This window comes from Corylus avellana, chromosome 11 (genome assembly GCF_965113065.1).
Source record: "Corylus avellana chromosome 11, dhCorAvel1.hap1.2, whole genome shotgun sequence".
Classification (NCBI taxonomy): domain Eukaryota; kingdom Viridiplantae; phylum Streptophyta; class Magnoliopsida; order Fagales; family Betulaceae; genus Corylus; species Corylus avellana.
Window position 1 is genome coordinate 18,002,743 of NC_142500.1, and position 114,587 is coordinate 18,117,329.

The 114,587-nt window shown below is 35.4% G+C and overlaps 15 protein-coding genes and 1 pseudogene across 23 annotated transcripts; 8 read left to right on the forward strand and 8 right to left on the reverse strand.

The window, feature by feature from the left end:
• Nucleotides 1-3,595: 3,595 nt before the first annotated feature.
• Nucleotides 3,596-15,515, reverse strand: LOC132165278 (transcriptional corepressor LEUNIG_HOMOLOG). 2 transcript variants are annotated; one of them, XM_059575771.2, is made up of 18 exons: nt 15,412-15,515; nt 14,679-14,761; nt 14,478-14,575; nt 14,127-14,236; nt 13,713-14,005; nt 13,535-13,610; nt 13,302-13,413; nt 10,897-10,946; nt 10,542-10,802; nt 9,277-9,348; nt 8,857-9,078; nt 8,395-8,536; nt 8,198-8,307; nt 6,357-6,506; nt 5,987-6,142; nt 5,777-5,893; nt 5,424-5,621; nt 3,596-4,077 (listed from the first exon to the last, which is right to left on the reverse strand). In XM_059575771.2, the coding sequence occupies exons 2-18, from the start codon at nt 14,708-14,710 to the stop codon at nt 3,934-3,936; spliced, it is 2,343 nt and encodes a 780-aa protein (XP_059431754.1). In that variant the 5' UTR covers nt 14,711-14,761; nt 15,412-15,515; the 3' UTR covers nt 3,596-3,933. The 2 variants fall into 2 exon arrangements, with proteins under 2 accessions (XP_059431754.1, XP_059431755.1); XM_059575772.2 differs by having other exon boundaries at nt 14,679-14,757; nt 15,412-15,492.
• A 2,750-nt stretch (nt 15,516-18,265) lies between these two features.
• Nucleotides 18,266-21,677, forward strand: LOC132165279 (PPPDE putative thiol peptidase family protein). The gene is made up of 5 exons (XM_059575773.2): nt 18,266-18,380; nt 19,255-19,341; nt 19,471-19,568; nt 20,436-20,752; nt 21,117-21,677. Exons 2-5 carry the CDS (start codon nt 19,333-19,335, stop codon nt 21,488-21,490), a joined length of 798 nt encoding a protein of 265 aa, XP_059431756.2. The 5' UTR covers nt 18,266-18,380; nt 19,255-19,332; the 3' UTR covers nt 21,491-21,677.
• A 279-nt stretch (nt 21,678-21,956) lies between these two features.
• Nucleotides 21,957-26,465, reverse strand: LOC132165634 (EamA-like transporter family). 4 transcript variants are annotated; one of them, XM_059576278.2, is made up of 6 exons: nt 26,312-26,465; nt 25,369-26,072; nt 24,852-25,269; nt 23,064-23,402; nt 22,918-22,947; nt 21,957-22,280 (listed from the first exon to the last, which is right to left on the reverse strand). In XM_059576278.2, the coding sequence occupies exons 2-4, from the start codon at nt 25,912-25,914 to the stop codon at nt 23,083-23,085; spliced, it is 1,284 nt and encodes a 427-aa protein (XP_059432261.1). In that variant the 5' UTR covers nt 25,915-26,072; nt 26,312-26,465; the 3' UTR covers nt 21,957-22,280; nt 22,918-22,947; nt 23,064-23,082. The 4 variants fall into 4 exon arrangements, with proteins under 4 accessions (XP_059432261.1, XP_059432259.1, XP_059432258.1 ...); XM_059576276.2 differs by lacking the exon at nt 22,918-22,947; XM_059576275.2 differs by lacking the exon at nt 22,918-22,947 and having other exon boundaries at nt 21,957-22,291.
• Nucleotides 26,466-27,223: 758 nt separating this feature from the next.
• LOC132166010 (NAC domain-containing protein JA2L) lies at nt 27,224-28,985 on the forward strand. Its single transcript, XM_059576747.2, has 2 exons — nt 27,224-27,580; nt 27,652-28,985. The coding sequence occupies exon 2, from the start codon at nt 27,960-27,962 to the stop codon at nt 28,983-28,985; it is 1,026 nt and encodes a 341-aa protein (XP_059432730.2). The 5' UTR covers nt 27,224-27,580; nt 27,652-27,959.
• A 2,549-nt stretch (nt 28,986-31,534) lies between these two features.
• On the forward strand, nt 31,535-33,504 carry LOC132165839 (uncharacterized; annotated as a pseudogene).
• An 801-nt stretch (nt 33,505-34,305) lies between these two features.
• On the reverse strand, nt 34,306-38,258 carry LOC132166522 (putative vacuolar membrane protein YML018C). 2 transcript variants are annotated; one of them, XM_088511925.1, is made up of 4 exons: nt 37,546-38,258; nt 37,030-37,447; nt 35,237-35,575; nt 34,306-34,431 (listed from the first exon to the last, which is right to left on the reverse strand). In XM_088511925.1, exons 1-3 carry the CDS (start codon nt 38,089-38,091, stop codon nt 35,256-35,258), a joined length of 1,284 nt encoding a protein of 427 aa, XP_088368051.1. In that variant the 5' UTR covers nt 38,092-38,258; the 3' UTR covers nt 34,306-34,431; nt 35,237-35,255. The 2 variants fall into 2 exon arrangements, with proteins under 2 accessions (XP_088368051.1, XP_088368050.1); XM_088511924.1 differs by lacking the exon at nt 34,306-34,431 and having other exon boundaries at nt 35,171-35,575.
• A 3,113-nt stretch (nt 38,259-41,371) lies between these two features.
• On the forward strand, nt 41,372-42,882 carry LOC132165528 (NAC transcription factor 29). The gene has a single exon (XM_088511926.1). The coding sequence runs from the start codon at nt 41,615-41,617 to the stop codon at nt 42,632-42,634; it is 1,020 nt and encodes a 339-aa protein (XP_088368052.1). The 5' UTR covers nt 41,372-41,614; the 3' UTR covers nt 42,635-42,882.
• A 1,971-nt stretch (nt 42,883-44,853) lies between these two features.
• On the reverse strand, nt 44,854-48,782 carry LOC132165838 (putative serine/threonine-protein kinase PBL26). Its single transcript, XM_059576520.2, has 5 exons — nt 48,668-48,782; nt 47,924-48,132; nt 47,616-47,805; nt 46,298-46,680; nt 44,854-45,237 (listed from the first exon to the last, which is right to left on the reverse strand). Exons 1-5 carry the CDS (start codon nt 48,780-48,782, stop codon nt 44,854-44,856), a joined length of 1,281 nt encoding a protein of 426 aa, XP_059432503.2.
• Nucleotides 48,783-50,749: 1,967 nt separating this feature from the next.
• On the reverse strand, nt 50,750-51,358 carry LOC132165837 (basic blue protein-like). Its single transcript, XM_059576519.2, has 2 exons — nt 51,178-51,358; nt 50,750-50,949 (listed from the first exon to the last, which is right to left on the reverse strand). The coding sequence occupies exons 1-2, from the start codon at nt 51,356-51,358 to the stop codon at nt 50,750-50,752; spliced, it is 381 nt and encodes a 126-aa protein (XP_059432502.2).
• A 2,072-nt stretch (nt 51,359-53,430) lies between these two features.
• NSN1 (GTP-binding family protein) lies at nt 53,431-60,602 on the reverse strand. Its single transcript, XM_059577229.2, has 9 exons — nt 60,498-60,602; nt 60,165-60,409; nt 58,533-58,662; nt 58,239-58,412; nt 57,581-57,798; nt 56,502-56,766; nt 54,471-54,650; nt 54,123-54,337; nt 53,431-53,901 (listed from the first exon to the last, which is right to left on the reverse strand). The coding sequence occupies exons 1-9, from the start codon at nt 60,514-60,516 to the stop codon at nt 53,521-53,523; spliced, it is 1,827 nt and encodes a 608-aa protein (XP_059433212.2). The 5' UTR covers nt 60,517-60,602; the 3' UTR covers nt 53,431-53,520.
• Nucleotides 60,603-64,229: 3,627 nt separating this feature from the next.
• LOC132165700 (phosphoglycolate phosphatase) lies at nt 64,230-72,644 on the forward strand. 3 transcript variants are annotated; one of them, XM_088511851.1, is made up of 9 exons: nt 64,230-64,299; nt 64,910-65,109; nt 65,700-66,026; nt 66,154-66,406; nt 67,185-67,331; nt 67,417-67,541; nt 69,455-69,659; nt 70,736-70,989; nt 72,323-72,644. In XM_088511851.1, exons 2-9 carry the CDS (start codon nt 65,000-65,002, stop codon nt 72,489-72,491), a joined length of 1,590 nt encoding a protein of 529 aa, XP_088367977.1. In that variant the 5' UTR covers nt 64,230-64,299; nt 64,910-64,999; the 3' UTR covers nt 72,492-72,644. The 3 variants fall into 3 exon arrangements, with proteins under 3 accessions (XP_088367977.1, XP_059432345.2, XP_059432347.2); XM_059576362.2 differs by lacking the exon at nt 64,230-64,299 and adding an exon at nt 64,309-64,514; XM_059576364.2 differs by lacking the exon at nt 64,230-64,299 and adding an exon at nt 64,309-64,514 and having other exon boundaries at nt 66,184-66,406.
• Nucleotides 72,645-83,540: 10,896 nt separating this feature from the next.
• Nucleotides 83,541-84,383, forward strand: CLE41 (CLAVATA3/ESR-RELATED 41). Its single transcript, XM_088511927.1, has one exon. It carries the CDS (start codon nt 83,703-83,705, stop codon nt 84,051-84,053), a length of 351 nt encoding a protein of 116 aa, XP_088368053.1. The 5' UTR covers nt 83,541-83,702; the 3' UTR covers nt 84,054-84,383.
• A 4,888-nt stretch (nt 84,384-89,271) lies between these two features.
• LOC132165853 (uncharacterized protein At4g13200, chloroplastic) lies at nt 89,272-93,091 on the forward strand. The gene is made up of 3 exons (XM_059576544.2): nt 89,272-89,563; nt 91,595-91,749; nt 92,630-93,091. The coding sequence occupies exons 1-3, from the start codon at nt 89,341-89,343 to the stop codon at nt 92,900-92,902; spliced, it is 651 nt and encodes a 216-aa protein (XP_059432527.2). The 5' UTR covers nt 89,272-89,340; the 3' UTR covers nt 92,903-93,091.
• A 2,946-nt stretch (nt 93,092-96,037) lies between these two features.
• On the forward strand, nt 96,038-99,787 carry LOC132165917 (vesicle-associated membrane protein 722). The gene is made up of 5 exons (XM_059576631.2): nt 96,038-96,392; nt 97,214-97,355; nt 97,501-97,621; nt 97,722-97,784; nt 99,395-99,787. Exons 1-5 carry the CDS (start codon nt 96,203-96,205, stop codon nt 99,542-99,544), a joined length of 666 nt encoding a protein of 221 aa, XP_059432614.2. The 5' UTR covers nt 96,038-96,202; the 3' UTR covers nt 99,545-99,787.
• Nucleotides 99,788-100,306: 519 nt separating this feature from the next.
• On the reverse strand, nt 100,307-105,576 carry PANC (pantoate-beta-alanine ligase). 2 transcript variants are annotated; one of them, XM_059575403.2, is made up of 4 exons: nt 104,694-105,575; nt 103,974-104,087; nt 101,850-101,981; nt 100,307-100,628 (listed from the first exon to the last, which is right to left on the reverse strand). In XM_059575403.2, exons 1-4 carry the CDS (start codon nt 105,297-105,299, stop codon nt 100,512-100,514), a joined length of 969 nt encoding a protein of 322 aa, XP_059431386.2. In that variant the 5' UTR covers nt 105,300-105,575; the 3' UTR covers nt 100,307-100,511. The 2 variants fall into 2 exon arrangements, with proteins under 2 accessions (XP_059431386.2, XP_059431387.1); XM_059575404.2 differs by lacking the exons at nt 100,307-100,628; nt 101,850-101,981 and adding an exon at nt 101,989-103,806 and having other exon boundaries at nt 104,694-105,576.
• Nucleotides 105,577-106,519: 943 nt separating this feature from the next.
• Nucleotides 106,520-110,123, reverse strand: ATSDI1 (Tetratricopeptide repeat (TPR)-like superfamily protein). Its single transcript, XM_059577059.2, has 4 exons — nt 109,892-110,123; nt 108,435-108,647; nt 108,134-108,289; nt 106,520-107,334 (listed from the first exon to the last, which is right to left on the reverse strand). The coding sequence occupies exons 1-4, from the start codon at nt 110,003-110,005 to the stop codon at nt 106,933-106,935; spliced, it is 885 nt and encodes a 294-aa protein (XP_059433042.2). The 5' UTR covers nt 110,006-110,123; the 3' UTR covers nt 106,520-106,932.
• Between the last annotated feature and the right edge of the window lie 4,464 nt (nt 110,124-114,587).

Below are 114,587 nucleotides of genomic sequence, written 5' to 3' on the forward strand. Positions count from 1 at the left end.
ATCACAAAAGTTTTGATTCATGTAATATAAGGGTTAACTTTTTAGCTTGGTTGTGATTAGATTTCACTCTTGTTTTCATCTTTCCTTTCTTGTATATGTACCGAAAAAATCCGTCGTTCTTAGCTTTGTTTGCTTTTGTTGTTGCTTTTGAATGTACTTAACTTTTTAAAAAAAAAAAAAAAAAAAAAAAATGAAAGAAAAAACCGACACCGATCTGATTCATTCATTTTTATTTATTTTTTAAAATATACGGTTGAAATAAGAATTATTGTGCACAATGCAAAAAGTTAACACAAAAAAGGGGTCTAATTATCACAATGGACCTACCATTTGATTAGATATGGGTGGGTTTGACTTTGTGATTTGATGCAGCATGCATACCTCGAGTATGACTTAATAGAAGCAAGCCAACAATTCTTAAAGCCATCCAATAATTCTTGAAGCAACTATTATTATTATTATTATTATTATTTAAATTTATCATTATCTTTAGCACTTTAAAATGCATTGGAATGTCTATTTTGTGCTGGGTCTGACGTACCCAAAATGGAGAACTTAATCGGGGTTCTAGGCATTTCATATGCTCTAAATTTTTTTTTTTTTTTTAAGGCTAAAAAAAAAAAAAAAATTGCATAAAAATGTAAGACCCTCAACATGCTTTAAAAAAATATTATTACTTGTTTATAATATCAAGGCCCTTAACATGCTTTCTTAAGACCTTCAACGTGCTTTAAAAAAATAATATTATTATTTTTATAATATGAAAGTCCTAACATGCTTTATGTAGAATAGCCACAAGGCCCTCAACATGTTTCTATATATATATATATATGTTATTTGTTTATAATAATGAGGCCATCAACATGCTTTCTTAAGGCCCTCAACATGCTTTTAAAAAATAATTTTATTTTTTTATAATATTGAGGTCCTCAGCATGCTTTTGCTGCACAACGACCACAACTCACAAGGCTTACAACATGTTTCTTTGGCTGTACAGTAAAAAATAAAACAATAAAATCACAGCTCAGTTTTATTGTTCTAGTTTTTTATATATATAAATCGTGTTTGTTTAATTTTTTAATATTTTTAATCAAATATTTTTACTAAAAAATATGCATCTGGATATGAAAACTTAAAAAAAAAAAAAAAAAGTAGAAAAGCTGATTGAATCTCAAAGAGGAGCTCTTAATAAATTTGTTATAAGCAATAAACAAAATATAAATGATAATTTAGGTGAAAAACTTGTAAATGAACAAGAAATTCATCAAAAAGAATTAGAAGATAATGAAAATACTATTGATATGTCTAAGTCTATTGGTACAAATATTTGAATAGTATCTAACTTTATCCCTTTCCTCATTTGAATAGGAAAAAAAAAAAAACTCTATTGTTACAAATATTTATGACCCAGGCTAATAGAAAAATATTGATGCAAAATTAAGAGATTTATTAGTAGAAAAGGGATCCAATTAGGGCTATTAAGAGAGCAAGCAGTTCGCGAGCGAATTTGGGCTCGGCTCGTGCTCGATTCGAATATTAAATGAAGCATTTCGTGAACATGAATTTTGGCTCCAATATTAAACGAAGCTAGATCGGTTCGATTCGGCTAAACTCGTAAACAACTCGTATAAGGTTCGAATTGGTAGTTATTCACATAATTCCTCATATTAATATTAAAAACTGATGATTTTTTTTTTTTTTTTTCCTAATAGCATACTTTTATATTGTAAAAAGATACATATCCTCTCTCTTTGAAACCAAATGTCTTACTGTATTGATACGGGCTCTATACTTCGCTAACCAGACTAAGTAAATGCTCATATGCAAGCTGGCTTATTGAGCCGTTTAAGAGTATTTGAAGCTTAAATTTATAACAAAAATTAAATAAATTAAATAAAATTAAATATAAGAGCCAGCTCGTGAACTGGCTCGGCCTAACTTGACTTCTTATGAGCTCGAGCTCGATTTTTTGGTTCGTTTTTAAGCTCGGCTCGAGCTTGAGCTCGAGTAAAAGTTAAACAAGCCGAGCTCAAACCAGAAAAGCTCGCTCAAGCTTGGCTCGTTTACACTCCTAGGTCCAATAAGATAGTAATATAGATTTTCCTAAAGATGAGAACTTTAAGCATTTTTTTAGTACATATTATATACCGAAATTATCAAATGGGGAGAAGCATAATTAAAAATGATTAGTTTATTCAAAAGATTTAGATGGAGTATTTTGGGGAGAATAATAATTTTTAAATAAAAATATAATAACAATAATATTAAAATAAATATTATTTAATTAGTATTTAAACATTTTAAAAAATAAAACTCCATTCAAAAGTTTTACCTAAGGCTCTAAAAACCATTGGGCGGGCCTGACATTTGATAAGAGAGTGTGTAATATTAAATTTTGGATTTAATTATATGTAGATCCTAAAAAAGTATCCACACGAATGCCAAAGTATATTACGGTGCAACTAAACCCATAGTGTATTTATCAATTAGGGTTTTTTTAATTCAAATATATCATTTTTAGTGCTAAAAATATTACAACTTTTACTATAAATTCCTTATAAATTGACATGCCAATCCACAACAATTATAGTGTCAACCACTAAATATTTAAATTTACCTGTTAAATTATGTTACTTAATTTTTCTTTAGGGAAAAATGCACTTTACCCATTGAAGTTTAACCAATTTTTTTTTTTTTTTTTTTTTTTTTTTTTTTTTTTTTTTAATTTGAACTCCAATGTTTAAAAATTTGCAATGTACTTTCATAAAGTTACAAAATTTTGCAATTCAAACAACCCGTTAATTAATTCTGTCTGAGAAGATGGAAAGGTTTATTTATTTATTTATTTATTTTTTAATATTGTACTTTCATAACATAATAAACAGATTACAACATAACACCAAACCAAGAGAGATCCCCAACAACAAACCCAAACGTAAAATATAGTGCTAATGGAAAAAGTGAAACCGAAATAACCGAACGGGCAATGGACACATAAATGGTCCAAAAGAACCAGAAACTATCTGGACCTCTATAACTTGGGCAAAAACCAAAAAATCGGCGGACATGCAAGAGCATGACCCTCAAAAGAGCCATACATCTAACCCAAAGATTTGCTGGGATAAGACAACAATCATTAAAGAGTGATTGAGAGGGTAACAACACTGTCAAAAACAGAACATGATTTATCATCAACGAGCAACATAAATACAACCAAAATACAAAGACAAAAATAGAATACAAAAGTAATCCAAGTCCAAAAACCAGTAGCAGCGGAGGTCACATGATAATTTTTCTCCCAATCTTCCCATTTTACTCATAATTTTTTTTAAATAAAGAATAAAAAATTTGGGGTATAGCAACCCTTTTTATTATTATTATTTTTTTTATTTTTTTAAATTTAAAAAATTAGTGGCAATATGAAAAGATTGAAAGAAAAATTATCACGTGCATGACACGTGTTCAACTTTCTGTCTGAGAAGATGGAATTGAGAAACGGAGTGGTCGAATTACAAAATTTTATAACTTTGTGAGAATACATTACAAATTTTTAAACATTGTTATTCAAATTGAAAATGAGGTCAAACTTCGGGAGGGTAAAATGCATTTTTTTCATTTTTTTACCATTAAAATACTGTCACGTAAATTTGTAAAAAAATTGTAGTAGAAGCTACAATTCTCAAAGTATTTTCCTTTCCTTTTTTCTCACCTTCCACGAAACAAACATACATGCTTCTCGATTTTCACCTCATCAAAACAAGACTATTAAAAATTGCATTACACGTTTGAACGTCACACATTCAGAATTGGACCACAATTATTCCAAATAGAATCTAAACAGCCTGCTATTTCTTTTCCCCAAGATTTGTGAGGATTGAAAGCAACGGCAAAAGCTCCATATATCATTAGATACTACCATAAATGGGCTTCTACCTATTTCCACAACTTCACAGAATCGTCATGGCTTGCAGAGGCAACCATTCCTGTGACAGGTGATTGTGCCAGAGCTGAGATTATATTCTCGTGTGCTGGAATTGTCATGCTCTTATTCTCAGCCATGTTCCATAACTCCAAAGACTGCCAACAATGGTTTGAAAAACAACAATCAGCAATATATCAACTTATTAAAATCAATCTTTGCAAGAAAATGTCATGAAAACTCAGTTCCGTATGTTGTACATGTATTTTGACACAATTAGAATAGATTTTCTATATTGGGTTTATATTTTCATATTAGATTATTTCTCATGTATGTGTTATTGTAATCAAATTATTAGGGTAATTTGTAGTCGTGGACGTAGGCATCTAACACTAAACCACTAGAAAATATCTTGCTTTTGCTAATATTCTCTCAATTTATAAATTTTATTTTTAAATATCTACATGTCATCAAAGTTGAGGTCCTAAGTTTGAACCTTAACAATATGGATTATTTCCATTTTCAATTAAAATAGTCTACATGTTGGCTAGTCCCACACGTGAGGAGAAGTATTTAAAATATTAATTAACTTATTAAATTTATTCTTTCCTATCAGCTTAATCTTTTAAGATAACTGATGATTTAATAGAATTACTAATCCATCTGGAGTCATTACACGACAGTAATAAAGTCAGCAGTAAAGGGGAAAAAAGAAGCAAGAAGTATAAGCACACAAGAGTTCTGGAAATGCCGTTCCCTAAAATCTGCATATTAATCTTCAAAGATCTAAACTAATTAAGTGACATACAACATTCCAACTCAGTTGGACTGCATTATACAACATATTTACTTGATTCTATTCCCAAAGGATGTGCAAAAACCCCCAAATAGTTGCCATTAGGTTGAATAGGAGTATACATAATCAATCCCACTGTATATAATTTGACTTGCATCACTTGCTTGAATTAGTGGTTCGAACCTTTGGTGGTAAGGGAGTCTCATAAGGTTGGCTTAGTTATTAGTTTAAATCTTAGCAACCAAAAACATAGAATAAAATAAAATAAACAAAACAAGCAAAACAAAATCATCACCAAAGACTTGAAACCCGAAGGTGGATCTTTAAGGATGTATACTAAATTTAAGTGAATGCAACACCGTGTAAAATACATGTATTACTTTCATTTCCAAGGGATTCCAAACCAAAAAAAAAAGGGGATTCCAAACACCCCCAGAGAGTTGGTGAAGGTTGAATAGTGATAAAAACATATATTTCCACCAAATAATTGTACTATAACCATTCCCTTAAACCAATAGGTTCAAAGGTTTGGTGTAGGGGTGGAACGTGATTGAGCTAGGTCAATGTTAGCAACCAAAAGGGGAAAGAAAAAAAAAAAAGATTTAACACCTACTGAAACACAACCATGAACCGAGCTTTAATAGTAGACACTAGACACTAGTCATCACATTTTTAAAAATTTACTTCATGAAGAGTATAAGGAATTACCGAGATTCCTCCAATGACCAAGAGAGTTGAATAACTTGGGTGGAAAACACAGGAATAAAACTGATTCCCATTAGAGCTGAGCTCCTGAATGCACTCTCCTGAGGTTAATGACCAGATCTTCACCAAGTTCTGACTGACGGATGCCAAATAATCTCCACTTGCATCCCAGCAAATATAATTTACCATTTCGGAGTGCCCCTATGAATGAGATGGAGGATCTAATTAAAAAAAATTCTAGAGCAGATGCTCGCAAAAGAAGGTGACACAAATCAACATTTCAAGACAAGGTTGTGTCAGTTTCTCAACCTTAGCCTATAATTATTAAGGAAATACAATTACTATCTAATCCATACCTGGAATGAGTATGTTTGCCTGTCAGTTTCGACATCAAAGATGGACACCACCTGATCCGATGCTGCCGCCAATACATGTCCAATTCTTGGTTGAAATCTCACTTGAGCCATACCTCCCTATGCCAAACAATAGAAGATTAAAATTAGTAGATAATCTAGAGCAGCTTCAGTAGTTGAAGTATGTATCAAAAGCGGAACAAAAGGACCAACCTTGGAGACACGAGTGCAAGAGAATGGATTGATATTCCAATAGCGTATTTCATTGTCATGATCACAGAAACAGAAGAGATCGGTCTTCTTGGGGTGGAAATCAAGGGACATAACAGCTGAAGTGTGCGCAGTATATTCTTGCAGACAATAGCTTGGCTGCCATGATATCTTAAATAAGTTGATCTTGGTAGCATAGTAAAAACTGAAGATAAAATTTATTAAATGCATGTATCATGGTGCCAGAAAATAGACAGCACTGGGGAAACAATGCCTCTAAAGTCTAGAATCATGAAACCATTATTGCAAAGTCTTAACTATAAACATTGAAGTCACATCCGAGTTTTTGGCAGAAGAGGAACAAGGCAATTACATTGGCTGCATCCCATAATCGCACAGATTTATCAACTGAAGCTGTTGCCAGCTGAGATGAATTTGGCCTAAAACGAACATCTGTAATCACCAATTTGTGTTCTTCAGGTGTACTTTCTGTTCGCAAGGTGTCCATGTTCCAGAGGACAACCTAATACATACAGCAAATGTAAATATATTTCAAATAATAATGAATCTTTCTTTAACTTCCATTATATGGTTCGTCTACATGCCACAAAAGGAGCTGAACTAAATTGAGAACATAACATATAAAATTTAGAAGTAAAGTCTAACAGAAGAGCCACACTTGTATAAATGATGTTATAAAACAGAGATGACAATGCTAGGTTTTATGTTGACTAATTCGGTGTTCAAAATAACTTGATGTAAGTTAAATTTGGTTGGTCTAAGTTTGGTACTTCAACTAGTTTTCAAATGTTGTGTTTTATTAAAGAACCAAGGCACTTGTTTGGAGTGCGCATTCCAGGTTGTCCGAACAAGCTACATCAAGAGAGGAGTACCGAGACACTCAATTGCAGGCTCGTTCGCTGTAGGTCTGAACGTACTTAAGAACTTCTAAGGAACTTGTTTGGTATACTCGTCTGCACCAGGTCCGAACGAGTTACTAAAGGAGACTTCCAAGGATGCTCAGCTGGAAGACTCGTTTAGGGCTCAATCGAATAAGTTCAATGCAAAAAATCATGTCTACCTGAGAAGCTCGTTTGGAAGGCTCGATTAGTATCCATCCGAATGAGTAGGTTTCCCTGAAGAAAAACTGAAGTTCAAGTTTACTCCCGAGAAGCTCAGTTGCGAGGCTTGGTTGGAGAGCGTATGAACAAGGTGAAGATCGCAAATAGGCAGAAAAGTTTAGTTGGAAGCTCAGTCGGATCACATTTCAACAAGGTGAAGATCAGAGAAGCTCAATCAATGCATGTTCGAACACCGCCAAGAGTAATCCGTGAAACCCTAGTAGCATCCGAACAAACCGACTTACTCGTTAGAACGCCGCCTTTAAAAAACACATTTTTAATGTTTTAATTGCATTAAAACATTGAGTCTTTTCCCAAAGTCAATATGAACACCAGAGTGCACAATTTTTCATTGACCTTGAGGCCATTACTTTGTGAGCTAAGAGAGACCTTTCACATACCTATGCCTTCAATTATCAATCTCTCTCAAGAGTTTGTAGAAAATCACACATGTTCTAAAACCTTTAACCCACCAGAGTTCTGCGTTGCAAAGGAGACCAAATAGAACAGTGGCAAGAGTTCTAGAGCTATTGGGGTAGAAGACAAATAGGTTATTTGTTGGGTACAACTCAGTTTTTTACGTGAAAGGTTTTGTAAGTATGAACTGATTGTATAATTATATTCTATTGTGAATTGGTTTCCTGCTTTAACTGCCTCAGACTGGTTTTACTTTTAAAGAGTTCTTTAAAGGATTTCCAATCCATCACCAAAATTGTTGTGTTTGATCTTTTTATTGCTTTGATTAATTTTGGTGATTGTCTATGTGGTTGCAAATTTTTAATTACTTGAGTTTGCTGGAAAACACCTATTGAGCCCCCTTTTAGGTGTTGTTTGGGGTCAATGGAAAAATTTCAGACAATATCATGACCACAACAAAAACAGGTAACCATCAGTGCCAAAGTCCTATGGATTTAATGGCATAAAAATTGGTTCTTCCCAAGTGACCTCCACGTCTAAGGTTAGTAGTTAGCTTTGAACAAAGAGAGGTGCATACAATTTACTGCTGTTCTTGTGCGAAAAAAACAGAAAGAAACACCATTTCTAAACTGGTAGATGTGTTCCTCAAATGTGGCATTTTCTCCATTACTCATACCTTCCTGTCATGTCCAGCACTAGCTAGCAACTTCCCATCTGAAGAAAAATGACAGCAAGTAACTTTGCTGTTTCTCGTCCGTATGCATCCAACTTCGCTGAAGGTGAAAGCTGAAATGGAGAGTGTAGCCGTAGGTACATTGGAGAGCAAAAACATAGCCATAAGTCTTCATAGATGCAATATGATGATAGGTTTACCTTTAGAAGACTCTTTTTGGTGCTCAGTAGGACTTTGCTTCAATGTTCCATATAAGTTCCCTCCATCTCCTCCATCATTAGACAGAAATGACTCCACATTATCATCTAAAACACTAACATCGCCAAATCGTTCCATGTCTTCCTGAAGCCAGAAATAATGTTTTCAGAAGCATAGTAATGTTGAATCTATTTATCTTCGATAGCACATCATCTATAAGGAAGACTGGAAGACACATCCCTACAAACTCGATACTCGAATATCTTTTTAAATGAGTGCTCAACAGGATACATGGATTGCATACAATTGTTGTGAAACAATAAATAATGGAGTTATTAATACATTAACAGATCAAGGTGCCATATATATCATATATTTTAACTAAATTTGATGAATAAGATTTAGGATGACTCTTCTAGATGGTTCTTAAAATGTGTTCAACCATAGGCTTAATATCAACATACCAGCAGATTAGAAGATGATGCAAGGCCTCCCGTCCCCTCAGTACCATACATCATCAAGCTTTTGGGCACACTGTTAAGATGCTGCATACTACTTGCTGTTGTTATTCCATCCCCAGGTGTGTGGGTTGATGGTGGAGAACTAGGCGAAGGGCCTGCCGTATTTCCTGTACCAGTGCTGTTAGCAGCTCCAGAAGAAGAATGCTGTTTTCTTTTTCTGTTATTCTGCAGCCAAAAGAAAGAAAGAAAGAAAAAAGTCCATAAATGTTAATGAAACAACATATATCTTCTGATTGCAGAAACGGCCTCAGGAATCCTGTGAATTGTAAGTGGAATATTCCGGTGAAATGGGTTACTGTTGAAAGTTCACTATTTTAGTCCATAATGCTAAAATATCTAGTTATCTGCATAACTAAGCACAACCTGTTGCAACTGTTGCTGCTGCAATTGGTCCTGTTGTTGAGATGAAGAGTGTTGCATCTGGCCCATCTTCATCTGTTGAAAACCCACCAAAGGCTCAGAAAGAAGGCACTGGTCATAAAGAGACTATGAACACTGAATCACTAAATGATGTTAAGAACACCAAGTATTTCACAAAGAAAACATTGATGATAGGCAACTAACAAAATTTTAAAATACTACACAATCCACAAGAAAGTTGGAATGTTTCTGCATATACAAGTATGCTGACACACGCATACAAATTTTTCTTTTCTCTTTTCGAAGGGGGAAGTTGGGCCACATGCAAAGCTTTCTATATTTGCATGATCTGAACAAAAAGCATGGATGGGAGTACCTTATACGCATGCATTCAAATAGGCAGACACCCATGCATTACAAAAATCAAGTAAATTGTTGATCCACTCAGAAAATTCCTATTGGATCCCATCTCTCTCTCTCTCCCACACACACACAAATGTACATACAGAGCGTGCAGATGTGTATCTATATATATACACATATTCATCTTTTTGGTTGAAACTATCACATCCTAGTAGTTAAAAGTTCCAAAAAAAAAGAAAGGAAAGAATCAATACTGTTTCTTTTAAATTAAATCAGGGTTTACCTTAGCTCCTACTCCTAATAAACAAAACCCCTTATACTAAACTTTCACAAAGGAGATGATAACTAACTTGAAAAGCACCATCCTACTCAATAGAATAAATTAATTGCCATAGCTTCCAAAAATATTGAAATTGTGATTAAGAAACGCCCACATTAGAAAAATATGGCAACAATAAATTCAACTATGCCGTAGAGACTGTGGAGTTCCAAATTCCAAAAACATTTTATCTTCTTCTGGCCAATTCAAAAAGCAATTTTGTTTCTGTACTCCTGCATTTCAAAACAATTGATGGGTGACAAGTCTACACATCGCACCTCCTTCTGTTCAAGCCTCTATGTTCTTCAATGCTGTCACATCACATACAATGCAGTGCAAATGCTAAATAGTATCAGAAGCCCACTTATATTTCCTTTTGTAATTAGAGATATGCAATAAACTGTGGAAAAAGAACTGCCCAGAGGAAAATCTCCTAAAACCTAAGAGAGAATAGCTGTGCAGATATTTTAGAAGAAAATAATTTTAACATCAACTGTACAGATATCTCTTTTAAGTATGTTTTTGTGCACATTGTAAATGCTAATCTTCCTGAAGTTTGATCTTGATATTAGAAAGGAATTCTAACCTTTGGTGAACTTGATTGCACTGGAGAGCATATGGATCCATCATTTCTGGTGGATTGACCATCTTTTGCATTCAAGCAACCCCTAGGCAGTCCAACAAATCGACGTGGATCCATATCTCCATAGTTAGTTGAATTTCCAAGGTTACTTTGTGCCTGAGCATGTGCCAAGATCTGCTGTTGTTGTGATGCCAAAAGTAACTGATTTTGAGTCGGCAGATTAGGCTTCTGTACACCTAAACTTGGTCGTAGCTGGTCAATTCCCTGCACAATTTGGCAAGAGTCAAGAAATTGTCCAAAACTTATACCATACAAAAGAGTAGAATGTGCAGAATTTAGAACACCATGTTCAACTTACAGTTAAAGGCCAACCCTTTAATGGAAGACCAGTGACACCTTGATTCAATCCTGAAGGATGCAGGGAAAAATTACATACGCAATCTTTACACTAAAATGATGATATGAGATAAAGCTCTACATGAGTCATTATCATCAAATGAAATTGACTCAACTTCAAATAAGCTGCCATACAAACTCAAGCCATGTTGTAAAAAGAAATTATTCAATGCCTTCCATGTAAGACCATTGGTTGTTTTTTGGTGTTCCTGTGTACTAGGTTACACCCCTCTGTGCTTTTCTAAGGAGATTGAATTACTTATAACTAAAAAATCTGGCACTTTTGGTGTATGAAACCTTCATTATCTAGGGATTGAAACTCCTAGTTTAAAAGATGATTCTATTGCACAAGCCAATCTCCTGTCACTCTCTTAAAATATCTTTAACAAGCAATCAGAGCACACTTCTTTCATCTCTTTCTTTCTTCTAGAGTTTCTGATAATTACTCAAAAAGGAAAAGATTCTCTAAAACCGATCAGAAATAGTCAACTCCCAATTTTGACTTTGTTAACATTTTTCGCAAGCAAACTGAGCACACTTTCTACACACAAGCAGATAAACTTCTACAGAGGTAGGCAAAGTAGTTGTAAGGGTAGCATGCCACTCCCACCCAGTGCTAGCTCATTCTCCCAAGAATGCATCACGGAAGAATTTATGGTCTAAATCCATATTTAACGAAATAAGATATTTATAATTAAAGTTTCTCCTAGAATTTCATAAAGCAACCTTTAATTGAATTTGTAACTGCTTTCAACCATTTGGTGTTTGTTATTTACGTGTTCAAAACCAAAAACTAACTCAATACATAGGCACACATGCAAACAGTCACATAACATATACATGCAGCTCAGCATCTGCCAACCCTATCAAATGCTGACATTCAAACTTTGCCCTATTCAAATAACTGTACTTTGTCATATTTGCATCACATATCCATATGTGCTTCTACCAAGATAGATGGATCCAATAGTTTATCCACCCCAAGATAAAGATCTAGGCATTTAGTCTTTCATAAATAGTTCCCCTTAAATTTGAGACTTTTCAGTAAGGACCCTCTAGACCCACCATCTTCGGCTAAAGATATTCACACTAAAAGATTGAGAACAATGCAAAATTGGTCCATGTAGTTTAAGGTTTTGACAAATAGCTCACTGGTTTTCAAAAGTGACTAAATACTCCCTTAGGTAAGCAAAAAAAAAAAAAAAAGATCTCTACCATTAGAAAAGTTGACAGAATCCATTAATGAATCACATTAGCACCAATTATATTGTGACACATGTCACTTACCAAACAAAAAAAAACGGAGGGGTGGTCGAGCCACCTCCTTTGGCAGCCGAACCACTCCGATGACCATTGGGGGTGGTTTGGCCACCAAAAAAAACAAATATTTGAAGGTGCGACTTAATCACCCCTAGGCTGGCCAGACCATTTGGCTGAAGAGGGTGACACGTGTCACAATATGATTGGTGCTAGAGTGGCTCATTAATGGATTCTGTCAACTTTTCTAATGACAAATACCTTCTTCTTTCTTTGTTACCCTAGCAAGTGTCTAGTCACTTTTTAAACCCCAGTGAGCTATTTGTCAAAACTTCAAACCACATGGACCAATTTGCAATTTTCCCTAAAAGATTAACATAGAAGCTACCATATAAAAATCAGGTCGAATCAAATTTGTCATAATAATTTACTGCTTTCTCAACCAAACTATTAATCTTAACATTTATATTTGAACCTATATTGCCCGAAATGAGGATTTCCATAAGATGGAGACTATGAATAAGAATGTGGTATACCAGTTGTCTCAGAACGTGCTACAATGGGGATAGGCTTCTATATCTTACATAAATTATTTTTAGGTAGAATGAAATCATGTCCAGTCTAAAATAGTGATATATGATTAAGATGCACCAAATCATAGTCAGTGAATCTGGCAATAACATCACGTAATTAAGGAATATCAACAGTTTAGCTATGTGCGATTCCGTGATCATGTCTGATATGTATTTTCTAGACATAATTTGTTGCCCTAAAATGTAATCTGATTTCCACTAAGGCTACGTGATCATGTAATTTTGTTTACATTATAGCCTCCAACTTTGTATCCTATTAGTTTTTTCCCTCATATTTCAGCAATCATGCCTTTCAAAGATGCTGTTTTCGAAAAGTAAGTACCACAGCCTGGCATTTTAAATTGCAGCTTGGTACGGTATTTCTAAATGTCACTAACCCAAACCCATACGTTCTTTAGAAAATAGGGGGAAGGGGGCAAATGAGAACAACATTTCACACACTACTCTTACTCTAAAAAAGATGAGAATGTGGTTACGGGGTAAACTGTTCCATTTACTGAGAGTTGGGAAATGTTACCTGCACCACCTAGTCCAGATTTTGACTGAAAAATCGCTTGTCCATAAATTGATGAAGGATCCATAGGCAAACTTTTTTGAGTTCCACCCAAGTTAACCTCGCTTTTGATGTCCTACAAACTCCATTTACTAAACCGTCAGCATGAGCTGGTAGGAGGGAGAGGGGATGTTGGTGGAGCGGGGAGGAAGAAAGATGGGGCAAATTTAACCACAGTGTATAGTCCAAGAAGTTACAGTTGTCAAAGGACTCCGTGCCTGGATTTGTTGCAAAGCTGCAGACATGTTCCCTGAATTACCTTGTACCAACTGGCTGAATCAACAACAATAACCACAGATGTAGATCCAGTCCAACTATGGAAAAGATTGGTAAATTAGAGATCTGGAACGTAGATAAAAAGTAAAGCCAACTTACCCTGGATGATTGGTTGCTGATTTAAGAAGAGCCATCCTATTTGCATCAATAAGAGCTGGAGATGTCTCTGAATCCATTGAATGAGGGTGTTTCATACGTTCTTCATACATTTTCATTGCTAACACACTGGCTGATGGCTGTCCCATCAATCCTTCAGAGTTCATAGCATTCATAGAACTGCCAAGAGCAGGATGATTAGGATCCCTACGCTGTAGTTGTGCACTGCGCTGCTGCACGAGTTGCAATTGCTGCATTTGCAGCTGTTGTTGCTCCCTTGCCTTAATTTGCTGAGCCTAATTTTAATGAAATAAAACATATAAAACAAAAAGAGAGAAGAGACGTGTTTCTCTTATTTTGTTACCCATCAAAGACAAAACAAATCAAAGCAATCTACATAATACAATATCAAAGCACCTCGATGTAAGCAGCAGCAGCCTCAGAATGCTTCTCATTTGTCCTTGCAATGAATATGTCCCAAAAGACTGACCACCACTCAAAGAGAAATCCTCCAGGCGCATCAATTGCTGCACATCCAGACTAAAACTTAACAACCCCAGATCATTCTCTTCCTTACTAATGTTAACCATAATTTTATCGTGGATGAAAAATGTGATAATTACAAATGTAAACAGTAATTATCCAAAACATAAACTGAACTATATTTTGTCATTTATTAGCAAGTAACACGGATTAATACATTAAACAACCAAATAATTCATGGAAAATCAGACTAGAGCTTTGGCAAGAGTTAGCTGACAACATTACCTACTGGATCTGAGGCAACTTTCCCTTCGGTCATAAAAGCTTTTGCTGAAGCATGCAACTTTCTTTTCAACAAATAATCATGAATGTAAACGTCAAGCCTACAGCAAGATAAGCAAACCAAGGCAAACGTCAATTTCACAACATCTATATCTTCAAACAACTAAAACGACAAGAACGAAAACAAATTCGTAGTGTACATACATCTTATCGGCTTCCCAATTACTCTGTCCCATGTTTTGTTTCAAACAACAGACAAAAGAATTACGAATCAGCACTGGTACTGCCTGCCGTTAAGCCATCCATAGCATCAGATCCCTCATAAAGCATAATTCATCCCAAAATAACCAACAAAAACAAAAACAAAAAACAAAAAAACAAAAAAAACAAAAAAAACGAAAAACAGCCGAAATTCTCCGTTTGGTTCCTGAGAAACCAGAAGAAAGGAAAATCTCAAACCTTATATCTTTTCTTGTTTCAAAATTATCAGCTCAAGTTTGTCTTGAACTATTATTGTGCTCAATTAAACTGAACTCTCTTTGTTTCTAACTAAGAACCACAGAGTATGCAATTACAAAGTTATTTTCCTCCTCCTTTCTTCAGCTTTCTCAGCAACCAAACAGAGTGAAATCCAAGAACTAAAATCACAGAATTCAAACTGTACCAATTCAGAATTGAACTAAAAAACCACACCAGTGAAATGGATCAAAGCCTACAACACCATCCCACAGTATTTCCACTTCACAAACCCTTACTCGAACTACATCCAACCAAATACAACTGGAATTAAACAAAATTCACGCAAAAAAAAAAAATTAAAGCCCCCTCTTCCTAACAGATTGTGTGAATTCTTCCATACACTGAGTTACTAATACTGATCTGAAAACCTTAAATGCTTATATATCAATTGAAGAGCATGAATTGTCTACACTCTTACAATGGTTTGGGCAGAGAAAATTTTAATTTTTCTCTGGAAAGTGACGGAATTTCCTTGAGTGCAAATGAAGTAGAGCAGCTCGAGCTTTAACACTGAAAGTGAAAAGTATGGAAGAATCGAGGAATAGGTAGATCTTTCAAGGGAGGCTTATTTATGGAGGGTGCCGAACCTGAGGCTCGGAGTGATACCAAGTCATTCGGTGCCAACAATTTAATTAAATATTATTATTTTTATTTTATAATTGTCCAATAACATTGACCTCAGTCTTAATTAATTATTAAATTTTATTTTTATTTTTTTAACAAGTATAATTTCAATGATTAATTGAAAGTGTCACGTTAACATTGTTGAATAAAGTTATAATATATAGCATTTTTCTTTATCATAATTACTGAGATAATATATATATATTTTTTTAAAAAAGTAAAGCTCTAATTCATATTTTTATCTTACAGTGTCAGCCCTACAAATCAACCTTTGGATCCGTCTTAGTTAAAAACCCAATAAAAGGGTAAGGACTAGTTTAACTGTTATATCAGCATTGTGAGATAATTGTGCAATAAAAATATAGTATATAGTATTACTTTTTTGTAGGTGTAATGTTGGAAATATATTTTGATCTCACAACTATCTTACAAAACTAATATGTCAATCCCAAACAACAAAAGAATTGATTAAACTGTTATATCAATATTGGGGGACAGTTGTAAATTTGTAATAAAAATGTGATATATAATAACATTACTCTATTTTATATTAAAACCCAAGTTATGGTTTTAAAAAAAAAATCCCAAGTTATGATTAGTTTGTAGTGAAATGCTACGTACACTATCAATTGTATACACTCTAATATGACAGTAAAATTCATCATTTGATCCAAATTTCAATAATAATTATTCAAAACGTAATAATTATTTTTATTGACATGTCAAAGAGTGTAAAAGTTGGAGTATGTATAATATTTTTCTAGTTTTCAATATAAATTTTTTAATTTTTTTTTCTTTATATTTTATCTCACTTGTTATTTCAATCAACCATTAATATAGTGGATGTGTATTAAGACCAAAAAATACACATCTATTATAACTAATTGGATATGATCATATTCTAAAGATACAAAGAAAATTGCTAACTATTGGATAACAATTGAAACTAAGTCTCCTTAAATAATTAAACTACCATTACTTTAAGATATTTATTAAACTACTATACTCTAGAATAAGGTAAAAACAAGATAATTTTAAATACTTCAAAAGCTTCATAAGATACATGCCAGCAAGTAATATTTATGTTGTAAAATTCTACTCTTATAAGTTATAACATGACACTTGATTGAAGTTGGCTGGAAAAAAAATTCATTCAAATTGATTTAGAGAAAATTTGTATCCCTATAAAAATTTATTTTTATTAGGAGCTGAATCATTTAATTTAAAAATCGTGAATTTTAAAAAATTCTAATTCTAAAGTAGCTTGGTTTGGAGTTAGATTCGGTAGGAAAGTGATCGACGTTTAGTAGCTCTGGCGTGTTTGTCGCCTGATGACTCATGAGCAGTTATATGTCGAACAGCTCTTTGGGAAAGGAGAAAAAGTTGCTAATGTACGGGTGCGCCTCGTAGATGGCATTGGCTGACGCGGAATGCAGTAGGAAGGCAAGATGCTCGGCGCTTAACTAGAAATAGGTTGCTAGGTAAATTTTGTGAAAGTTAGGACTGATTTTCTATATATATATATATATATATATATGTTTTGATTTTTAAGAAATAGTTTTGATGCATTTAATAAATGAATTGGTAATAAACGTAAAATTATGTTTGATTATTAAATGAGATATATTCGTTTATGCTCGACTCGACTTATTAGCATGTTCATATATATTAATATATATGTATATATTTTAATAAAAATAGATTATATAAATATAAGGAAAAAATATAAAAAAGCTCTATGAACTATCAGTCATTTTTTATTTAGCTCCCTAATGTTTCAAAAGTGATAGAGTAGCCCCCAAACTACCAAATTATTGCATTTTGGCCACTCTGTTAGTCAAAACCGTCAGTTTCGACGAAAATTCAAAATTATTGCATTTTGGCTACTTTATCACTTTCTGAACATTAGGGGCTAAAATGAAAACGGCTGATAATTTGGGAGGCTTTTTTATATTTTTTTCAAAATTTTTTTTCTTCATAAAATGGCATTGTAGTAACTTACCCATAACAAAACGACGTCGTTTTACAGTTTCCGTCCAAACTGATGGTTTTGACTAACGGAGTGGCCAAAATACAATAGTTTGATAGTTTGGGGGATTTTTTTATATTTTTCCCTAAATATAAGTATGTTATTAATTATTAATTAATAATATATGGTATATAGTAACATATTAACTAATTATTTAATATATACTAACTACAGTTAATTAATTATGGTTAGTATACTAAATAGTTAATATTCTATTAATTAATTACAACATCGCGAACTTCTTCACATTTATGAAGAAAGCCGAATATGTTTTAGATATACATGTCACAGTCTAAACCGTTAAAACACAAATCGCGCCAATTTCCAGTTGGATTGTAACAGGAGAAACCCAACAGAGCCAGATCCGGGCCGGACCAATAAGCGGCCCAAAGAATTTGCTTTTCGCTGATCGGTCACGGTGTCATGGGGGTCCCACGCGCGCCGCACGCGTCAACTCCCCCAACAACCAAATTAAAAACCGTAGTCCCCAAATACAAGGGAGGTGGGTACTTTTCAAATGTCAAACAACGACTACGCTACGTGTCAGGAATCTAGTGGGTGGAAGAATCTAGAAGGCTACAGAAAAGTGTGAAATCCGAGCTCCCGTTTGCCTCTCGGTCGTCGTGGAAAATCTGGAGCCATAATATAAAAAAGGGGTCCAACCCGAATGCGTGCAGCCGTTTACGCGAATAGCTCCGAAAGCGAAGGTGCTCAACATTCGCTCTTCTCGTGAGGTACATTCTTTCTCTCTCTCTCTCTCTCTCTCTCTCTCTCTCTCTCTCTCTCCATTGTTAATTTTTTTTTTTAAGGAATATCAAATTCTGATTGATCTCTCTTATTTCGTTTTAGTTTAAATTGTTTTTCTCGGATTTTTTTTTTTTTTTTTTTTAGGAATTTCGAAGCATTGCATGTAAGTCTGGGAATTTGACTTTGATTTGCAAGATCCGATTTCGAATATTGTTTTCCTTTGCTTGCGTATTTTTTAAGGGGAAAAGTTCATGATAATTGTGTGAAATTTGGGGTTTTGTTATGGTTTGTGAGCGTTCTTTTGCGTATTTGATTTTTGTCTTAGTAATGAATTATATCTCACGAAATTTTCGGTATTTTTCGTTTAGTTGAGTTATAATAGAACTATTTCGAAAATGTAGTTAATTGTTGTGCTTTGTATTTCGGGTCTGTATGAAAGCAGATTTTTGAAATTTCTTTTAGTACAGTTTCTCTTCGTCAATGGAATTTTGACCAATTTCTGTGCGTAATCTGATTACAAATAGAATGAATGTATATGCATGTATGTGTATATGTATGTATGTATTGTTTAGTTTCTACTTGATCTGTAAGATTTGGCATGCGGATTTGTTATTGATTGAGACGGACTTTTGTGCCAAATCGAAGTTTTTGTGGAGCTTCCAGCTTACACTATGAACGCAAAGTTCATGGAACATTGGATAAATGGCAATCTTCTCTCTTGGTTGCTTTGGCTTCTAGAAACTGCTTTTATCAAATTGAGTAAACGGAAATTCTGCAACTTATCTGATTGTCGTAGCTGGTTTTGTACTTCGATTTGGTTTCACAGGTCATATTCATTGATTCTTATTCTGATTTATGTAGATCAACTTGCTCACTTCCACAGAGATTCTACAAAGCTTGGCGTTCTCAACCTTTTAATATATATTTATTACTTGGGACATGGCGGAGGTATGCAGTTCTTTTCATTTCATCCTAGGGTTTCTTTTTTTTTTTTTAGGTCGTGTTTTGTATTGGTATTTGTGTCTTCCCATCGTGTTCTGCAAATTGTCATGCATTCTATAATTGAATTCATGGCAGGAGGGTTACAAGGTTAAGTTGAATGTTTATGACCTAAGCCAAGGACTAGCTCGGCAGCTCTCCACATCGTTTTTAGGGAAGGCCATCGAGGGTATATGGTAAGTGTCTTAGTTCGGGGGAGGATGTAATGGTGGGATATGTGGATATGGGAGAATTCTATGAAGTTCCTCATTATTAGAATCTTGCATGACTGATTTGCTGTAAGAGTTGTAGATATTTCATTTGATTGAGACAGTACTGAATCCGATATTTTTTGCTTGTAAGATTATGGCATTATTGAGGTAGGAACTATGGGTGCTTGACTGTCAGATTTGGTTGGTTTCTATACAGACTGATATCATCAACCTGTCTTACTACTAACGATTGAGAATAGTACCATCAAACAAAAGTAGACACTGCAGTTAGCTTTCTTGTTTGCCGGATGCATCTGGTGAATATGTTTGTGTTCCTGACTCTTTCTTTTTCTTCTTTCAAGTTGAACATCTACAAGACACTAAATAATATGATGAACTATTGAAGAATGGAGTGCAAAAGATAAAATGATACCTGGAGAGTTGGATTTTAAATATAAAAACTTGATGAAGATTGCGGAAAGATAGTTTATTTTAATGTAGGTGTGTTTTTTTCAATGGTGCTGCATCCAAATTTGGTGTTTCTTAGATTGTCTATTTGATACTTCCCTGTCAAATTCAACTTGGAAGTCTTTCTATTTTATTTTATAAGGTTGTGCCTTGTGTCATTACATGGAGTTGAATATGTGCTATTTCCATTTGAATTTTAGTTGGGAATAGAACATTGTCTATTATATTTGATCCAGCCCGGTTTTTTATAACCTGGGTTGATTTTGGGGCAAGGCATCTTTGTAGCTTTCAAAATATTTTTCGTCATAATTTTTTCCCAGGAAGGCATAATTTGCTATGGCTGAATCTTAGAGTTTGATTATTCATTTATCTTTTGCTCAACAGGCACACAGGAGTTGTCGTTTATGGTAATGAATACTACTTTGGAGGAGGTATACAACATTCTCCTGCTGGATTGACACCATATGGTACACCAATTCGGGTGGTGGAATTGGGAGTCACCCATGTGCCAAAGGATGTATTTGAAATGTATCTGCAGGAAATCAGCTCCCGTTATACAGCTGAAACCTATAGTTTGCTCACACATAATTGCAACAACTTTAGCAATGAGGTTGCTCAGTTTTTGGTAGGTGCAACCATTCCAGACTACATTCTGCATCTCCCTAACGAAGTGATGAGTAGTCCAATGGGTGCTGTTATATGTAAGTTCTCTCTTCCCGTGAGATTTTGACAGTACATTGATTCTCGATTTTTTGAATCCCAAGTAACATAGGTGGTGGGTTTTGTTTCTTTCTATGTTAATAATTTCAACCAAGCTTATAGCAGGTTTTTCTTTTTTGTTGGGATGAATTATCTTTTGCTATTAGTTTATGTTTGGTGGAGTATTAAAAACATATTTACCTTTTGCCTTCCTCCTGTGAACTTGGGAATTGAGGGAGGGAGAATATTCTGAGACCTGAATAGATTTCAAATTATAGGCTTGTTTGATCGATAGAGTTATTGTCAGTGGTCAATTTGTGGGAAGGTGTTGTTTGATGTCCTCACTTATCTGAATTTGTGTTGTAGTGCCCATGATACAGAATCTGGAGACCACACTGAGGGCTGGTGCTGTCCCACAAGTTCCACAATTTAGGCCTCCGGCAGCCCAGCCTCCGCGAACTGTGACCACCACAAATCCTGATAACAAAGCAAAATCTGAAGAGCAACTAACCAAGGCTGAGGAGCCAAAGACAACGGAAAAGGCAGTGCCACCTGCTGTCAGACCTGCAGGTGACCCCCTTGGGAATGCCCGGAGCAAGGTGCAGGAGGAGATAGGCAAAGAATTTGCAGCAATAATGGCGACGGGGACATTGCGTGCAAGCGAGGCTGCGGCGCTTGCAACAAGAAGAGTTATGCAAAGATATGGGAACACGAGTGCCGCAATGCCGCAGAGGAGTTAGAATCCGGGGAAAAGATATTCTTTTCTATTAGTTGTTTAGACCGTCATTTATCGAAAGCATGGGTCTAAAAATGACCCCTCATGTGTTATTGACATTTTTATAATTTGACTTGTTCATTCTATCAAACGTTATGAGTTGTTTAGACTTGTTCTTCTATGCAACTATATATTATTACGCAATCCTAATATCTAACATCATTATTGTTGTCATCATCATCATATTAATAATATACAGGAAACAAATGCTCGAGTTGAATCAGATAGCTTGGTTATATTTATCAGTCCACTTGAAATGAAAAGGATCACTTTGTTTGATAGATCAAGATTCCCACTATTTCACTGGATCTATTTCATAGTCTAAATTAGATTTCATATAAAAATAATGATGTATATACACAGTTAAATATAACAAAATAAAATCTTGACGGTAAAATAGGTCATCTTTGTTTCAATTGAAATGGTGGAAAAGAATCTTATTCCTTGCTTTGATTATTTCAATTTCCTGACTGTTCTGAATAACGTTCTTCATGGGAATCAAACATGTTATAAAAGTTCTTAAGGAGAGCAACTCATTTTGCAAGTCGACACACTTATCAAAGGTCCTTAATAGGTCTTTCTGGCATTTGAACATCCTTCACGGCTTACCACAATCTTGGCAATACCCAATCTTCCTGTGGTTGTTTTGCATTCAACGCTTCAATAGTTCTTCATATTACATCATTACCTATTCATTGTTCAGAATGCCAGAAAATCACCATGCTTGATTAATCTAGGTCTGAGCAACATGGTGTCTGCAATGCAACTGAAGTCGAATTAATATGATGAGTCAATCTTAAAAGTGCAGCATTATCATGGCAAGCAAGTTGGTTTGATTCACAGGATAATCCACTTGCTCAATGCTCAAATCTTATATCAACTTTCATTACCAACATGTGGGAATTCATAGACGAAGGCAACTAACCTTTTCAAATGCATGTTGATCTTGTTGGACCAAGATGAAGACAGTGATTTAACATGATATCCGAATAAAAGTTTTGAATTCGAACCTTATTTTTGTCATTCACCTCCCATTTAAATAAATATTCCAAGTGATGAAAGTTGGATTAAATTCATTATTTTCTATCGGCTTAACATTTTAGGACAATTGGTGATTTAGCACACGATAGTCTATCGGTGGATATTGAGATTCAAGTTATAACACATTGATGATGGAGAAGTGTATCTCTAGGTTGGACAGTATATTGAACTTTAATGTAACATAAATTGTTTAGAAACTTACATGCATTTTTGTCTTAATCACAAACTACCAAAGCATATTGTACATGCCAACAGTCAACGTACATTTTCATGCCAAAACCAAAGAATATTGGTGTTCTTATCTATGACACTAAATTTTAAAGAATATTACTGCATGCTACAATTTTTTACCTGATACTGCTCATGATTCTTTATTTCATCCTAATAAAAAAATAACCAAAAAAAAAAAAAAATTACATTTATACTGTGATTTAGTACAATAGAATATATTTGCACTCATAAGTTTACCTTGAATCTACAGTAGTGTAAAAACTAACCAGAAGAAGCACCAACGTGCTATGAAATGGTAGCTGCAGCTTGACGGATTGATGGCACGTGATCTTGATCAGCAGATGAACTGAAATTTTCATTTTCTAACTCAACACTGGATTCTTTTGATCTTCTAAAAGCATCAGAAGGAATGTTGATGCCAGCAAACCCAATCATGACAGCCAGAGCTCCAAGGTAATCCATGAGATGAGGGGCAGTGCCCATTATTGAATCGACTATAGCTGCTATTGGAACCTGAATTGTAAGACCAGCTGTTGCTACTGTGGTTGTTGTCAGAAGAACGGCCTTGGCCCATAAATAATCACTCAGCACATTGTCTAACAGACCTAAACATGACGTAAAATATCAACGTTATCAAGTATCCATTGAATATATTTCTGAAAACTACAAACAATAAAATTTGAAAATCACCCCCCTTCATAAAGAATAGCATTTATTTGTTATATACTATGTATATAATCATTTGTGGCCTCTGGTTGTCTTATCATGCTGCGACTATAGATTTGGTATCTCAGTTGAATACCACAATCTTTCTACTCATTGGTACAAGATCTAGGTTCTCCAAATGCATCTATTTCTTATCCTAGAGTTTTTGTCACGCAAAGCATCAATGTTAATGTTAAATGATGCTCACTTACACAGGAGATGTTTCTTAAACCCTTTCCCCTTTCTTAATATGATAGGCATATCATGATCATGCATCAAGTCTAACACATACCAAAACTAGCAGCACCTGTTACAGCTAATCTTAGATGTTATTAAAGCAATGTAACTTTATCATTGGTGTTTACTTGAAAGGAAAAATGTGCAATTATGGGTAACATCAGGACCCGGGAGTAACTTTAACAATTGATGGCCAATAGCAAATCGGGAAAGACAAAACACAGTTTACTCTGCTAATCTATCCTACAAAAGACTTAGAGTGTATAAAAAGAGCCCCAGCATAAGCTTAAGAAAAGAAACCAATTTAGGATTCACATAACAACAGCTAACAGAGGATGGCAAAAGCCAGGTTGGGAAATGAATGCAGGACAAATGGCCACAGTAGAGAATTGTTTTCTTTTCTTGAAAAGTAAGCTTCTAATTTCCCCGGTAACAGCAACAGCAGTACCTTAAGTTTCTAATTTCAGATTAAGATTCAACCAAAGTTTCTCATTCACAATTGAAATATGAATATGAGGCACTAGATCCATTAACGGGCCAATTCAGGGAATGGTTGCAATGATGTTCATATGGCTATGATATAAGATTGCATTGAAGGATGCATTGAAAACTGTAAGAATTACCCTAAGGCCCAAACTAACACGATCCCTAGGCCTTTCTAGATTTTGCTTTTGGCTTTCAACAGAAAATCCATAAAGATAGAGAAACATATTTCCTTGAGAGAAAGCTTGAAGTCATGAACTCAATAAAACTATGGAAAGCATATGAAGCCTTATGATACTCGAAAAAATTCAAGTTCCCTAATAACTCTGATAACAAAGTTCCTCCTACCATATCATCCTTTTAGAAATGTAATACAAATTAAAAGGTACAATCACAGTAGCTGGAGATAAATATGAATGGTCAAAATGGAAAAATAGCAGCAGACATGAATATTTGTGCACATACAGTTATGTATTTATTAAATACTATGCCACATGGACGGAATATGCCTGATAAAGATATTCTGATGCCTCTAGAACATACAGGAAGATACGGACAAATGAAGGTTTCACATATTTACATACGCAAGCACACCATTTTAAGACAAATGATGAAACTTAGATACGAACCTTTACCAACAATTAGACCAGCCTGATCCCAGGTAAGCACGTCAAAAGGTTCCAGCTTGGTGAAGTTAAGAATAAGGGCAACAGGAAGGAAAATGAAGAGGTTGAAAAGCCCTAGAAATCCGAGAAACTGTGCCATACTGACATGTCCACTTTTTCCATCATCATCAGGTAGCTTCTTACGAATAAGGGTAATATACACAGCATACAATGCTGCTGAGACAAGTGCAAGAATGTCTCCAAGAAGGGGGTTTGACGCTGCAGTTAAGCCCGCTTCAGAGTCCCCTAAGCTGACAATTATTGTTCCAGCCATACAAAGAAGAACACTAACGAGCTTCAACCAAGTAAAATTCTCGCCCAAGAATGCTAAAGAGACCAAAAACGTAAAAAGACTGGATGCACTGCTTAAGATGGTATTTGACTGCAAGCAACAAGGAGAGGAACCAATTAGATCAGACTGGGTAAACATGTGGACAAATCAGATGTGACATGTGAAACATAAAACTTAAAAAATGCTTACCGTGACTGTAGTATACTTCAAAGAGAGATTAAATGTGAGTTGTGCCAAAAACCAAAATGGGCATATCAATAAGCTAACTTTTGCCACTCTAGTGCGCGTCCAACGCCCTTTTTCATCAACTTGTTTATTTGAATTGCCATTGGCTTTATCCTGATCCGGCAAAGGACTGATGGAATCGATACCTTCTCCATGCTCACTAATTTGTCCCTCTTCCACAAGCACTGATGGAGTCGAACCACTAGCTTTTGCATCTAAATCACTCTCCTCAAGGAGAACAACCTGCTCTGACTCTCCCAAATCTTGCGAAATGCTACTTGTCTTCTTTTTCCAAAACCAAAAACCTCCATACTTATCCTCCAAAAAGCGCCCAATTTCAACCATGGGAATGTAAACCACAAACAATGAATTGCAAATGTAGGTGATGAGAAAAGGTGAAACCCCCGCATCTACAACAGACTGAACCACGAAGCTAGCAGCTATCCAGATACAAGCAACAGCAACTATGTATATCAAACCCAAAACCCATCTCCAAACTTGACTTGTCATTCTTTCCTATCCCGGTTTCAAATCAAACTTGTCCTCGAATCCCAAATTATTTTCACTTACCAATCCAAAAAAACTCAAATTCTAAGACACCCACATAGAAAAATCTCCCCCAGAATAAAAATTTATAGTACCCATGTCACAATTCACACCAAATACACCTTCAAAACAAGAAAAACAAATTAGGGAACAGAACGCAAAATCTGAACTTTTGCAATATGAATCTACGTGCAACATCAAAAAAAGGATTCTAGATCGAAATATATATGTAATTGGAACACAGTGCAAAATTAATAAAATCAAACCCAAGAAACCGCGTATCTTTAGCTGGAACCCAATATATTGAAAATTACAGTACATTACGTTCAATGAAACTTAAAAGAGAACTCAAAAAATGTACCTGCGTTAAGAATCAATGGGATTTGAAAGTTCATTGGCTTTCGTTTTTAGAGAGAGGGAGGGGGGCTTCCTGCGTTCCTGGTCCGACAGTCCGGTTGATTTTGATCTTCATAGTTCGTTAGTTTCTTTTCTTTTTCTCCCTTCATTTTTTTGGTTGCGTTTTCTGGTGGTTGTAGTATCCACCCGGTATCTAAACTTCAAAACGTTTTACTAGTGCAAGAGGCCCGGCCCACTTTGGATTCTAATATGATCTGATTAATGAAAATGCTTGTTTAATTTTCTATAGATTTTTGTGCCACTTGTATTTTACGGAAATATGTATTATGTGTATCGTCATTTAACATTTTAATGATTGACATGGTAAGAGCTACATGTATTATCACATTAATTTGTAAATATAATAAATATTTAGACCATCAAGCCGTCCTCTATATTTTAGTAGCAGAGATAGTAAGTCATTATATTTTATTTTATTATATTTAACTTCATATATAATGTAGTTTATCATATTTTTTAAATAAAGTAAGAAGGGAGGGAAAGGTAGTGGTCTAGGAGTCCCATTTTAATACTTGGATCTGTCTTAGGTGCGGTAGTCCAAAATGACACAGTTTTGGGTTTTGAACAATTTTTTTTTTTTTTTTTTTAAATTAAAAGAAAAAGAAAAATATTAAAAAACTAAAACTATTAAAAAAATAAAAGAGAAAGAAAAAAAAAATCAAAGGCTTTGATTTTTCTTTTTCTTTTTTATTTTATTTTTATTATTATTTTTAATATTTAATTTATTTTATATTATTACTTTATAAAAATTATTTTTGTATTGCCCAAAACGACCCCAAACTGGGTCGTTTTGGGCTACCGCACCTAAGCGGCTAAGCCGGAAACTCCAATTTCTCTTTACAAGTCAGAACAATCATCACCTTCCTTCTTCCCTTTCTAGAGCATTCTTTTCACTCCTCTCCCCCAATCGAAAAATGGCAGGAGGTGGTCTCTTGAGGGAATCATTCGGAGTTTGACGTCGGAGGCTGTATCGAAGCTCGGAGTGCCATGGGGTGTCAAAGATGAGCTCAAGAAGCTCAACAACGTAAATGATGCCGACGACTTGCTGGATAATTTCTCCACTGAATCTCTACGGCGAGAAATCATGGATGCGGAGGAGAGATGATTTCAACACTCAAAGCTGTGCTTCTGGTTGCGGAGGAGCTGCAGGCTGGGAGCTATGGAGTTAAAGAAAGGGCGAGAAATCATGGCGCGTGGTATGCAAGCGACAAAGGTGCGCGTCTTGATTTCCAAATCAAACCACCTTTTTTATGCTCTTAAAAAATATATATATATATGCTGCAGTTCCTTTAATACAGCCGAATACGGCAAGTCGTCCAGTTCGAAATTTAAACTCAACAACGGCAAGTCGTTGGTCCACCGCCTTTAGCTAAGGCGGTGGACCTAAGTCGGTGGACGTAAGTCGGTGGCATTGGCTTCTATATAAGGGCCATGGCTTCAAGGGGGAGTGAAACAGTGAGTGAAAGTCAGAGAGAGTCAAGAGGGAGTGAAAATCACAGTGAAGTCGTCTCTCGTTCTTGTTTTTTTTCAAGAGGGAGTGAAAATCACAGTGAAGTCGTCTCTCGTTCTTGTTTTTTTTCAAGAGGGAGTGAATGATGATGATGCCTGTGGGATTTCGTTTTGAACCCACCGATGAAGAGCTCGTAGGCTTCTATTTGTTGAACAAGGTAAGGGGAGAAGATCTGGGTTGGGATGGCATCGGAGAGTTTGATATTTACGGTGAAAAGGCTCCCTGGCAATTCTGTGGTGATCAGGAGAAGCTTTACGTTTTTACAAGGCTAAAAAATCTAAGCAAAAATCGAGTGGCACGAACAGCGGGTTGCGGCGGTGTTTGGCATGAGAATTCTTCCGATAAAATCTATGATGCTCAGGGTGATGTTATTGGGGCCAGGAAACTGTTCTGTTTCAAGGTGAAAGAGGGCTCGTGCATGAAGAAATCCAATTGGATAATGCACGAGTTCTCATTAGTTGGGGAGGGAGAACGGACGACTGACTGGGTCCTGTGCACCATCCAAAAGAAAGAATCAGGATCAAGAGCTGGCGTTAAAAGATGCTTTCAAGATCAGTCTTCTCCCACCATCATCTCTGTTGACACTCCATCTCCATGCTATAAAGAAGAAGAAGTGCTGCTACTTGAGGATGGATCCCAGCAGAGAAAGAAGATGCGCTGCGATGTCAAATGTGATGGGCCTCAAGCCACTGGGACTCCATCAGAATGTCCATCTGAATTTGGAACGCCTGAATCTGAATTTACACCATCACAGAATTCAGTGGATATTGTGGAAGAGTCTAACACGCAGAAGACTGATTTGGAAACCCTAACAGCTACTGATAACTCTGATTCTGAGTTTAGTGTTTCATATGAATATTTGGAAACCTTGATGAGCTGTCAACTAGCTGATGACTCTGCGTCTGAGTTTTATGCTTCATACGGTTATCTGCCGCCACCGCCACCGCCACCTCCTTCCCCTGTAGGTGGACATCTGCCGCTTGATGCATGGGTGGATTCTTGGGATCCTGAGTTTGGTACTTGCCTAGTTCGGGACAACCTATCTGCTGCATCTTGTTCAACACGTGTGTTGAAGGACCATGTTAAAGACGACACCAGCACCTTGTGAATGATCAAAACAGAGAACCAAAACTCTGTTTTACTGTTGGTGTCTGTTAAGATAGGAAAAGATTGTAAATTTTTTTTTGTTTGTTCAATTTTTTTGTAGCACATTGGTGTACTTGTTCCTTATTTTTGTTATGGGATATCCACTTTGTCAACTTTGCTCGAAATATCTCTTCTCTTGTAAAGTGTTGTCAAAGCCTTCTCTAAACAGTCAATACATGGGAAAATTCTTGAGTTGGGGACTTTCTGATCCTTGATTGAATTGTGCTTCATTTAAACATTCAATGATCAGGTCCAATGAACTTAAGATCCATTTTTTCTGAGAAAATAATATTCATTAAAGATAAAAATACAATAAGGGTAGAAACCCTCACTGCTAGATCTGACCAGCAAGAAGCAATACCTGTAAAATACTAAACAACTGGAGATGTTGCTAAAGAATATGGTACACAGGAAGAATAAAAAGAAGCCAAGATTTTAATCTTAGATAGATAATCACTTGGGACCCGGGAAAACAATGAATTGTCGTTAAATTGAGTTTTACTAACACTTTAGGTTTGTTGAAATACGTCTTTTTCATCTTAGTAAAACAATAAAATACGTAATATTCTTTAGGTTTCTCTGCCATTGAGCTTTATGACAGAGAAAGCTTTCTTTTCTAGCTTTCGGATAGTATGATATGATGACTGTCGCTGTAGGTACCTTGGGGCAAGTCAGTGAAATGTAATTTACATGCATGCATGCTCGCACATATTTATGCATATGGATGGACGTATGTATACATCTATACCTTGTATATGTTTATTTATGTATATGAGCATTTAGGAGGAAGCCTGCCATCTTACTGGGAATCTTTTAAGCCTCCCCTAAGCCATTTGATTTAACTGATGTTACACCATTCAATGGCCCTGTTTCTTTTGCTTAATTACTCAATTCAGACCATTTGATCATGTGAACTTGCTGCCAACGGAACTAGTCTGGAATTGTTTTCCTATGCTACCTTTGGGTTCCAAAGAAGTAATTACTACATGCTTGTTGCTTGAAATGCAAATAAAACAGAATTGGAAAAACACCTAGTAAAGAAGCTTGTAATTCCATTAAAGCATGTCTCCTCTGATGTTTCTGTCCATAAAAGTTTGGTCATTAATCGAACGACGTTTTTTCAATGATGTCTAGTGAACTTGAATGTTATATCAGCGTGTATGTGCAGTTCTTTTCGTGTGCCATTTTGCAATTACTAACTAAATTTATTTTTATGTTCATTAGCATTTACCTTCATTCCCATTCTTTTGCCCAATCATTACTACCCTTGAAAAGAAATTTACTGGTATTATGCACTGGAGGTTGTTTCTTAATCATGGGAAGAACTTGATGAATCAATTCCTGGGATATCGATAGTACTAATTTGTACTTACTTCGAGTATATTTGTGATTCCAGGCAAGGGCTCTTATTTCAAAGCTGACTGAGGAGAAAAATTCTGCTATTCAGCAAAATAACAAGATTCAGCAAGAACTGGAGAGGGATTTTTCATCTCAAATAATTTGAACTTTTGTTGCTGAAGTGCTTCTAAACAACTCCTTATTTTCTAGATATATATGCTTAGTGCAAGAGACATGGATATGAGAAAAGCCAAAAAATAATCATCTGGATTTATGTTTGAGCATAACAGACCCCATAAATAATACTTATAAGCATTCGTTTTGTACCTATCTTGGTCCAGTGTTCCCAAAAGATCAACATATATGAGCATTTTTGGGCATAAAAGTAAGCTCAATTATTGACCAATACATATCAATTTAGTTAACGCTTGTATAAACTCAACTCGATTCGTTAGCTTGTTTATATATATTAATATATGAGAAATTAGAAATATCTTATCTTTATCATACAATTGTGAAACCTTGTAATCAAAAAACATTTTTGACGGAAAACATTTTAGATCTAAACCCGGTTCCTAAGTATCAAAAGGGTGTAAATTTGAGGGGCCAAGTGTATTTATCCCCTTTTATATTTGTCCATTCAAACACTTGGGCTCAAAGTTCTTGCCTAAGCCTATAGGAATTAAATGTTTGATCCCAATGCTCTTGTAATTCCTATGCCCAGTTCATCGATCTTCAAAATAAAACAACCTAAATAAATAAATTTCTTGGTTTCCAATTTTAATCATCTCACTTGCAGAAGAAATCTATTAATTAGTGTACCAAGAAATCTATTAATCATCTTCAATTTCTTGGTACCAAGAAATCTATTAATTAGAGTAGAGATAAATGTACGTATTTTACACAGAAGAAGTACTTCCACACCGGGATGCATTATGCCTTGAAGTTGAACCCCATTCTATGGCTTCTGCCACAGCTCGTTGTCGTTCCCTCAGGCTTTCGTCATCATGAATAATCCCATTTGCACTGATCATGATATGATCGGACGGTGGAGAAGGAGAAGGATTATCAAAAGATGTGGCCCCTGCATCTGGACAGCAGGTTCCAAGAACACCCAGAGCACTGACAACATTAGTGATTAAGGGACGAACAGATGGTTCCTCTTGGAGACACATGGCTGCTACTGCTACTGCTTGCTGTAGTGCTCTCACTGGAAAGTGTCCCTCAAGCCGTGGATCGGCTAGTTCCGGGAACCTTGGAGGATCCTTAAATACTGGTTCTGCCTGGTTTGGTTTCAGAGAGAAAAAAAAATAAAAATAAAAATCAGGAAATTTTAATTACTTTTTACGTGTTAAATCGCGGTTTTTGAAAAATTCTAATTAATACATGCTATTTTATAGACTATTATACGGTACCCATACACTAGGACGAAGAGAAATTGAAAATCACCCATTAAATTTTTTCTGTAAGTGCTGATTCAATGAATGATTTTTTTTTGTTGATTTATCAAGTTATATAACAATCGTATAATAGTGTATTAAATTGCATTTCTCAAAAAATTCTGACTTTATTTATTAATTACTATTATACTACTCTCCCTCCTATGTAGCTCACTCCTTGATGATTAAAAAAATGAGAGGTGAAAAGTAAAGTCGTAGTTGAAAAATATTAAGAGCGTTTTAAAAAAATTTGGGTATATTTGTTTTAAGGTATCCTTTTTTTTTTTTTTTTTTTTTCTTTTTTCCCGAATAATGATATTCTTAACACTCATTTTACACATGTTGACTTGAAGTATTTTGAGTGGCTTTTCATGTAATTAGCCACTTAAAACACAAAAAAAAAGTTATTTAAAACACGTCATGTTAGTGTGAAATGAAAGTGAATAGTAGTATTATATTCTTTGATGAGTTTTATTTTTTATTTTTAGTTTGAAAAAGTGTTATGATGTAACATAAATTTGAAAGCTATTTTGTATTTTGAGTTGTTTATTAACGCTTTTGTTTGGACAACCGAAAACAAAAGACAAACTAAAAGTTTGGTAATTTTAGGACAAAGTTTTCCTCTAAATTGGGTTGGAAGAATTTCCTTCAACCTAGTCTATAAAAGTAACATGCGTCATTTTTTTTTTTAATAACATGTGAAATGCACATAAGTTTTTACTAAAATGTATTCTAACTTTGTCCATGCTATTAAAACAACATGTGCATCTCACATGTTCAAGGAACACGTTATTTTTATAGATTAAGTTGAATGAAATTTTTCGAACTTAGTTTGGAGGAAAACTTTGTCCGTAATTTTACTAGATAACAAAATTTAACAAAGATTGACGAGACAGAAATAGTACATTATGCATCTCCCTAACGAAGTTATGAGTAATCCAATGGGTGCTGTTATATGTAAGTTCTCTCTTCCCGTGAGATTTTGACAGTACATTGATTCTCAATTTTTTTTTTTTTTTGAATCCCAAGTAACATAGGTGGTGGGTTTTGTTTCTTTCTATGTTAATAATTTCAACCAAGCTTATAGCAGGTTTTTCTTTTTTGTTGGGATGAAATATCTTTTGCTATTAGTTTATGTTTGGTGCAGTATTAAAAACATATTTACCTTTTGCCTTCCTCCTGTGAACTTGGGAATTGAGGGAAGGAGGATATTCTGAGACCTGAATAGATTTCAAATTATAGGCTTGTTTGATCGATAGAGTTATTGTGTCAGTGGTCAATTTGTGGGAAAGTGTTGTTTGATGTCCTCACTTATCTGAATTTGTGTTGCAGTGCCCATGATACAGAATCTGGAGACCACACTGAGGGCTGGTGCTTTCCTACAAGTTCCACAATTTAGGCCTCCAGCAGCCCAGCCTCCGCAAACTGTGACCACCACAAATCCTGATAACAAAGCAAAATCTGAAGAGCAACCAACCAAGGCTGAGGAGCCAAAGACAATGGAAAAAGCAGTGCCACCTGCTGTCAAACCTACAGGTGAGCCTCTTGGGAATGCCCGGAGCAAGGTGCAGGAGGAGATAGGCAAAGAATTCGTCGCAATAATGGCGATGGGGACATTGCGTGCAAGCGAGGCTGCGGCGCTTGCAACAAAGAAGAGTTATGCAAAGATATGGGAACACGAGTGCCGCAATGCCGCAGAGTTAGAATCATGGGAAAATATATTCTTTTCTGATAGTTGTTTATACCGTCATTTATCGAAAGCATGGGTCTAAAAATGACCCCTCGTGTTATTGACATTTTTATAATTTGACTTGTTCTTTCTGTGACCCGGTGTTGGAATTCAGAGTTGCCCTCAAATATTCAACTTTGCGGGAAAGCTTGAAGATGTCGTGATTTATTGTATAATGCCTAACTATCAAACGTTTTGAGTTGTTTAGACTTGTTCTTCTATGCAACTATATATCATTACACAAACCTAATATCTAACATTATTATCGTCGTTGTCGTTGTCATCATCATATTAAAAATATATAGGAAACAAACTCTCGAGTTGAATCAAATAGCTTGGTTATATATATCATTCCACTTGAAATGGAAAGTATCATTGTGTTTGATGGATCAAGATTCTCTCAATTTCACCGGATCTATTTCATACTCCAAATTAGATTTCATATAAGAATAATGATGTATATGATGTCATATCATTTAAGATTTTTAAATGATATGGCATTATGTATACTGTTTGATATAACATAACAAAATCTTTTGTTTCAGTTGAAATGGTGGAAATGAAAAAGAAAGAATCTTATTCCTTGCTTTGATTATTACAATTTCCTGAATAACGTTCTTCATGGGAATCAAACATATTATAAAAGTTCTTAAGGAGAGCAACTCATTTTGCAAGTAAACACTTATCAAAGGTCCTTAATAGGTCTTTCTGCCATTTGAACATCCTTCACGCCTTACCACCATCTTGGCAATACGGCAATACCCAATCTTCCTATAGTTGTTTTGCATTCCACGCTTCAATAGTTCTTCATATTACATCATTACCTATTCATTGTTCAGAATGCCAGAAAATCACTATGCTTGATTAATCTTGGTCTGAGCAACATGGCGTCTGCAATGCAGCTGACATCAAAATAATATGATGAGTGAATCTTAAAAGTGCAGCATTATCATGGCAAGCACGTTGGTTTGATTCGCAAGATAATCCACCCACTCAACATGAGCACAACGCTCAAATCTTATATCAACTTCCATCACCAGCATGTGGGAATTTATAGATGAAGGCAACTACCCTTTTGAAATGCATGTTGATCTTGTTGGATCAAGATGAAGATAGTGATTTAACATGATATCCAAATAAAAGTTGAGTTCGAACCTTATCTTTATCACTCACCTCCCATTCATATTTCAAGTGATGGAAGTTGGATTAAATTTATTATTTTCTATCGGCTTAACATTTTAGGGCAATTGGTGATTTAGCAGATTTAGCTGCCAATAGGCACAAGATAGTCTATCAGTGGACATTGAGATTCAAGTTATAACACATTGATGATGGAGAAGGGTATCTCTAGGTTGGACAGTATATTGAACTTTAATGCACTCGTGTATATAACATAAACTGTTTAGAAACTTACATGCATTTTTGTCTTAATCACAAACTACCAAAGCATATTGTACATGCCAACAGTCAAAGTACATTTGCATGCCAAAACCAAAGAATATTGGTGTTCTTATCTATGACACTAAATTTTAAAGAATATCACTGCATGCTACAATTTTTTACCTGATACTGCTCATGATTCTTTATTTCATCCTAATAAAAAAATAACCAAAAAAAAAAAAATTACATTTATACTGTGATTTAGTACAATAGAATATATTTGGACTCATAAGTTTACCTTGAATCTACAGTAGTGTAAAAACTAACCAGAAGAGGCACCAACGTGCTATGAAATGGTAGCTGCAGCTTGACGGATTGATGACACGTGATCTTGATCAGCAGATGAACTGAAATTTCCATTTTCTAACTCAATACTGGATTCTTTTGATCTTCTAAAAGCATCAGAAGGAATGTTGATGCCAGCAAACCCAATCATGACGGCCAGAGCTCCAAGGTAATCCATGAGATGAGGGGCAGTGCCCATTATTGAATCGACTATAGCCGCTATTGGGACCTGAATTGTAAGACCAGCTGTTGCTACTGTGGTTGTTGTCAGAAGAGCGGCCTTGGTCCATAAATAATCACTCAGCACATTGTCTAACAGACCTAAACATGACGTAAAAAATCAACGTTATCGAGTATCCATTGAATATATTTCTGAATACTACAAACAATAAAATTTGAAAATCACATCCCTTGATAAAGAATAGCATTTATTTGTTATATACTATGTATATAATCATTCGTGGCCTCTGGTTGTCTTATCATGCTGCGACTACAGATTTGGTATCTCAGTTGAATACCACAATCTTTCTACTCATTGGTACAAGATCTAGGTTCTCCAAATGCATCTATTTCTTATCCTAGATTTTTTGTCACGCAAAGCATCAATGTTAATGTTAAATGATGCTCACTTACACAGGAGATGTTTCTTAAACCCTTTCCTCTTTCTTAATATGATAGGCATACCATGATCATGCATCAAGTCTAACATCTACCAAAACTAGCAGCACATGTTACAGCTAATCTTAGATGTTATTAAAGCAATGTAACTTTATCATTGGTGTTTACTTGAAAGGAAAAAGGTGCACTTATGGGTACCTTGACATCAGGACCCGGGAGTAAGTTTAACAATTGATGGCCAATAGCAAATCGGGAAAGACAAGACACAGTTTACTCTGCTAATCTATCCTACAAAAGACTTGAGTGTATAAAAAGAGCCCCAGCAAAAGCTTAAGAAAAGAAACCAATTTAGGATTCACATAACAACAGCTAACAGAGGATGGCAAAAGCCAGGTTGGGAAATGAATGCAGGACAAATGGCCACAGTAGAGAATTGTTTTCTTTTCTTGAAAAGTAAGCTTCTAATCCCCGGTAACAGCAACAACAGTATCTTAAGTTTCTAATTTCAGATTAAGATTCAACCAAAGTTTCTCATTCACAATTAAAATATGAATATGAGGCACTAGATCCATTAACGGGCCAATTCAGGGAATGGTTGCAATGGTGTTCATATGGCTATGATATAAGATCGCATTGAAGGATACACTGAAAACTGTAAGAATTACCCTAAGGCCTAAACTAACAACATCCCTAGGCCTTTCTAGATTCTGCTTTTGGCTTTCAACAGAAAATCCATAAAGATAGAGAAACATATTTCCTTGAGAGAAAGCTTGCAGCCATGAACTCACTAAAATTATGGAATCATATGGAGCCTTATGATACTCAAAAAAAATTCAAGTTCCCTAATAACTCTGATAACAAAGTTCCTCCTACCATATCATCCTTTAAGAAATGTAATACAAATTAAAAGGTACAATCACGGTAGCCGGAGATAAATATGAATTATGGTCAAAATGGAAAAATAGCAACAGACATGAATATTTGTGCACATGCAGTTATGTATTTATTAAATACTATGCCACATGGACGGAATATGCCTGATAAAGATATTCTGATGCCTCTAGAACATACAGGAAGATACGGACAAATGAAGGTTTCACATATTTACGTACACAAGCACACCATTTTAAGACAAATGATGAAACTTAGATACGAACCTTTACCAACAATTAGACCTGCCTGATCCCAGGTAAGCACATCCAAAGGTTCCAGCTTGGTGAAGTTAAGAATAAGGGCAACAGGAAGGAAAATGAAGAGGTTGAAAAGCCCTAGAAATCCGAAAAACTGTGCCATACTGACATGTCCACTTGTTCCATCATCATCACGTAGCTTCTTACAAATAAGGGTAAGATACACAGCAAACAATGCTGCTGAGACAAGTGCAAGAATGTCTCCAAGAAGGGGGTTTGAAGCTGCAGTTAAGCCTGCCTCAGAGTCCCCTAAGCTGACAATTATTGTTCCAGCCATACAAAGAAGAACACTAACGAGCTTCAACCAAGTAAAATTCTCGCCCAAGAATGCTAGAGAGACCAAAAACGTAAAAAGACTGGATGCACTGCTTAAGATGGTATTTGACTGCAAGCAACAAGGAGAGGAACCAATAAGATCAGACTGGGTAAACATGTGGACAAATCAGATGTGACATGTGCAACATAAACTTAAAAAATGCTTACCGTGACTGTAGTATACTTCAAAGAGAGATTAAATGTGAATTGTGCCAAAAACCAAAATGGGCATATCAATAAGGTAACTTTTGCCACTCTAGTGCGCGTCCAACTCCCTTTTTCATCGACTTGTTTATTCAACTTGCCATTGGCTTTATCCTGATCTGGCAAAGGACTGACGGAATCGATACCTTCTCCATGCTCACTAATTTGTCCCTCTTCCACAAGCACTGATGGAGTCGAACCACTAGCTTTTGTATCTAAATCACTCTTCTCAAGGAGAACAACCTGCACCGAGTCTCCCAAATCTTGCGAAATGCTACTTGTCTTCTTTTTCCAAAACCAAAAACCTCCATACTTATCCTCCAAAAAGCGCCCAATTTCAACCATGGGAATGTAAACCACAAACAATGAATTGCAAATGTAGGTGATGAGAAATGGTGAAACCCCCGCATCCACAACAGACTGAACCACGAAGCTAGCAGCTAACCAGATAGAAGCAACAGCAACTATGTATATCAAACCCAAAACCCATCTCCAAACTTGACTTGTCATTCTTTCCTATCCCGGTTTCAAATCAAACTTGTCCTCGAATCCCAAATTACTTTCACTTACCAATCCACAAAAACTCAAATTCTAAGACACCCACATAGAAAAATCTCCCCCAGAATAAAAATTTATAGTACCCATGTCACAATTCACACCAAATACACCTTCAAAACAAGAAAAACAAATTAGGGAACAGAACGCAAAATCTAAACTTTTGCAATACGAATCTACGTGCAACATCAAACTCAGGATTCTAGATCGCAACATATATGTATTTGGAACTCAGTGCAAAATTAATCAAATCAAACCCAAGAAACCGCGTATCTTATGCTGGAACCCAATATATTGAAAATTACAGTACATTACGTTCAATGAAACTTAAAAGAGAACTCAATTTGAAAGTTCATTGGCTTTCGTTTTTAGAGAGAGGGGGGGGGGGGGGGGGGGGGGGGTGGGGAGGGATGTCTTCCTGCCTTCCTGGTCCGACAGTCCAGTTGATTTTGATCTTCGTAGTTCGTTAGGCAACGGGGTTGTGCCCAGAAACTGTTCTCCTTTTGACCGGTTGACCAGCAAACAGAATTTTCAACTTCAATATTGAGAGAAATTTGACCATATTGTCGTTGTCTTTCTCTTCACACCTTGTGAGTTTTTTTCCCTGAAAATCCCCAAAGCACGAAACAGGCGTCTCCCCTGCGCTCCGTCCTTCAACGTCAAACGAATCTGCCCAGCTATCCCTGACAGCCCGATTCCCTCACGATTTTTTAATCTTCTCAACAAAGAATCTCTGCAGAGATTTCATTTCCATAGAGCCACCATATGCATTGCATAGCCATTGAGCTCTGTAAATAGCTTTACAGTGTTTTTTTCCCTGAAAATCCCCAAAGCACGAAACAGGCGTCCCCCCGCGCTCTGTCCTTCAACATCTAATGAATCTGCCCAGCTATCCCTGACAACCCGATTCCCTCACGATTTTTTAATCTTCTCAAGAAAGAATCTTTGAAGAGATTTCACTTCCAATAAGCCACCCTATCCATTGAGCTCTCTAGACAGCTGGTTCGTTTGGCGTCATGTGCACAATGCCTGGACCTGATCAGCTCACTTCATGTATATTAGAGACTTCACGGTACAAAAAACCCCAGCACCCATCCACATTACGTTCTGCAGGTGTAGCCAGACGCTGGTCTCGGTGAGCAAGACCTCCAGCCACAGCTTTAGGCACAAAATCACGATCGAAGGTACTGCATATAGGGAGCTCACACTATGAACTGCTTGTAGACGGAGGAATATAAAGAAACAGTACAAAAATCCATTACACTAGGAATTTCATGCGAGTGTGCCGAGAAAAAGGAAAATAAAAAGAATGAGAAATACTAACCTAGAAAAAAAGATAATTTTGAAAGGCAATCAACTTTAAGAAGATAAAAAAATCGTACCTAGCATTACTCGGTCGATTATTATGCCCAGAGATGGTAAGTAAAATGTGGTTCTATTTAGGAAAAATGTATAATAAATCATGAGTCAACCTTTCAAAATTTTAATATCCTTAAGTTTTTTTTTTTTTTCTCGAAAATTTAGTCCCTGGATAAATTGAAATAACAATAAAATTCCTACCGTTAAAATTTTTTAACAAATGTTAGGGGAATTCAAAACTCACAATTTTGCTCCATTAAAATATTAATTTTTTATTAAATTAACTTAAAAGATTAAATCTAAAAAAAAAAAATATTCAAGGGTGGCTAGGGGTGGCAGCGCGCCACCCCTAGCCACCACCCAACCCTTATGGGGTGGCCGCGAGCCACCCCAGGGGGGTTTGGGGTGGCTAGCAGGCCACCCCTCCACGCATGGGGTGGCTCGAGCCACCCCAAGGCCACCCCCAAACCCCCCCATGGGGTGGCCGCGAGCCATCCCGGGGGGGTTTGGCCACCCCTCCACCCATGGGGTGGCTGTGAGCCACCCCAAACCACCCATGGGGTGGCCCGTAGGCCACCCTTCCACCCATGGGGTGGCTCGCGGCCACCCCAAACCCTCTAGGGGTGGCCGCTTCAATTTTTTTTTTTTTTTTAAAGTTAATTTAATAAACAATTAATATTTTAATGGAGCCAAACTGTGCGTTTTGAGTTGCCCTAACGTCTGTTAAAAAATTTTAACGAAAGAAATTTTATTGTCATTTCAATTGATCCAGGAACTAAATTTTCGAAAAAAAAAACTTAAAGATATTAAAATTTTGAGGGATTGACTCAGAGATTTATTATACATTTTCCCTTATATTTAACTCCATATATAATGTAGCTTATCATATTTTTGAAATAAAATAATATAATAAAATAAAATAAAGAGGGAGGGAAAGGTAGAAGAGTCCCACTTTAAGAAAAATGCTTGATTGCATTAAAAAGTTATTGTTGTGGCCATATAAATCATAGATGGCAAAGGCCATACGGCCATTTTAATTTTTTTTATTGTTTAAAATTTTTTAATTTTAAAATCAAAATTAAAATGATAAACAATTTAAAAAAAAAAAAAAAAAAGAGAAATGGGTGGTTGGCCATCTCATAGGAAGTGGCCGGCCACCCCAATTGAGCCTTGGGGGTGGCTTCGAATAGCCCCTGGGGGTGGCCAGCCACTCCTTATGGGTGGCCAAACTACCCCTTTCTCATTTTTAAATTTTTTTTTATATTTATTTATCATTTTAATTTTGATTTTATAATTAAAATATTTTAAACAATAAAAAATTAAAATGGCCATAAACCCTTTGCCACCTGGGATTTATATAACCCAAACATGAATTTTTAAATGCAGCATTTCCCCCTTTTTAATACTCCAATTTCTCTTTCCTAGTCAGAACAATCACCATCTTCCTTCTTCCCTTTCTAGAGCATTCTTTTCACTCCTCTCCCCCCATCGAAAAATGGCAGAAGGTGTTCTCTTGAGACTTGAGGGAATCATTCGGAGTTTGACGTCGGAGGCTGTAGCGAAGCTCGGAGTGCCATGGGGTGTCATAGATGAGCTCGAGAAGCTCAACAACGTAAATGATGCAGACGACTTGCTGGATAATTTCTCCACTGAATCTCTACGGCGAGAAATCATGGATGCGGAGGAGAGATGATTTCAACACTCAAAGCTGTGTTTCCCTATGCGGAGGAGGAGCTGCAGCATGGGAGCCATGAAGTTAAAGAAAGGACGAGAAATCATGGCGCGTGGTAACAAGCGACAAAGGTGCGCGTCTTGTTTTCCAAATCAAACGACCTTTTTATGCTGTAAAAAACAAAAAAACAAAAAAATGCTGCAGTTCCGTTAATACAGCCGAATACGGCAAGTCGTCCAGTTCAAAATTTAAATTCAACAACGGCAAGTCGTTGGTCCACCGCCTTTAGCTAAGGCGGTGGACCTAAGTCGGTGGCATTTGCTTCTATATAAGGGCCATGGCTTCAAGAGGGAGTGAAACAGAGAGTGAAAGTCACAGGGAGTCAAGAGGGAGTGAAAATCACAGTGAAGTCGTCTCTCGTTCTTGTTTTTTTTCAAGAGGGAGTGAATGATGATGATGCCTGTGGGATTTCGTTTTGAACCCACCGATGAAGAGCTCGTAGGCTTCTATTTGTTGAACAAGGTAAGGGGAGAAGATCTGGGTTGGGATGGCATCGGAGAGTTTGATATTTATGGTGAAAAGGCTCCCTGGCAATTCTGTGGTGATCAGGAGAAGCTTTACGTTTTTACAAGGCTAAAAAATCTAAGCAAAAATCGAGTGGCACGAACAGCGGGTTGCGGCGGTGTTTGGCATGAGAATTCTTCCGATAAAATCTATGATGCTCAGGGTGATGTTATTGGGGCCAGGAAACTCTTCTCTTTCAAGGTGAAAGAGGGCTCGTGCATGAAGAAATCCAATTGGATAATGCACGAGTTCTCATTAGTTGGGGAGGGAGAACGGACGACTGACTGGGTCCTGTGCACCATCCAAAAGAAAGAATCAGGATCAAGAGCTGGCGTTAAAAGATGCTTTCAAGATCAGTCTTCTCCCACCATCATCGCTGTTGACACTCCATCTCCATGCTATGAAGAAGAAGAAGTGCTGCTACTTGAGGACGGATCCCAGCAGAGAAAGAAGATGCGCTGCGATGTCAAATGTGATGGGCCTCAAGCCACTGGGACTCCATCAGCATGTCCATCTGAATTTGGAACGCCTGAATCTGAATTTACACCATCACAGAATTCAGTGGATATTGTGGAAGAGTCTAACACGCAGAAGACTGATTTGGAAACCCTAACAGCTATTGATAACTCTGATTCTGAGTTTAGTGTTTCATATGAATATTTGGAAACCTTGATGAGCTGTCAACTAGGTGATGACTCTGCGTCTGAGTTTTATGCTTCATACGGTTATCTGCCGCCACCGCCACCTCCTTCCCCTGTAGGTGGACATCTGCCGCTTGATGCATGGGTGGATTCTTGGGATCCTGAGTTTGGTACTTGCCTAGTTCGGGACAACCTATCTGCTGCATCTTGTTCAACACGTGTGTTGAAGGACCATGTTAAAGACGACACCAGCACCTTGTGAATGATCAAAACAGAGAACCAAAACTCTGTTTTACTGTTGGTGTCGGTTAAGATAGGAAAAGATTGTAAATTTTTTTTTGTTTGTTCAATTTTTTTGTAGCACATTGGTGTACTTGTTCCTTATTTTTGTTATGGGATATCCACTTTGTCAACTTTGCTCGAAATATCTCTTCTCTTGTAAAGTGTTGTCAAAGCCTTCTCTAAACAGTCAATACATGGGAAAATTCTTGAGTTGGGGACTTTCTGATCCTTGATTGAATTGTGCTTCATTTAAACATTCAATGATCAGGTCCAATGAACTTAAGATCCATTTTTTCTGAGAAAATAATATTCATTAAAGATAAAAATACAATAAGGGTAGAAACCCTCACTGCTAGATCTGACCAGCAAGAAGCAATACCTGTAAAATACTAAACAACTGGAGATGTTGCTAAAGAATATGGTAGACAGGAAGAATAAAAAGAAGCCAAGATTTTAATCTTAGATAGATAATCACTTGGGACCCGGGAAAACAATGAACTGTCGTTAAATTGAGTTTTACTAAAACTTTAGGTTTGTTGAAATACGTCTTTTTCATCTTAGTAAAACAATAAAATACGTAATATTTTTTAGGTTTCTCTGCCATTGAGCTTTATGACAGAGAAAGCTTTCTTTTCTAGCTTTCGGATAGTATGATATGATGACTGTAGCTGTAGGTACCTTGGGGCAAGTCAGTGAAATGTAATTTACATGCATGCATGCACGCACATATTTATGCATATGGATGGACGTATGTATACATATATACCTTGTATATGTTTATTTATGTATATGACCACTTAGGAGGAAGTCTGCCATCATACTGGGAATCTTTTACGCCTCCCCTAAGCCATTTGATTTAACTGATGTTACACCATTCAATGGCCCTGTTTCTGATTTTGCTTAATTACTCAATTCAGACCATTTGATCATGTGAGCTTGCTGCCAACAGAACTAGTCTGGAATTGTTTTCCTATGCTACCTTTGGGTTCCAAAGAAGTAATTACTACATGCTTGTTGCTTGAAATGCAAATAAAACAGAATTGGAAAAACGCCTAGTAAAGAAGCTTGTAATTCCATTAAAGCATGTCTCCTTTGATGTTTCTATCCATAAAAGTTTGGTCATTAATCGAACGACGTTTTTTCCATGATGTCTAATGAACTTGAATGTTATATCAGCTTGTATGTGCAGTTCTTTTCGTGTGCCATTTTGCAATTACTAACTAAATTTATTTTTATGTTCATTAGCATTTACCTTCATTCCCATTCTTTTGCCCAATCATTACTACCCTTGAAAAGAAATTTACTGGTATTATGCACTGGAGGTTGTGTCTTAATCATGGGAAGAACTTGATGAATCAATTCCTGGGATATCGATAGTACTAATTTGTTCTTACTTTGAGTATATTTGTGATTCCAGGCAAGGGCTCCAAGAACTGGTGAGGGATTTTTCATCTCAAATAATTTGAACTTTTGTTGCTGAAGTGCTTCTAAGCAACTCCTTATTTTCTAGATATATATGCTTAGTGCAAGAGACATGGATATGAGAAAAGCCAAAAAATAATCATCTGGATTTATGTTTGAGCATAACAGACCCCATAAATAATACTTATAAGCATTCGTTTTGTACCTATCTTGGTCCAGTGTTCCCAAAAGATCAACATATATGAGCATCTGTGGGCATAAAAGTAAGCTCAATTATTGACCAATACATATCAATTTAGTTAACGCTTGTATAAACTCAACTTGATTCGTTAGCTTGTTTATATATATTAATATATGAGAAATTAGAAATATCATATCTTTATCATACAATTGTGAAACCTTGTAATCAAAAAACATTTTTGACGGAAAACATTTTAGATCTAAACCCGGTTCCTAAGTATCAAAAGGGTGTAAATTTGAGGGGCTAAGTGTATTTATCCCCTTTTATATTTGTCCATTCAAACACTTGGGCTCAAAGTTCTTGCCTAAGCCTATAGGAATTAAATGTTTGATCCCAATGCTCTTGTAATTCCTATGCCCAGTTCATCGATCTTCAAAATAAAACAACCTAAATAAATAAATTTCTTGGTTTCCAATTTTAATCATCTCACTTGCAGAAGAAATCTATTAATTAGTGTACCAAGAAATCTATTAATCATCTTCAATTTCTTGGTACCAAGAAATCTATTAATTAGAGTAGAGATAAATGTACGTATTTTACACAGAAGAAGTACTTCCACACCGGGATGCATTATGCCTTGAAGTTGAACCCCATTCTATGGCTTCTGCCACAGCTCGTTGTCGTTCCCTTAGGCTTTCGTCATCATGAACAATCCCATTTGCACTGATCATGATATGATCGGACGGTGGAGAAGGAGAAGGATTATCAAAAGATGTGGCCCCTGCATCTGGACAGCAGGTTCCAAGAACACCTAGAGCACTGACAACATCAGTGATCAAGGGACGAACAGATGGTTCCTCTTGGAGACACATGGCTGCTACTGCTACTGCTTGCTGTAGTGCTCTCACTGGAAAATGTCCCTCAAGACGTGGATCGGCTAGTTCCGGGAACCTTGGAGGATCCTTAAATACTGGTTCTGCCTGGTTTGGTTTAGAAAGAAAAAATAAATAAATAAATAAAAATCAGCAGATTTTAATTACTTTTTACGTGTTAAATTGCGGTTTATGAAAAATTCTAGTTTAATACATGCTATTTTGTAGACTATTATATGGTACCCATATACTCGGATGAAGAGAAACTGAAAATCACCCATTGAATTTTTTTTATAGTTGTTGATTCAATGATTTTTTTTTTTTTTTTCATCAAGTTATACAACAATCGTATAATAGTTTATTAAATTAGTTTATTAAATTGCATTTCTCAAAAAATTCTGAATTTAATTATTAATTACTATTATACTACTCTCTCCCTCCTATGTAGCTCACTCTTTGATGATTAAAAAAATGAGAGGTGAAAAGTAAAGTCATAGTTGAAAAATATTAAGAGAGTTTTAAAAAAATTTGGGTATATTTGTTTTAAGGTTTTTTTTTTTTTTTTTCCCCTAAATAATGATATTCTTAACACCCATTTTACATACGTTGACTTGAAGTATTTTGAGTGGCTTTAATGTAATTAGCCACTTAAAACACAAAAATAAAGTTATTTAAAACACGTTATGTCGGTGTGAAATGAAAGTGAATAGTAGTATTATACTCTTTGATGAGTATTTTTTATTTTTTTTAGTTTGAAAAAGTGTTATGATGTAACATAAATTTGAAAGCTATTTTGTATTCTGAGTTGTTTGTTAATGTTTTTGTTTCGACAACTAAAAACAAAAGACAAACCAAAAGTTTGGTACAAAATTTTATTCCAAACTGGGTTTGAGAAATTTTCTTCAACTTAGTTTATAAAAATGACATGTGTCCCTTGAACATGTGAGATAAACATGTTTTTTTTTTATAGCAGGGATAAAGTTAAATTAAATTTTAGTAAAAACTCATGTGCATCTCACATGTTATTAAAAAAAAAATGACACGTGTCATTTTTATAGACTAGATTGAAGGAAACTCCTCCAACCCTGTTTGAAGAAAAACTTTGTCCGTAATTTTACTAGATAACAAAATTTAACAAAGATTGAAGAGATAGAAATAGGACACTTACCCAAGTGACAAGATTTTGCTCCTCATTACGCCTCGTGGTGTCAATGGTTTTTCTTCCGGTGATCAACTCCAACAAAACAACTCCGAAACTGTAAACATCTGACTTCACTGTGAGTTGGCCTATTCTTTGATACTCGGGGGCACAATACCCATATGTCCCCATCACCCTTGACGATCTGTCCCCAACAGGTCCAAGCTTGGCTAATCCAAAATCAGAAAGCTTGGCATTGAAATCCTTGTCCAGCAAGATGTTGGAGGATTTCAAATCACGATATATGACAGGGGGATTGGCCTTATCATGCAAATATTCTAAACCCTTTGCAGCATCTAAAGCTATTTTCATTCTTGTGAACCAATCTAATGGCTTTTGCCCTGGTTGTAGATCTGAAAATCAAAATTTAATTCATCATAAATTCATCTACTTATTTAGTTTTCTAATGAATATCTTCACACATGCATGCAGGGTACATATATATGGTTAGTAGGAACTCCAGCTCTGATGAACTAAGAGAATTTAATAAGATTTCATAATTAAAACTCCCGTAAACTCGCTCGAGCAACTGTCAAGTGTGAGTCGAGCGAAGTTTTTGTTTAGACTCGCTTGATGGTCAAGCAAAGTTTTGGGTTTTGCATGGGACTTGCACGCTCAGCGTGGATCGAACCAGTCTTCATAAAAGCGCAATTCTTAAACCAAATACTATGTCAATTATAACCCAAATAACCTATGTTTTAACACTACGATTTGCCAACACAAATACAAAACCTAACAGCAACAACCAAAAGAAAAAAGAAACAAGAAAAAAACATTGAGGGCAACTCATTCCTGTACTTGCGTCTGCTGTTGTCTTGACAGTAGTATGCTAAAATGCTATCTGAAACATTATGGATTGATTTGATTATCACATTTCTTCCAAACAACAAATTATTTGGTATTTATACCTTAAAAGTTAGCTCAAGAGATGAAGCTTTCTCTTACACTTATAAACTGATCACCAGCCACATTCACGACCAGATAACCCCAACAATTTCCCCCTCACACATCGGGCCCTAAATCGGAGTAGAGACAATCCGTTTTTCCCGTGAACTGTTAGGTTGAGCCTTGTTAGTTAAACCTGAGCTTTAATACCAATGTTGAGTGGTCTTAGGCCTCTCTCAACCCCAAAAGTTAGCTCAAGAGATGATACTTTTCCTCACACTTATAAACTGACCAACAGCCCCTTCCACAACTGATGTGGGATAACCCCAACATTATTAGATGTCTTAAACATGTTCTTGGCTAAATAAACCATATCATTATAGAAAAAGAAAAAAATAATTACCAAGTAGATGATCCTCCAGAGATCCTAATGACATGTACTCGTACACCAAAAGTCTCTGCTCTCCATCAGCACAGTAACCAATCAGATTTACAAGATTTCCATGGTGTAAGAGGCTCAACATCAAAACCTCAACAAGAAACTCTCTGTTTCCCTGCAATCCATTCCTGTCAAGTTGCTTGACTGCCACAACCTGCAGAATGAATATCAAAATCTTTTAGAAGAATTGAAGTTCTATATGAAGGATGGAAGACAAGACATCATCATCATTCATCAAACAAATTAACCTTTAAGTGTTTGGTTTTAATTACCTGGCCAGTCTTCTCCAGTCTCCCCTTGTAAACTCTTCCAAATCCACCCTCACCCACCAGACATTCTTGTCTGAAATTCTTTGTTGCCGTGGCCAATTCTCTGAATGTGAAAGTTTGTGCAGCAATGTTGTTGTTGCCGTGCCCATTTTCTTTATTGTCCTCATTATTTTTTGTTGTTCCAATTGGTGCAACCTTTGGCTTTTGATTTTCTGTCCAACATATAAAACCAGCATAGCATTCTTATTAATATGGCAATTAGCTAGGCACAACTTTGATTACATCTTTCTTCTTGATTTTTTTTTTTTTTTTTTTGAGAAAAATATTTGGTACATTGTATTGTTGTATGTACTGCTAGAGTAATTAGCTAGCTGGCCTCTATATATTTCTTCTTTAAATACTATGCTTGGGGAATTAAAAAACCTATAGTGTCACAAATCATCAACAAGGTTGCTTCTAAAACACATCTCCATTCGGTTCTCTAAACCAAATGAATTTTTCAGTTCATCTACATTTATCTAAGGTGCTTACTTAACTAGTAACTCAATGGATAAGTTTTTAATTATTTTTCTCTCTTTCTTTATCCATTTCTTTCTGTCTCTCCCTTTCTCTCTCTTCCCCCTATTATTAAAACGAATAGAAAATTATTTTAATATAATAAAGAAATAATTTAGACAAGCCCATGTACAATGTTTTTGAAAACTAACTAGCTAAAATAAAATAAATAAATAAAAAAAGAAAAGTTACCAGGCTTTGGCTTTGGTGCAACGGCTACTTCTCTTGACAACTCTCCTTTCCTCCGGCCAGTTGTCTTGTCAGAAGCTTTCTTCCCATGGGATGGAAAACACACGAAGCAATTCATTTCTTGTGCAAATTAAATCCAGAAAAATCTGAAACTCCTAGCAATTTGTCTCTCTGATGACCCCTTTAATCCTTCCCAGATTCCCACTTCTACGATTCCCAGAAAGTCATATGAAAGGAAGCAAATTCCAAAACGTTCAAAAAAAACTTTTGAATACGAAAATTATAAACTTGATAATGTATATACATACAAAGTATTCATTTAACTAATTAAAATGCTATATATATATATATATATATACATATATATGTAAACATATATCTTAAAAAAAGAAAAAGAAGATGTGGGATCATCCAAGTAACCCTGAAAAAACAAAACTCCATGATTGAAAGTGCATGCCCAAACAGAACCGTAATGTGAAAACCGCCATGAAAGTGTTTGACTCAACAACTTCAAAAAACTGCAAAGGAAAATGGTGGAGGGGGAGGTGTATGCAGGTCAGCAAGCAACAAAAATGGGTTGGTTTTCTTTGGTGTTCCCGCAAAAGATGGAGATCTTTAGGAGAAAGAAGGGAGGGTTAATTTTTGAAGTTTTTATAAAGAGATTAATTAAAATGTGGGATCCAGATTAATTAGCTTATAATTATGTTTGTGAAGGCCGCATATATAGTGTCGTTGAATATGATAAGCCGTTGGAAGTGATAAATTTATATATGTTCTTTCTTTTTATACTTAGTACTAGTTAATTAAGCCAATTATGTAAATGTGAGATCAATTAAACTTCATGCCCAAGATAGATCGAGATAATTAGGTCATGGATGTTCAAATGGTAACGCATTGACGGAATATGATCTTCTCCATTTCATGCACCCGCTTTACCGTTTAGATTCTATTTTGATGTATTTAACGATGTACACGACATCTCGGTATTTGAAATTTTAAATGACATGAAATAAAGAGGATCGTGTTCCTGCAGAGACGGGCTTATACTATATATATTTTTATTCTACAATTATGCCACAATGTTGATGTGGCAGTCTTAATCAATTCTTTTTTTTTTTTTTTTTTTTTAACAATAATTAATCCAAAAATTGGTTGGAACTAATTAGTACGTTATTATTGTGAAACATAGATAGAAGATGCATTTAATTTTTTATTTTTTGCAGAAGTTCTTTACATAAAATAGATATGTATAACATGACAAGATCACCCTATGGATTCACTATGTGAAGCATAGTGCTGGAGACTACCACTGATTAAAAAAAATTAATAATAATAAACACGGTACTTGTGACTATATATATATATTATCTAAATTAATTAACCTCTTGGCCATAACAAAATAACCCAAAACAACACTTACAAAAATAAAATGGGTATGTTTTAATAAACTCAATCAATTAAAAATTACAATCACACACAATCACCAAAATTAACAAAAGCCAAAAATAAATATAATAAAATAAAATTGGGGGGGTCAAAAATAAATTGTTCAAAGAGAATACTTGTAAAAACATATATTTTAGGGGCTTTTCAAGATTTTTTTATGGGGAATACGGTTCCGCCCATGAATGTAACGGCAGTGCAAATATAAACGTACTTTAAATCGCAAGGCTCACAGTCAGTAAATATGTATAACAGATCATGACACGTAAAACATTGTCAATATAGTTAATTAGTTTTACCTACACTTTTTGCTAATCTCGAATACTTATACGTTCCCAAGTTGGTCTGCATTTAGTTTTTTTTCTTCTTATTTCTTTTATCTTTTAATTATTCGGGATATTAGACAAAATTTGCCATCACAAAACCTAACACAATCAAATGCACATCCACCCGCATCGTTAGAATATATGATTAGATTTGATTGTATTTCAACACAAATAACATGGAATCAAACTCTTGAGCCAAACAAGCATCTCATCCATTCCAGAAATCACGACACAACCATCCTTTATTCGAGAAACCCGATACATAGTTTGAACATAAACCCTAGATCATTTAGGGTTTTATGCAGCATTTCTTATTTTAGTGAGCATAAACTGCTAACTTCATTCCCTCATCACAATGGCCAGGGATGCTGCAGATGAAGTAGTTTCGTCCCTTTGATAATTTAATTCGATCTTTCCCACTTGTGTAAATCTTAGCTTTTGAAGATGGAGAGCAACCTTTATAGCCTTTGACATCAACAACTGCCACATTGTGGAATGATGGATAATAGTTGAAAGCTGCGTAAACAAAAACACAAACAAGTGAATACTGTTAAATCAGCATTTAATCAATACTTTAACGCTATATTTCACATGTGGGCGCAAACTTCCAACTAAAGTCAGAATTCAAACTCATGATATCTGCTCTGATATCATGTTAAACCACGATTCATCATAAAAGCTAAATGTAAGAAAACAAGAAGCGGAAATAAACACGACAACAAGTAACGGGTTTTCTTAAGTTACTCAGTATATCTCCGGCCTTGAACTTCTTCCCTTTGGTCCAATCTTCGACGCTGAAAGTCCAGCCGGAATCATCCCCAATGGTATATACGGCACCTCGAGCAGATACAGAGGGGAGTGAGTGCAGAAAGAGGAGGAGAATGGTGGAAAGTATCGCAGCACTGCATCTTCCCTGGTGAGCCATTTTTTGGAAGGAGGAGGAGGATCAGAAAAGAGATGAGAATTTATTGAAGGAATAGGCTTCATATATATGTTTGGTTGTTTATATATATATAGAAGGATAAAAGGAGTTGTCGATTATTGGCAGGGAATCTTAAATTTGAATGCAATTTGAATGCTGTTCCTACTAGGCAGTTGAAAATTCTTCATGCCCTTTTTTCCTGTCCTTTTTGATTCTTTTCTTTTTGAGTATTTTTAAGGGGGAGTACTTCACATCAGGTGAAGTATAATACTCTTCTTTTAAGATGAGAAAAATGAGAAATAAATGAAAGGGATAAAGAGTTTTCCATTGGGGTCCACTGTATTCTAACCTCCCAAAATTAGTGGGAGAGAAAATTGCTGGTGGCAAATAAATTAAATAATTTGACCAATATTATACCACTAATTAATAATACTCACCTAATTAATACTTTAAAGGGGATAGTTTTCCTTTCAAGTCTATTAAACTTACATCTGTCTTTAGAGCATGCGATTCTCACATGCATTTTTAATAGGATTAACTTAGAATAACATACTCTAAAAGCATAACATACTCTAAAAGCATATGTCTATTTTAAAAAAATAATAATAATAAAAAAAAATCTTTCAATCAATTTGAAGGAAAACTATCATTTTAAAGGTATAAATAGTAATTTAATTTATTTTATTTTTTAGTAAGGATTTTGATTAATGTTAGCGTAATGAGTAATGCTATATACCAGATTTTTATCTCACTACTATCCAATAATGTTGATGTAGAAATATCAACCAACTCTTGAATTTTTTATTTATTTATTTTTTTAACAAGGGTTGGTGAAATTGTCACTTCAGCATTATGAGATTGTTGTGGGGATAAAAATTTGGTATATAACATTACGCTAGTACAATTGACCACAATAGTCCAATCAATGAGACATCTAATGTAAAGATAGGAAATAGGTAAGGGTGATCCACCAAAGGTGTTGGCAAGAAACATTGATACTTAAGTTAGTGATGGTCGTTTTGAGAGAAATAGAGATCTATAAAGATGGTAAAGGCTTAGATTATTTACTTGCTACAATGGACTCCTATTTATAGGAAAGAAGGATGTAATAACCTAGGCCACATGGCACCTTTTGATTGGGGTAGTAACTAGGGCTATGTGACACCACCAAGTTGGGAAACATAATGTCGGTATAGACTGCTTACCCTTGGGCGTCTGACATCCTATCAATATGAACTGTGTCACATGAATGGCTGGCATCCTCAATACGAACTGCTTTCTCTTAAGCTCCCAACATCTTACTAGTATGGACAGCCACGCCTAGATGGGCAACAGATGGGGTCGTCATGACATGGGTTGTGGCTTGCAAACGCTTCCCTTGGTACAATTGTCGGAATAATTTTATCGTTTGTTGATGGTCTCCTGACTCTCCTTACAATGTGTTTGTTGAATTGGGAGCTGTTTGCCAGCAACTCCCTCGAAGAAGGTAGCTAGCCCATTGGCATTGGCCCTCGTCGGCCGACAGGAACAGCCCAGCCCAAGGGAGATGGGCTTTGTCAAGCCCAAAGATAAATAGGCCTCTAGTAAATGGTATCTCCGATTAAAGATACTTTTAATTTCTGCTCTCATGTCACTTCTCTACCTACCAAAGGAAAGAAACAAAGAAACAAACGTTTTCCTATCCATCCCTATGAAACAACCAAGGATGAAGACGCAATATTGTTTTTCATCTCATTTTCTATCTCTTCTTTCTTTGACGACCTTTTAGTTATAAAGAGGGACGGAACCCGAGGGGTATAATATATATATATATATACCTAAAAATTAAGCTTGATTCCTATTAAAATTAGCTCCTTATTAATTCTTTGACTCCGATAAAATATCATGGATCCAACGTATAGAATGATTGCTTCTGGGCGTAGAGAAATGTCCAAGTCGGCAGTTATGTGAGCTTTTCTTGTTTACATGTCTAGATGATCCACAGCATCACTGGAACTGGAAGTTTCCCAGATTAGGAGAACTGAAACCATTCTAAAAACTCTCATCGGACTTAAATAGAGAGAGAAAGAGAGAGAGAAGCACAATGAAAAAATAATTCACAAAATCGCAGTACTCAGATTCGGTGAAAAACAAAATGGCAGTACAGTGTGTTGTTATCCCTTCCATCACTTATCATCGAGCTCAATACCAGACATGGGTACCTCACCAATTATTTGATCGCCACCATCATCTTCACTCCCATCACCAACATCCATGGAAGATCCCTTGTTGGCATAGTCCACTTTGAAGTCATAATCATCATCCATTGTGTCTCCTGAGATTAATTTGTCAGCTTTTTTTCTTCTCTTCTTCTCAGCTCTCTTCAACTTTGTGTTAAGCATCCCTTCAACTGCATATAGCTTTTCATTTTGCTTGCTAGTAGCAGTTTTTCCCTTGTTCTTCCCTGCTCCATCTTCTTCAGATGCCATGGACACATCGTCACCATCATCAGCTATGCCTTTGGGGTCTTCATCACCTTGGGTTGATGGTTTTGATTCTTCTTCATTCTAATGCATAAATATGCAAAAAAGACAAAAGGAATTAGTTGCCTGTATTTCAAAAACCATGTATCATGAAACTTCCATTTCAATTTAAGTTGCATGTAAATTACATATTTTTCCTGTTCATACTTTTTTCAAAAATATCTGCAGATATAAAGAATGTGGAGGTGTTTTCCTTTCGGAGAGGGGGAGCACCTAAGGTCATCAATGGACTTGGAGGAACTTACCAAGACCGAAAAAATCTCATCGAAATTGAGAGGGCGACTTGGAGGAACTTCAACAGGATCGAGATCATCAATGGACTTCAGGCTTCCGATAAATGAAGATTCATTGTTATAAACCTCATCAATGTTAAATTCTTTCCCAAGCTCAGAAACAATCTTGGCCTCCGAAGGTTCTCCCTGATTCCTAATTGGGGGCATAGTATAAAACGGAATTTTACCTGCAACAAATCAAATAATTAACATTACCTTGTATTCTTTAAATATAATTATATGCTTTCTTTTGTTCTAATTTTGTTTTCTTTGTGTATTTCAAGGGCACATATTCTAAAATAAATGGCTAGAGACACATACCCTCATTCCAGTCGTGCAGAATGATTCTTGCAGCAGCTTCAACATCCACAATGCCACCCTTTTTCAGCTTACCCCTAACAGTAGCCACTTTCTGCAGAAAGTCGTCAACTGAGTCAAAGCTTGGGAGCTTGTACAGAGTTACCAACAGTCTGGCTGGGCAAAGTTTTAGAATTTCCTTCACTGCTCGTATGGGGCAGAGTCAGTTAGTATGGATATTAAAATCTGCTGATAGAAGTTAATATAATAAAACAAGGAAGCTTGAAACCCTATATATACTACTTCCTCTATACTTGGGATTTCTCTTTTTGAATAAAAACATTCATATTACTTACTAATAAATAGTAATAACAATAAAACATCTAAGCCACATAATTTTAAAATTCCAACAACTCTTTCCCAAAGAAATATCAACCAGAATTTTCATTCAATATTTCATCTCATGCTGCAAAGGTAAAAGCAATAGAAATTGATGTCACTGTAGTTTTTTTAACGCTACATTCTCTATTCATCCTATACATATCATTTCAGATGCAAAGAGGCAATGGCTATTCTCTTTGCCTGGAAGAGGAATGCTGGAAACAACATTCTAATCCTACAAAAGTAAACATTTGAGAATGAAGCATTATTTACCCAGGGAAAAACAAACAAACAAACAAAAGAATACAAAATGAGAAGGTCAATCTGTCAATCAGGTGATAAAATACTTGAGACCAATTTGTCTTTAGCTAGGTAGACAAATAAACAATGAAGAACTTGCCAGGGAAACAATCCTTGGTGATCAGCCTAGAGTAAAGGTGCATATGAATTGGATAGCACTAGGGCTGAGCAAAAACCCGCCCAACCCGCAAACCCGTCCCGCCCCGTCCCGACCGGGTTTTTATGTGTATTTTTGCGGGTTCGGGTAAAACTTCTCCAACCCGTGCGGGGCGGGGCAGGTAGCGGGTTTACACATTTTTTCCCTGCGGGTACCCGCCCCGCCCTGATTCTACCCGCCCATTAGTAACCTAACCCTAAAAACCCAAAATATCTCCCACCCACTCCCTATTTTCTCTCATCTCACTCAGCAGCCGCATCACGCCTCGAGGCTCCAACAAGAAAGAATTTTCTCCTTCTTTCCCTCTGATTTTCTTCTTCTTCTTCTTCTTCTCCTTCTTTCCCCCTACACGCAGCTTCCATCACCTAGCTCCCACCCATGCTCTTTCTGCCGACATCCAGAGAGCTCGAAGACGGAAAGACAGTGAGATTGAGGAATCGGGAGAGAGTTGGGATGAGAGTGAAATGGAGGGAGAATCAGTGAGAAAGAGAGATAAAGAAGAGAAAAAAAGAAAGGAATTTACGGTGAGAGAGAGAGAGAAAGATGGAATTATGGACCATGGTTCTTTCCCTCTGATTATTAGGTTCTCATGAATCATGAGGTAAGTTGTGACTTATGATTGATTAATTAAATTTTTTCTCATTTCCACCTAATTTTCTTCTCTTCTTCTCCTTCTTTCCCTCGATCTGTTTGCTTGCTGAGAAAATCTTTGGGAGCGTGGAAGAGAAAATTTTGATGCATTGGATTCTTACCTGACCCGCCTTGCAAAACCCGCGCCTATTCAACCTGCCCCGCAATACCCAAACCCGCGCAGGTATTGTAATTTTTTGCGGGTGACGGGTTGGAATTTCCCAAACCCACAGGGTGCGGGGCGGGTGGAAAAAAGGCCAATACCCGCCCCGCCCCGACCCGTGCCCACCCCTAGATAGCACATATGGTAGTGATCATATTATCAAGTTCCGATAAGTGATAGGAACTTCACATTTCAACCTATGAAATCACAATAGCATCCAGAGCCATTTCAAGGCAACGCAAACAAAAGCAAACTATTAATGAACCACCATTTGAACTCCACCAGATCAGCTTGCCGAAGAAAAAAATAAAATAAACTAATAAGGGGCAAAATGCAGCATATTAGCCGTTCCTTAACCACATTAAAAGGCACTCAAGCAGAATAGCAGATAAAGCAGCCAAAAATGAAGGATGAGTTCAGTCACCTGGACCAACTGGATCATCCAACTTCTCTATTCTTTTGCAATTTCGAAGAGCGATAGATGCATCATTTGCTGCAGAGCTAAGCATTACAACACCAGGGCAGTCCAACAATTTGACATCCTTGTCTAAATGAACTTCTTGCATTGATCTTGTTAACCCAGGAGTAGCACCAACGTTGACAACATGGCACCTCTTCAAACTATTAATGAGACTACTCTTACCAACATTAGGCAGGCCAATAATACCCACAGTAATTGACTTCTTGATCTGCCAAAGATAACAATGCACAGCAGATTATGAGGCCGATACTAAGATGGATTTATCAGAACTCTAAAAACCAAATTCAAAAATATGGCTTAACAATTACATTAAGAAACTTATAGGCAGTAAAAAGAAAAGCTTTCTTGAGTACAACAGGAAAACCCCAAGCAAGCATCTTGTAGCCTAGACGGATGACACATCCTTACTACCAGATAGATGGTAGAATACAGCAAAACTATATTTTTTTTAATAAGTAATTCAATCTTATAAGAAAGTGCAAAATGGCATACCCTAAGGACACAGGAAGTATACAAGAGAGACACCCAATTACGAAGAAGGAGAATACAAATCCAGAAAAACTAGAAAACTAGAAAAGAGACAACTTTTGAAAGCAGCCATCCACCCGTAGAGAGACAATAGTGCAAACCATTAAACACAATCATATGCCTCCAAACTACTCTAGATTCTAAATGGATTATCATCATTGTCATCAATATCATCATCAGAGTCATTACCATTACTTTCATAAAAAATAACATTATTGATAATTTTACTCAAATTAGAACACGGCCAAATTAACAAAAAACCTAACGTGAAGGGACCAAAAAGATTTTGGCCTATAAAATAACCTGATCAGGAGATTTATAAACAAACATAATAGTATAACAACTATGGGAGGCACATGTTTATATCCATTCATACAAAGTAAGTAATAAATTAGACTGGCAAGAAAAAACACCAAGCACAAACAGCATATTCTCATGGAAAATCTTCTGAAGCTTCAGAGAATTTATTGTGCATGCAATATATGTAGGCATACCTCATGGCTTCTTGAGTAATTCTTCAACAATTTAATAAGAGTTTCAGCTCCTAGACAATCACTCGTTTGCAGAAGACTGCTTGGTTTTGCTGCCTTTGAGGACGACTTCCACCCTAAGTTTGATCTCTGCTGTTGTGTACTGCACTTAAATGCAACAGCTGGTAATTCTTCCCTAAGATACTTGAGCCACTTTTCAACAGCTTCTCGAGGGACAAGATCTGAGATACAAGTAACAATTATAAATTATTCAAGCCGAAACCATACGGGGGCGAAACTAGATGAAACATTTCTGTCTTCTGAACATGATATACTCTATGAACATAAAATGGCAGCCAAGATCTGTTTCATTGTTTTTTGATAGTGAGATCCTAACATTCAAAACACTCTCAAGAGTTACGTATGTAGACCCTTGCAACAATGGTTCTCTGATATTTTCAATCAAGCTCTTCTCTTACACATCCAATCTAATTCCACGCAATTACTTTATGCTTCTTTAACTGTTTACACATGGGGGCGCTTTATGCTTTTATTGATATCTTGATTAATTATCAGGAAAACAAAACTGTTTTCACTTTCTACCTTCTTCAAAATTTCTAACATTAAAATCTTATTAAACACCTTCCGCAGGGGGGGAGAGAGAGAGAGAGTAAAACATTACCAATTTTATTCAGAAGCAGCACTAGATGCTTATTAGGACCTGATTTCATCACCAACCTCTCCATATCAACACAACGAGTACCAAGAGGATCACGAGCATCAAGAACTTCCAAAATAACATCCGATGCTTCAATGACTTTTACCAACTCTTTGTAAAAAGCCCTATCTGAATTATCTGTATGAAAAATAAGATATATTACAAGAATTGAAAAGATAATGTAGAGGTAAATTTAAGAGAAAAAAAATAATCTTCCACCATAAGTTCATCTTCAAAAAACATTTAGCCTAAACATACCTCGGTTTTTCCCAGCTCCAGTGGAATTACCACTACCCTTTCCCTCTCCAAAACTTTGTTCTGCAGAAGTTGTTCCAGCCAACTTGGAGATATCATCATCCTCTAGTAACCCCAACTTCCTCTTTTGAGCCTGAAAAAGTAGAAAGGATACCATTATGAATAAAGGATTAAAAGTAGAGAGCTAAAGCAATAACTTGCTATAGTGGGAGCACAAAGGTCTATAATTGATGAACGTAATGGCCAGGAGAGTGAACATGAGGGGGCTACATGACTGATAGGGGGTATAAAGGTATAGAATCCCCTCCTTTGTTTGGTTCCTGAGCAGACAGAAGAAGAAATGATAAAGGGGGAACTTCACTTACCCCCCTATACTTTCGCGCTTTTTGCAGACACCCCCTCATTGTTCAAAACCTCTCACTTTGATGTATCCAACTTTCGTTTCCTTTCACTTTGCCCCTTCCGTAATGATTTTCTGTTAAATCCCAACGGAAAGGGTGAAAAATTACAATCGTGCCCTTATTTTTTATTAAAAAATAATTTTTTTAAAAAAAAAAATTAGGGGTAGAAAGGTCAAAAGCTAATGGTAGGGGGATATTTGAAAGGAAACGAAAGTTTGATACACCAAAGTGAGAGGTTTTGAACAATGGGGGGGTGTCTGCAAAAAGCGCGAAAGTATAGGGGGCGTAAGTGAAGTTTCCCCAATGATAAAGTATTGCCTAAATTTACAAAAAAGGGAGATAAAGAGACAAGGGTTTAATTAAAAATTGAAGAAATTTTAATAAATAATTACGGGTAAAAAGGGTGAAAATGGAAGCACAAAAATTTCATTAAGACTTGGTATCCTCTGCCTTCCAATTCCCCAATTAAAAGGGGCGTTGAGGGAGTAGAGTACATGTCCAAACAGGGGAAAGGGTAACTTCAACCCTTTCTCTCAGCTTTCTTCAACTATGCTCTCCATCCATCGAAATATACCCTAAGAGTTTAATTTGCATAACCAAAACTTAATCTTTATCCAAAAACTAAGCAGAAGGTCAACAAATCTTCCCAGCAAAAAAATTCAAGTGTCATCTTAATGTGATGCATCACAGTTCTAAAAGCTTCAAAACTGAAGAATCTATTTCAAACATATTGTGGACGGTGAACTACTACTTCAATAACTTTACTGATACGTAATTGTCTAAAACATCTCCTCAACTCCTGATACTAAGCTCCAAAACAACTCCTAGATATGTTTTCAAACCATTAAAATAGAGGAGAGAAGCTCCAGAGGAGAGCAGGCATTAACCTCGAGATACATATACAGTTTAACAAAAAAATCAGACTGACCTCCTCCTCATTCCTTTCTATGCTTAACTTTTCAAAGGCAATAAGATCCATATGCAGTTTGGGTACAAGAATGAAAAAGCAAGCACACAAAATCCATAGAAACAAACGCTCAAAATCACCATCATCTGTCATGGGTCGGTCTCAATTACTCCAAAAACGCCTAATCTACACCTTAAAAAACTATTTCAACTACAAAACTTCACCGTTCTAACACAATACAAAAAAAAAAACAAACAAACAAACAATCCCAATCCCACAACAAAGAAAACACCAAGCAATACGAAGGCAGGAGGCAAGAGTAAATACCCTTTCTTTGCGGGCGGCTTTCTTTTGCTCCAACTCCTCGATAGCACGGGCACGGCGGGCTTCAAGAGCCTTGAGCTCCTGTTCCTTGAAGGGCCAATCGTTGGGGATACCAGGGTCCTTCTCCGGCTTCTTCTTGTGATTGACGCCGAGCTTCTTTGCCTCCTTGGCCTTCTTCTGGTGGTGCTGCTTCACCCTCTTTAAGATCTTGTACTTCTTCTTCAGAGGTACCCTCTTGCTCTTGCTCTCTGTCAAAACAAAATAAAGAGTAAAAAACCATATTAATCACCAAGAAACAGCACCCAGAAAAGAAGGATTGTTATGATGTCTGCTTACTTTTGCTCCTCTTCACCATTTTGGTTTGTGCGAGAATAGAATTGGAGAAGGTGAGCGAGAATGTTGTAGGGTTTTGACAAAGGGAAACGAAAATAGTTTTTTAGGGTTTTAGGCTTGCTCCGGAGCTCCATGAGATCTCGTGGGCCGCGCTGGACTGGATCGCTACCCACTCTAGGTCAAAGGCCTGACCTGTGGCTTAACCAATATGTGGATTTCGGGCGGGTTTTCTTGGCGGGGGAGAGGCAGAGCGCTGGGCCAACGTAGCCCACTACGTGGCCCTAAAGGTTTTTTTTTTTTTTTTCACCTAAAACCCTGAACTACCACGCATTTTGAGAATATCCCCAAATTTTAAAAACTTTCAATTTTACCCATGAACTTTCAATTTGATGCCATGTACTCCCTCTGTCAAATTTAAAACGTTAAAATTGATAAAATAACCTTTATACCCCTAATTTTTTTACAAAATTTGAAATTTACCTTTAATTTTTAAATGAAATTTTTTTAAAAAAAATATATGGGTAATTTGGTCTTTTTAAGTAATTTATGTTAGGAGTTAATGGTTGAATTTAACGAAGGGGGTCAATTGAATCAAATTGAAAGTTTAGGGGGTTAAATTGAGAGTTTTTTAAATTTATGAGAGTTCTTCTCAAAATATGGGTCCAAAGTTAAGTTTTCCTTTCTTTTTGTTTTATATAGTTTTATGTGTCAATTGACTTATGGAATTTTTTTTTTTTTTTTTTTTTCACATGTCCACACAAGAGGGGGAGATGAGATTTAACTAGTGATATTCGCTTCATAATGCATAATCTACAGCCGAATGAGCCCCTTGGAGACTAGGGTGTACAAACTAGTATTAAATAACCGTCTTATAACCGCTAATCACTAATAACTACTAACCATATATCTGTATAACCATTTTATAGGTGGTTAGAAAAAAATCGCTAACCGCTTATCTTTATAATAATAATAATAATAATATACAAAAGGACATAGTTTTGATGTTTAATACCAAAATGACATGATTTGATATAGGGTTTTTGTTTTGGAAATAGTCTCCTTGGCTCTCTAACTCTAAAATAGGTCCAAATAGGACCAAAAAAAGCCTCAAGAAATGTTTAAAATGCCCATTTTTAAAAAGCAATTATGCGGTGCGGTTATAAATTCCAATAACTACTGACCATTAGTTATTTTAAAATCACTAACCGCTTGAGGCAAAGTGGTTGCGGTTATGAAAATTCGATAACCGCCTAAAGTGGTTGAGATTAGTAAATTGAATTAATAACCACTAATCGTAATCGCTTATACACTCCTACAAACGAACACCAACTTTAGTGACCCAATACTATACCTAGAATTGGATCCAAATAGGTGCCAATTTATTTTATTTTGTATGTATATATATATATATACATGCAATTTTTCATTGTATGGATTATAAGGGTGCGTTTGGAATTGTGATTTTGAAAAAATAATTTGCGTTTTAAAAGCATATCGCAAAACATAAGGCGTTTAGCATTCCGATTTAAAAAGTACTTAATCTAAAATAGGAAAAAAAATTTGCGATTTTTATAAACAGGTTAGGGGGTGCTTATTTGAAAATTTAAACCAAAATTACCATTTCGCATAACAAATTTATGTTACACGTGAATTTTAGCAAAACTAACGTATACTCATAAGAGTTCAATTATTTTTAATAAACAAATGAAGATAGATATAGAAAATTGAGATATATTATATCAATGTACCCATTCAAAATGTTTTGAACTATTAACTCTATAATAAGCATTGTAAATATTAAATCACCAGTTATTTTAATAATTTAATTTGATAGAAAATTGTTGATTAATTATTTAGTTAATATTCTCACACTTTTTTGCCTTACTTACGCGTGGGCTTGTGATGGTGTCATCCCAATTGTTGCCTGAAAACTATTATTATAGGCAAGACTCAACTAGAGGTAAAAATCATATCCAGTTAGTACGCATAACCTTAACATATCCTCAAGGATTTTGATGGTCATTTTGGATTGGCTATCAGTTTGCGGATGGTATACAGTGGTAAAATTCAGCTTGATCCCATTGCTTCATGTTGCCTCTTCCAAAACTTTGATGTAAACCGAGCATCTTGGTAAAAAACGATAAAGACATGGACTCCATGTAACCCGACTATCTCGTGACCATATATCTTTTCCAATTTTTCCATCCAAGTCTGTAATCTTGAAATGAATAAAATGAGCACTTTTAGTAAGCTTGTTGACTATTATATAGCATCTAGTCTGCTTGGTGGTGTGATAATTGATCAAATGTGTAATTTTATTTTATTAAAGTAAGCATGATCGTACCTTAGTTTGTATACTTTAACCCTCTCAACTAACAACCATTTTTTATAAAGCTCCATGAATTGACAGTTATGACACTTTCCATCAAAGTACCAGCTTGTTACATTTAAGCTACTCAGTTAGAGGTTGCTGTCTATTTGGATGGAAAAGTGGTAACATGTGACCATTATTCTATCAGCCAACCAATAATATCCATCAAATTTTTTATTTTTTATTTTTAAACCAAAGTAATAAAATAATAAAAAAGACTTCAAAAAAGAGAAAAGATAAAAGGGTGGCTGGCAACCCAAATTTAACGTGGGGGTGGCCGTGAGCCACCCCTAACACACCGCGGGGGGGGGGGGGGGGGGGGGTAGCGACCCCATGGTGGCTGAGTTACTTCCATATATATATATTTTTAATATTTTATTGATTAATAATTATAAGTGGTAAATTTGACTTTTTAACTGTCAAAACGAGGTACTTTTGAAAGATATTGGTCATATATTATTTTACATCCAAATTGACCGTCAACACTAACAGAGGCCAGGTTGTGAGGCTTTATAAAAAACGATTGTTTGTTTATGGGATAAAATATACCAAAAAAAGAAGAAGCTCCATTTGATAACATTTTTATTTTTATCTTTTATTTTCTATTCTCAAAATCAAAACATAACAAATAATCAAATAACAGACTAAATTTATTTTTATATTACATCAACATAATTTTTCAAAACCCACACGAGTTTAGAAAAATGAACAAAAAAAAAGAAAAAAAAGAGAGAGAGAAAAGTTTATTTGGTTATTTTTCTCTCCGGTGGATTGAAATCCCCTTAAATCCCCGAAGGGATTTGAGATTCTCAAATCCTTGATCTGGACTGTTGATTTTTCATCCAAAGGTCCAGAACATTCCACAAAAAAAATAATAATAAACTATTATTTTGTTTTCAAAAATAAATCTAAATTATAATAATAATTTTTTTTTTTTTAAAAAAAATAGGGTGGCTGGCCACCCCAGGTGGTGGCCGATCACGGGGTCTAGGGTGGCCGAAGCCACCCCTTGGGGATGGCTTCGACCGGCCCGTGGCGGTTGGGGGTGGCCAAGCCAAATCAATTTTTTTCTTTTTTTTTTTAAGCCCTTGGGGGTGGCCATCCAAAAGGCCAAGGGGTGGCAAAAGGCCACCCCGGGCTCTCAACAGGGGTGGCCAGCCACCCCATTTCTAACTTATTTTTTTTTAAAATTTTTTATTATTATAATTTAGATTTATTTTTTAAAACAAAATAATAGTTTATTATTATTTTGTTAGTGAATTGTTCTGGACCGTTGGATAAAAATCAACTGTCCAGATCAAAGATTTGAGAATCTCAAATCCCTTGGGGATTTGAGGGGATCCCGATCCCAGTCCCGGTAGTTATTTTATTCCGTACCCATGAAAGAAAGGAAGAAAGGAAGGCGAGGCAGACGTTTAAGTTGAAAAAAACTAGGTGCGCACAAATCCAATCCTCCTAATCTCCCACTTTGGTCCACCTCTTATTATTCCTCTTTCTCAGAAGACAATAGGAAAATCTCATCAAAACCATAACCCTAATTTTGACCCCAACATTGTCTCAGTCAAAATTACTGCTCCTTTTTGTCACATTCGTCACTGCTAGCTGCATGAACATTTCATGTACACCCTATGAAGCATCTAAGGGCTCAAGTTTGTAGCTTTTCATAATCTATATACATCTTTTGGGTGTTCTTTGAATTGTGTCAAATTCTTGCCAATTTGAAATTAACTTCATTTTACTGATGAATGCTTGAAGTCAAATCGTTTGTACTCTACAATGAATGATAAGAGGGGGGGGGGGGGGGGGGGGGGTGGCGGTGGGGGTGCGGGTGGGGGTGTGTTTGGAAATGGTAACTTTTTTGCATTTCTATCAGTTGGAGATCTTTACAGAGCAGTGGAAACGTAGTTTCATTTCCCTGAAATTTGTGGTCGTAGAAATTTTGTTTTGTTGTTAGTGTTAGTTGATTTCTTTTGCTGCGTTTTGTACGTGACCTGAATTTCTGTGGGGTTGTGTAAATTGATTATATGATAATGGTCTTGTGTAGAATCTGATATGGGAGCTGGGGCCGTTCAAACTTATTCCAATACATATGTGAGCTATGCAAGGTGTTGATTGAGGAGAGAAAAATCTTACAATGGCAGAATATGTAGCTTCACCATCGTGTGTCAAGCTGCATATGCAGAGAAGTTATTTTCAGCAGAGAGGTTGCATTGCCTGGAACTCGCATTTCAGGATAGCTCAAAGGTCTACTTGTGCTTATTTGCTTCCTGGCTTATTACTCTCCACTTTTGATTTGTGGCTTTTGCCCCACTTTTTTCGTGGGGATAACTTATTTCATCATTTATTAGTTTTTTTGTTTTGTTTTGTTGTTTTTTTTAAGATAAGAGCGAACAGTTATGTAAGTAAAATTCTGGTTGTTGATGACATAAAAGTCTGTTATGCAGGCTGTAAGTTCGGTGAGCTTTTTAACTTTTACCTTGTCTATTTTGGATGTTGAGAAGACAATGAGAACAACAGAAAATAAATTTAGAGTCTTTTATGCTATTTTCACTTTGCCGAAGTATGAAGGCCTCAACTACATCAAGTAGTTCTATTTGGTGCTGCTGAAAATGTGTTTTATTGGGTCATAAACAATGAGAAAGTTATATTATTTAAGATTCTAATGTATATTTATTTTTATTTTTATTTTTATTTTTTCAAAGTGATATTAATTATTATCTTCTTGCAGAATTATGTTGCCATTATCAAGGGGTGTTAACCCTTGATGTATGATTCTAAAACTGAAAATTAAACAGCAATGATGTTAATCTCACCCTTCTGTTCTATCTTTGCAGTTGTAAGAAGTATTCCCATGGAAGCTGTAAGGTTGTCCAGCGCTCAATGTGGAAAATGTGGGAGCTTAGTCATAGTTTATCAAATTTGAAACTAAGTCCTTGTCTCAGGGAGACTTCCTTGAAGTCTACTTGCTTGGGGTCTTTGGTAAACACTGATGGTGCAGCGGCCTCTGATTGGATACCCATTGTCGATCAAGTGCTTCTGATGACCAGTATATTTCTCACCTACACTGCTGGAGTTATTCCTGTTCAGAAGTCTTATCTAAATTGTCCAAACAATATCGACAATGATGATGTGGTCTCTGAAAGCTCAAACACTTCTGGTAGGTAAGGGTAAGCATGTCAAAGATGTCAAGGTTGAAGCATGTTCCCAATACATGGATGGCAAATTTCTTTGCTTCTTTGAAGATAGGAGTGTAGTGCATCTGATTTGTGTATTCCTTCTTTCTCTTAGTTACAAGGGACATCTTACCTTTAATTGCAGTGCCATGAAGAACGATGACCAAGTTGAATCAAAGTATGCCTTAGATGTAGTGAAAAGAAAACTTTTGGACTCTGTAAATGCTCTTGAACATGGCCGTAAGTTGGGGACCAGGATCCTTGAATTTGAAGAACACTATGCCAAGAAACCTTTAAGTTTGAATGCTGTTGCTGAGGGTCCAAGACTGCATTTGCTTTGGGCTTCTTTTCGGCAAGTTGAGGAAGAGGCAGGCACTGTATCTGTTGTTTCCTTTTACTATGGTTACTTTGCAGAACTTTTTCATATTAATAAAAACTGCCATTTTACATGCATAGATGACCAGTCATGCTGGTTTAGAAAACGCTATTGGGAACAAAGAAGAAAAAGTTGGTTCAATATCCTTCTTTCTTTCTTCCTTTTTTTTTTTTTTTTTTTTTTCTGCTGTTTAATGGTAATCTAGATAACTTTCTGCTTATAATCTTTCTGGAAGTTCTTTTGAGAGTTATATGCTTATTTCCTAGTATGTGTGTGGAAGAGAGGGATGGAAGGGCAGAAAAGTATCATTTCTTCCTTTTGTAAGAAAGTAGGATAGATATGTCATTTGCTAATAAAATTTCTGGAAGAAAGTATTTGAGGATGTAAATAATGCCATACATAAGGTGACTGGCCTTGTTATGATGATCCCACTCTTCTTATATATACAACATTAGTCCATCGCTATGATATCTCTTTCTCAAGTTAGTCTATAGTTAGAATATTTCCTAAAGCTGGCATTCATACAAAGAAGACCACTCTCGAACGAGCCATATTTCTTCAAATGCTCTTCCAAGGAAAGGGAGAGCCATCGGGGGGGGGGGGGAATTAACACTTGCGAAAAGATATGACCTCAAAAACCTGCCTTTTGGAAGGAATACATCAAATCTTATCCTCACCACCAACATTGACAGATAAAGATTTAATACTTTTAGTCCTTTGAATTTATTTCCGCAATTTGCTGATTAAATGTTTTGAATTTTGTTTTTCAGGTGAGTAAAATCTCACAAATTTCTGAAATGGCTAAGATGGACAATTGGTCTGCAATTTTTCCTGAAATCATGCAAAAATGCTGTCAGCCTATATGCATGGCATGGCTGGAAAAGGAGCTTCACCTCAAAGAGAGTGATACTAACAAGGTATTTTGGGAAGCTAAATGTATCGCCTTGTGTTTCATAATTAGCATGTTGGATGAAATGCCTTTGTTGTTCCCCATCTTGTCAGGCACTTGCCTCTCTGATATTTGAGAAGTTAAAAGGCGATGACACCGTTTTACAGAACATCAGAAAGTCAGGCAAAGAAGATCTGTATGCGGAATTTTTGTGCTTTCTAAGTTTTGGTTCTCTCAGGTAGATTCAGTTTTTATTGACTGCTGTATGTGGTTGTTTCTCTTCTAAAGAAGTTAACCAATCACTTGTATTGTACCAGTTATTGAATATTTCTTGCTTAAGTTCTCTTTTTGGTATTCCATTTATCCACTGCAAATTCAATCAAGCATTTTGTAGAATACTCCCTCCCTCCCTATATTGTGATTGTCTTGAGAAAGCATACATTTTAAGAAAGTGACATTAATGACTTTAACCATTTACTTTTGTTTATTTATTTTCATTATTACCTTCAAAATTGGATTAGGTTTTATTGTGTATAATGAAAGATGGTGTTGTGAGAAAAAGTATAAAACTTTAAATGCTATTGGCCATGGACAATAATTTTGGGACAGCCAAAAATAGAAATCTGGTCTACAAATTTGGGACCAAGGGAGTGTGCTTTTCCTGGGTACGTTCAATGGGTACACATGCTGCCAGCCAGAAAGAAAAGAAAGAAAAGGACACATGCAATCTGCATGTGTCTCACATATATCCCTTTTTAATTATTGAAAAATTTAGTAACTATTATATTTGTCTCTACGGTAAATTGTATTTTTGTATTGGGATAAATGGAGTACAGAGAAAGAGGATTAGATTTTCTTCATAAGAACCAGAAGACAATGAAAAAGCAATGCAGTCCTTCCTCGATCGAGGAAAACAATTTAGAAAAAGAATATGAGGAAGATGCCACTAAGACTAGATACTAGAGCCTCAGGTAATAGAGGCCTTCTACAACCCTTCTTGATCTTATCCCACAAACATCTAATAATTAGCCTGTGGGGTTAAAAAGAGACTAGCAACATGGATTCATTCTCTCCACAAGAGGGCTACTTGAAATTCTTAGATTTGTGCGTTGTTAGAACATCTTGTGAAAGTCGGGTAAATCTAGGTGTCCAGAGGATGTAAGACTTAATTGTGTCTCATGGCATATTAATTGACTTCCAACAACCACCGGCAGCATAGTAAGCCCACCCACATTATGGTGTATGGCCACCTTATTACCTTCCTTTCCAGCTTGAAAGCCTTCCTACCTGACTAGCTGATCTCTCCCAAAGTTGAATTTCAAACAATTTTAGTTATCTTCCCGTCTCCGGTAACTGTCTGAATGGCATTATCTCATCTTGCCCTTCCACTCCACCAGTCAAAACTTGAAGGAAGACCTGAAATAGGAACCTCATTATGATAGTATTAATTACCAAGGAATGTACTTGTTTTCTTTACATTTTCTAAACTTTGTTGGGATTTACAATGTGCAGGCAGTAACACGCATATATTTTTATGTGATACTCAGTCTTCTATTTTATTTTTATGACTACTATTTTTTGAATTTGAATGTGGGTAAATAGTTGGTATCATTGGAGTTTCGGATCCTTAGGTCTCGTTGAATAACCACATTGTAATAGGCATTCTAGCAACAGGAAAAATCTGTAAAATGAATGGAGCCTGTGGGCATCAGGAGCCCATTTGTTAAAACAGAAGGTTGTTTTCAAACTCTCCCTTGACCCTCTCTTCTTTACTCTCTCTCTTTCTCTCTCCCTTTTTTGGTGAAAATATGTCTAATTCAAGTATAGTAATGGAGGTAGCACATAGTGTTGGTGTTAAGAGTAGGATTGCCTGAAGACTAGCTGATAATGTGTCTTAACAGACCATTTGCTAGAATTACTTTAGTAGCTGCTGATAACGTCTCAGATTCTTTCCATGCTTTTACCTGCATGTTTGTGCTGCAATTTATTATCCTGCCACATTTGTGTTACATATTATTTTGTTGCTTGTTTAGAGTGCATTTAGGGGAGGCTTTGAGATTAATGTCACAGCTTGCTTTTGCATTCCATTTTTTTAACCAAACTGTAAGTGATATTTTCACCTTTAATGTGCCTTCATTTGCCTTTTAACAGGGAGGGCTGCAGTTATGACAATAGCATATTTATTTTGCACGGAATTTCCATATTGGAAGATTTGGTGATAACATTAGCTGATGGGATTGCAAGCATATTTTTGGAGCTTATTTCTGTTGATGGCAATTTGTCAAATGAAATGAATAGACTGGGTCTGGCATTATGTACTTTGTCGACCCGGGCACTCCAAAAATTACGCAATGAGGTAATGTTTGTGAGCTTAGAATAATGAGTGTTCTTCTGACTCTCTAATTTAGTATTTGGTGGGCAAGCTTGTAACCATGGCAATACATTTTATATTCCAAATTTCTTTTTTGAAACATATTTTCAATTTAATTTTTCCATACTTGAGCTAGTTATTGGTCAGAGTACTAGAGGTATTGACCTGTACTTAGGCACCACACAGGTTCATAGTTCAGACATATGATAATATATCCTTTAGATAGAACTCTGCTAAATCCAATTAAATCTTATGTCCTGAACTACTTCCAACAGTTGTTGCCACTGTACTTGAGGCTGCATTTTTTGTTTTTGTTTTTATTTTATTTGCTCTTCAGTCATCTCTCACCACCTTGACCTGTTCTCTTTGAGCGTCTTCTCTCTCTTTCTCTACCCTTCCACCCCCACTTCCATTTTTTGGTTTACTACAGAAGTCTTCTCCTGGTTTTACCTTAACCCAACCTACCTGTTGTTGCTGCAAATTGGTTGTTATTGCCTCTAACAGAGCCAACAACTTTTCCTTCTTTTATGCACTTGTGCTACCTTACGATTTTCATTAAATGTATAAGTTCTTATACTGCTACATATATGTGCTGGAAAGAACTGGGTTCTGTTCCCATTACATTTCACTTGGGATGTTTAGTAAATAATGATTATAGGAGAGAACTGTTACTTACATATCTTATAGTATTTTGTGTGTGTGTTCAAGGTTTGGTGGCGGAAATTTTGGGTTTTGTGGGGGGTGGCTACGTTTCAGCGGAGCTATATAGGTGAAGTATAGTTATATAGTAAATCATTCTATGTACTTGATATGTTTTTGGGGTTTTTTTGTTACTTGTTAAAAATATATATATTTCTTGGGTTTTGGAGGCTGAGAAAAATGAATTATTTTCCTGGAAAAGGAGGGGGGGTCGTTGTTCAAAGGGGGAGAAGGTATGAGATTTCACATTGTCTTAAAAAAAAAATTCTATGAATTTATTTATGTTATGTTATACTACTATTTGCTATATGGATTTTAGCCAAAAAGTCCCTCACGACTTACAAGCATGCGTCTTTTAATAGGTGGCTTTGAACCAGTGGCTGTTTCAAAATGTGGAGGCAATTGTATCAATGTACGAGGATCGCTTTGACCTATGCACCCTTAAGAGCCAAGTCATTGAGGTACCAAGAAATAGCCAGACACAGAATTATAGTTGGTGGAAGAGGCTTACCCTGCAAAAATCTGAAACTGTGTCATCTCGAATGCATCAGATTTTGATTAGCCAATTTTCCATGTCTGTAAAGCGGACGAAGGAGTTAAGGGCCCTGCAAGGATGGTATGTTCCTTCTCTTTGCCCCATATCTTTTGGCCCTTTTATCCGTAGCACATAATTGCAACCATCAGTGGGAAGTGCACTGTTGCTTGAAATAACCATTGCAATTGTTGGAGATGTGAGAAATTAGTCACTATTGTCATTCATTTTTATTGTACCTCTTTAACATTGATGGCAACCTTCTGTGCTTGTTAATCCATGATGGAGAGTTGTTTTTAATAGGCCGCTTTGGTCTAAAAGAGGCTGGATTAAGATGAGATTTGCTGTGAAGTATTGTGTGACCCTCTCATTCTAGTTATACTTGCCTGAGTATATTAACAAGAAGTTTTATCATGCGCTGGTGAGGTTCATGGATTTGAATTGAGGTGACCCAATACATCGTATGTTGGAGGATTTCAGACCTAGAAAGTTTTATCATGTCTAGAGTTTGACTTGGGATAGTGCCAGTGAGAGTACACTAGTTGGTGCTTGCATAGGTTCACTCGAGGAAGACCAGCGACTTCATGAATAAAAAAATTGATGTCATTCCATTAGTTATCTTGCTTTAATTTTTAATGCGATTTTAACCACTTGAGGGAGCAGATAATGATTTGTGTACCCCAAATGGTTTTGAATCTCAGAAACGTTGTTGTGCTTTCAGTTTCTCTGACCAATTTAATTTCTGTTCTAATATAGAGAAAAGTACACTTTACCCTCCAAAGTTTGGGGCGATTTTCAATTGGACCTCAAATGTTTCAATTTTTGCAATGCACCCCCCCAAATTTTCAAATTTTTGCAATTCGACCAATTTTATCTCAAAATTTCTATATTGCCCCTAATTTTTTATTTTTTTAAAAAAATCTGGGGTGGCTACGCCATTTGTCCATTTTTGTACCCAATTTTTTTTTTCTTATAAAAAAAATAAATAAATAGGGGCAATATAGGAATTTTGGGATAAAATTAGTCGAATTGCAAAAATTTGGAAGTTTGGAGGGTGTATTGCAAAAATTGAAACATTTGAGGTCGAATTAAAAATCGCCCCAAACTTTTGGGAGGTAAAGTGTAATTTTCCCTCTAATATATCCCTTTGGAGATTATGGGAGTGGTCTTTTGGGCAAGATTACTGTGCCAACTTTAGAAATAAATGTGTCTATATGCACATGCACCTATGTAGTATCTATGCAATTTAAGAAAACTAGTGATTCTTCCTTAAAGCTGGAGCAAATGACAGGAGTTGGGTACCCTTCCAATCTATTTTTTGCTACATTCTTCAAATATTATTGCTTCTTCACAGGTGGTTCTGTGGTCAAATAAGATGGGTTTGCCTTCTTAATACTGTTAAATTTATGTGTTGCAGGAGATATTACTTCAGCCTATTGCTTGAGTTATCTGACATCAGCATGCCCTTGATTAGAGCTGTTATTGACAAAGTCAGCAATGCCATCTCATTCTTTCTAGTTTGCTTGATTGGGAGGTCATTAGGACTTATCTATACTGGAATTAGGCAGTCACTGCGATGGAAGTGATTATGTAAAAGGGATATTTTTGTTGTTCATCGAGTTTTTGCCAATCAAAAGAATGTGATTTTGAATCTTTCAGATTGAAATCTTCAATTCTTTTTCCCTGGCCATTTGAGGCTTCCCTTGATTAATAAATTTGAGAATCTGAATCAAATTTGAGGTTGGCATCATTTTTGGTACAATCAATTGGTATCAAATGGACCCTATTCCAGTTTGTGAGAATTAACTGAAAATTTAAGAATTATGCATACTCCCACGTTAATTTGTACAACTCTTACTACAATTCTTTTACAAACTTACGTAGTAGTTTTACATGATTGCTGACACGGCAAGTATTATGTAAATTGTCACGTTAATTTGTAAGAAATTTGTAGTACTTCAAGCAACATTCTTAAAGAAAAGAAAGGGAGCATGTGTTAATTATTAATTTGGGACACGAGTAATGATCAAAGAGTAGTTAATCAATCATCTACCTAAATATGTCAATAATAATTGTGCCTAAATTGGTGCTATGTGTTCCTTACGTGCAATTTGTGAGAAAATGACAGGCACCTATATCTATGCTATTACTTTTCAAAAGATCACAAAAGCAAAAGTTCATTTGGGTGGATAATACTTGTGCCCTACCATCTTTACATGATAATCTCTTTTGTTTAAGAAACTTCTGATTTATAATGCTAATCAATTCATGGTGTCCACACCTTTCTATAAAAGCAAAGTTCCCCACTTTCAGGTTTCACCTTTTAACTTCATGGCCTAATTACAAGACTACAATTGCATGTATCTCCTTCTCAGAAATGCAAGTGTTTATTTTCAAACATACTTTTTGACGTAGTAGTGAAAATTACTATTGACTTTTGAATGCGCAATGGTGATTTTCACTGCAGCTCAACTCATGAAGTCCCAAGAAATTTACTATAGAATCTCATCTAAACTAAGAGTGAGGGTTTAATTAAGGAGAGAGAGGGAATGGTACCCACTTTTGTATATAGCTCATATGCCTAATTGATCTCTAATGGGCCAAAAAATTATTAAAGAAGTGATATTAGAATCTCAAAGATTGTGCAGTACAAGTAAGCAATCTAACTTATATGTGAAAATTAAGTCTAAATACTTTGACAAACCCTGCAGGTCTGAAAGAATTAACGTTTTGGATGATGCTTTTTTTTTTTTTGTTTTAAAGAATAAAAAAAAAGTATTTTGGTATGACATACAGGTAAAATTAATTTTAAATATTTTGTGTTTTAACGCTCAAAGCCAAGTTAAAAGCTAGAAACGATTTTTAGGTGATCTAAACGAAAAAACCAAACCGGCTTCTAGAGGTATTTTTCATTGAGAAGTTCATGTTAAGAAAATTAGCAGAGAAAAATAGAAATCACAAGAAAAGAGGAGGCAAAAGGCCTGATTACAGGTTGATGAACCATCACTATCCAAACCCTAGAAAGAGAAAAATAAAAAATAGAAAAATTGTACTCTAAATTCTATGCTAAGGAATGGACATCTTTCACAATCAAAATTTTGAATACATAAATAAGATACCTTTTTTATGTATCATTGTAGTTGTACATGCAATTGGAAAAAAAAAATGTTTGAAATTATTTTGTGTCTGAGTGGACCACAAGGTGGTCTTGTCCACTTTCCAATCTTTAAAGAACTTTATTGCATGATTGCCTGGTGAAAGAAACACAACATCAGACCAGTCAGGCAAATGGGAACTGTAGTGATTTGATGTCGATAACGAAATCTTGATATGCAATCGATTTCATTGAAGAAAAAGTGGGTGGAAATTGAAGAAAAAGGAGATCTTTCTTTTATGGATTCTTCCTTGAAGCCTGTGGGTTCATATGTCAATTATCCAGTAAAAAGTATGTAGGTTCATGTGTCAATTGTCATCCCCTAGCTAGAAAAAAATAATAATAATAATAATGTATCAATTGGTCTTTTTTTTTTCTTTTCCTCTTTCCTCTTTCATTTTGTTGTTAATAAGAAACTGTGTTTAAACCAAAATAATTTATTTCATATTAGGCTGGCACAATTTAACCCTCATATTCTGAATTGGGATTTACCAAGATCATAACAATCTATTACGTTTTCATGTAGACATCCATAACGGCCCACTCTTTGGGAGTTTTCGTTCCGAATCTTATAGCCCTTTTTTACTTTTTTGGCGGCTTTAATACCAATGTTAAGTAGCTAACCAATACGCTAAAAGCTCTAGAGCTGATTGAACACGGAGAGTTACGCCCTTAAACATATCCCATAGAGCTCTAAAAACCCTAGGGGGCACTATTAAAGGAATCAACATACCCAATAGCCTCCTGAGTCCTGATCTCGGATTTTTGTGGATAAGTACTATAAAAAATAATGAGCCTATTGCAAATTGTATAACATTACGTGCTGATTGATTTTAAATTCAAAAGGTGTTCTTGACATTGTATTGTGTATCAAAAGGATACCACCAAGTCAAATAAATAAACCTAGCTACTCTCGCATGTTACCCTATGTAAGTGTTGATTTGATTTCCCGATTTCAAAATGTGTTGTTTGGCCTGTGTTTAAAAAAAAAAAATAAATAAAAAAAAAAACCTAAGACATTTTTCCATTTCAAACTGTACCCATGCATTTTTACTGCACAAAAACATATATATATATATATATATATATATATATATATATATATATATATTCATGTTTTTAAACCGTCATTTAAAAAAAAATAAAAAAAAATTCAAATGGCACATTTCACGACCAATTCGAGGAATCAAATGAGGTGTGTTGAACAAAGTTTGCAATGTCCTGTGGCCTGTCGGCATAGAACAAGCATGCACGTAGCAAGGGGTTGCTCGAATTATTGGTGGAAATGGATTAAACTTAATAAGTATATATATATATATATATATATATATATATATATATATATATATACTCTTTGCCCTCCTCAATCATCTACTCTTTATGTCACCAATAAGATAAAGTATGCAGCCAGAGTTACGTGTATATATATATGTGTGTGTGTGTGTTCATCCCATGATCACTCGACTTTATGACTCAAGCAATAGCTATCTTTTCAACTCTATCTGCGCATGCACTACAATTCTTTTATACAAGAGAAACAAAAGCATAAATTAAACAAAGAAATATCTCTCTCTCTCTCTCTCTCTCTCTATTTGTTCCTTGCATTATTTGCATACTTGTAATTATCTCTAAAGTACTATATCACTCCAAAAAAAAAAAAAAAAAGGAGATTTGACTATAATTGTTTGAATGGTGGCCCAAAATTTAGGGGCATTATTATCATTAAGCAAGCAGGATCCTCAATCAAAAGGTAGCACTGGGGTACCATTTTTTAGCGTAGAAAATTGGGTGGCACCATTCCTCTTGTACATATTTGAGAAATTATAGAAATTTTGCTTTATATATATATATATATATATATTTGAAACCTTGAGGGGTTCCACAAGGTTGGTGTTCTAGATTGTTATTTCAGAAAAAAAAAAAAAAAATGACATTTTGATCTGATGTCCCTAATTGCGTATTTCATGCATGTAATACGAACAACTTATTGCAGCCAATCTCATTTGGGGATCGCTATTCCCTATAGTAATCTAAGTGCGTATATTGATCATTAATCCAAAAGACGTACCCAAAAAGGGCACAAATATGTTAATAATTTTATGTCATACCAATTGCAGCTATAGAAAAATCTTGAAATGAAATTGATGCTATTGCATTATTGTCCAAATGCTATATACCACCATTGACACCTAATTAGAGAGCAGCTTTTGGGTGACTTCTCATGGAACGTACAGCAGGCTTTTTGATGGCTTCCAATCTTCTTCCTTTTTTCTAAAAAAAAAAAAAATTCTTTTGTTTTTGGTACGTTGTATTAGACAGTCCAGATCAGCTCTGACGTGGCTTTTCTTTCTTTTGAAAAGTGGTTGTCAGTTGTCATCTAGGGTTCGTTTTAGCAATGGACACATGCACGATTCAGCAGACCTAATTGATTTACCATTTAAAGGGGAACACTCCCAACTTCCTATATATATTCCAGCTGCATATATGCTTTTATAGAAGTTTTGAGGAAGACAAACTTTTTGAAAGCTCTTCATAATACCTATATTCTAATGCTTTCCCATTGCCTTTCTTGGATGAGATCTCTTGGGATTTCATCAAAAAAAAAAAAAATGTAAATTTTAAAATTATGGAATTCAGGCAAATCCTTTCATCGAACGGCTGGAAAAATGACACATGTTAACAATGTGTCAATTTGTAGAAAAGCTTTGGGTTAAAAGTTGTCTTTTGTTTTTTTGAAATAAAATTGTCTCTTCAAAAGTGAAGAAAAAGCCTTTTGAAAGAAAAATTATTTTTGCTTGCCTCAGTAACATACCACATTTTTAATATGTGGCATTTTTCAAGCCGTTCGATGCAAATTAATTAAGAATCTACAATTAAAAAAAAAAAAAAATTGTAAGAGATTATTATATCCGCCTTTCTTTTTTCTTCTTCTTTTTTGTGTTTTTTTGATAAATGAGTTTGGTCTTAACAAGGGGTGGAGGATTCAAATTATTAGCCTCTATTTTATGAGATGTGATTCCAAATTAATTGTACTATCTATTACAATCAAAATTTTAAATAGAGGTTTGGATTTGTCACTGTTCCATTCCAATTGACATTACCCTTACCTTCTTGTAAATTCGAACTCATAAATCACTAATTATTCTCAAAGATTAAATTAATATAAAAATAATGAATTTAGTCATTTAATTAATATTTCTTATTCTCTTTCACTTGTGTGGGACTCATCTTCTTCCGTACGTAATAAGTGAAATCTGACACGTAAAATATGCGTGAATTGAAATAAGATCGGGGTGAATTCCAAAGACAAGATTTGAATTCTAATATTATTCATTGTGGTTTTCTATAATTCATATTCACAATGGATAGAACCAACTTGGGTTGTGATGGCTCAAACTTGGAACACATATCTAAGAACTGACTAAAAACATGGTGGGCAGGGTTACTCTATGGTCTGACATCTTAGACATGACCATTGCTAATCTGTTGCAGATGGTCCTACAACTGGTCTATTCTATATATAGTTGGGTACAGCTAAACAAAGTAAGCTACATGATCAAATGTTGCCTTATGCATGCATGCCCTTCAAAACTCATAATTACATTTTTTCTGAACTTATATATAAAGGGAATATTGATGCAAACTAGCTAGTAGGGTAACCTAAGTAGAGCCAAAAACATAGATTGGATGAGAAAGTTGCTTATACATTACACATTCAATCATTGACTGCTATAACCTTGTAGAACCTAGTTAAGCTAATGGGAATTTTGCTTAACTGTAACAAAACCCTAGGAGGAACATGGGAAAAAAAAAACAATTTTTACATTAGTGGAGAACCAATGTGATTAATGCAAATGATCTTCTGGAAATCATTTGATTTGCTGTCAAGATAGTGTTTTCTTTTTTCAATCTTTCTATATTTGGATCTGATTTTTTTTTTTCTTCTGATTTTTGTTACCATATATGATGTTGCTGCTCTTTGTTCTTATCTGACCGATGTACTTAAAAAAAAATAAAAAAAATAAAAAAATGAAGATGATCTTCCCAACTCTCCTTGGCATAATATTCCAAGTATACATTGTCATGTAAATAAAACCTACATAGAATTACTATCTTGAGGTAATTGACCTATATATTGTATTGTTTTAATTTATTGAATGAATAAAAGCTTGTGGTGCTTCCAACTTGCATTACAAGCGGACAAAAGGAGAGAGAGAGAGAGAGAAACTTCGAAAGAAGAAAAAATCAACCCTAAAGCCTCCCTGTCTCGGGTCAAATGCAGGATATTATTTTTCATTTTGTATATATATTGTACTACTTTAGACAAAGTATGAACGAAATCAGCTCCCAAATTCAAGGGTCCGAATTTGTACTCATGGTAGGAGTTAGGAGAGATCGATTTCTTTAACTGGTGTTGGAAAATAATCCACTACTTAAAAAAGAAAAAAAAAAAGAAAAAAGCCACTTGTCGAAAAACCATGCATGTTTGGTTTCTATAAATATCCATGGGAGTCAGTGGAGTGATTTCTACGCTGCCCAACAGCGATCATTTAGAAGTGGGAAAAGAATACGATGATTGAAAGTAATTATTCTATGCTTTTCCAGCTGATTCCTTACCCCTTCCTTCCATTCGTTGTTCCTTTCCCAAATTCCCACCCTCAAAATATAAATATAAATATATATAGTGGGCTAAGAGAAAAGTAGCTAGGAACAATATATATAAGTAGTCGATTGATAGGTTGTGAAGTGTGAAAAACATGCAGGCTAGCTATAATATTCTTGCTTGGTCGCCATGTTATTTGTAGGCCACACATATATATACGTACATGATACATCTATATTCAAAGTACCGCATGCACCATATATCGATCGGTCTATGTCTACTATTCCTAAATGTCCTCTCTCCTCATGTGAACCTACAACTCTATATATATGCTATGTAGGGCTTCCAACGATGTCTTTTCCTTTAATTAATAATCACTTATTTCAGATATAAACGAAACTATTCACCTTTTTCATATATATATATATATATATATATATATAGCTAAACATGTTTAACCACGTTAATAACGAGATATTGTAATTTTATTTAACATTTATCTAATAAAGTTGGCGTTACACTTCCCATCAACCCTTAGATTAATTTTATTAAATAAAAAAAAAATCTAATAATTAGATGAACTCTTTGAATAATTATTAACTATTATATATATATATATATATATATATATATATATATGGGGCCTTACTAGTTTCTCTAATCTCTTGTTTGTTTGGATACCTTTTTCACACCAGTTCATGTGTTGGCAAGTCCCAAAAACCCACAAATCATCTTAATCATCGCCTTGAAATAATGAAATAATTATATATAAATGACCTAATCCACAAAGTGCTTGTAAGACATGGACTAAAGAGCTTAGCTCATTCTGTTGACTTTTTGGGTCACAAATAGTATGGTATTGGGTTTGCTGCTTACCTAACAGAAGAAATAGGCATTAATTATCTACACACACTGATAATTGCCTTGTCTTTGAGGTGTACATATGGTTTATGATTAATTGGTTGAGTTCCACTCCTTTGACTTTAGAACCAAATGCCATGGAAGCTTGAAAAGGATATGCGTTTCTTATGGAGGCAAAGATTAAGAGTAGCCTATAGGAGGGGGGTTTAGGTTTTGATGTTTTCTATTAATTTGTTTTGTGATGGAACTACATACAGAACAAGGGAGGCCATGACTGCCCTTAATTTTAAAATTTTTGTTATATTTTTTGGCTTAAAGATTAAGTTTAATCTGTATCAAAATTAGGCTTGACTTCTCATTCATACTTTGGCCAATTTGAATGATTAATGATGGTTCCAACGTGTACCCAATGTACCATATTGGATACACTTGAGCCTCATCGCCAACTAGTTATCAAAGGCTCATGAGACCCTACTACTCAAGACCACTCTCCTCACCCAATTTGGGGGCATGGAGCTCTGAGCGCTGCTTAGGTCCGTTTGGCCACAGAGGTCGGAAGCCCACGCGTGTGTTAAACCAATTGTATAAGGAAGCGTGGACAATAAGCCTATAAATGGAGGAGAGATAGTTTCCTCATGTACACTCACTTTTATCCCCTTTGCCTATACTCAGTCAATTTATTCCCTTCATTTTTTCTTTATTGACTTAAATATCAGAGATAATTCCGCTGGTATTCCCGACTTACCTTTCTCGCCTTTGTGCCTTGCAAGTTTTCTAATAGTTAGAGCCTTTTGTATATGTAAGCATGACATCAGAAGGGATTCATGGTAATGAAAATGCATTTATGTCACAAAACGAATAAAGGATTTGCTTTCTCTAAATGAAGCAAAAATATTCTACAATCCCTTTTCTTTTCTCAAAACCGAAAATTTGAATTAAGTATCAAGGTGGGTGGGAAGTTTATATCAACAGGGTCTAATCACACTTAGTTTTTTGGTGCCACATTATGCCTAAAAGTGGCTTTAGTCATATCGATCTACTGATAGGGCTTCTTTTTTTTTTTTTTACACTCCAAATATTTCTTCCAATATTCTTATTGTGTCTACTTTAATTTGTGCCTCGTACGGGCAACCTCAAATACTATGTCAGAGATGGAACAACTTCACAGCAAGAAAGATTCCATTCCCTGGAAGAGATATATATATGCTTGAAAGATTGTTTACCATGCAATTGCTTCCTGCAAGATATATATATACACTCTAGCTTTTTCTAAGGATATTGGCTCCATTTGTAAAATGCAGCTACTATTGTTATTATTATTTTGTTTAAAATTATTTGTCATTAGTATTGTCCTAATTAAATTACTGTCATTATTTTCTTCAAGTGAAAAAATTACTAGAGATTTTCTTATTAAAAAATTAACAGTAAAATTGTCTCAAGTGCTCGTGTAGTACTTAAGAGTAGCCAAAGCATGCATATACGACATGAAAAGCCATGAAATTTAGCAGAAATTTGAGTATTTAGAATACTATATTGGAAGGTGATCGGTGCACCGGAGGCGGTTCATGCGATGTGGAAGAAAGGACAATTCTTGAGTCAGTATGAGCATTAATTGATTAATGATGCGAAACGGTGCTCAAAAGTATTCAATACACCAAAAGAAAAACAAACATTGTAGCACATTCTCTAGCGAAGACGGGCGATCTAGCAATCGTGGGAGTAAATATAAAATGAAAGATTAATTATCCTGGTTTTATTCTAATTAAAGCTTGAAATTTTCCTTTAAAAAAAGAAAGGTAAAGGCATGAAAAGCATGATAATGAGCTACTCATTAGGTGTGGCCAAAAATGAAAAATAAAAGAGGAAGAGGATTGATGGATGGTCCAGGATGGATGGATGGATGGATGGATGGATGGGTGGATGCATGGATGGTGAGTTTTTACATAAATGGCCTTAACGTACGTACCATCCCTCTCTCTTGAAGAAAAAGAGGGGCAGTGGGGACCCATGCATCACCCATTATGGGAGACATATATGCATGTCTTTCGCCTCTTTTCACCCATGAGAGCGCAGCAGTGTCTGCAATCTGCATGATAAAGAATACGATGCTTTGCTTTCCGTGTGCCTTTTTTTTTTTTTTTCCCCCATTTTTCCTTCCCTCTATACTAATATTATATATGCCTTCTTTCCCATTACACCCACTCTCCTTTTAAGCGATTTCCTCTCACCCTCCTCCTCTCCATCCATATATCCTTTTTTTTTTAAAAAAAAAAAAATTATTTATTTATTTTGTGGGTTTTTCTTTTTTCTTTCTCTTTTGCTCGGAATAAAATGCTAAAAGTCTCCCTATGGATTTTGGTGCTCCTTTTCAAAAGCATATATATGTATAGTTTGCATTTTCTGAAAGTAGAGGTATTCTCTCTCTCTCTTTTCAGTCTCTCTGGTCATCCAAAGTTGTCAAAGATGCTGAATTCATAGGGAAAAAAAGTAGCAGCTCGTCTTATTTAATAATACATTTTTCACCTTTTTTTTTTTCTGGAACTTCTTTGTTTTAGCACAATCTCAGTAAAACTTTTCTTGGTAATTAACGATTAATTAATTCTTTTTCCCAAGAATATTTCAATAAGTAATGTTAAACAATCCCAGTCTTGATTTCATAGAATTATTATTTCACTCATATACGGACATAGTTGAAAGATGATTGAAGAATGGTTTTTCTTACAAATTGATATGATAATATTATTGTTTATTAATTATATATAGTGAAGTTTTAAAAGATGGAAAAGCTAGGTTTAATTAATTAATTAGCATATACATATTTAACGATTCAATCCGTGTGAAAATCACGCACCGAAAGAAGGGTGTGAAACCCACTTTGGATGTTGTAAAGAAAAGCAAGCAAGGAACAAAATCACTATATTTTTCCTCACTTAGGGTTCTCCAAGTCAAAGAAAGATTTCTTGGGGGAACCAGCCAAGCAAGAAAAGGCCACACAGACCTTATTCCACCACGTCTCCCTTTCTTTATTTTCTATCTGCTTCCTTCTATTGCCTTTTTCTTTCAAGATTCTTTAGTATTTGATTTACAAAGATGGGCCTTTTTTATATATGGCGCATTAGCTAGGGTTCCACAATATGACTCTATTGACCTCCTTTAATATAGTTAATGTCACATTTCCTAAACTATTTGGCTTAATTATTGAGTCCTATGGATGTTTAATTAACCCCCAAAGGGAGGAAATCAAAATCATCCGATTGTAGTACTACTCCAAGCATTTTTTTTATCATATAATGATGCAAAATTGGTAGTAGATTGAGATGTTAATCATACTATGAAGCCAAAAAGGAGGAGATAGGGGATCCAAATCATGTGATATATATATATAGTTATATTCTTTTGCATGATTTATGAATCAAAGGCAATAAAATAGTTTTTAGAGTGGAGTACTGCTTGCAAAATAGAATTTATTGCACCCTCCAATTAATATATTGATCTAAATAAATGTTTTATATATTATAGATTCAAGTCCCATGCAGAAAGTCGTAGGCTTTGCTATAGAATGATATAAATAAACTACAAAAATGGCCTCCACCTACCTTAGAGCACCAAAGTACTCATTGCTTCATGCAACAAATGGAATAAGTAAAATGTAGAGGATTTATTTTAGGGTTAAGATTTTATTTTATTGTATTTAATGGTGTACATGGTACTAATATACACCATTAAATCTATAAAATTTAATATGTATTATTATGATTTATATATATATATATATATATATATATATATATATGGTTGTGGTCATCAGCTGTAAGACCTAGTTAGGGCATTTTGGTCATGGTGATCATCAATAATGATCATCAATTAGAGATGTCCAATTATTTTGAAATCTAGGGTTATCCTTATAATTTCATAACCCTAGCATGGGGTTTGTGGTAAATTCGGCCACCCATTCCAACACCTTTCATATATACTCCCATGATAAGTTGGTTCTTGGTTCTCAGACCAAATGTGTATCGAATTTCAAAACCTCCTTTCCAGTCACTTTTGCTGAAGCTTCTTCTCTCCCTCTCTCTCTCTCTCTCTCTCTCTCCTCTCTTTCCCTTTGTCTCTCTCTTTCTCTTTCTCTTTAATTTCTCTTTGTCAGTTTGTCTCCCTTCTTAGCCTTGGTGCTGGTTCATGGATTTTGAACCCTTGTGGGCTCTTGGGGGGTGGTTTCTTTTTCCAAATTGCATGGCAGTGCCTAAAACATCATCGTCAATCTCCGAAATCCACACAAAATCACACCCTTTTGTTCTCTTTATTGCCATTTTCTTCATTTTCCTTCTGCTCATTAATCTATCCAACCCCATCAACCCATCCATGGTTTCCTCCTCAGTGCCCCTCAAAAGGGTTCTCTTGGATCCCTCACCATCCGCTTCATCCACAGCTAACTTGCATCCCAAGCAAGCCAGAAACAAGCCTACCAAAAGGGAGTTTGGAGCTGAAGCTCATGAAGTTCCTAGTGGTCCGAACCCCATATCAAATTAGGAAGTCCCTGAAGGCTGAAGCATCATGAACAAGCTAGTACTGTGGAAAAAAAAAAAGAAGATGATAAAGAGTATGTAACGGCAAATTTATAATTATTGTCATCTTTATGGTTGCTGTTTGAGTCAACATTTAATACTACTTGTCCTCAGTGAGAGGTTTGTTTCCTTTGTTGTCATCCTCATAATTGTTAGCATTGCCTTTTGTTTTTTTTTTTTTCTTCCTTTCTTTTTGCTAGAAATTAATGTATAGCAAGAGATACTCTATTTTACTCTATGTTTGTATCCTTCTATTTGTTTCATATATTGATGGGGTGGTATAGTTGTTGTTGGTGATTAATTAGTTTAAATTATTATATATATTTGTGATTTGTTTGGTTTATATAATTGTATGTGTGATTTGGTTGGTTCAATTAATGTTTCTCTAGGTTGAGGTTTTTTTTTTTTTTTTTTTTTTTTCCCTAGTTAATTATGTTTAGAAAATGTTTGTGTGAGTCATGAGATCAAGTAGTTCCAAATCAAGAAAAAAACAATGAAAAAAAAAATAGTTTCAATTCATGAAACTGAAAAAACCCATTGAAAAACTCAAGAAGAAGAAGAAGATGATGGAGGTGCATGGATTTCATTTCATCCAGAAAAGAAGAAGCAGATAAGAAGGGAATCTGAGGCAAAGGAAGCAGAAGTGTGTGTTTCTTCAGTGAGAGTGTGAGAGGACATTTTTTTGTTTTGCCTGAGAAATTATTTGATCGGCCTTTATTTGGACTTTGCTTTTGTCTTGTCAAACACAGCACCCAAGAAAGCTGATACCAACCAAAGCCAAAGCCAAAGCCACCTCCCTATGATTTGATAATAATAACAGTATCATTTCCTTTTGAATAGTCTGCTCCCAATCATATGCTATATAATATTTACTCCTTTTTTTTTGAAAAAAATAAAATAACCATTTATTCAATTCAAACTAGTGCGAAGAACACGATTTTGACTTGCGTCAGGCCCTTTTTTCTTTTCTTCCCTTTTTTTTTTTTTTTTCTTTTTCTTTTTCTTTTTCTTTTTTTAAGTAATTGAGTCATGGGGAAATGGCAGTGCGTCATCAAATGTATGGGATGGAACAGTTACATGCATTACACCATTATTATAAGTGTAAATATATATAAAATTTCAATTATATATCCTCTCAATGTAAGATTCACCCATAGAATTGAAGATTTATTTTTTAATTAGTCCCATATGATCATACATGGATTGGGAAAGCTATGTGTGCTTAATTATCTCGATCCAAAGCATCTACACTATTTTTTAAAAAGAACTAGTAAAAGTTGTTATTGGAGTTTTATCTAATACACAACTAATGTGGAACTTGGTACATACACGCTTTCATAATTTAGCCACCTAATATAGGATTTACTTTTCACAATTAATCACTAGCGTCTTCATTGTGAATCACATTGTGTTGCAATGTTTCGGTAGCACATGCATGACGTTTAATTCTAGGTTAGCTCTCATATATAACGTTTATCACAATTGCGAACAAATTTGATATTTATATCTATAATTGTGGAAGTAAAAGTTCATTTAAATCCTAAATTTCTAAATTCATTTTCATTTATTTCATTTTTTATATATATAAAAAAAAGGCACATGTTTATGTTATCAATTAAATTCAATATTGTAGCAATTTATGTGGTTTTTTCTCATGATTCATTTATTTCAAATTACAACTAGTAATTTATTGTATAGAATAAATAGATAATTTTAGGACTTTTATTTAGCTTTTCAATACGATTTATTTTTTAATTAGATTGTTTTAAGGTTAGACAACTTGAATCAAACTCTTTTTTTTTTTTGAAGGAAAATCATTCTTATCTCATTAATAGAGGAATCAAGAGCATTAAAATTCTTACAATCACAGAACATTACGTTCTTAAAGATCCTAGCCGAAACTAAAAGATCAAAGTCGTAACTAAAAGATTACACATCAAAGACGCCAAACATCCGCTAACCTATAACAAATCTTCAGGTGGAATAACAGATCTGCGCTAGACAGACACAAACTAATGCATAGGTAGCTCTTATTCCTCGACGTTGGGATCAAAACGACCCCATGCCGACACACATCCTCCTGAACCCGGAAGCCAGGATATCGTTCACATCCACAATCCTAGGGATCTGGACCAAAATAACAAGCGAGTAGATCAAGAGAGAGGACATGGCCTTATTACAAGCAGCAAGAAAAACAAGAAAAATACAGGAAAAATCAAAGCAATACAACTAAAAATTTAAAAATAGGAGCACACTATGCGGATGACAGCAGTCGGAAGAAAAGCCGATCGCGTGCTTGCCGAAAACCGATGCGTAGATGGCGTTGGAAGCACATCGCGATGGGGACGCGTGAAAAGACCCAGCAGAAGACAGTAAACGGCAAAGCTGGCGCGGAGGAGATCGGCGGCGCACTCAAAAAATTGGGAGGGAAGTTTGAGTGAATCCCCCATGAGCGGCACCCACAAAGTGTGCCTAAACAAACACCTAGCAAGAAAAAATAAACAAGCAAACAAAGAACAATAAGAGGGAAAAGAAAGCGAAATTCAAAAACAAATACAAAAAAGAAAAGAAACTCAGATCGGGGAAGAGAGGGAGGAAAGGAAAATGGGAAAGGGAGGGGGGAACAGATCAAGGAAAGAGAGGGGGAAAGAGAGGAGGGGGGGAGGGGGAGAAACCCCCCAAACTCTTTATTACTTGGTAAAAAAATTCATGTTAGGTTTTTCCTTTTTAAATAAAGTATCAAATCAATGTATTTAAGGTTGTTTTTGGTGCTTTTGAGCTTTTCAAATCAATAAAGTATATATATTTACCGGTTGTTTTTGCAGCTTTTCCGGCCAACAAAATAAATAAAAATTGACTTTGATGGTAATTCCTTTACTTCAATTTCCCCCTGGCCTGCCAGCAATGTTTATCATTGCCAACACTCTAAGTTCAAAGACCTAAAACCTTAGCTAGGTTGAATGAAAGAAAGAGGAAGTTTATAATTCCTCCAATATTTCTCCTCAAATGTCCATTATTTCATTGCTTGATGCCACAAAGTCAAAAGAGAAATTGCAAGCCAGAAGAAAGGCACTAAAGGGGGCTACTTTGGGAGGGTCTAGGGTCATGCAGATCACAAATAATGGACTGCATTAATGCAGATCACACCTTAGCTGGAACACAGCTAGCTTCTTGCTATATATATGCTTCCATCAAAAAATTTATATAATAAAATATGAAACAAATAAATGACGTACAGAACACAATGTTGGAGTTCTTAAAGGTTGGTTTGGTTTTGCATTTGGAAATTTAAAAAGTACTTTTACAAGTTCTTTCAAAAAAGTTCAAAACCATGTTTCACGAAAGACTTAAACTTAATTGATGAAATTTTTGAAAAGGGCTTAATTAATCCTAATTGGACAGGGAAATCCATTGCTCCTTTGCTACGTTAAAGTAGATTGCAGGAAAAAAAAAAAAAAAAAAAAAAACAGAGCAATGCTATTTAGTAAACTCTCATACTACTGTCATACAATTATGATGATATGACAATGAATTATATCAGGCATTGATTTTTATTTTTACAAGATATTGTTAATTCAAAGGTTGATATTCACTATAGTAGTTGTATGGGTAGTATGAGAGTTTCATTTCTCTAAAAAAAAAAAGAAAAAAAAAAGGTGAAAAGCAAGAAAGAAAGGAGACAAATGTGGCTCATATGGGGAAGAGACCCCTTGGGCTTGGGCTGGGCTGGATGCTTTTTCGTGGATAGTGCTCAATGCTTGGGCTGGGCTCAACGCTTTCCGTGGGCTTGGCTTCCTATGCTTCATTCTTTTCTTTTTTCCTGAGATTCTTGTTTTTCAAGCCATGCTTTTGAGGAACATTGGGCAAAGAGTAATTATTCATGTTCATTTATCACATTTATTTTATATTTGTTAGTGGCGTGTTTTAAATTGCTTCACAAATCACCCACTTAAAAAAAAAAAAAAACACTTAAAACTCACCACATCAACCAATGTTTAAAACAAGTGTGAAGATTAACATTAGTCTAAGGTAAATGGTGATTTGCTCATGAGCTTTAATTTACCTTGTCATTACAAGTTATGAGATGTGTAATGTGAAAAAGTATAAAGAAACTACAAATTTTCTGGCAAAGTTTTTCTTAAAATTGTGTTGGATGAAGTTCTTGAAATTCAATCTATTAAACTGACATGTCTTTAGAGCATATGATTCTCACATGTATTTTTAATTCTCACACACATGTCATTAGAGCATGTGATTCTTGTATGTGAGAATCATGGGCTCTTAAGGACAAATGTCAATTTAATAAACTATATTATAAGATTTTTTTTTTTTTCAACCAAGTTTAAAAAAAAAAAAAATTATCCAATTTTTTTTTTATATAAGGCCCATTAAATTTTTATTTCGAAGACAACACCACTGGACTACAAGAATATGGTAGTCTAAAAAAGGATTTATGAATCTTGTATCAGTGAAAATTATCAAAAGTAAATTACATTTAAAACAAATTGATCTCTAAGCTTGAATGGGAGTTGTTTTACCCCCACAACTTGCTTTTATCCAACTTTGGATCCAAGCCCACTAAATCTGATAGCTATTGGCAACAACATAATTACATAATAATAGCAGCCATACAAAAAATAAAATTGGAAAAAATAGACAAATAGTGCTATCTAATTTAATGTTAAATAGTACATTTTCATGTCGGTAGGCAGCTGTAATAGTGCCCATTAGTATTTTGGATTAATCATTGTTTAAAAAAATAAAAATAAAGGCAAAAAACATCATGGTTGTGAGTAATCCCACATTCTCAGCTCGGGATCCCACAGAGACTCAACTGGAACCCGTCCAAAAATTGCTGGGACCCGACCAAGACCTGACACTGTCGAGACTTGACCAGGACTTGGTCAGGACATCACCAAGACACAGTTAGGACACCGTCAAGACTTCACTTAGACCTTGTTGAGACTCACAGACCTGATCAGGTCATTACCTGGACTTAGTTGAGACATTTTTGTAATTTAAAGTTTAATATAATTGAATATATATATATTGTAATTTTTTGAAAAAAAATATTTTTCACCGAAAACATTTTTAGACGAAAAAAAGAAAGAAGCCTGAATTAAAATAATTTTTCCAAACCAATTTGTATAAGAAATTTATGTCCGTGTGGTGTTTAGGATTTCTCTTTATATAACCTTTGATTGACAAGAAAAATCGAGAGAAAGGAGACAGAACCTTAGATAGTGGAAGAAATGAGAAGTGGGGTTTCAGCTTCAGCTTCCCAACGCACCGTGTCTTCACCACCATCCATACACCAAAATACCCGTTATTACTATGCATCCAGCTCTCTCGTTCCTCGTACTCTATCTTCCCCGGATCTCAAGCTCAAAGGCCTCAGATTGTCTGGAGTGGAAGGACCTCATAGAATCAGAATAGCTTGCAATAGCAGCACCAGACCTGGTGGTTCTGGCTCTGGTACAATACCCATTACTTTCCTCAAATTTTATTGCTTTTTTCTTTTTGTGGGTATTGATAGTTTGTTGTGGTGTGACGAGTTGACCTTAAAATGGTGAGTTGTTAAACTATATGAAGTGGGTTTCTTCGAAAAAGTGCTAAGATGACTTGTTTCTGTAATTGAAGATATGAGTCAACTTGATGGTTCATGTCTGTACAATAATGATATGAGATTTGCTCTTTGATTAGAAGGTTGAAATATGTTGCTCTATATCTTAATTTTCAGCTTCAGGTGTTGGTTTTCTATTGGCTTTCATCCTAGATATCTTCCTTTCTTTGTATATGGGTTTGATATATTATCCTCTCCTTAACTTGTTGGTGTAATATCTTAAATGTGTTAGAATATAAATTAAATGATTAAATTTACCTTTTTTTCTATCGGCTTAAACTTTTCGGATAACATACATTGTTTCCCTTCTTCTGCTGGTGTTTGAATGTGAGGGGAGGGGAGTCAATTTATGCTTCATTAAGGAGTTTGTAAATCTTGTGTTTATGAAGAGATGAACATCATGAACTTTTAAGCAGGTTGACAAGGTTATGACTTTGACTATTGCTGATAAGAGATGGGAAAGCTATTAGATCAATTTGGAGGCAATGCATGGACTTTAAATGTTCAGACAAAAATTCCATGAATTGCTTTTCACGAGGAAGAAATCATGGTTTCAAGTTATGAAGCGAATGCACACCATGAAATTAGAGTTTCCCTATGGCAAGTCGGAAACTACTTAGGTCTTTTGATATGTGAATGGTTAATTACAATGAATAAATTGCTTTTAGTGCTATTGTGGGTGAGGAGAGCTTGAAGTAAGTCTTGCTAGCAGTAGCAACCAGTTAGTTAGGCTTTAATATAAATTTGGACTTTAATATACCCTTAAGCTACTATTGATAAAGCATCGGTTGGTAGTGCTTCTTTCATGCAACTCTGGCATGTTTAGTTCGCAGACTAATGATACTTCCTGGACCTGTAAACTTTTTAAACAGGGATATGTAGGAATGCTGGAGAAGAATTATTGTATTGGTCCTATCTGATCTGTGCAAAGCTTGTTTGAAGAGCAGAAACTTAATTGCTTGTTAGGCATTGATTCTGAGAGCAGCTAAATTGCAAAAATGACACAATCAATGTGTCTTGAGAACATTTGTGACTTGTTGATGAGTGTAGTAACACGGAGTGTGCTACTGACTGAGAGACTAGGTGGTTATATTTCATTAAAGTGCAGGATCTACTTCAAAATGTATCTCTTGAAACAACCAGAACATAATTTTTTTCAATGGGTTAACAAAATCCATAAATGCATCTTCATTTTTGTTTTCAGGGTCCAGGGAATTCCTCCCACCATACCCCAAATTTTCCGCCAAAAACAAAAAACAAAAGAAAAAGTAGTTCTTGTCTCAAAGATAATCTGTTGTTCGACTCTACCACAAAATAGCTTGCTTTCATGATTCGAGAAACTTTATCTCTGATTGGGAACAACCATTAGGATGTCCTGGATAAGATTTGGCAATAGAACCTGCTGGGACCATGAAAGTGTTTGTCATCCTTGGGTCCTTCTAGCTTCTGTTTTTTTATTTTTTCTCCTCCTGCTTTCTCATTTTTGATGGAGGAATCAGCTCAACTGTGTAAATCCACACATGGAAAGCAGTAACGAGAAAGAAATTCACAGAATTAATAAATTGGGATGTCTTGCCAAGAAATGGATTTGCATGGGCCCTACGAGTCTAGGACCATCTCTATACTCGTGCTTTCTCTAACAAGACTGGGTACTTTTTTAGTAGATTTTGATGATATGACCGCTTTATATCTATTGTAACTCTTCTTTTTAAATTTCTTCATCCATCATTATGTAGTAATTGGAAGAAAGAAGGAAACTTAGATTAATTGAAAGAACTTTTCTTTGCTAAGAAATGATGTTGATCTTTTATACAACATTTATAGTGTACAATATCACTTCTTTTGTTGTCTTTTGAAAACAATTGAGGTACTGAATATTGTAGGTGATGGTGACAGCAAGAGTGTTCTGGATGCATTTTTCTTGGGAAAAGCTCTGGCAGAAGCCCTAAATGAACGCATTGAGTCGACAGTGGGAGAGTTTTTGAGTGCCATTGGTAGGCTGCAAGCCGAGCAACAAAAGCAAGTACAGGACTTCCAGGTAATGAGCAATTCAAGTAGCAATAGAGCCACATTAGAATCATTACTTATTTTAAGCTACATTCTGTGTTCTTTTATTTTCTTTGTTTTATCGATTAGCTTCATTACAGTTCAAATCTATTGGAAAAATCACATACGGCTTCTTTTCTATTGTAGACAAGTAAAATCATGTAATAATTCTATTAAACGTATTGTATCTCTGAGAAAAGAAAAACACTTTGCCTCCAATTGCGCCCATCTCTTGGACAAAGCTACATAGTATGACGATCACAATACTGGTATTTGGGCAGCTACCTGTATTTTAAGCTTGATTACGAAAAATAGCATATAAAAGTGATGAAATAATCCAATTTTAGTCATTATGAATTGTGACAAACTCGGATGTCTTAAAACATTCAGTCTCATTCTTGTGCTACAAAAATGGGATTTTGCAATACCGTCTCTATTATCTACTTTTCCAAATCTAATGGAACTGTATTTGTAAATCTAATGTTATAACTTTGCCAAAACTATGATTTTTTTTCCTCCTCTTTGATTGAAACTCAAAATGATCTTGAAGTTTAGTTTCAATTTGGACGGAAAACAAAGTCAACAGATTTCGACAAGAATGACTGAATCTACATCGACAAATTTACGAAGGTTCTTCTCGATGTGTTTTGAACTTTTAGTAGGGGATTGAAGAATGGGGAAATTCTTTTATGGTTGTGGAATAGACTCCCATACGTGGGAAAATTCTTTTATGGTTGTCGAATAGAATAGACTCTCATTTGCCATATGTCCCAACACATGAAAAATTTAATTAAAATGGGAGGTGAATTATAGAAACAAGGTTTGAACTAAACCTCATATTGCTGTATGTTTTATTCATTTATTATATGCAGGAAGACGTGTTGGAAAGAGCCAAAAGAGCGAAGGAGAGAGCAGCGCGTGAGGCCATGGAGGCACAAGGACTCATTTCAAAGTCTACTACAGAACGTACAACACCAGCCACTAATCATGCTAATTCAGTTACTTCATCCTCCACGACCAGTGCTGCCGCTTCCGCAAGTCCATCCTCACTGTCCGGTCCGACTACCCCGACCCCCACAGCCCTGTCAGAAGCAGATGCTGCCAACAAGGAAGAACCTGTTTTAGGGGTGTCAAATGATGACTAAGTTATGGGGTGTAACCTGTCGTGAAATCTGATACAATGAATATGTCCTGTGGCTCACCCCGTTTAATAAGTTAGTTATTATAGTCTCTTATAGCAATGTGTTTTTTCTATTTCTCATTTATGTCAGATCTATACAAATAGAAGCCTAATACACAAACTTTGTGGACTTAATTCTGCCAATAATTTCATTTACATATCCTCCCTTTCTCTCTTAGGAAGTCGCAATTATATGCACACACACACTGAGAAAGATGGAAGGTAAACGGGGATTAGAACCCAACACCACCCCACCACCCCCACCCCCCCCCCCCCCCCCCCCCCCTACCAAAAAAAAAAAAAAAGAGAAAAGAAAAAGGAAAAAACTTATTTGAAGTAAGAATATGAATGTTAAAATAGTGATTAAATAATAACATTGATCAATTTTTATCAGCTTAAATTTTTTAGATTAGTAGTGATACAAGTCAAACAAGTGTCATCTTATGAGCCTTTAATCATTCACAAATAGATCACTTGCACACCCCTTCAGTTGAATAATAATCTATTGCATGTTCAAAGTAAATGGTTGAGAGATTAATTTCATTCTAAATGAAGAACATCATTCTTATCGACTTAAGTTTTTGTAAGGCTGGTAATTTTTGACATGACTCATGAACCCAATATAAAATTAGCAGATTAAAGTTTAGGGGTTTGGCTCATTTAATAAAATGGATTAGATTGGGATTGAACTATATTGTCTTATACCAATGTTTCAACACGACTTGAATTTGACAAAAGATGACAATTTTTGACATAACACGCAAATGCAACACGAACTGAATAGGAAATTAGTGGATTATGGTTGATGGGTCTAACCCATTTAATTAAATGAGTTAAGTTAAAACTAACATATATAGTCTTATATCTATGCCTCAACACGATTCAAACCTGACACGCGAACATGAATTGTCACCTCTAAATTTTTAGGATGTATTAAAGCAAAGGTCTTAAATTTGAACCATGTCTTCGTAATTCACTCTCATTTCAATTAGCTTAAACTTTTTTAGATAATTAGTGATTTAACATCATTTTTTGTTGACCAGTTTAGCCAAAGAAAACTTCTAATCCTATTAAAGATAAGCCCTCCCCCCTGTTTTTTTTTTTTTTTTTGGCATTAAGGATAAGCCCTCCCCTAATCTCACGCAATTATGAAAATGACCCAAGTAAAAAAATAATTTTAGGATGTATCCAAACACAAAGACTACGTACGCAGATACAAACCAATTAATTAACATCATCATTATAAAATATTTTTCCACATGCCATTGTTGAGGGAAAGATCTGAATAAGACATTGGATTAGCATTGTTGGTTGTAAAGGTACATCTCTTTCCTTTTTGACAGCTTAATAAACGATGGAATTTTTGCATAAATCTTGACCTTTTGTGCAACAAATTCTGGCACCACTTCACAAAATCATGTGCAAATCCTACGATTAACACAAAGAATTCAATTACCAAAGCTGTCATATTCTACTTTCATTTCAATCTACCCTTGCCCTTGATGGAATTTGCACAAAAATCCTTTTTTTTTTTTTTTTTTAGTCTATTAAATTGACACGTGTTTAAAATACATGAAATTCTCGCACGCTTTTTTTACGGTACATGTGATGTGATTCTTACATGAATGGCTAAAAATACATGTGTTCTCGGATGCTTGCATTTTGGACAAATATTGTTAGAATATAAATTAAATGAATAAATTTATCCATTCTTAACGGCTTAGGCTTTCGGGATAAATGTTGATTTAACATGGTATTATAGCAGAGATTATGCATTTGAACTCTAACTTTCCAATTCAATTAAAAATATTTAAATTCAATTCTAATTTAACTCATTAGTTTATTAGATGATCCTTAGATTGAATGCGAAGAAATAGCTTTAAAAGGAAAACTTTGTCATTAAGTTTAAGAATCTGTCAAGGAAGTTGTTGCTCGAAATTAATTCTTCATTAAAGTGCATCATGGTTGGTAGAATATCACTGCTCATGAGTATTCATTAAAATGGTGGCTTCTTTTTTCTACACTAACTGGATTAGTTATGCAATTAAGGGCTCGTTTTATTTTCACAGGAATAACTATTCTCAGGAATAGACTCTTACCATTACCAAACATTGAATGACTATTCTATAAATTAAACGTGCCCTTAGCATCATTTTCTTTTTGAAATCCAAGTTTATCTAAACGAATATGAACTTACTTAAAACTATTGCAATAACAAAGTGTTCTTCTTATATACTCGGCCACAATGAGCTTAAGATAACATAACAATAACAAGAATGAAAACTAATTAACTAACTTCAACTAATTCACTAAAACAGAATTTACAACTGAAATAGTTAGTTAACATGTATACGTGTATAGCAACTCTTGAGTTGCTGATATAATCTCCTTCAACTATCAATTGTTGGCAAAAAAAAATTCTTATGTCAAGCATATCAAATCGGACTAAAAAATAAGCACGTGACATGCAGGTGCTCATTTTTACCTTAAATAATGAAAATACTCTTCAAGTTAAAAAAAAAAAAAAAAAATTACAAAAGAGTAAAAAGAGAGAAGATGAGTGGTGGTCGAATCATCCCATCACTTGAGGGGTAGGGCTAGCCATCTCGGGCAACCCCAAGCGATGGATCAACCACACCATAAGTAAATTTATTTTTTAAAATGAGGGTCCTATCGTCATTTCACATTAAAAATGAAGCGTGCATGTTACATGCTCGTTTTTTCCGTCTAACAAGTGCCAAGTGTCATATCTTACAATTTTTTTTAATATTTTAACAGTCATTTATTATTATTTCACTAATTTTTAGAAATAAAAAAATATTAAATAACACTTGTCATTTATTGAAAGGATATTTTAGGCAACAATTAATAGTTAAAAGGAGATTATCTGAGAGGCAGTTTAAGAGGACAAAGTATAAATGAGCTGTAGATGAAGAAGATTAAATTTAATTAACCAAATAATTAAAAATTAAAAAAAAAAAAAAAAAAAAAAAAAAACTGAATTCAAATAGCAGACAGGAAGACTGTTCGGCTGCATGAGATTGCGTGGCATTTCGGTTATTTCATGAATTGGTGGGTCAGCTGCACCGGCACGGGCTCAAAAAGACACAAAATTACGCTACCATTCTTTCTCTCTCTTCGCTCTCTCTCTCTTCGCATCTAAGCAAACAAAAGAGAAAGAAAGCAGAACCAGAAAAACATTCGCAGATCGAGTATATTTCTCTTTCGCTCTGCTAGGGTCAGGGTTGAGGTTATCGAATCGGCGATGGGCCAGCAATCGTTGATCTACAGCTTTGTGGCGAGAGGGACGGTGATCCTGGCCGAGTTCACGGAGTTTACCGGAAATTTCACGAGCATAGCCGCCCAGTGCCTCCAGAAACTCCCGGCCTCCAACAACAGGTTCACCTACAACTGCGACGGCCACACCTTCAATTACCTCGTCGACAACGGCTTCAGTATTTTCCTTCTCTTTTCCGATCCTCTGATCTGCTCTTTCTTCATCTCGTTCTTTCATTTCCCTGCTTTTTGATCGATGTCAATGCTTTTTTTGTTTTGTTTGTTTTGAATTCCTTGTGATCTCTACGTTTGACTTTCGTAATAGCCGTGGAATCTGTTTGGTTGCCGAGAAAACTTTGGGGGAAATGAAACTTTTTGAGTGTTGTGGAGTTCGTTGGTTTGGTTCCCTTTTACATCTCGACTTATTGGGATAAATAATCAAGTTTAGAACTTTTAAGAGGCTCAGCTCAAGATTTCTTTCTTTCTTTCTTTTTTTTTTTTTTTGAGAAAAAAAAAAAAGAAAATCGGTATTCATTCTAATTTTTATGTTTTCTAATCCATTGTTGATAAATTCGATCTTCCTTTCAAAACCTATAGGTTGGGCATAACAATATATACATATTTATTTTCTTTTGTAATCATGCTATGTTTGTTTGATCATCGTGAAAATGTTATGCCTTTCAGTTTCTCTTGTGCAAAGATACTCGTGTTTTAGTGAGAAGGGTTCATAGTTTCACCTCCCCAAGCCCCTTCTTTTCAATTTGCTAAAAAACGGATGCAGGGTAAGGACAACCATAGTTTTACAATAAGTTAATGCTTAAGTTTAAGATATGTGAAAAATGAAAAGGGAAGTAACTTTATCTTAAGGGATTGGTTAGACAGTAATATCTCATTCTGTAATGTTGAATATTCAAAATATTTGTTTTTGTTTTTGCTCACTCGTGTTGTTGCATCCGCATCAATATCAGTGGAACTAACTTTATCTTCTGAATATTGCAAGCTTACTGTGTGGTTGCGGTTGAGTCTGTTGGGCGACAGATTCCAATTGCCTACCTTGAGCGTGTCAAGGAGGATTTTACCAAGAGATATGGTGGAGGAAAAGCTGCAACAGCAGTTGCCAATAGCCTCAACAAGGAGTTTGGGTAATCTTTTCTTCTCTCTCTCTCTCTCTCTCTTCTTTTTTTTTTTTTTTTCCTTTTAATGTATGTTTTATATGCTGTGAAATGGGAAGTTATTTTGTTATCATAAATTACTTTTAATGCCAAAAATTTGGTCCTGATGATGTAGACCCAAATTGAAGGAGCAGATGCAGTATTGTGTAGATCATCCAGAGGAGATCAGCAAGCTGGCTAAAGTAAAGGCACAGGTTTCAGAAGTCAAAGGGGTTATGATGGAAAATATTGAGAAGGTTGGAAAATGTTGCTATCTCTTCTATTTACTGGTTGCAAATATTTTCTTCTCTTTTTGTCAAATCTTTCGTCTGTGAGACTTGAGACTTTTCTGTGTAGGTTCTTGACCGTGGAGAGAAGATTGAGTTGCTTGTGGATAAAACAGAGAACCTTCGTTCTCAGGTGAGCAAATGCATATGTTTTTATTTTTTAAACCTCCCAATGCTAGACGGATAGTGCTATTTAAATTCTAAAAACAAATGGGTATGACTTATAGATGGGTTAGCCTGTTTGGCAAATTGGTTTCTGTTTTTGTTTTTGAGAATTATTTTCGAAAACAAAGCAGAAAGCCCTTTTTTGTTGTTTTTTCGTTAAAGAAAGCATTTGGCAAACTGTTTCTGAAAACAGAAAACGGTAGTTAAGACGTTTGGACAACTATTTTGAAAATAGTTTCCACTTAAAAAGAAAGTTTGGTCTGGAACTCGGTAACGTCCACATTGATACCTCCATCAAATCTTAATGAGGTCAAGGATGATATGATTTGAGATATCAATCAGTTGGCCTCTCAAATATCAAGAGATCTCCGCAAAATGTCATAAATAGCTTCATTGTCTAAGAGCAGACACATCTGTGTGTTCAAGAAGGGCAGTTGGTTCCAAGTACTTTTTCAATCAGAACAAGAGCAGAGAACAGAGCATAGAGACACTACAACTTCAGTTGCAACTTTCCTCTATCCCCGCATTTCTGTTCTTACCACCAGAACCAATTGACAAACAGCGTGGGTGTGGGTTTGATGGGGTTGGGGTTGGGATTTGGGAGAGTGAGCGTGGGGTTCAGTGGTTGTATGTGCAGACGACCTTCAGAGAGAGATTGATGGAGGACATGATGTTGGGCACGGAGGAATGGAGAGAAGTCAAAAGGTTGAGGTGGGTATGCCATGCTGGGACTCCATGCGAGCTTGGAGCTGTTGATGGTTCTTTGTCTTTGACTATGGCACTGAGAAATGTTCACACTTTGGATGCAGTGGACGAAGGAGAAAAAGAAGGGTGAAAAATTAACTCATTGTGAAGTCTCGAACCAGTGATCTGAGACTTCACCTTTTAGTCTGCACTTAAGTTGGAGCCGCATATTTTCTTAAAACAAGAAAACTGTTTTCGTAGTTCCATATTTTGTGTTTTTCCTTGTTTTTGTTTTCACAAGTTTTTGTTTTTAAAACAACTATCCAAACACCTGAATTGAAAATGGAACATGTTTTGCTGTTTTGAAAACAGGTTTTCTGTTTTCAAAACAGCAACCAAACAGGTTTCTGGTTTGCCAGTGTGGTTTCATTGGTTCAAGATCTTAAGTTCTTAACATATAGTTGATAGAAAGAACAATATAAGATGAGATCTGTTTGGTGAAATTTATAAAAATGTTGTGCGAATGTTCAAGATAATAAGGTAATGATGCGATATCTTATTTTAGATCTGTATATCAATGCTTTTATCTAAGCTACAAAAATTTCCCTGTAATTCACATGGAAAGTATATGTCCAGTTGGAGTACCTAAAACATAAATACTGAACTTTTAAACGTGGCCTAAAGAAATTTCTTTCTTCAAGTAACAGTAGTAACTCTTCAAAAGTGGACTTCAAGGTTGGGCGTGGTTTTATTTTCTTCAACCTTGGGATCTATTGATATTGAATTGCATTGATACATTTTCAGCATATGACATTGACTTAATTTTCTAGCGGCTTGTATTTTTTCCAATTTACTTGCGAGGTAATATGAGTGCCCATTTGTATGGCGTTGCAGGCACAAGATTTCAGGCAGCAAGGAACCAAGATGCGGAGAAAGATGTGGTTGCAGAACATGAAGATAAAGCTGATAGTTCTTGGTATCATAATCGCCCTGATTCTCATCATAGTTCTATCTGTTTGCGGCGGTTTCAAATGCGGTCACTAGTGGGAATGATGCTTTACAATTTTATTAGTGCTGGTTTACCTATAGCGTTTTTGGTCACACGGTCCACTTTCCTACTATATATTACAAGATGTCGCATGTATAGTTTGTATCCTTGAATTCTTTGGAGACTAATCTGCTGCATGATGTGTGTTAAGCTTGTCATTCATCTGTTACTTGACACTATTGGTTGAGGAGCATCATTTTTAGTGTTGAGGTTGAAGCAAACCACTGGCTTTTCCATCTTATGCCTGTTTTAAGTATTTCAAAATATGAATTATAGCTTATAATGTCATAGTTTCATGCCAAGTTTTCATCACAGATGTGCATGTGACACCAGTCAATTGTGATTCCTTTGGCGTGGATCTAGTTTTCCTCAAAATTTGTAGTTACAACACATTAAATATTTAACTTAAATAGAGGTTAATTATGGAGTCGAGGTTTGAATTAAGAGATTTGTTGTTTTAAGTTGATAAAGCTAATAACTGCCCTTTGAATGATTACCTTTTTCAATTATGAGGATAGACACGTTTCATGATGATGTAGGAAATGCACCATTTTGGTATTAGAGCATAATCCAACGTGAAGATTGGTAGAAAACTCAAAAACAGATGATCTTAAGGAAATTGACGTTTCCCGTAAATGAAGTCTCGAGTATTCCTTGTGTTGCCTGACTTCTTACATATGTATGAGTACCCTATTGTCAATTTTTTTTTTTTCAAAGTTTACAATTAATAAAAATAACCCTAGTTTCCATGTTCAAGGTAGAGAAAAGAACCATTAAATAGCTCTTTTAATGGTGTCTTACAGGATTTAGAAGTCAGATATACCTAACATGAAAGAATCTATTATTGATGCACCTGTAAAGAAATAGCTCCCCATAAGAAAAATAAACAAAAGAGTCCTTTGACAATTAGACAAAGGTATGCAGCTGTGCGCAATGTTGAGTAGAAGATTGAACCCATCAGTTTCATATATTCATTTCCAAGTTGTCTATCAGTCTGACCTTCCCAAACCAGGCAGCAATGCAGAACACAACAGGGTTCTGAATCTCTTCCACTGCCTCCAAAGTCTCTTGGTCTACAATCTGATAGCAAAAGGCATATGTTATTTAAACTTCAAAACACTGTCTGTTCGGAGATATGGGTTCCAAATCTGCACAAGCTCCATTATTAAGTAATGGCTAAAATGTGGTTAAAACAAATAGGGGTGTAACTTCACTTTTAGACTCCTGAATTACCACGCGATTTGACAAGTCCTCAAAATTTCAAAACTTCTTAATTTGAACCCCCTAAACTCTCAATTACAGTCAATTTGAACCTTCCGTTAGATTTTAAATGAGACAATGACGTTTATACCCTCAATTTTTTTATGAAATTTCAAATTTACCCTTAATTCCATAAATTTTTTTTTTTTTTTTTTTATTTAAAAAAAGACCGAAAATCAAAGATATTTTGGTCTTTTTAGGTATTGCCGTTAGAAGTTAACGGTTAAATCTGACGGAAGGGTTCAAATTGATTGCAATTGAAAGTTCAGAAGTTCAAATTAAGAGATTTTGAAGTTTGGGAAGCTAGTCAAATCGCGTGGTAATTCAGGGGTTTAAAGTGAAGTTACCCCAACAAATAATTTATACTACCTAGGTAGAGGCAAATATTCGCCTCATAAAAGGTTGGACACTTGAAAGAGAGCGGTCTTGAAATCAACATAATCAACCACAAAAGATCTCTACAATTAAGATGTCACCGATGTGTGATTCTCTTTCTTTAGCAGATGTTGCAGAAATTTGCAGTCCCAAATTCAAAAACCTACTGAAATAACAAGCTAAGGTGGATTTGATACTACTACACATATTACAGCATAGAAAGTTAAAAGTCCTCTTCAAAACCTCAATCAAAATTCTTGATTTGGCAGAGAAGGACAAAATGAATCACTCATCTATGACTTGTTTTCATTATATTTGCATCAAATTGATCAAATTACCACCCCTATACTGCAACAACCTCAACTTATACCAGCTACGTACCAACTAAATCCCCAAAATACCTTGAAGAATCGAACCATTTATTATTGCCAAGGATAAATCAATGACAAACATAGAGTAAACTGATGACAAATATTTGATCAAACTAGCAGCATTGGCGTTTGTTCATACAAGGATCAGAGCAGTTTTAACATCAGCATAGAAGTTTAGTTTGCATGCATGTACTTTGAAAAGGAAAAATAGCTATTTATTACATCTCAAGTTCTAATTTGGATGTAAAAATAAAAAATAAAGAGACGAAGGTAAGGAAGATGTTTTAGGGCTCACCTCAGCATAATCAATTCTTCCACCAGCGCTATTTACTGCTTGGACGACCGAGTTTCTTAACTCCCTACAATTTATTTGACCATTTTCTGCAGCAGATTTTGCTCTTGACAATGACCTGTTGATAGACAATGCCTGGAGAATAAACAGGAAGAAAACGTTGCACAATGATATACAAAAAATATGTTTTTCAGAAAAGTAGTTAATGGAAAATAATGATTAAAAAGTAATTTAGAGACTTTAAATAAGACACAGGTATTGGAATTTTTTTAAAATTGTTATGAAGTAATGGAAATATTATCGAAAAATGTAAAAGACACAACCCAAGTTCACATGAAAAATACAAGAGACACACCCTAGTTAGAAAGAGAAAAATGTCAAGAAAGTCATGACAACTAAGCAAATTAAAATCAAAAGCAGTTGTCCACTAGTAGAGAGTTTTGAAAAAGAAATACTTTAGTTCTACCACCATTCTCTCGAGGTCTTCACAACTTCTATCAAATCTTTTCCTCCGAAGACAATACAAAAGGCAAGACTGCATAACCCTCTCTAACAAGCGAGAGAAGGTTTACTACTCTTCTAGGTATAACCCAAGTTAACTAAATACAGCTGAAAATAGCACTCCATAAAGCACTAACAATCTCACAATAGAGTAGAAGATAATCCACAGACTTCCCACTCTTTTTACACATACAACACTAGTCAATCATAATGACATGTTTGTTTTCTTAGATTATCCATGGTGAGATTTTCCCTAAGACGGATGTCCAAGCAAAAAACATTGCTCTCAAGGAGACCTTATTCCACCAAATACTCTTCCAAGGGAAGAGAGTGCTATCATGAGGTAGTACAAGGATGTTACAAAAAGAACTAAGGTTGAACATCCCTCTCTTGGAGGGAGCCGAACGAAGCTTGTCTTCGCCTCTCTGTCTCAATCTAAAGAAGCACAACAAATTAAAAAATTAAGCAAAGACATCCACTTCCCAATTGTGAGCAACTTTGATAAAGCTTACATTTCACTAACGGAAATTACTAGAAAACCCAATTAATCTATTACAGAAGCATCCTTAATGCAAGCAATACTATACAAATATGAGAAAGCTTCTTTAAGGGTTGATCCCCATACCACATGTTATTACAAAATCTAATCTTGAAACCATCTCCCACCTCAAATCTGGTATAACTAGAAAACTCCTCCAACCTCTCTTGATACTTTTCCATAACCCCACTCCATATGACCCATGCACCTCAGTTGAACACCACCCACCCCATGTGCTGCCATATTTAGAATCCACTTCGACTCTCCACAAGGCCTCTCTCTATGTCACTTTTCCAAAAGAGCATGGTTGAACAACAAGAAGTTTTAGAACCCCAACCCTCTCTCATAAATCGGAAAACAAACCTTGGGCCACCTAATTGGGTGATGAAATTTGAACTCTTCACCTAGCCCACCCCATAAAAAGTCCCAATGTAACTTCTCTATGCGATTGGTAACATCAGTAGGAAGGGGAAAAAGAAACATGAAATACTTACGCAAATTGGATAAAGTGCTCTTGATCAAGGTAATCCTTCCACCCTTAGACAAGTACATCATTTTCCAGCCAATTAAATGGCGCTCGATCTTCTCAATAACACAATCCAAACTAGACTTGGCTTTAAAAAGCTCCCAACGAAAGACAAAGACGAAACCCCGCAGCCTAGAACATTGGCTAGCCCATTAACATTATTGACATTACCCACAAGAACAAATTCTAACTTGGACAGATTAATTTTCAAACCGGATACAACTTTAAAGTTTAAGAATAAGTTACATAGATAGCCTAGGTGGTCTGGATTTACCCTGCAAAATATCAATGTATCATCCGCAAACAGAAGGTTTCATGTGAAGCGCACCAATGTTCCTAGACTCCACATAAAAGCCTGAAAGAAAGCCTCCATGAAATCCAAGTTCTGTCCCAACCTAATGTGCCGGCGGCGAAAGAGGCGAAAGAGAGAGAGAAGTGGAGAATAAAACTAGGAATGCATTAAAACAGTTTCTTAATGGAAACAAAGTATCTATATGCATAATTAGAAGTATAGATTCACGAGAATTTGAAAAGTAAAAGGAATAACTAGTAGTAAGAGAACCTTTTCCCTCTCTTCAGGTGATAGGTGCACATTGCGTGAACTCATTGCGAGGCCATCATTATCACGTACTATATCAGAACCTACCACTTCTATGGAAAAATCAAGATCTCGAACCTGTAAGAATTCAACCAGACAATGAACAATAAGCAGCGCTGTCGGACCTACTATAGATCGCAAAGTACATAATTTTATTAATATCTAGCAAATTCTCCGTGGAGCAACTACATTAGAAATGAAACAAGACCAAATTAAGGGCTATGGGATCAGTACAACCCAGAACCAAAACTCAATTGTTCAAGCTCAGAACTGAACCAACACTAAATTTTCCAACCTGAGAGCTTAACCATTTGATTAAAATTTTTAGAAAGCAAGCCAGAGAAATGCTGTTCAAAAGAAAGATTAAAATGAAATATGTCAAGCATAACATATATTGCTAAGATTCAATGACAAATTTCATTAAAACTTAATGCTGTGAAGCTCTTCCACTTTCATGCTTTCAAGTCCCTTATTATCTTAAAAAGTTCTACATTCCCAAGAACTAAGACTGGAGATACTGAAACAGTAGAAGGCTCCGTCTCTTCACAAAGCAAGTACTACTAGATAACTGTCAAAATAAGGTAAGTATAGTCATCATTCCAACATAAGAATACCATTTTCCTTTACTTTCTCTCATTCTTCCCAAAATTCAAACAAGAATTTGAGGGTTCTTTCAAAACTCACCATCCGCTGAATAATTCGCCACTGCTGATAATCCTTCTTCCCGAACATGGCAACATCAGGCTCCACTATATTAAACAACTTAGTGACAATAGTGGCAACCCCTCTAAAGAACACAGGCCTGCTGTTTCCACACATACCCTTTTCCAATCTCTCAACCCTTACCCATGTTTCATGCCCCAACCCCCTCTCCTCCACACAGGACACCACCCCTTTCCTCTCTGGCTCACCACCACCAGAATTCTCACAATTACTACTATTATTGTTTACACCAGTGGGTTTACTTTTTGCATAGTCATAAAGATTGTAGGGGTGGAAAACAGCATCAACACCACCGGGAACAGCCATGAGCTTTTGGATATCACCATGAAAGTCAGATGGGTATGTGGAAAGGTCCTCAGTGGGAGAGAACTGACCTGGGTTCACATAGATTGACACGACTATGAGGTTGGTGTGCTTGTGGGCTTCTTTGATGAGTGATATGTGGCCCTCATGGAGGTACCCCATGGTTGGTACCAAGCCAATGGTCTTGCCTTGAGACCTCATGGCCCTTGACCATTTCCTCATCTGGTTTTTGTCTGTTATTATCTCTGGCTCCTTGCCTGCCATTGGGAATTGGGGTTAGGGTTCCTTTTTCAAAGAGTGGGATTTCTGGGTCTTTTGGATTGGGTCGATTCTTGAAATTCTGCAGCCAAAGAGGTGGGAATTGATAGTTGGTAGTTAAGAGTTTCGTATGCTTCACGTTTCTGTAGATGACTATGAAAGGTCCCGGAGTTCAAAAGGGATTTGTCAAGTGAGAAATGAAGTGCATGCGGCGGCTTGGTTGAAGTCGCATCCCGTCTGCTGACCAGAATGCTATTGCTATCGGCGTCGTAGAACTTATTCAGAAATGGATCGTCTTCCTTAAAAAAATTGGGATTAAATCGTCATTATGTTTTTTTTTTTTTTTTTTTAAACCGATTCCTCTTTCATTCAAATATTTGTTTCGTTTATTCGTTAGTATATGTAACATTTTTTTTATTAATTATTTTAGTACATAACTCTTGACAAAAGTTCTAATATTTCTCTTTTTTAAAAAGTAATGGTAAATATCACTATTTTATCTTATAAATATTTTTTTAAAAAAAAATTATATTTAATCCGTCAGTTTTCATTTAATTTCAATTTAGTTTTTTAATTTTCAATTTATGAGAAATATGTGTAAATTATAGTGATATTATTCATCTGAAATTCATCATGCTAATTAATGATAGACATTTTTTTTTTTTTTTTTTTCAAATCTAAAAATCACATATTCTAAGAACATAATTAGAAGAATTTCCTTCAATTTCTTTTTTCGGTTAAAAAAAAAAAAACCTTTTTCCAAATTTGATTTTAGATCAACACCCATCATCAAATTAATAAAACACAATTTATACACTTTTTTTTGTTTTTTTTTTTCTATTCAAAGTGGGGGGAGGAAAAGGTGATTTTTTTTTTTTTTTTGATGTCGAGACCCACCCCTGCAGAGTAAACTCCAGTCTCATGCACCGCACCATCGAAAGTTTTCCTACACGGAACTAGTTAAATCGCTGGCTTTTCACTAGGGAGTGTATCTCCAAGAAATTGTTTGTACCCATGAGGTGTTGAACCTTGGACCTTGAAGGGAGCAAACTTCAAGACCAATGCCTCCACCACATGGGTCAACCCCTTGGGGTTAGGGGAAATTACAAGAACACAAACAAAACCGACAAAGAAATTTTAGTAACAGTCGAGAATTTATCAAATAAATGACTCGGCCCATCAAGCGAACCAAAACGGCCAAAAAAACACAATTTATACACTTGATATAACCAACAAGTGGAACCAATCAAATGTTGGTTCCCATCCACTTCTTTATTATGGCACAACAACCAATTTTATTGGATTCGGTTCTTCAACAATTTATTACCTGAAAAATTAGATTGTTAGTAAATGAGGTAACAAAATTGATGAAATTTCTGTCCAATTTCACTAAACGCCCCAAATAGTCGGATTGATATCTCCTCCAATTACTCAAAATTGGAGAGGGGATTTCAATCCCAAACAGTCCTGTCCTATTACTAAAATACACCCTAGCATTACAATTTTTTTTTTTTTTTGGCCCCATCATTTAAGGGAACCTTATTCTATTCTATTCCCAAAGAACTATTTTCTCACACACCCCATTTCAAACACCCTATATACATGAAGAAGAAAAATCCAAAGAGGAACAATAATCTATTTAACATGCCAACTGGTCTCTAAATGAAGAGATCTCTTCAAAGATGGGCAGTCTCTTTGATCTAAATGGGCCCCATTCATTCATCAACTGTTCAAGCCCCTTGACAAAATCATCATCAAGGCCCACTAGATCTGTCGGCTCTAGTGAAGGCCGCATGGATCTTAGTTCTAAGATCAACTCCTCCGCCCGATTCCTTGACTTGCAATCATCAGAGCCAGGAAGTCTACCCTGTAATACATCTTGAATTACAGAATATGCCTCTTCATATCGGCCCTGTTTCATCAGGCAGAGGGCCAAGTTGCAGGCCTTATTTGCGTCTGGATCGATCATCTGGGCTTTTTGGTAAACTACCTCTGCCATCATAAAATTTGATTTCTGCATGTAGGCCCACCCCAAATTACCCTGTGAAATTTATCAATTACAACCGGTTAATACACATATATGTTACGATCATAAGTATCTCTCATATGGTTTAAACCCAATATATATATAAGTTTTTGGATACCATCCTCTTTATATTTAGTGTGGACATGAAATTGGACACAGTTTTCTTTTAAATTGACATCTGTCTTTTAGAACGTGTGAAAATAAAAACTACATGTGAAAATTATATGCTCTAAAGAAAAATGTTAGTTTAATAGGATTGAGCTTAAAGAATTTATTCTGACCCAATTTAAAGAAAAAAAAAAAAACAACTGTCACATAAAATTTTGTACAAATGTGTCACACATAGTTACATTCAAATACAACCATTTGATGTCTCTAACCTTTGTGCCTCTTACTCGATATATAGTTTTAAAGTAAATGTATATAAAATCGAACCATTATGGCAAGAAAAATTTTAACTCAGTGGGAGAAAAAGAGGCAAAAACTAAAACAAAAATATCATTTGGTTCATTGGTCCCGAAAAAGAAAATAAGTAAAGTTTCATTGTCGAGTGAGAAATGAAAAATTATTGAGAAGTGACATATTAATCCCCGTCACGCACCTACACGCGTGCCTTTATCATCGATGATGACTTTCTGGTTTCGAGAGCTAATTATCGAGATTTTGAGCTATCTGGACACATTCTTGGTGAAGATGTTACATTTTTCTTCTATCATTGTGTCATTAATTCTATTTAATGTATATTTTTAAGCATCAAGCTAGCTGTTCATACAACTAGCAGCATATATATAATAAATTAATGTGAGGTGCATACCAATAATCTTGAAGTTTCTTGCTTAACAGAAACTTGGAACTTCTTTCCATGAGAGCGTGCTGTCCTGGTGGGTTTTCCATTGAATGCCTCTCCTTGGTAGATTGATCTTAGCTTTCGCTTTAGCAGATCAATCTGCTCCTCTATTTTCCCACATTTCTGCACGCGTTGAAAACCTTTGATCAAATACGCTTACATGGTTAGCGTGTTAAGGTAGGGGGATCTAAGTTAAAGTTAACATATATAGTCTTATGATCCGATGTCTCAATACGACCCAAATCTAAAACGCGACATAATTAGATACCTTGTATAGGTCGATGAGGACGTTATCGAGCGATTCTTGGGCCTGTTTGGAGCAAAGTCCTCTGAAAGACTTGACAGCTTCAATGGCTTCTTCAGTTCTATCAAGTTGTTTCATCACTACTGCCATGTCCTTCAGGGCACTATCCACTCTATCTCCGGCATTTATCGCCTTCCAAAACCATACTATGGCTGCTTCTGGATCCTTTTCAACTAGCTGAAACACCATTCAATTGAAGAAACTCAATAATAAAGTAATTTAATGCTCATCTTTTCACTCACTTGACTATATATATATATATATATGACATAAACCATGAATACGTATAAAAGTTACAATTTTCTCTTCAAATACGGTTAAGTTATAGGTTTCGTATACTGTGAAATAATTATAAGATAAAAATTGTATATTCGAGTTATTCAACAAAGATGTAGTTCTACTGGGATTTTTCTTATGCTGGATGTAGGTCTCTAAAGTTGAACCACACCAAATTTCTTGTTTCTCCTTCTCTCTCTTACTTCCCGCTATTCTTGTATACTGATCTACAATAACCTTTCATATATAACAATCACAAATCGGGAAGAATTCTTTTGATTTGAATTCCAATGGTGGAGAATTATGTTACAAACATAAGATTTATCTCGAACTGATAGAAAATGGTTAACGAAAAAATTATAACGAAAGAAGTTCGTCATCAATTTTGGTTTTGTGGATAATTAGAGTTTATCAATGAAAATTCATGAATAAGAAGAAAATTATCAGCGATGTGAAATGATCTAAAAAGAAAAGGAATCAACAGAAGATTGAGTAGAAAACAATGTGAAATGATGTAAAAAAAGGAAAGAATAAGAGTACTCAACAAAAGATTGAGCAGAGAAAGGAATGAAACAACAGATCTGATGCTCATGTTAGAACTGAAATCTATTTGTTTTGGTCAGGAAAAGTTCTATAAAGTCAACGATTATAATTCCTCTTTAGAATAAATTTAATCTAAACTTTTGAAACAATTGATAATTCATTCATCCTTTAATCTATTCCGCTCATAAAAAGATGTACATGTAGATTGTAGAATGGAAGATTCAATCATACTTTCATAAACTCAAGAACACAAGAAGAGTTTTCATAGGGAGTTTATCAGAACTAAGTCATCAAGTTTGCAGAAAGATAAATATGCAGAAGCAGAAGCTCTCTCTCTCTCTCTCTCCTCTCTCTCTCTCTCTCTCTCTCTCTCTCTCTCTCTATATATATATATATATTGCTGCATTACTCAATATATATGAAAGAGAGAAACAATGTGGCATCAAAATTCAAAACAACAAAAAAGAAGTTTACTATTCATGCAAAAAGAACATTATAAGTAAAACAAACAAACAAAAACCAAATCAAGAAAAACAGACATGTTTATTAAGAATATAGATCAATTGAAAGACAAAGACAAAGAAAATCAAGCAAACACAAACCTGGGCATGTTTAGCTTTGACATAAGGAGTATCACCATAGGGAACTTTGTGTATAATATGATACATGTCTTTCTCTTTGTTCCCTTTTGAGCTCCTCTTTGAACTTCCTTCCATCTTCTCTCTCTCTGATTTCTCTCTCTCTCTTACGTTTTACATACAACAGTCGTTGTACTACTGGGTATAATCATATGAACCAGAGAGGAAAAAAAAATGAAGAAAAAAAGGTGGCCTACTCCCCTAGAAAGGGAGACAAAGGAGACAGAGGAAGCAAATATATAGAGGAATTAGGTGGTGAAAGGTGAACCTGGACGAGGCCGGCGTCTACATTCGCCTATGCTGGCCTCAGCAGAGCTAATAGCCAATCAACTGTTTCTGAGACCCGTAGGTTGGCACACGTGTCACTCAATCATTCATCCGTGGTATCGTACAGAGCCTATCTTCTGTCACCACCCTCCAATCTCTTCTATTGGCTTATGGATATACTTTGTCAAACTTGATGATCTTACCATATTCATGTTTTTTTTGTTAATATTTTATATTTGGGGATCCGATTGTCAAAGGCACCCATCTTTTAATTACCTATTTTTCTTCTGGGAATAGAATTTTTTTTTATTAAAATTAAATTTACTATGTTTTATTAGCTTAAATTTTTGGGAATAAATGATAATTTAAATATGGTATTAAAGCGCCAGGGGTTGGCCCAAGTGGTGAAGGTCTTGGTCTTGAGCGTTTGCTCCCTTCAAGGTCCAAGGTTCAACACCTCATGGGTGCAAATAACTCCATGGGAGCTACACCCCCTAGTGAAAAGCAAACGATTTAACCAGTTCCATGTAGAGAAACTTCCGGTACGGTGCACGGGACCTTAGAGAGGTTTCCCGACATAAAAAAAAAAATGTTATAAATTCGAGCTCTAAACTCCATAGTTTAAATTAATATTCTTTGTGTATGAATAAATAATGATTTAACAAATAAAACCCCTATCTTAGTATGGTGATGATTAATTTGTAGTCACTAGTCACCTGAAATAAATCTCATATATTTAAGTGCCTAACTGGTTTTTTTTTTTTTTTTCGAAAAAATAAAAAAAAAAAAGTTTTGAACTAGATCAAAATTCCCTACAATTAGGGATCCTCCCCTACGATCGGGCAAGGGATTGTGAGAGCTCCAATGGACTGTCTGTCCAAATAAGTGCTTGTACTATCGGAGCACTTGCTTAAATAGATGGGCTCCATCAAAAACTTCTCACAATCTCTTACAATCTCCTACACTTCGGAAAAAAAATTGTAGAGGATGTTGGTCCATTTGGTTCACATATAAGGAGGGGGAAAACCATCTAGGGTGGTGGTTCAGCGGTCCAAAAAGATTTTCAAAGTGGTTAGGTGCACATTAGGATTCGAATCTCACAATGAGAATTTTCATGCATGATTAGTGTAAACAGTCTTGATTCCCATTAATATTTGGTGGGTGTTGAGTTAAGCTATGGCTCACGCGGTTCCCACCATCTAGGCTTTTCATGTGCTCCTCTAAGAGAATAGGCATTACTATGGTCACACCCAAGTAGAATAATCACAATTGGTTTTTCTCACCTCTTTTTTTTTTAATTAGAAAAAAAAATATCGTAATTTTCTTATTTTTAATTAGATTTGTACCATGTTTCAATATCTTATCTAAAATTAAGATCTTGCACATTTTATCCTCAGTGCAAACGGTGGTTTCAATGAAATGTGTCATGCCACTTTTTGCCTTATAGTGAACTAATTCAAATTAACTCTAATTTTATTTTATGAAAAACATCTATCTCCTTGAAATGTTTGATAACAACTTTCCCAATCACGACCAGGACTTAACTTTTCCCACATGTTTTTTTTTTTATTTGATTGTGTGTGTCGTTTCTTAATTTGCTGAAGAATTGGTCGTAGTTAGTCCATGTTGTTCATAAATCATAGGATCTTTTTTATGAGGATAAAGTTTTTGTAGATAATTTTTTTTAAAAAAATTAGTTTATTAAATTAACATTTGATTTTAGAGTAGGTGACAACATGTGATTTTTATATACATTTTTTAAAAAAATACATTTAAAAATTATATAGTATAAAGATAGATGTTAATTTAATAGACAAGATTAGTCCAAATGAAATTAAAACTCAAAACCAGATAAAATAAAATAGCAACCAAATTGGTGGACACGTTGTTAGAATGTTAGGGTTATGACATCACGTAGTATGGATGAACCTGGCCGTCAAAATAGTCAGATTCGGCTGGACAAACCTTCTTGGATATTTTATGGAAAGGGAGAATTTCATCTTGAATTGTATTTGCTCGAATGTTACTTGCAATTTTAAGATAATGATTTATATATATGAAAAATTAAGAATATATTTGATAAAAAGATTGAGACTAACTAAAAGAATAGCCGTATGTATTAGATTGTTTCTTCTAGTATATTCTGATTTAGTAGTCCTATTGTAATATAATTTCTGAAGATATTACAGAAAATTAAGTAACCTAGGATATTAATTAATTCAGTAATCCAACTGCGGAGACGTGTTTCTTCAGTTTTAGTTATACATAAACAAGTATATGTTCTATTTATTTGTTTATTTCATATTTTTTAGTTAGGGATAAAAAGAGCTTAAATGAAATAGACTTAATTAAAGAGAAACATGTATGAGTAAAATATTTCCTTTTTCTTAGATTGTGCCCATTTTTGTAGTTTTTTTTCTAATAAAATAAGGAAGAGTTACATAAGATTGAAAACCGAAAGGGTTGGGCTAATCAACAAAATACCACAAACAGGAATACAGTGCAAAAAATACAAGCCAATAATAAGAAATGGGTCAAAAAAATGGTCAAGTCCTCGAACAAAAGCCAAAAAATGCGCTGCAAAAACAGTAACTAAGGCAAAAGGGCACAAGAAGGAGCATGAACCTTGAAAAATTTCTCAACCCTTCCCAAAGGAAGCATGAACCTTTTATGTCCATCAATCCATCCCAAATGGACACAAACCTCAAAAGATTCTCCAACCATTCTTTAACCCCCCTCTAAAAAGCTACAACCACTAGAAGAAGGTTATATATTGAGAAAGAAGGAGGTTATTGTGTTTTTTGGGATTTGTTGGTTGTAGTATCCTTGTGCTATTGTGGTTTGATTTTGTTGCAGAGACTTGTGCTACTAGAGATAGTACTCCCTTTTCATTGGCTCTTGTTTCAAATTTTGATTGTGCCTTTCCCGCTTCAGCTTCTTTCTGGTGGTTGTTGCAGTTTCCTAGTGAGGGTTTAAATAGGTTTGTGAAACCACTTGAGGTTCGTGCACCTTTAAATAGGGTTAAGGGATCTCTTGAGATTCGTGCCCCTATCTGTGCTCATTTTGCTTCAGTATTTGCTCTTGCGGCCATTCAAAGAGGACTGAGTCACTTATTTGGCATATTTCTTACTATTTAGTTGTATTTCTGTACTGTTATTTTTATTTTGGATCTGTTGTCAGGGTGCCCACTTATTTTTCGGTGTTTTGATTTAATGTAACAATTTATCAATTTAATTAAAAAAATTGTATCACTCTTGTTAGCCTTATTAATCAAGTAGACATTGTTTATTTTTAAGCACGATAACATCGGATCGGGATTCTTGGTAATTAGTTCCAACAACCAATCGAGAGAGAATTTTGATAAAATTTATGTGCTCAAATAAGCTTCGGACTATTCAAACAAGCAGGCCCCAATCATCAGGGTCCTCTCTCATTTACAGATCAGACATGCTACAATTCGGTCGATAAATTAAAGTCAATCTCGATTCCTATGTTGCCGATAAAAATAAGAAAATTTAAGATTCCTACAATTGAAAAATCTTTTTAAAGATACATTAATGCACATACTTTTTTACAAAACTATAGTAGAGATAAATTAAAAAGAGATTGATAATTCATTATGATATGATCGAGATAGTGTGCTCAACCAACTTGCAAACAAAAAAAGTAATCTGAAAAGCGGCTAGGTGTGGTGGGTCCATCTCTTTGTGGAGGGAAGTGAGATGAATCTGGACATGTTTTGTTTGAGGTGGAACCTAGACATCTTCATGACCTAAGAGAAATGTCCCAATAATGTAGTAAACCTTGTGTGTATGGTTCCAAAAGACTGCCGATATTAATCTATAAGAAATAAGACAAATGATTCATGACGTTTGAGACTTATCTATCAATCTATCATGTTTTTTCAACAGCTCAAGTTGGCTTCAAATGGTTAGTTTCCTGAATTTTAAGGTAGAAAGATAAAATGAAAGAGATTATTGTCTTAAAAGGGTACAAAAGATGGAGTGAATACAAATAAAAATGTGCTAGGATATTTTGATTACAATCTACATAAAATGGTGAATATTCTAATAAGAAAAATATCAAACCTAATATAAAAACTCTAAATTCTAGTAAGTAATATCCCTTCAAATTCAAGGTGAAACATAAAGAATTGACATTTTTTGGCAAGGAGGAATGAGTCTTTCTCCCCGCCCCCAATTGTTTCTACAGGTTCACAATTAAGTCGTTTTGTTGGGCAGGTTTCGACAATGATTCTTCCGTAGGTTCACCTACTAAAATATTGTTATGACTTCTTCTTCCTTTAAATGATAAAGTGGACTTCTTGCGACTTCCCTGGCAGCAAACCGCCAAAGTCGCAACGATCCAAATTTAGATTTTTTTTTTTTTTTTT

Coding starts and splice junctions, on each gene's coding strand:
- LOC132165278 (XM_059575771.2), bottom strand. CDS start 14,710: ATGGGACAGAGTAATTGGGAAGCCGATAAGAT. Junction 14,006..14,126: donor CTGCTGCTGCTTACATCGAG/GTGCTTTGATAT, acceptor CATTAAAATTAG/GCTCAGCAAATTAAGGCAAG. Junction 13,611..13,712: donor TCAGCAACCAATCATCCAGG/GTAAGTTGGCTT, acceptor TTGTTGATTCAG/CCAGTTGGTACAAGGTAATT.
- LOC132165279 (XM_059575773.2), top strand. Junction 19,569..20,435: donor AAGGCCATCGAGGGTATATG/GTAAGTGTCTTA, acceptor TTTGCTCAACAG/GCACACAGGAGTTGTCGTTT. Junction 20,753..21,116: donor TCCAATGGGTGCTGTTATAT/GTAAGTTCTCTC, acceptor TTTGTGTTGTAG/TGCCCATGATACAGAATCTG.
- LOC132165634 (XM_059576276.2), bottom strand. CDS start 25,914: ATGACAAGTCAAGTTTGGAGATGGGTTTTGGGTTTGATATACATAGTT. Junction 25,270..25,368: donor TGAAGTATACTACAGTCACG/GTAAGCATTTTT, acceptor TGTTGCTTGCAG/TCAAATACCATCTTAAGCAG. Junction 23,403..24,851: donor TGGTCTAATTGTTGGTAAAG/GTTCGTATCTAA, acceptor CGTCATGTTTAG/GTCTGTTAGACAATGTGCTG.
- LOC132166010 (XM_059576747.2), top strand. CDS start 27,960: ATGATGATGATGCCTGTGGGATTTCGTTTTGAACCCACCGATGAAGAG.
- LOC132166522 (XM_088511925.1), bottom strand. CDS start 38,091: ATGACAAGTCAAGTTTGGAGATGGGTTTTGGGTTTGATATACATAGTT. Junction 37,448..37,545: donor TGAAGTATACTACAGTCACG/GTAAGCATTTTT, acceptor TGTTGCTTGCAG/TCAAATACCATCTTAAGCAG. Junction 35,576..37,029: donor AGGTCTAATTGTTGGTAAAG/GTTCGTATCTAA, acceptor CGTCATGTTTAG/GTCTGTTAGACAATGTGCTG.
- LOC132165528 (XM_088511926.1), top strand. CDS start 41,615: ATGATGATGATGCCTGTGGGATTTCGTTTTGAACCCACCGATGAAGAG.
- LOC132165838 (XM_059576520.2), bottom strand. CDS start 48,782: ATGAATTGCTTCGTGTGTTTTCCATCCCATGGGAAGAAAGCTTCTGAC. Junction 47,806..47,923: donor GACTGGAGAAGACTGGCCAG/GTAATTAAAACC, acceptor TTCATTCTGCAG/GTTGTGGCAGTCAAGCAACT. Junction 46,681..47,615: donor TCTGGAGGATCATCTACTTG/GTAATTATTTTT, acceptor TTTGATTTTCAG/ATCTACAACCAGGGCAAAAG.
- LOC132165837 (XM_059576519.2), bottom strand. CDS start 51,358: ATGGCTCACCAGGGAAGATGCAGTGCTGCGATACTTTCCACCATTCTC. Junction 50,950..51,177: donor CAAGGCCGGAGATATACTGA/GTAACTTAAGAA, acceptor TTGTTTACGCAG/CTTTCAACTATTATCCATCA.
- NSN1 (XM_059577229.2), bottom strand. Junction 58,413..58,532: donor TGGAGCTGGGAAAAACCGAG/GTATGTTTAGGC, acceptor TTTTTCATACAG/ATAATTCAGATAGGGCTTTT. Junction 54,651..56,501: donor GGATGATCCAGTTGGTCCAG/GTGACTGAACTC, acceptor CCATACGAGCAG/TGAAGGAAATTCTAAAACTT.
- LOC132165700 (XM_088511851.1), top strand. CDS start 65,000: ATGGCAGAATATGTAGCTTCACCATCGTGTGTCAAGCTGCATATGCAG. Junction 65,110..65,699: donor CATTTCAGGATAGCTCAAAG/GTCTACTTGTGC, acceptor CTATCTTTGCAG/TTGTAAGAAGTATTCCCATG. Junction 67,332..67,416: donor AAGAGAGTGATACTAACAAG/GTATTTTGGGAA, acceptor CCATCTTGTCAG/GCACTTGCCTCTCTGATATT.
- CLE41 (XM_088511927.1), top strand. CDS start 83,703: ATGGATTTTGAACCCTTGTGGGCTCTTGGGGGGTGGTTTCTTTTTCCA.
- LOC132165853 (XM_059576544.2), top strand. CDS start 89,341: ATGAGAAGTGGGGTTTCAGCTTCAGCTTCCCAACGCACCGTGTCTTCA. Junction 89,564..91,594: donor ACCTGGTGGTTCTGGCTCTG/GTACAATACCCA, acceptor TGAATATTGTAG/GTGATGGTGACAGCAAGAGT. Junction 91,750..92,629: donor AGCAAGTACAGGACTTCCAG/GTAATGAGCAAT, acceptor TATTATATGCAG/GAAGACGTGTTGGAAAGAGC.
- LOC132165917 (XM_059576631.2), top strand. CDS start 96,203: ATGGGCCAGCAATCGTTGATCTACAGCTTTGTGGCGAGAGGGACGGTG. Junction 97,622..97,721: donor TGATGGAAAATATTGAGAAG/GTTGGAAAATGT, acceptor TTTTCTGTGTAG/GTTCTTGACCGTGGAGAGAA. Junction 97,785..99,394: donor CAGAGAACCTTCGTTCTCAG/GTGAGCAAATGC, acceptor ATGGCGTTGCAG/GCACAAGATTTCAGGCAGCA.
- PANC (XM_059575403.2), bottom strand. CDS start 105,299: ATGGCAGGCAAGGAGCCAGAGATAATAACAGACAAAAACCAGATGAGG. Junction 104,088..104,693: donor GGCGAATTATTCAGCGGATG/GTGAGTTTTGAA, acceptor GAATTCTTACAG/GTTCGAGATCTTGATTTTTC. Junction 101,982..103,973: donor CACCTGAAGAGAGGGAAAAG/GTTCTCTTACTA, acceptor TTTATTCTCCAG/GCATTGTCTATCAACAGGTC.
- ATSDI1 (XM_059577059.2), bottom strand. CDS start 110,005: ATGGAAGGAAGTTCAAAGAGGAGCTCAAAAGGGAACAAAGAGAAAGAC. Junction 108,648..109,891: donor TCAAAGCTAAACATGCCCAG/GTTTGTGTTTGC, acceptor ATGGTGTTTCAG/CTAGTTGAAAAGGATCCAGA. Junction 108,290..108,434: donor TCCTCATCGACCTATACAAG/GTATCTAATTAT, acceptor CAACGCGTGCAG/AAATGTGGGAAAATAGAGGA.